This window comes from Sphaerodactylus townsendi, linkage group LG05 (assembly GCF_021028975.2).
Source record: "Sphaerodactylus townsendi isolate TG3544 linkage group LG05, MPM_Stown_v2.3, whole genome shotgun sequence".
Lineage (NCBI taxonomy): Eukaryota > Metazoa > Chordata > Lepidosauria > Squamata > Sphaerodactylidae > Sphaerodactylus > Sphaerodactylus townsendi.
This window is the reverse complement of record NC_059429.1, coordinates 136899160-137036190: the sequence shown is the minus strand read 5'-3', so window position 1 is coordinate 137036190 and position 137031 is coordinate 136899160. Positions and strand designations below refer to the sequence as shown.

The following is a 137031-nucleotide window of genomic DNA, read 5'->3' as shown; positions in this document are numbered from 1 at the left end:
CCATAAGGTTCCCCCACCCCCGCATGCCAAAAACAACAGAAAAACAAAGCAACAGCTCCCAAAGGCACCTGGTGGGCCACTGCGAGTAGCAGAGTGCTGGACTAGATAGACTCTGGTCTGATCCAGCAGGCTCTTTCTTATGTCCTTATGTGAGCTCCCAAAGGCACCTGGTGGGCCACTGCGAGTAGCAGAGTGCTGGACTAGATGGACTCTGGTCCGATCCAGCAGGCTCTTTCTTATGTGAGCTCCCAAAGGCACCTGGTGGGCCACTGCCCCCCCACACTACTTCACTTTACTTTTCTGTCTCTTCCTCTAATTGTTACTTCTCTCCTCTAATTTTTTTCAACTATGTCTTCTATAGTACTGTTACTCTCTCAAATATCCTGTTGCTGTGCTTATGTTAATTGACGCTACACTCCTGTCTTTCCTCTCCGTTCTCAGCTACTCCACTCTTCTATTGCACCTACTTGCCTGAAGTTGCTTTATACTGCTTCATTTCCCGTCGCTCCTCCTTCCCTCAATCATTGCTATATGTCTGTATTCTCACACATTCAATTATGCAGGTTTCACCCATTCCTCCTATAATAGATGCAGAGCATTCTGTTTTCGAATTGCCTCTAATCACAAGACATACACACCTCCGTTGCCTTGCTCTCACAATCAAGGCATGCGCTCCTCCGCAAATCTCCCATTCATCTCATCGCGTCTACTCATTCCGGCTCCCAAACAGCTCCCAAGTAAGTCTTTGAGTCTTTAATTAAGCGTCGGAGCAAGATTGTTTTACTTAACTGCAAATTATTTTGCACGTGCCCTTTTAATCTCTCCGTTATTTCTATGCCCACTTCAGTTTGAATTCAAGAGTCACAAAAGTTTGTTTTGCTAAGTTCTTAGGTAGTTTAAGAGTGTTGCAGAGCTTTGGGTTTGTAGCTTGCCACTATACGGCTTTCTCGTCTCTTTACCTGGAAGACGTAGGTTCACCCGTCGTGGGCTCTGGACGGGTACCTTTCCCTCTTTCCAGTGGACGATAGTGAAGAAGTTTTCTTCTTCTTTGGTCCTCCTTTTCTCCGGGAGGAATACCCTTCCCCAAACGCCGATGTTTATGGAGTTTGGAAGCTGGTATAATGACTTTTCCACAGTAATTAGCGGCAGCCTCTGGACAGCCCGGCTTCTCCCATCCCGCTCGCAACCGGAAGTCCCATCCAAGAGTTCTTGAAAGATGGCACCATCAGTGTTCAAGTCTCTGAGTTCAATAACCAGAAACTGGGGTCACTTCCTTCTTCTTCTGTTCCTTCGAACTCGGGACTAGCACTGTTTCAAATGACTCGGTCAAACACCACTGTCCCCTTCTCTATGATGAAGATCCTCCAGACCTTGCTGCATTGGCCATAACAGCACAAGGCCATTGCATTTCCCACAGCAATGACCCGTGACTGAGCCCTCGTCATAATACTGTTCTGCACCCGTACGTTGTTGCAGAAGTCCCGGTTGGGTGACTTGACCAAGCTGAGACGGTGTGCACGGTGCTGGCGGTATTCAGGTGGAATGCCTCGCCTGCCCCAAAAAAGGGGGTGGAGGAAGGAAAGTTAGTGCTTCTAAGCAGAGACCAAAGGTTCTGATGCACAGTACATGAACGATATATATCATGATACGTATCTTTCATAATATGAACCAGTATTTGTAGGATCTTCCACAGAATACTCCTTTGTGCTTAAAAATATCACGGTTGCATAGATAAGACTCGTTAGAGTATAGTTATCACGTTTATTCCACATGTTATTGTATGTATCTCGTATAGATGCATGTTAGCACAATGTTAACTGAATGGAAGTGGAAGGTGAAGTGGATTGCATCTAAACGCAGCAGTCACGCAGGAGTGTGCTGCCTCAGGCAATGCCCAGCGCCTGCATTTGCCTCTTTCCCTCACCCCTTCAATGTAGTGCAGCTCCTCCAGCACCCCCTGGCTGCTCCACAGCCCATGTAGGAGGGCGGCGACATAGCTCCTAAAGGTTTCTTCCTGTGGAGGTGGAAGAAAAGAACACAAATCATCCCGATGCCTGTTTTCCCATTCCTGGAAAGAGTCGAGCTGTTCGCTTTCACAGATATTGGGACCCCCCTGGCCAGGTCGACCGGGTTCCTCACCTCCTCCTCCATGATTTGGTATGCCTGGCCCAGGAGTGAGTGAAGGAGGAACAGGCCTCCCACCCTCACCATCTCCCAGGAGGCCTTGAGGTATCCATCCACCTGGGCTGGGCTGAGGTGGGGCCCCAACACCTGAAACCAAAAAGAGACCCTGTTAGGACGCTTCTGTTAACGATTCCAAGAAAAATCTCCTGGGGTCTGTCCCTCCGGAGAGCCTGGCTTTTGCCTGGGCTCCTTCCAGGGCTTCCACCCCTTTCCCGGTGGAGACTGCAAGCTCCTTGGGGCAGAGACTCAACAACAACAACAACAACAACAACCTTTATTTGGCATTTAAAAATAGGTTCTAGAGCATTGCCAGACATTTTTGAAATACAAATCAAGAGTACATTCAAAGCACAGACAGGAAGACTGCATATAGCAGTGTACATTACTTAGAAAGTTCTGTCACTTGTAAAAGAAATTTTGCTACTTTTCCCAAGAGCATGACGTCTGTGTTGTTTAACAGAAGCTCCACAACAGAACAGTCAGAGTCATTTTCAGATTTGTCTAGGGCCAGCCTGGGAGAGAAATTCCTGATGCCCACATATCTCGGACAGTCAAGAATAATGTGAGCAAGAGTCTCCACTTGATTTTTACAGTGTGGACAGACCCGATCCTGGAGAGGGATGGATAAGTAACAACCCTTTGTAATGGCCGATGGGAAGGTATTGGATCTGGCCCTTGTGATAATCCATCTCTGTTGGGGTTCAGTTAACAATTCAAGATATTTGGCTATGCGCCCCTGTTCCAGTATTATTCCGACAGAGAGGGGTGAGCATGATTTATTTGCTGGGGCAGAGACTCATCTTCCCGCTTCCTCCTATTCACTCCAAGACAGTCAAATAGAGGAATTCAAAGGGAGGGCCTTCAACATCTAGAAGGGAGTCCAACTCCTGTGAGTCTCTTCCCACTGCCATACCCAGAGTTCCTAGCGATGGCTGTCCCACTTCTGGGAAGAGCAGACCCTCCCTTCTCAGGAGAGCTGAGCTTTGGAAAGGGGCCCCTTCATCCTAAATCATCCTGAAGCCCCATTCTTCATGGGAGCTGGTCTCTGTTGCCTGAAGACCAGATGTCATCCCAGGAAATCTGCAGGGACCACCTGAAGGTTGGCAAATCTTGCCCCTTCCTGGTCCCTCCATCTTCTATCTGCGCCAGGATTCCTTCCATCTCAGCCCCCTCCTTCACACCTTCCCCTGCCTCCCACACCCTCCCATCAGCCACACAAAGTCTTTAGGCCATATTGGAACTGTTTCCCCTCCCCAACTCCTTGCTCTGTCCTCTGCCGCATCTGTTTCTCCTGGCCCTTTGCAGAGGGCGATTCTTGAAGCCTCCCAGAGCGTGGCTGGTGGGCACAAGACATTTTTATGGAGGGATCCTTCACCCATAACAAGGATTTGTTGCAAATCTGCCAGCAGCTTCTGTCCTTCTTTTGAAGCTTCATCACTCTGAACACGGCCGTTATCTATATTTATTCCACTTCCCGAATATCCTTTCTGGGCTGGTAACCGTAAATGGCTGACACTTGCTCAGGAGTAATGGGCCCATTTCTAGTGATTGAGCACCGCTTATTTCCGGCAGGGATGCGGGGAGGCGAGCCGTCCCCTTGAAAAATGCCGACAGGGGAATCCACAGACAGCGGCTCTGGCTCCGCATGAACCAGTTAGGCTTTTTGTTCAGGTGAGTGGAGCACAAAACGTTTGGCCAATTCATCACTGTGATGTGAGCACCGACCTTTGGACGCTCATGACCAGCTGCAGAAATGTTTGTTGGTATTTGCAAGTGTCTGTCACATTCAGACCTAAAAGGGTTTCCTCTGTACCCAGGCCTTCAATGTGTGACCTACAGGGTCCCCCCCCCACACACATGAAGGCCTGCTGGAGGGTGGGGGGAGGGAGGGGTGGGTGGGTGGGGATTTTGAATGATGTTTTTATTAACTGTTTTAAAAGGATGTTTTATGGTGGAAGGAATGTTAATACGGTTTATGGCTTAGGACAGGGTGCTTTTAATGCCTCTACGTGAGCTTCCCAGACCCCCTCAGTGTAGGGGTAAAATGGGGTAAAAATGAACATAAGAACATAAGAACAAGCCAGCTGGATCAGACCAGAGTCCATCTAGTCCAGCTCTCTGCTACTCGCAGTGGCCCACCAGGTGCATTTGGGAGCTCACCTGCAGGAGGTGAAAGCAATGGCCTTCTGCTGCTGCTGTTGCTCCCGAGCACCTGGTCTGCTAAGGCATTTGCAATCTCAGATCAAAGAGGATCAAGATTGGTAGCCATAGATCGACTTCTCCTCCATAAATCTGTCAAAGCCCCTTTTGAAGCTAAAATGGAATAAAGAAATAAAATGGAATAAAGAAATAATCAGCAGGATGCTGAGGTGATATTGTAATGAGCTAAGCTATTGATTTCTATTGGTCAGTCAGACAGCCATTGCTTACACGTTGGTGAGCACACAGATCAGAAGGTATAAAGTTAACTTGTGTTCTTTGTTTCAGCAGAGAAGACCACATGGACAGAGAAGTGAGAAGGGAGAGCAAGGTGTAGTCTTAAGTGTATAGTTAGTACTTTAAATATGTAACAGAGCAGTACAGCACTTATTTGTTTTATTCCATGTAACCCTAACCCTTTCAAATTAGTAAACTTCTATATAAAGCAACTCAAGGTATCTCCGGCTCTCTTCTTTCTTGGATAGGAATTGAGAAAACTTTTCAAGGCAGGGAGCTGTCCCTTGGCTCGATTTTCTTCCTTTTTAAAAGGAAGAGGAGAAACTAGCAGAAAGCACGCACTGATTCTGAAACATGCAAAAGACTGTCTGCGCAGTTTTTCTTTCAAATAAGGCAGATCGATTGGAACGGTCACAAAACGGGCAAGTGAGGTCCAGCGACTGGAAACTTGGTCTGTAATGAGGGAGACGGCCTCGCCACTGGTTCATGGTTAGATCGGGGTCCCCAACATTTTTGCCTGAGGGTGCCTTTGGAATTCTGGCAAAGCATGGTGGGTTCAGCCACAAGATGGCTGCCAAAAATGGCTGCTGCAGAAGGCGGAACCAACCACAAAATGGCTGCCACAGCTTATGTAACCTCTGTCTGTCAGTTCTGTGGGGCAGTACTTGGAAGGAGTTGCAAAGAAACTAAATTTAAAACAAAATGGTTTACTTTCTTAACAAATAACACTTTTAACATTTAACACTTTACAGTCTACTGATACTGCCAAGTCCAATTCTTCTTTGCAAGTGGGTTGGCTCCTGGAGACTCCAAGGGCTTGGGGAACAGGATTCAACATGATGAAGGTTTCCAGGAGAACTCTCACCCATGACAAACACAAAAACCCTTAACAAGGTATTAAGGGCTTATACAAATCAGGGTCCGAGTCTGGTAGCCTTGTCTCCTCCAAACTATATGAGCTCTGCAGCCTCCTGCTGCTTTGAGTCTGTTCTGCTTCCCAGGTGGTTATTTAGGTGCCCTGCACCCAGCCAAAGCAGAATGTATGACTCACTGGCTCACTTAACAGTTCAACACTTAAAGCTTTAATTGCAACAACGCTGACAGACCCTGACTCCTCCCGGGTCTAACTAAATAAAGTTTACTTTGTTGCAGAAACTTTCTGGAGGCTGGAACTTATTAGTGTAAATACTGTGAGCCTATAACATCTATGACTGTCTAACTTGTTGCTGCCACCCAGCTTCCGTTGGCACCTAGCTGCCAAAACCAGATGGGTTGCCGGGTAATAACTGCTGTAGAACACCAGCCCTAGGACTTCTTAAAGGGACAGAACTAAACTAGGTTCCCTTCCATTGATACTATGCAAAACATAGCTAAACCCATTCTATATAAAGGGACAACCGAGGTTTCAGCACAAAATGCTAAGAATGCATTTGGGGTCATGACAGAGTCTCTACCCCTTTCTGGGTCAACCCATTCTGAGCATGGGGGTTACACTTACGTTGAGTCACACAGTGAACATCCTTGTGCCGTGGTGACAATTGCTGCCCAAGCAGTGTTTTTTAAAAAATCTGGACAGCCAATCAAATCCCCAAAGCCAATCAGAGGGCAAGGCTATATTTGGAAGCCCACATGCTGGGTCGCCAGCCTCTCTGGAGCAGCCATCCCCCTGCGCGGTGAAGAAAGCAAAGATGCCCTGCTTTAGACCCCCACCCACCGCCCTTGGCATGCACAATTCATGCACAATTCATGCACAGTAGAAATTCCCGCAGAGGAAGCTCATGCATTTCTCCCGGCTTAAATATTGAACACACGCCTCCTTCCCTTCACGGACAGTATTTGGGTTAACTTTAGGAGACATGAACACTCCTCATGGGCAGATACAATGAAATGTGGGCTGCTGTCCCCTGCACACCCAGCTCTCGTGGATTCCAGTGGGACTTCATTCATTACTTGTGTGAAGTTTATGGTCAATATAGTGTGAACGGGGCTGCAGCTGCGAGTTCTAAGTCCAGCTCCCTTAGATGTAAATATAATCCATTAAGATGAGAATGACTCCTAAGTTCCAAACAAGATTTATATGCTGTTCAGAGGGTTCTCAGCTCCAGGTTGGAGGGAGGGAGGGGGGGAGGGGGGAGAGAGAGGGGGGGAGAGAGAGGGGGGGAGAGAGTGTGTGTGTGTGGGGGGGGGGGCAGGGGGAGGGAGTTCTGGAAACTCACCGGCACCACTCCAGTGGTAGTGAAGTGGATAGAGTTGTGGACTAGGACTCTGGGAGCCCTAGGTTTGAATCTACCATGGAAGCTTGCTGGGTGATGTTAGGCCTGTCACAAACTCTGAGCCTGTCCTACTTCACAGGGCTGTTGTGAGAGAACAGAGGGGATTAGAACAGTGTTCTGTTCTATCTACCTCTGGAGTCTTGTGCTGACATAAGGGTTAGTTCTGATTCTAAGCCATTCACAGCTTGGTCTGTAGCAGGGAAAGGAAAAGAAGAATCTGGGCCACTTCAAAGAAAACCAGTTTACTTTTTTTTTGCAAAACTTTGACTGAGGCAGAATCTTTGTGGGGCCGAGTCTGCTTCTCCAGTTGGAGGTGGGGGCAAACCTGAACCCGAAAGAAGAAGAATGACTGGAGCTAAAGGGAAGTCGTAGGACCAAGTAGCAAGAACAGGTACTGCATACACCAATCAAAATGAAAAACAGCTGTCAAAGATCACATCAGACCTGAGTCCCCATTTCATTTAATCAGAAGAGATTTTATGATCAGTGTAGGATATCTGATTTTGAAATGGTATATTACAGTGGTGGGATCCAAACATTTTAGTAACAAGTTCCCTCGCCAGCCCCCGCCCCTCAGCAAAGGGGGCAGAGGTGTACCTAGGCAAACCTGAGCCCTGGACAAAACCTGAGTTGGATGCCCCCCCCCCCTTGGGCAGCCACCCCACCACGACCCCAAAATTTTTTTTGCACCAGGTCATTTCTAAATCATCATCACATTATAGAAAATGCTCCAACTCACAAATCTGAACACGGCAATGGTGAAACACACAGGTTCTTTGATAGAGACTGGTGAGATAAGAGGTACGAAAGGCTGAGGATCCATGAATTGCGGTACCTGAAAGGGATTAACCCAGTTCAGGGAGTGACATTATTAGTCACAATTGCTATATGGAACTTCCACGTTCAAAGGCAGGATGCCTCTCGGGGAGGCGAGGGCATGGAGGCGGAAAAGCGGACCCAATTAGCAACCCCCTCTCGGCACACACAAATAATTAGTAACCCCCTCTCGGGAACTGGTGAGAACCTGCTGGATCCCACCTCTGGTATATTATTATGGGATAGCTGCTGGAAGCTTGACTTATGTCAGGGAAAGGTGGGGCATAAATTGAACAAAATAAAATAAAACAAATGGGTGATGGTTTAGTAAAGCAAGTAGAACAAGTGGTTCTGGTGGTTTTTCCGGGCTGTGTGGCCGTGGTCTGGTAGATCTTGTTCCTAACGTTTCGCCTGCATCTGTGGCTGGCATCTTCAGAGGTGTATCACAGAGGGAAGTCTGTTTCACACTAGTGACTAGACTAGACACAGCGTGAAACAGACTTTTCTCACTGGACACAGTGTGCAACATGCTTCCCTCTGTGATACATCTCTGACGATGCTGGCCACAGATGCAGGCGAAACATTAGGAACAAGATCCACCAGACCACGGCCACACAGCCAGGAAAACCCACAACAACCGGTTGAATCCAACCGTGAAAGTGTAACCCCTGTGTCAGAATGGGATGACCCAGAAAGGGGTGGAGTCTGGTTCAGCGAATGCTGCAGAACTCAAGGAGTTGGAGGAAGCTGTGCCACCAACCAGGCTGGGACCCACTGATTTTATATTAAGCCCTAACCCCGAGATTAAGGTAACTGCAATGTTGTGTAGAATGAGTGGAAGGGAGTTTATTTTGCTATATTGTAAATGTTAAAATTCTATTGTTTCAGGGTTTTGTGTATGTAAATGGTGAGTTTTCTGGGAACCCTTCATCATCTTGAAGCCCATTCACCAAGCCTCAGAAGCTCTCTACAAACCAACCACCAGCAAAGAAGAATTGGACTTGGCAATATCAGTAGACTGTAAACAAGGACTTGAAAAATGCAAACTTTAACAGGACTGCAAAGTGTAAATGTTAAATGTTTTAAAAGTGTTATTTGTTAAGTAAAGTAAACTGTTTTGTTTAAATTTGTTTCTTTGCAACTCCCTTCCAAGTACTGCCCTACAGAACCTACAAGTTGTAATATAAATTACGCTTCCAGCAACCAAAGGTGGGTTTAAAGGTGAGATTGCAAATATAAACCGTTTGCAATGGAAGTGTGCAAAAAAGTTAATTTTGATCCCCATAAAACTGTTCTGTTATGTGACATAAGTTCAAGGGATGTTAATGATGTGATAATAGTCCAACATACCGTAGAAAACTTCATGGCAGCAATTCAAGCTAAAATGCACAGGATAAAGGGCAGAGGGAAAGAGATGTTGCTGTGCGAATTTGAAGATTCTGGATGCAAGATAGTCAACCAAATGAGGGCTATAAACTATGTGTAAATTGTAAGGGAAATGGGATGTAATCCCTATTGGATGCAGAGTTTGCAACAGTTAGTTGGGAAGAAGCAAAACCTGTGCATTAGGGAGAGAAAAAAAGGAACACTTGTTTAGCAAAGTTACATGAATGAAGGGATTCCAGTTGCAACCTCTAAATCCCCTTTTGCAAACTCATCCCCCTCTGGATTGCACAGCAGCGCCTGCTGGAAGCAGTTTTACCAAAGAGCCAGTACATCCTAAGTTTCCAGCAGTAGACCTGAAGTTGCAATTAAAAAACATATCTCTGGTGCATTTTACACCTATAAACCAGCAGGGGAAGATAGGAATATTCAGTTTAGCTGAGTTCATGCAAGAGAACGAAATTTAATTGCAGATGACAGTGTTCCTGAAAATATTAAAGAGAAGGAAAAATTATAGAGAGCTTGCTGCCTCCTGTATTGCCTCCATAGCTTTGGGAGGCGGGAAAGGATGCGTCCTGCAAAACAATGTTTTGCTATTTTGGAAATTCGTACATATGGCACATTGGTTGTCTCAGTTTCTGAATTGAAAGCTAAGTTTTACATGAGACATATCAGCACATTAATGAACCCCCCCATCAGCATATATTTAATGCGGTTGTGCACGTCTTTCTGGCTATGGAAATATTAGAAGAAGGGGATTGGTTGGATGAAGAGCTTAAGTTCTATGTTCAGGAACAATTCTTTTAGGGATGCTGCTGGCATTGAAGCATTGCGTTAACAGCCCCTCAAAATAAGGAACATAGGAGTGCAGTAGTGAACTAAAAGAAGGTCGGCAATATATTGCCTCTCCTTCATGCAGTGAGATCCTTAGAGAAAAAGAAATCTCTAGTAAACAGGAAAGAAAACTGAAGCAAGAGATGAGGGGAAAGGGAAAGCTAACTTCAAATAAAAATTGTGGGACTATTTGATAAAAAAATACAGAAAAGACTGAAAAGAGTGGTACCTAACAAAAGAGATAGACTGGAAATCTAAATGCCCTTTACAATCTGAGGAGGGAGGTGGCTAAAATTGAAGACCTCACCCTTCATCAAGCGAAAGAGATTGTGGCAATTCAAGCCTCTCAGCCCCTCCCAGGTCTGAGAGAAAGGAGGGAAACAGGTAGCCTCTAAAGAGACCCACTAGTAAGATATGGTGCTTTAACTGTGGATTAAAGGGTCATGTTAAACGTGAATGTGTCAGAATCAGCCAAATCCATAGAATTGGTTCATCAAATATTACTAAATACAGTTGGTAACCAAGAAAAAACTTGTTTCAGATGGACCATCTAAAAACAGCATAGCAAGTCAGTGGGCATCTGGAGAAAGCAGACTATATGGGTATGGGTGGAAAGAAAACCATATTGCAAGGTTTGATAGGACCTGTATGCTATGACCAAGTGCTGTTATGTTGGATGGAGTGAAATGCTGTTGTTTAATAGATACAGGTTCACTAAGTGACATGCATTTGTGAGACCCTTTATAAAGCCCCACTTATCTCATCGCGGAACTGCAGCCTATTAGGGATTTATTTGGATATAGAAGGAGCAGCAGGAGGTCAGATACAGTGCCCTATTTGGGAATTTGAGGAGTATTTCTAGAATTGCACATTCCAATTAATACTGAAGGTATAGAAGAGAAATAAGGGTACTGTAAATTTTAGGCTCTAGTTTGCCCAGACCAACGCATGAACTCAAATAAAGCTCAACCATTATTGGTGCGTACCTAATGTATTAAGATGCGTGACTTATGCCAATATTGATTCAGATGGGATCAGTTTTACAGCTACCAAAGACTTACTTGCCATATAAGTTGGAAAAGAAGTTTGCAGCTATTATTTAGAGACACAAAGGAAGAAGAGTGCAAGTGGAAATTGAAGTATGAAACACTTGGCTGGTGGAAGGCCTGTACATGTCCCAGCAGGAAGTGCATGCACAGTGACAGGTGTGTTGCAAACTTCACCACAGAAAATAGGAACAACAGTCCTTTTTAGAAGACCTAGAAGTGGCAGCTGGACCAGGAGGGTTATCCATCTTTCCACACAAATAGTAAAACCCTATGGTATCAAATATGAGAATAGGGGTCTGTGTCAAGAATTTGATTTACAAAAGGATATTGTATTGAAGCCTCATACAGTGGTTGCTTGCAGCTTCTGTACAAGTAGAATGGACAAGAGCTCCTAGCCCTTGCTCGGGTTTGGACCTCCCAAATATAAATCGGAAATGAATTCCCAGTTTTAAATTTCCTTGAAGCTTCAGCATTAAAAGTCCAGTCAGAACAAGGAAAGAATTTCACAGCGTATGGCAACAAGAAACACCAAGGGTCTTTGCAATGCATGATTTAGACCTTGGGAGAGTTTCAGGTGTTGCCCACAAAATTTATTTAAAAGTGATGTGCCCTTTAGGAGAGAGAACTAGGCGAAGTTTAAGCACATAGATTTTGAAGACTCTTGACAACATTTGAGGGAGTTATTACACTAGGTGTAAGTGAAGAAAGCAACAGTCCACTTGTAAAATACACCAATACGAACATTGGTAAAGGAGAAAAAAAATGGGGGGCTCTTGGGAGGCGGTGGACATATAGGAAACTAAATAATTTAACCAGAAAAGGATGCTTACCCCTCTTGCCAAGAATAGAAAGAAATTTTGCTTTACTTACTTGGGATCACAGTGGCCTTCTCTGTCTTAGATTTTAAAAAAGTGGGATATTATCAGGTACCAGTGGACCTGGCAGATTTTAAAAGACAGCATTTACCACCCCATTTGGTAATTGGCAGTTTCAAGATGATGCCCCAAGGGTTAACAAATGCCCCTTCAACCTTTAGGCCGGTGGAAAATATGATGCAAGGCTTAAACCTTACTGAAACTATTGCCTCTTTGGATGATTTGATGCATATTCTCTGCAACTAAAGAAGAGCACAGAAGAGCACGTCTCGCTCAAGGTTTTGCAAAGACTGTCAGACATATGGATTAAAAGTTATTTGCTAAATGTAAACTATTTTCAATCATCAGTGAAATATTTAGGTCACATCATATCAACCTCTGGAATAGAGCCAGACAAGGAAAAGACGAAGATGCCATTACCACCTGGCCGGTGCCTACAAACCTCAGTGAACTTCGAAGATTTCTTGGGTTTGCTGGATATTATAGGAGGTTTGTGTCAGGATATTCAGTCATTGCTAAGCCATTAAATTCATTGCTAGCAGGTAGTTCTAGAGGAAGTAAAAATAAAGGAAACCAGTTGTAAGGAATTCCATAGAAGCAGAAATAAAAGGCTCTTTGGTGAAAAAAACCCGTTTATTCAGACATCTTAGAAAGCTCAAGTACACGCAGTGGCAGGAATGACACTTCCCGCCAGAAGCACAGGTTATAACTCTATTCATCCCATCCCCCTCCCGGCTTCCCATGGGAACGGAGACCTCATCTCAGCTACTTAGAGATAAAGTCTCCGCCCGATGAAGCCTGGCCCATCAGCCGGGCTGTGGAATGTATAAAGGACAGCGGCTGCTACACCATCAACACCATTAAGGAAACCTTTACACTCTGCCTCCCTTAAAGAAGACCCTCCCCCAGGTTTATGCGGAGAGAAATTTGGCGCCGTGGAAAGCAGAAATAATAAGAGGGGTGGGGCTGCGTCAATATTTTCGAATAAAACCCATTGATTTATACCCAGAGGAATATATCCCACCCAAGAGACTAAATATTGCAAAGCGCTTGCGATGACATTAAAGCGAGAGTCCAGGACATGGCGTCAATTTTACAGAGTGCTTGTGGCCATCAATAATAGTCGGGTGGGGGTCTCCTCCCTCGCTGAATTCGCTTGCCGAAAGGCATCGGAAGCGGGAGCCTCCTCCTTGAGTAAACTGGGAATGGAAGACAGGGATGAATGTTACTAAGAGAGTTAGGCAAAATCCAATCCGGGCAGTGACATCATTAATCACTTTAGTAATCTGAAAAGGGATACCCACCTAATCTTTTTTTGCCTAGTTTGGAAAAATTTATGCACGCCTCTGAAGGATTTTTGCAGACAAATACACCCAAGCTAGCGCTAACTGCGCAGAGGAAAATCCGAAATGCGGTGCTTTATCCGCTTACAGCTTTTGGGAGTCCTTAGCCTGTTGTAAAGGGCGGTCTGGACCGAATTTCCATCCCTCGGACTAGTGGGATGAAATCCATTGTTGAAACTCTGAGGATCCAAAGCTGTCAGCTGGTGCGTAGTTGGCGGCAAACGGGCGGGAACGAGCGGCGATTGGGACACACAATTTCAAAGGGGTTTTCTTTGTACTCGCTAATGAACCGCATTGTTATAGGCGCAAATACTCGCATAAGCGGAATGAGCTTCGCATTCACCAATTGTCTTGGTGGTAGTTGGTGTAACAACGCTTATTAAATACTGCTCTAGGGTTCTGTTAAGTTCTCTCCGACTCACCGCCACTTTGAAGGCGTGGTAGAAGCGGCGACAAGCCCGGGCGCCCCCAACAATCCCAAAAAGCGCCTGTCCAGAACTTTTGAAATGAATTGGGGGGGTCGCGGGTCGGAGACCACCTTATCGGAAGCCGGAGTGTAGACGGTAAACATGTTGAATGAACAGTCGTAAGCTAACTTAGGAGCCCGAGGAGGATGGAAGCACATGGGAATAAAATGGGCTTGTTTACGAAAATAAGTCCACCACCACCCATTAAAGACCGTGTTGCGTCTCTGACTTTCGGGCAAATCTGTAATAAAAATCCATGGAGATAGGACTCCTGCTGGGCGTGGAGGCCACCGAGAAGGTTTCCCAACAGTCCATGGGGCTTTCCGAATGGATTTGGCTTCTGCACAAACAGAAAGCGAAAAGCCTTTAATACATGCCTCATCGTTCCTAGCATTGCGGCATTGCGCCACCAGAACTGGACGGGCGGGCCCAAATGCAGAGAGTTTCAGAAAGCCAAAATGTCCAGCCCGAAGCTGGCATCGTGGCAGGCTTCAAGAACCTGCTTGGCGGAGGGGGGGGAGGCACCAATTTCACTTCCCCTCCGCCAAACTCCATTCTCCAAACGCATAATTGGGAGTCACTTTCCTCCGCTGGAGTAAGCTTCGGTCAGGCAGCCCTCGCCTCCCTCGAAATTCCCGCGAGGGAAAGGAGAGACGAAGGGTTGTGGAATGGGCGGTGAAGGGAGGAGTGGACGCTTTGAGATCGGGTGACAGCCAGTCCTAACTGGGAGGGGAGAGAACAGGTCGTGGACAATGTTCGCAAGGTAAAGTGCTGCACCCTCCTCGGGTAGTAGCTGGCGAGCTACAGCCAGTTTATTGGTTTTCCCGGGAAAAAAAAAATGGACTGGGTGAAAGAGAAAATCAGAAAAGAAATCGGGCCCAACGGAGTTGTTTCGGCGGACATCTTGAGGGGGTGGAAAGAGAGCGCTACAGGTTTTTTGTGATCCCACCAAACCTGAAAGGGGTGTTTAGCCCCTCCAGCCAGTATGGCGCCAAGTGGAGAGTGCTACTTTGATGGCTGCAGTCTCTTTGTATCCCCACAGTCCAGTTGAGTTCAGCACCGGAGAATTCTCTTTGATAAATAAGCTACCAACGCAGAACCAGCCTACCATCTCTTTATTTTTCTCTAGCAAACAGGGCTGCCCTCAGCTTTTGTCCGGCAAGGCATCCCAATGCGTGAACCACAAACGGGAGATCTGGGTCAGGGTGCTTTAGGATAGGTCTCGGGTGGTAAAAGCAGATTTTTAAGAGCTGAAAGGCTGTTTGACATTCATCAGACTTCAGGAAAGGGGCCTCCGGCTTGGCGAGACCCAGTGGATCTTTACCCTTAGTGCGTAAAGCAGAGGTCTGTGAGAGGGAGAGCCAGCTCAGCCAATTGGGGTATAAAGCTCACGATAGAAATTAGCAAAACCCAGAAAAGATTGGAGTTCTTTATGGCGGTTGGTGGGGGCAGGCCATTGGAGCAGGGACAGCGGCCAATTTTAGCAGGATCCATTTTTAAGCCCTAGGAAGCAGGATCTGGTAAACCCAAATAGTCAATGGAGGTCTGGTGGAAACAGCATTTGGGAGAGTTTGGCAAAGAGAGAGTTGTTGAGCAAAGCGTTTCAATACTTCCCAACCAATGCTTCATGCCTCTTCTATGCTTTGTGAATAGATTAAAAGTCGTCGCCTAAGTATACCACAACTCCCCTTGTACAATAAATCATGGAGAACTTCGTTGATGAGGGCCATAAAGAAGCCCCGGGGCCCCACTTTAACCCGAATGGCATTATTAAGCATTCAAACTGTCCAAACTTTGTGTTAGCAACCCAGTCAAGTGTTCATAGCCTTCAGCAATTCTGACCCCTGTAGTAAGCTTCTCTCAAGTCTAATTTGGTAAAGATCGCCCTTTGCCCAGTGCATCTAAAAAAGGTCCCTTGGATCAAAAGGCAAAGGATATTTATTGGACAGGAGACTGCATTGAGACCTCAAGCAATCTGTGCAAAGCCGTGTAGCAAGACCCATCTTTCTTTTTTACAAAACAAACGGGAGCAGCGCAGGTGTGTTTGGTAGCTCCGGCCGTATGAACCCAAGTGGCGAAGCAGTGTTTTTGTCCAAAGAAGGCACGGGTTCCCTTCTCCTCATTGGGACTCATAATGTAGATTCTACCTTTGGGCAGTTGCTCTGGCTGTATAACAATTTTGCAGTCAGTGTCTCTATGGGGTGGCAACTGATCGCATTCTTGCTCCTGAAAAACTCTGGCTAGATCTTGGTACCGTGGGATGCCAATAGAATCGTGAGCAATCGCTGATGAAGCCAGGGAGGGGGGTGTGTCAGGAGAAGTTGAGTTTTCCCCAATTCATGTGTTCACCGCAGGGAGGGTCAGTGAATTCTAAGATTCGTTCTTTCCAAATGAACTTTGGTTCATGTAACAATAACCATGGCATGCCCCAAACTATGGAGGTTTAGCCACTGGCGCCAAAATAAAACCAAATTTTTCCCAATGGTCGGCGCAACGGAGGAGAACCGTTGTGTTTTGAACTGGGCCGGTCCTTTCGCTCCCCGAGGGCTGCCGTCCATTTGGGTGAATGGTATGGCTTAGCCAGGGAATTTGGTCCAGACCTAGCTCCTCCGCCACCTGGGGCCGCATTAAGCAATGGGAGCAGCCAGAATCTACAAGGGCCGAGGCTATAACGCGAGTATGCTTAGCGGGGTTGGCCAGGAAAACGCTTTGACAGTAATGGGAGCGCTGCCTTCACTCACCGCCATGAGTCGGACCCATATCCATGGGGGCTGAAGAAAGGCAACAGCTGCTTCCCCTCCTCCGGTCGCTTCGATGACCTTAGAAGAGCTCCTCGTCGGGGCGCCCGACTTCATGGTGGCTTGGCAGATGGGGTGCGCGTGGCTGAGCGTTGGTTTTGTTTCTTCGGACAGTTGGCGGCTAGATGACCTGGTCCTCCGCGAGTAAAGGCACAATCCCAGTCGGGCGACGGGCGCCAGAGGTGGTCTCGTGGGGGCGGCTGGGCTTGCCTTGGTGGACGAGTGGCAGGCTTCAGGCGTATGCAGCCTCCGCACGAAGCGCATTCCAAGCGACGCCACCTGGGATCCCAACTGGATCCAATCAGCAATAGTGCGAGGAACCCGAATTAAAACACCGCTTCACGCAGCTTGCCGCCACAACAGCATCTGAGAAGTATTCGCATTTCATGCGCTCAGGCCACTCAGGAGGGAGAGTCGAGCAGCCGCATCTAAATTCACGGGCAAATTCTGCAAACGGTCGATTGTTCTGCTGGATAGTTTTGATGGTGCGGATAGCCCCATTTTCGTTCGCTCGATCTTGGAAGCTGCTTTAAGGCTTGGAGGAATGCGGGCACCGTGGCGAGTCTTCATCTTGCAAATCCAAAAGGGTCACAAACCAGTCGGCTGCTGCCCCATCCAGGACTGGAGCCGACATGTCCCCGTATTTTTCGCTACCAGACCGTATATAAATCATCATAGTCCTCCATGTGGGCATCGAGTTGCAAAATGAAGTAGGGAAGCTTGGAAGCGGTCCCATCAAAACGGCAGGTATCGGGGCCTATAGTAACCCCTTTCCACGGGCTCTTGGCGCCGGGTAGGGCGGCGGCTGTAACGGGTTGAGCAGGTTGGGCGGGCAGCGGCTGCACAGGGGGGGCCGGAATCGGGGCGTATCAATGCCGGTGCCGCTGGCTTGGGTGGCAGGACCCAGCCACGCTGCCCCTCTGGCTCGCAGTATCAGTAACAGCATAGACTCCAACTTGGGCTTCCTGGTCTGCTGCCTCCTCAGTTCCCTCTCCAACGCAGCCAGCTCTCTCTCCTGCGGTCAATGCATCCTGGTGCGCATGCAGGGCTGCTTTTTCTCGCTCCAATTTAGCCAGTTCGGCCCCGCTTTTAATAGCTGCAGTAAGCTCACTTGCGCGCAAGGCCTGAACGCTTTTCGGCGCTGTCGCTGTAAATCCAGTCTGGAGTGTTCCAGGACCCATCATGGACTGACAGATTCTGGCGCGATATTGTCGCTGGAGCCGCATCTTTTGCAACGGTCCAACTCGAAAGTTGACTTCTTTGGCGCTGTTGTTCCCGTCCCTCTGCATTTCAGTTGCAACTGTGCCCGCTCCTCCTCCCCATAGCTGGCGCTCACGGGTCCATGCTTCTTTGGCATCTCAAGAAGTCGGCCCACTTCTCATCCCAGTTCTTCGATGGGGAGAGGGAACAGATCCGCTGGGAGGGCAGGCTTCGGACTCTTCGCCGCCTGGAAGCGACATCGGAGACACCGTAGCCACCGTGGCTCCCCTGTGCAGCCGCTGACCGGATCAGGGGGGGTCCATCGGAAGACGGTACGGCACCCTCCCAATCCCAGGTTTAGTCCCAGTGTCCTTCGGACGGGCCCCAGTGCTGTGCCACGGTGGTTCTTTTGGGAGCATCACCAAAATAACAGTCCAGGAATCGCTCAATGGACTCCTGGGTTGCCGCCATGAAAGGTGGTCAGGCCCGCTCCTCCATGACAGGTTGCATCTGAGGTTTGTAATCCATAATGAAAACGGGTAGAGATCCTCAATCCACAGGCTGATCCATAGACAGCCTTCCAAACGACTCAGCGTAAGTCCCCATGGTCGCCGCCACGCCCCTCGCTCCAACGGAGGTAAAGGAAGACTCGTGCTGATAGCTGAGGGACGGAAAGAGTCACCAGCGAGACCCGCTCTCCGGTTCCTGCAGATCCAGAAGGGAAAGGTCGGAGCCTTGGGCTACCGCACCTTCCGCAGTAATATTCAACCTCTCCATGCCGAGACACCAGAGGTCCACTGCACTAGGGATATAGATGAATTAAGGATTCCTGCCACAATGTAAGGAATTCCATAGAAGCAGAAATAAAAGGCTCTTTGGTGAAAAAAAACCGTTTATTCAGACATCTTAGAAAGCTCAAGTACACGCAGTGGCAGGAATGACACTTCCCGCCAGAAGCACAGGTTATAACTCTATTCATCCCATCCCCCTCCCGGCTTCCCATGGGAACGGAGACCTCATCTCCCGCGCAGAGATAAAGTCTCCGCCGATGAAGCTGGCCCATCGCCCGGGCTGTGGAATGTACTCAAGGTTAGGCGGCTGCTCTTACCATCAACACCATTGAAACCTTTACACCAGTCTCTCAAAGACAAATGGGATGTAGGCTGTCAAGAGGCCTTTGAGACTTTAAAGTTAAAGTTGACCACAGCACCAGTATTGGGATTTGCAGACTGGAAGTTGCCATATATATTGCATACGGATGCTAGTCTCACAGGATTAGGTGCAGCCCTATACCAAGTGCAAAATAACTGTCTCCGTGTCATCGCATATGCCAGTAGAGGTTTAAGCCGTAGTGAACGCAATTATCCAGTGCACAAATTGGAGTTTTTGGCATTAAAATGAGCAGTTTGTGACAAGTTCCATGATTTTTTGTATGGATCAGAGTTCAAGGTAATGACTGATAACAACCCACTGACTTATGTTCTAACCTCTGCCAAATTAGATGCTGCAGGGCAGAGGTGGGTGTCAGCATTATCTTTATATAATTTTGAAATAGTCTACAGATCTGGAAAAGCTAATATAGATGCTGACTCACTTTCTAGGAGACATGAAGAGCTCACTGAGGATGAGGAAGGAGATAAACAACTAGAAAGAATTTCTAAAATGCTCCTAAAGATTCAACATGATCCTAATGCACTAAAGTCATGGGATGCTGAAGTCTGTAAGGCAGTTATCCAAGTTCATAGTGTACTTAAACAGCCTGTAGTGCCAAGATGTAATGAAGTGGAACACAGATCTATTGAGACATCACCTGCCTCTGAGGACAGTATTCCAGAAGAATTTGCAAATGAAGGATGTCATATTAAATCCCTTCTGATCAAAATGACGAAGTTTCCTGACTGGAAGAAGTTGCAAAGAAGGGACAAATATATAGCTAGAATAATACACTTTTGGAGAGAAGGCATAAAACCCACCTGGGATGAAGAAAGAAAAGAGGAGTATGAAACTAGACTGTACTTCTTGAGAGAGTGGCCCCAACTTTTCTGTCAAATGGAGTTCTATATCGAAGGTTCAAATCTAAAAGGAGAAGATGTAGAGCAACTTGTGATCCCTTACACTCATCGGAAGAGAGCTCTGGAAGGTATCTATGATGAAATGGGTCATTTTGGAATTGAAAGAACTTTGGAATTGGCTAGGATAGATTCTTCTGGCCTAAAATGGCACAAGCTATAGAACAGAAGTGCCGCAATTGTGAACGCTGTAAAGAGGGAAAGCTTGGTGAGTAGAAAGAGCAGCTGAATTAGTTAACATAAAACATATGCTCCTTTAGAGTTAGTCTGTATAGATTTTTTAACTCTTGAACCTGATGTAAATGGCACCAAAAATATTTTAGTAGTTACTGATCATTTTACCAAATATGCACAAGCATACCCCACTCAGATCAGACTGCAAGAACAGTAGCTACAACTCTGGGAAAAATTTTATATGCCATTATGGATTTCCTAGAAGATTCCACAGTGATCAAGGAGCAGCCTTTGAGTCGGAACTGGTTACAGAACTGAGTAAAATTGCAGGAACTAAGTCCCATACAACACCATATCACCCAAGAGGAAACCCTGTTGAGAGGTTCAATCGCATCTTTTAGACATGTTGGGCACATTAGAGGTAAATAAGAAATCTAATTGGAGAAAGTACATAAACCATTAGTTCATGCTTATAATTGTACCAAAATGATACTACTGGAGAATCTCCTTATTTTTTAATGTTTGGAAGACAACCATTACTACCAATTGATTTGTGTTTCGATAAAGTCGGCTAAAGGAGCAAACAGAAGTAACTCATCAAGAATATGTAAGAGACTTAAAACGCAGGCTTATGCATATGATCTGGCCACTCAGGAAAGTGAAAAGCATCAGCAAGCCAACAAACTAAGATGGGATAGGAAAGTCATCAAATCAACCATTTCAACAGGAGACAGAGTGCTAGTTCAGTAACTTAAGCCCCGTGGATGCAGAAATTAGCTGACCGATGGGAACCTGTTGTGCATATAGTTCTGGAGCAACCTGATGAAACCCTTCCTGTTTACAGAGTCCAATCAGAAGATGGCAAAGGTGTTGTTCAACTCTGCACCGGGATATGCTGAGACCATGTGGTTTTATTTCCTCCTCTGAGGATAAGGGAGTGATTTGGACAGTCCAGAGAGTCCTATTAGTGGTAGGACGAGACAAAAGTTAGCTGATGTGAACTCAGTAGGAGAAGATTGTGCATCCACATCTAACTCTCTTTCAGACCTCAATCCCATGGCAAGGGAATTCACACCAAGCTCCCCTTCCAATGAGGTTACTGCAGTCGGAAATCCTTGTAAGAAAAGACAAGGGAAGACAAGGTTGTGCTGTCAGATTCACCAAATGTGGTCCCTACCAGTACAGGGATCTCTGGGGAAATTAGTAACCTACCCCTTAGACCGCAAAGAGTTAGAACCCAGCCTACTAAGTTAGCTGATTATGTTCTGAATTTTTCGATGAGGTTAATTGGAGTCAACACTCCTACTGTAATATGTCATTGTTCAATCATTTCAAGAGTTAAATTGTAAATACTGTCGAGACGACAGAATTTTAGTGGGGGAGAATGTAACCCCTGTGTCAGAATGGGATGACCCAGAAAGGGGTGGAGTCTGAAATGAAGTAGAATGCTGCAGAACTCATGAGGTTGGAGGAAGCGAGACTTCCAGGCTGGGACCTTGATTGATTTTATTAAGCCCTTAACACCTTGTTTAAGGTAACTGCAATGTTGTGGGGAACTAGTGGGAAGGGAGTTTATTTTTTTGCTATATTGTAAATGTTAGAATTTATTGTTTCAGGGTTTTTGTGTATGTAAATGGTGAGAGTTTTCTGGGAACCTTCATCATCTTGAAGCCCATTCACCAAGCCTCAGAAGTCTTCAAAACCAACCACCAGCAAAGAAGAATTGGACTTGGCAATATCAGTAGACTGTAAATAAGGACTTGAAAATGCAAACTTAACAGGACTGCAAAGTGTAAAGGTTAAATGTTTTAAAAGTGTTATTTGTTAAGTAAAGTAAACTGTTTTGTTTAAATTTGGTTCTTTGCAACTCCTTCCAAGTACTGCCCCACAGAACCCACAAGCTGAGGTTACAAAAGCCTTCGACAAAACAAGTAGAACAAGCTTCGTTCGCTCTGGCAGAGAGTCAGTTGCTTTCTGTAGTGGCGAGCGAGCTATTGCTTGTGGCCATTAAGCGCACAGTCAATAAACGTTGTACTTGCAAGTGCATTTGGAATAGTTGGCAACCCTATTCCGCCCAGGCGACCCTTCAACAGGCCTTGCCCAGCAAGTTCCACTGGGTGGATTTCTGCCTGCTGTGCTGGTGCTCAAAAAGGGAAGGGAGCATTGCAAGGAAAGGGGGGGGCAGGGAAAGCCTAAGTATGTCTCGGCGTTGTCGGGGGGGGGGGGGGGGCTAAAAAAGGGGCGCTTCGGAAGGTCTGCAAACGAAGCCTCCCTAATAGGAAAAAATCCTGGTTTAAGGAGGGGGAACTCTTTGTGCGCGGAACCTCGAAGCTGCGGGAGCGGTTTCCAAAGATGCGGGGAGGGATTTCGTTGACGCACCGAAAGCAGCTGGAGGTGCCCACGTGGGTGGAAAGCGGACCGGCGGGCTGGTGGCGCCTGCGCGGAACAGCGGCCTGGAGGCGAGCCCACCTTGGGCAGGCTCCTCTGTCTCTCCGGCAGGTGGGTTTGTGCCCCCTTGGCAGGGCTCGGCTGCGGGCTGCGGGCTTCTCGAGGGGCATTGCCTTCAGCCCCACCCCTTCCCGGCTGCTTGTGCTATGTAGGGTTGCCAATCTCCAGGCGGGAGAGGGGGATGGAGGTCGTTTGGAATCGTAACTGGGCTGTCATCCCCCCCCCCCCGGGAGGAAATTATTACTTTGGAGGGCGGGATCTGTGACTTTGCACGCCACTGAGGTCCCTGGGCTCCCCAAACCACACTCTCAAGTCTTCAGGACTTTCCCATGCCGGACCTGACAACCCTGGTGGCTGTGTCAGAGTTGGACTGGGTGGCATAGCAGCAGCTTTGCATGGCCAGCTGGCTTGCAGGTGCTCCTGAGAACATGGCCAAAGGATGCAGTGCCAGGTTGGGCGCTTCTGATGTCTGGTGCAGGAGAGGAGAAACTGAGCTGTGCTGGAGGTATTGCGGAGCAGGGAGGAACAGGGAGGCAGCAGATTCATTGAGGGCCTGGCCTGGTATTTATTGGGATTTGTGTAAGCCATTTTAATATTGGCTAAAAAAATTCCCAGGGTGGGCAGACTTAAGCAGTTTGCAGTGCTGATGAGGCAGTCTTGGAACTGCAAAATGGGAAGTAAAATCATAGAATCATAGGCTCATTCCGCACATGCAGAATAATGCACTTTCAAACTGCTTTCAGTGCTCTTTGAAGCTGTGTGGAATAGCAAAATCCACTTGCAAACAGTTGTGAAAGTGGTTTGAAAACACATTATTTTGTGTGTGCAGAAGGGGCCATAGAGTTGGAAGAGACCTCTAGGGCCGTCCAGTCCAACCCCCTTCCATGCAGCAACACACAATCAAAGCACTCCCGACATATGTTCATTCAGCCTCTGCGTAAAATCCTCCAAAGAAGGAAACTCCACCGCTCTCCGAGGCAGCGGATTGCACTGTCAAACAGCCCTGACAGTCAGGAAGTTCTTCCTAATGTTTACGTGGAATCTCTTTTCCTTCACCTTGATTAATCCGTAGCCTATTCTCTGAGGCAGCAGAAAACAAGCTCACTCTCTCATTGGCATGTCATCCCTTCAAATATTTAAACATGGCTATCATGTCCCCCCTTAACCTTTGCTTCTCCAGACTAAACATCCCCAGCTCCCTAATTTGCGCTACTGCTAAGGCAGTCTTGGAACTGCGAAATAGAAAGAAAAGTCACACCATCCCATCCTGATACTCTTGTTTGAAGTATCCACTTAGTTGAAGAATTTATTCCAAGTGTAGAATCTTGAAATTCTACACACCTATATTGAACTGCATACTTTTGGCCTTAGCTGTTCTTCCAGCAGTGTACTGCACTGGTCAGTTTCAGCACACGTGTGTTGCATTTTTGTTTGTTCTGTTTGATGTGTGCTATCCAGTCATTGTGTACTTATTGATATATGTTGTTCCTCTTGTCTCTTCTTGTAAGTTTTTATTGCAGTAGCCTCCGGTAGCAAACTTCTGCTGGCCCCTGGCTCGAAAGACATTTAGCTGGCCTCAACCAGAGTTCTTTTCAGTGGAACTCCTTGCCACCTGATACTAGGGCCCTGCGGGATCTTAATCAGTTCTGCAGGGCTTGCAAAACAGAAATGTTCCACCAGGCCTTTGGTTGAAGCATCTATGAAATTAATGTGCTATGTCCAAAACAATATAAGATTCACAAACACGCGTGGCACATAGGTGCAGACTCAAGCAATTTATATTACCTGTTAGTTACTTGTAAAGTATGCCAAATTGTTGGCTATTAGACTTATCAAACTATTATATCTCCATAACACATATATATCTCCACTTTAAATCCAATTCATGCAACAATTTATTACAAGACAACCTTCTCTCAAGTCCATAATCATGTATTTGTTAAATCAACAATGTCCATAATCTTGTTGCGTCAATGATGGACATTGTTGGTTTAACAAATACATGATTATGGACTTGAGAGAAGGTTGTCTTGTAATAAATTGTTGCATGAATTGGATTTGAAGTGGAGATATATGGGTTATGGAGATATAATAGTTTGATAAGTCTAATAGCCAACAATTTGGCATACTTTACAAGTAACTAACAGGTAATATAAATTGCTTAAGCCAGCGCCTATGTGCCACGTGGGTTTGTGAATCTTTGGTTGAAGCAACCATGAGTCTGATCTACCTTCCTGCGACTTTATTCCCTTCTCCCCCTTCTAACTGAACAGTGAATTGATTTCTGATGGGACAGAGTTAGATCATTTTTAGCCTGTGTTGGGGTCCCCTGTGGACATCTAATTAGTCACCATTTGGATGACTTATATTTGTGTTTTAATGAATCAAGTAATAGTGCTATTGTGAACTGGTTTTATGATGAATCGACATATTTTAAATTATACGTGTAAGCCTGGCTGTGGCTGGGAAAGGGCAGAGTAACAAATCCAATAAAGTAAAACAAATAAAGTTGGTAGCATGTGCTTTCTTGCGCTCATGTGTTCCATGAACAAAATGTGTCACGTCTGAAGCCTCCTTTGCAAAGGCTGCTAATTTTATTTATTTTTATTTATTCTTTAAACTTCTATACCGCCCCATCCCCAAAGGGCTCTGGGCAGTGTACAACAAATAATCACATATAAAATAAAACAACTAAAACCTTTAAAAGCAGCGATAAAATGAGCACTATAATAACTAGAATGACTAAAAGTGGCATCCAGCTACCCCATCTCTAGAATCCTCTCTCGGGAGGAAAAAGTGGCAGATCCCAAGATGGCAGGAGGCCCGAATGTAACGAACCAGGGAGAGGGGGGGCACCATCAACGGCTGGATCCTCCAAAGGCCCGGCGAAACAACTCCGTCTTACAGGCCCTGCGGAATTCGGTAAGATCCCGCAGGGCCCGGACAGCAGGTGGAAGAGCGTTCCACCAGGCCGGGGCCAGAGCCGTAAAGGCCCTGGCCCGCGTGGAGGCCAGCTGTATCATCAAGGGGCCAGGGACCACCAATAAATTGGCCTCCACTGAACGGAGAGGCCGTGCTGGGACGTATGGGGTGATGCCGTCTCGAAGATAATGAGACTGATTTGTGTGCCGTTCCAGGAGCTGAGAACCACCTATCAAGAAGATGCAGCCCTTGCAGTGCATTCTGGGAAGTGCCAAGTTGCTGCGCCGGAGGCCTGCGTGCTGGACTTTGCGATCGGCACTCCGAGCTTGGGGTTCTGCTTGCAGTCTGGATTCTGGGACACACCCAAGGGAAGCGAAGGACACAGGAGGAGGCTTAGAAGCTTTTCGTGCCAAGTTAGCAACTGGACCGACAGTGCAGCATTTCCTACAAGGTGCTGTCCCTGCACAGGGAAGTCGCCATTTGCCGGATGATGCAGAGGAGGGCTTGGATCACTACCTGGGCTCCAGTGCCCTGGCTGAGGAGCCGAGGAAAGGTTTGTGTTGGCCGTGTTGCCTCGTCTTGACCATCACAGCCTTCTCTTTCCTGAGCTGAGGCTTCTTTTAGTCCTGGGAGGATAAAATGCACATTCTATATTTTGCCGTTTGCACAGGTAGCAAACCAGCATGGTGTAGTGGTTAAGAGCAGGTGGATTCTAATCTGGAGAACTGGGTTTGATTCCTCACTCCTCTGCCTGAGTGGCAGAGGCTTATCTGGTGAACCAGATGTGTCTCCGCACTCCTACATTCCTCCTGGGTGACCTTGGGCTAGTCCAGTGATGGCGAACCTATGGCACGGGTGCCAGAGGTGGCACTTGAAGCCCTCTCTGTGGGCACTTGCACACAGAGTTCATCATATGCCTTCCATCAAGGAACTGAACGACTACAGACCAGTTGCTCTAACATCTGTAGTTATGAAAACTTTTGAAAGGCTAGTGATGTACCATTTGAAAACCATCACGGATCCACTGTTGGACCCCTTGCAATTTGCATACCGAGCAAATAGATCGACAGATGATGCTGTTAATATGGCTTTGCACTATATCCTACAGCATCTTGAATCGCCAAAGACCTATGCAAGGGTCCTCTTTGTTGACTTTAGTTCAGCATTCAATACTATCAGACCGGACATTCTTCTAACCAAACTAAATCAGCTAGCAGTACCTGAGCATATTTGTAAGTGGATCACAAGCTTCCTAACAGATAGGAAACAGCAGGTGAAGCTAGGAAAAATTACATCAGACACCTGTAAAATGAGCACAGGGGCCCCCCAAGGCTGTGTACTTTCACCACTTCTCTTCTCTCTGTATACCAATGACTGCATCTCAAATGATCCATCTGTTAAAATACTGAAATTTGCAGATGATACAACAGTGATTGGTCTCATTCGAGACAACGATGAAACCGCATACAGACGGGAGGTTGAACAACTAGCCTCGTGGTGCCACTGGAACAATCTAGAACTGAACACACTTAAAAACCGTAGAAATGGTGGTAGATTTCAGGAGAAACCCTCCCATCCTACCTCCTCTCACAATACTAGACAACACAGTATCAACAGTAGAGACCTTTAAATTTCTAGGCTCCATCATATCTCATGACCTGAAATGGACACCTAGTATCAAAAACTGCCATTAAAAAAGCTCAACAAAGAATTTTCTTTCTATGCCAACTCAGGAAGCTCAAACTGCCCAAGGAGCTGCTGATACAGTCTCTACAGAGGAATCATTGAGTCTGTCATCTGCACCTCTATAACTGTGTGGTTTTGGTTCTGCAACCCAACAAGATCGACACAGACTTCAGAGAATAATCAGAACTGCAGAAAAAACAATTGCTGCTAACCTGCCTTCCATTGAGGACCTGTATACTGCACGGTCAAAAGGGCTGTGAAAAGTATTTACTGACCCTCGCATCCTGGACATAAACTGTTTCCAACTCTTACCCTCTAAACCCCGCTACACAGCACTGAACACCAAGACAACTGAACATAAGAACAGTTTTTTCCCGAATGCCATCACTCTGTTAAACAAATAATTCCCTTGCGATAATGTCAAACTATTTATTATATAATTATTATATAATTACTGCACTACTTTTTTCATCATTCCTATTACCCATCTCCTCCCAATTATGACTGTATGACTATAGCCTGTGCTGACATTTCATTTTATTTTATGATTTTACATTTTATGTTTTTATTACTATTGATTGTTTCCTGATTGCTTACTAGACCTATATGACAATCATTAAGTGCTGTACCTTATGATTCTTGACAAATGTATTTTCTTTTATGTACACTGAGAGTATATGCACCGGAGACAAATTCCTTGTGTGTCCAATCACACTTGGCCAATAAAGATTCTATTCTATTCTATTCTATTCTATATGGGGGTGGAAAATCACCACCACCCCACACACACACATCTACTGAGAAGAGTTTGGATTTGTATCCCCCCTTTCTCTCCTATAGGAGACTCAAAGGGGATGACAATCTCCTTGTCCTTCCCCCCTCCCAACAAACACCCTGTGAGGTGGGTGGGGCTGAGAGAGCTCTGAGAAGCTGTGACTAGCCCAAGGTCACCCAGCTGGCGTGTGTGGGAGTGCACAGGCTAATCTGAATTCCCCAGATAAGCCTCCACAACTCAAGCGGCAGAGCTGGGAATCAAACCCGGTTCCTCCAGATTAGAGTGCACCTGCTCTTAGCCACTACGCCACTGCTGCTTACCAAAAATGTTCCTGCTTAGCTTCCACAATTGGGCTAGCCAGGGCCATCCAGGTCAGCGTTAACTGCAATTGACAACTTGGGAAAACATCTCTGCTTTTAGAAAAATTCAGTGACAGAATGAAGAAGGTTGTGGTGTCTCTTGGCTTGGAGCTAAAAGGAAGCTTTCGAGACCGTCTTTGGTTTGGGGTCTTGCCTGCCATTCTCAGGTGAGAGAGAGTCCTGGAATGGAACCTTGGCAGCTGAACTCCCCCCCCCCCCCCCAAATCCCTCCCTCCACACACAGAACCAAGCATTTTCTTGTATCCTCTTCCCTGTTTCAGTGTACCTGGAGACTTATGGCTGTCAGATGAACGTCAACGATACGGAGATCGCCTGGTCTATCCTTCAGAAGAGTGGCTATCTCAGGACCAGCAGACTGGAGGAGGTAAGATGGATCCCGGTGGCTTTGGGAGAGAGTTATTATTAAGAACATAAGAACAAGCCAGCTGGATCAGACCAGAGTCCATCTAGTCCAGCTCTCTGCTACTCGCAGTGGCCCACCAGGTGCCTTTGGGAGCTCACAGGCAGGATGTGAAAGCAATGGCCTTCTGCGGCTGCTGCTGCTCGAGGCACCTGGTCTGCTAAAGGCATTTGCAATCTCAGATCAAGGAGGATCAAGATTGGTAGCCAGAGATCGACTTCTCCTCCATAAATCTGTCCAAGCCCCTTTTAAAGCTATCCAGGTTAGTGGCCATCACCCCCTCCTGTGGCAGCATATTCCAAACACCAATCACACGTTGCGTGAAGACGTGTTTCCTTTTATTAGTCCTAATTCTTCCCCCCGTCCCCAGCATTTTCAATGGATGCTCCCTGGTTCTAGTATTGTGAGAAAGAGAGAAAAATTTCTCTCTGTCAACATTTTCTACCCCATGCATAATTTTATAGACTTCAATCATATCCCCTATTCAGTCATATCCCCTATTGCTAGGTCTTTCGTGGTAACCCTTCACAGGTGGGGCGGGGGAGGCGGGGAGAGACTCTCATTACCTCACAGATGAGGCTGAGCTTGTCACAAGCGAGCTGGGAACCAAAGAGGTGGCGAAGTCCAGTAGAAATATATTAAAATATGTTAAGTCTACATTTTATTGTACTATGCTTTGCTCTTAATGATAACACTGGATCATCTTCAGAGGTCTTGATTGCCTCTATGATATATGTTTGACCAAACGTAGTTGATTCCATTGTGGTTCAGGGCAGGTCTGCCAAGTGGGTTTCTTTGGAAAAGTTACCTAGTAAATCGGAACTTTGTAAGATTCATAAATGTAAACCTCAGATACATATGGAAACACCATTCATTTTTTGACCTATGTAAAGCAGAAAGGACTGTAAATTAGATTGTATGGATTAAAATTTGATCTGATATTTATTGACCCCTTATTGACCTCTGAAGAAGATCCAATAGGATTGAAATGCATCGGGTCTTTTTTCTGCTACATTCTGGGATATTTTATATATGATCCCAACATTTGAGGCTTGGTAGCTATTTGTGATATGTTTTGTGATATTTTAGGTGTTTTTGGATACGGACGTATATGTTCTATTTATATTTTTCTGTATGCCGTTTTACTGTTATGAGTGAAGCACAATGCAATAAAATTTAATATATGTAATATATATTAGACTTCTGAACCTCTTTGCTTCCTAAGAACATAAGAACTAGCCTGCTGGATCAGACCAGAGTCCATGTAGTCCAGCTCTCTGCTACTCGCAGTGGCCCACCAGGTGCCTTTGGGAGCTCACCTGCAGGATGTGAAAGCAATGGCCTTCTGCTGCTGCTGCTCCTGAGCACCTGGTCTGCTAAGGCATTTGCAATCTCAGATCAAGGAGGATCAAGATTGGTAGCCATAGATCGACTTCTCCTCCATCAATCTGTCCAAGCCCCTTTTAAAGCTATCCAGGTGAGTGGCCATCACCACCTCCTGTGGCAGCATATTCCAAACACCAATCACACGTTGCGTGAAGAAGTGTTTCCTTTTATTAGTCCTAATTCTTCCCCCCAGCATTTTCAATGGATGCCCCAACCTGGTTCTAGTATTGTGAGAAAGAGAGAAAAATTCCTAGCTCGCTTCTCAGGTTGGGTTTGGATTTTCCCCCTTTTCTTTGGCTGCCAATTGGCCCAAGTAGACCCCAGCATCCTTTGCAGCTGCGCACGGGATCCAAAGGTACATCACCTGGATGAAGTGGTCCACCTGTGACTCAGGGGTTGGGGCATCTGAGTGGCACACGGAAGGTTTCAATTTCAATCCCCGGCATCTCCAGTTCAAAAGGACCTGGCAAGGAGTGCCTGAGACTGTGGAGAGTAGCTGAGCAGACAGTGCTGACCTTGAGGGACCAGAGGTTTGATTCCATGTAAGGCAGCTGCACCGGGGGGGGGGGGGATGTGGCGGCAGTGGCTTCCTAGTGCAGCCGTCCCTGGTTCAAATCTCTGGCATCTCCAGTTAGAAAGGAGCTAACAGCAGATGATTTAAAGATCCTTTCTCTTCCTGAGACCCTGGAGAGCCACTGCCAGTCTGAATAGACAAGACTGACCCGTGATGGACCGAAGTCTGAGGAGTCCTCCTCCTCCTCCTTCATAATAATAATAATAATAATATGCACTGAAGGTTCGGATGGATGTGCCGCAACACCCCTGTCTAGGCGACGGGCGTATTTTTGTCCGCCCGCGGAGACTTATGGATCCTATTGGTTTCCTGAATGCTCTGCGGGACTCTGAACCCACCGGCACCCTTGATGAGCTAGTGGGAGACTGGAATTCCCGTCTCTCCGATGCCATCGAGGGAGATTACACCAGCGTCCTCGCCCCGCTTATGACTAGCCCCTTGGTATGCGAGGAGCTCATGCATATGAAGCGGGAACTTAGACGACTAGAGCGAGTGTGGAGGAAAGTCCGTGACGAGGCGACACGAACATCTTATAGGATGTTTATGAAGGCCTATGAGATATGGCGGCCGAAGGAGGCTAAGAGAGTTTTCTTCTCCTCCTCCAGCGTCCTGCTAGCTCCCGCCGGCACAATTGTTTATTATTAGGTCTTTGACCTCACTGTCTGAGGGGTCTACAAATTGTCAATTGGCTATTAGCTGTGAGGCATTTATGAGCTTTTGCAGACAAAGTCATGTCGCTCCGCCAAGATTTACCTGCCACCTTAGAGACAATACCATGAACTGGAGGCTCCCTTGCCGTCTTCTGGCCCTTTGTTTGGCCCAGTTCTCCCTGCTCGGAAGCCGCTGTTGACAGGGCTCCTGGCTGCTGTTAGACCTACTACCTGTCCTCTGGATCCGTGCCCCTCCTGGCTTGTTAAAAGCGTACAGTAGGGCGGAGTTACTGACTCCACCTGTTGAATATCATCAATAGCTCCCTCGAGCAAGGGAGTTTTTCCTGGTGGGTTGAAGGGAGGCAGTGGTCCGCCCACTCTTAAAAAAAGACCATCGTTAGATCCTGGTGATCTGGCCAATTACCGCCCGTTTGAATCTTTTCGCTTCTGGGAAGGTAATTGAGAGAGTGGTGTTGGAGCAGCAGGGTTTCCTGGAGGACACATCGCTTTTGATCCCTTCCAGTCCGGTTTCCGTGCTGGGCATGGAAGCGGAGACTGTTCTTGTCGCGTCTAGATCAGTCTCGCTTACAACTAGACCCGAGGCGGTCGGTAGCTGCTGGTTTTGTTAGATCTAACATGGCGCTTGATGTGGTCGATCATGACCTTTTGACCCAACCGCCTGGCCGCTTCGAGTGCGAGGCACTGTCCTTGAATGGATTGCCTCGTTTCTCCGGGACCGGACGCAACAAGTGTGGTGGGGATCAAAGCGTCCCGAGGTGCTCACTTCATTGCGGGGTGCCTCAGGGCGCTACTGCTCCCGCCATTATTTAACATCTGCCCTCGACCCTTATGCTCAGTTGGTGGAGCTTTGGGCTGACGATGTCATCAGTTTGCTGATGACACTCAGCCCATTCTGTCGATGGAGGGGGGGAGCCGTCACCGCCCCTGCGGCTCTCCAGCATTGTTTGGGGGGCGGTGGCTGGTTGGTTGAAACAGAGCAGGCTGAAACTGAATCCAGCAAAGACGGAGATCCTCTGGCTGGGACGGGGAGGTTGGGGATTTTCAGCCGCCCGGTGGTGGGAGGGGGGCTGTATTGGCACTTCAGCCTCTGTCCTACGTGGGGTCCATCTGGATTTGTCTCTTTCGATGGAGACCCAGGTGGCCCATATAACCCGGAGTCGCTGCTTCTACCATCTACGTCAGGCCGAAGGCTGGTCCCCTTCTTTCCCAAGCTGACCTGGCCTGTGGTCCATGCAACGGTCACCTCCAGGTTAGACTCTGCTTCAGCTCTGGGCCTTCCCTTCGCGTCTGATTCGGAGATTAAAATGGTCAGAATGCAGCGGTATGCTCACAGAGGGGTGCCATGGGAGAACATATTACCCACAATGCTCCGCCCGCTTTGCACTGGTTACCGATCGAATTCGAATCATTTTCAAGGTGTTGGTGTTAACCTTTAAGGCCTTACGGCCTGGGACCTCCGGTACCCTGGGACCGTCTTGCTTATGTCCCAAATAGGCCTCTCTTCAGCAGAGGCCAACTGATCCCTAGCCCCTCGATGTCACGGCTGGCCTGCACCAGACCCAGAGCCTTTACAGCTCTGGCCCCTGCCTGGTGGAGCAGCTCTTCCATCAGCTGTCCTGACCCCTGGGATCTTGCTGAGTTCATGGGGCCTGTAAGACTGAGCTGTTCCACCGGGGCCTTTGGGGAGACCAGCCATTGATAAGGGGCCCCCTCCTCTCTTCTCCCTCGTTGCCATGACATCATGGAGATCCCAAGCCACCTTCCAATTGGGGTTTATGGGAATTAGGAGAGAATAAATCCTGAGTTAATTAATGCCATTTTAAATATAGGGAAGGGTTTATTTTATTCTTATTAGAGCTGTTTAATCTATATTTATTGTATTTAAAATGTTGTTGTGCTCTATCCATGTTGTACACCGCCCTGAGCCCTTCGGGGGAGGGCGGTTTATAAACCCAAATAATTAATAAATAAATAAATAAATAATAATGATAATAATAATAATAATAATCATCATCATCATCCTAGGTCCTTGGGAAGGACTCGATATTCAGAGATGAATTCCAGACACTTGTGCTGTGTTGTTATGTGTATAATAATAATAATAATAATAATAATAATAATAATAATAATAAAATTTTTAGTATACCGCCCTATCTCCGAAGGACTCACGGCGGTGTACAGATAAAATGCCTTAACAGACCAGGTGATCGGGAGCAACAGCCGCAGAAGGCCATTGCGTTCACATCCTACATGTGAGCTCCCAAAGGCACCTGGTGGGCCACTGCGTGTAGCAGAGAGCTGGACTAGATGGACTTTGGTCTGATCCAGCTGGCTTGTTCTTAAGTTCTTATGTTCTTATGTTCTTAAAACATCATCTAAAAACATACATATAATTAATAACAGTGCATCTTAGAGCATGCGCCCAGCCCTTCTGAGAAACCCTCTAATGAAAAAATGTGGGTCCTGATGATGGTATTGGGGCTCATGGGGGGTAATTGAAGGGAGGGTGACAGGGCACCCTCAGCAGCCGGTCTCTCCAAAGGCCTGGTGGAACAACTCAGTCTTACAGACCCTGCGGAAATCCCCGAGGTCCCGCAGAGCCCGGACAGCTGGAGGGAGAGTGTTCCACCAGGCCGGCGCCAGAGCCGTAAAGGCCCTGGCTTGAGTGGAGGCCAGCCACATCTAAGATGCTTCATGTGTTCAAGAGGGGGTGGGCAGGGGCTGTCTCCTCCACGCCGGTGTGGTCCTGCACAAAAGGAAGTGGGCCATGCACTACCAGGTTTGCATCCATGTCTGCCAGTGTCCTGCAACCCAAATCAGCCATTGTGCGTGCCCATCTGTGCCCAGATGTTCTTGCAGGCTGTGTATTCCACTGTCGAACAGCCCTGACAGTCAGAAAGTTCCTCCTAATGTTCAGGTGGAATCTCTTATCCTTCACCTTGAAACCATTACTCCGTGTCCTAGTCTCTGAGGCAGCAGAAAACAAGCTTGCTCCCTCTCCGACACGGCTTCCTTGCCCTGCAATCTGGTCTAGCTGTACAAATTAAAAATGGAAACTCTTCACACACCCCCCCCTTCTGTTTTTTTTTAATTAGGCGGATGTGATTCTGCTGGTCACGTGCTCCATCAGGTCAGAATCTGTTTTTTTTCCTTTGGTATTCAAAGTGGTGTCAAGAAGTGTAAAGAAGCAGCAATTAAAGACATGCAGAGGGACCAAATAGCCAGAGTCTGCCAGAGGGCTTGGGGCTGACTAGAAAGAAGAGCCAGCAGCTTTGAACAGGGAGGGTCCCAGATGCAGTCCGTAGCAGCACTGCAATTTAGATCACAGGTGTCAAACTCACGGCCCTCCAGATGTTATGGACTACAGTTCCCATCATCCCCTGCCAGCATGATGCTGGCAGGGGATAGTGAGGCTTGTAGTCCCACAACTCTGGAGGGCCATGAGACTGAGCACCCTAAGACTAGATGAAGAGTTCCTCGGCTGTCCCCCACCCTCATGACGAGAAGAACACGAAAGAGTGTTTTAAACACAATTGAGTAAAGCCAAGGATGGTGACGGTGAACTCCGCGGCTTCGTGGTGATGTGTTTGGGGCTGTGTAGGGATGGGTGGAGGAAGGGGAAAGTGAGGATGGGGTATGAGTCTGAAATTGTGTGCATCGAGGAATGCTGCTGTAAATTTTGTTGTGCGTGCACAATGACAATAAAATGCTTATGATTATGCTAAATATGAGGATAAGAGCCCCAACCTACCACACAGGCTTGACGCGAGGTGATGTCTTAGAAGTGCTGGAAGAATGGAGAAAAATGGCTGTATAAATGGGAAGAATTATGACTGTTCCCATCTGCTTTAAACTGTTCAACTGCCACAGGTTCCTTTTTGTCGGGGCAGCACCCGATGTATTTGGGGATGGCCCCGGAGGAATGGGGAATGTTTTCGGCACTGAGAGCTCAATGATTTTCTTGAGCTGTTATTGCTTCTTTTTCAGGGAGAAGGCTGAGCGGACCATCTGGAGCCGCCTGCGACAGCTCAGAGCTCTGAAATCCAAGCGGCCTTCCTCACGGGCCCCTCTCCGCATCGGGATTTTGGGTAAAGAAACTTGAGGGGAGGAAGACTCCAGTAGTGGTCTTGGCATATAGACAAGCCAAGTAGTGACCCTTTCTCATGTGGGGTGCAGATTCCAGGGGTTTTTTTTTAGTGTCCTGGATGATGGAATCAAGGGGAATATGAGAATATATTGACCTGCACGGGTCAAAAAAAGGGCTGTGAAAATATTTACTGACCCCTCGCATCCTGGACATAAACTGTTTCAATACTTACCCTCTAAGCATTAAGCTACAGAGCACTGCACACCAAGACAACTAGACATAAGAACAGTTTTTTCCCGAATGCCATCACTCTGTTAAACAAATAATTCCCTCGATAATGTTAAACTATTTATTATATAATTATTATATAATTACTGCACTACTTTTTTCATCATTCCTATTACCCATCTCCTGCCACTTATGACTGTATGACTATAGCCTGTGCTGACATTTTATTTTATTTTATTTTATGATTTTACATTTTATGTTTTCATTACTACTGATTGTTTCCTGATTGCTTACTAGACCTATATGACAATCATTAAGTGCTGTACCTTATGATTCTTGACAAATGTATTTTTCTTTTATGTACACTGAGAGCATATGCACCGGAGACAAATTCCTTGTGTGTCCAATCACACTTGGCCAATAAAGATTCTATTCTATTCTATTCTATTCTATTCTATTCTATTCTATTCTATTCTATTCTATTCTATTCTATTCTATTCTATTCTAAGAAGAGCCTTGCTGGATCATCTAGTCCAGCATCTCAGCTCACACAGTGGCCAACCAGTTCCTCTGGAGGGCCATCAACAGGGCTTAGAGGCCAAGAATATTATAAGAACCTCAGAAGAGCCCTGCTGGATCAGACCAGTGGTCCATCTAGTCCAGAATCCCATCTCACACAGTGGCCAACCAGTTCCTCTGGAGGTCCAGCCACAGGGCAACAAGGCTGAGGCCTTCATAAGGACATCAGAAGAACCCTACTGAATTAGATAGAGGTCCTAGTCCAGCATCCCTTCTCACACAGTGGCCAACCAGTTCCTCTGGAGGTCCAGCCACAGGGCAACAAGGCTGAGGCCCTCATAAGGACATCAGAAGAACCCTACTGAATTAGATAGAGGTCCTAGTGCAGCATCTCAGCTCACACGGTGGCCAACCAGTTCCTCTGGAGGTCCAGCCACAGGGCAACAAGGCTGAGGCCCTCATAAGCACATCAGAAGAACCCTACTGAATTAGATAGAGGTCCTAGTCCAGCATCCCATCTCACACAGTGGCCAATCAGTTCCTCTGGAGGTCCAGCCACAGGGCAACAAGGCTGAGGCCCTCATAAGGACATCAGAAGAACCCCACTGAAATAGATAGAGGTCCTAATCCAGCATCTCAGCTCACGTGGTGGCCAACCGGTTCCTCTGGAGGGCTAACAAGGAGGCACAGAGGCCAAGACCTTCATGAGAACATCAGAAGAGTCCTGCTGGATTAGAGCAGTGGTCTACCCCAGTCCAGCATCCTCTTCTCCCACTGTGGCCAACCAGGTCCTTTGGAGGACCAACAGCAGGGCATAGACGCCAAGACCTTCATGAGATTCATCTCCTTTTTCTTCTGCCTGGTTTCTTATCCACACTGTCTGTTCTCCATCATCTGCAGGCTGCATGGCAGAGAGGCTGAAGGAGAAGATCCTGGACCAGGAGAAGATGGTGGATGTTGTGGCAGGCCCGGATGCTTACCGCGACCTTCCCCGGCTCCTGGCAGTGGCCGAAACCGGCCAGCAAGCTGCCAATGTCCTGCTGTCCCTGGATGAAACCTATGCAGATGTTTTGCCGGTCCAGACCAGCACCAACTCCACATCAGCATTTGTGTAAGTCACACTGGAATTCGTTGCTGCTTGGAGAAGGCGAGGGGTCTGTAAGACAACACGCTCTAAAGGCTCAGGAAGACTCAGGAAGTTGTTTTCAGACATGGGTGTAGTGGTTAAGAGCAGGTGAATTCTAACCTGGAGAACCAGGTGGGATCCAGGCTGCCTTGTTTTTTGTTGGGTGGGGGGTGTTAATCAAGTAAAGGGATACAAACATTCTCAAGTTCTAAGAAGGTGGAACTATTCCATACCTTAACGTTGCTCCATTTTTGTGTATTTATTTCATGCAAAACATGTAGCCACCAATCCTGTAGAACCAGTGCAGTGTAATGTAGAAGAAGAAGAAGAGTTTGGATTTATATCCCCCCTTTCTCTCCTGTAAGGAGACTCAAAGGGGCTTACAATCTCCTTGCCCTTCCCCCCTCACAACAAACACCCTGTGAGGTTAAGGTGGAGAATGAGAGAGAACTCCTGAAGAAGGCTTGTGACTAGCCCAAGGTCACCCAGCTGGCGTGTGTGGGGTGCCCAGGCTGAAATCTGAGATTCCCCAGATAAACTCCACAGCTCAGATGGTGAGCTTTGGGAATCAAAACCGGTTGGACCTCCAGGACCTTAGGAATACAGAGGTCTTAACCTCCTATGCCACTGCTGCTCCAGGTAGCAGGTGGTAGGAAGGTGGTGGGGAAATTCCTTTGTCTGAGATGCCGAGAGATGCTGCTGGTCAGAGTAGCCAATACTGACCTTGGTGGTCTGATTCAGTATCCATAGGCAAATATTTTCTATAGGGGAATGGCCATGGCTTCGCGGTGGACCATCTGGTTTGCATTTGGAAGGTCCCAAGTTCAGTCCCTGGAATCTCCAGTTAAAAAGATCCGATAGGAAGTGATAGGAGAGATCTGTGTCTTGAGACTTGGCAGAGGTGCTGCCGGCCTGGGTAGGCAACACTGACCTTGGTGGACCTGAGGTCTGATTCAGTGCAAGGCAGCCTCGGCCTGGATTAAATGAAATTCTTAGGAGGAGGCCGTGGCTCAGTGGAAGAGCCTTTGCTCTGCATGCAGGAGGCCCCAGGTTCTATTCTCGGTGTTTCCAGTTGGAAAGACCAGGCGGTGGGTGTTGTGAAACACTTGTGCCTGAGACACCGGCGAGCAGGAAACACTGAGCTGGACGAACCAAGGGTCTGATTCATAAGAACATAAGAACTAGCCTGCTGGATCAGACCAGAGTCCATCTAGTCCAGCACTCTGCTACTCGCAGTGGCCCACCAGGTGCCTTTCGGAGCTCACATAAGAACATAAGAACTAGCCAGCTGAATCAGACCAGAGTCCATCTAGTCCAGCACCGCTGCTACTGCATGAGAAGTGGCCCACCAGAGTGCCGCTGTCCGAGAGCTCACACATGGGAACATAAAGAACTAGCCAGCTGAATCCAGACCAGAGTCCATCCTAGTCCAGCACTCTCTGCTACTGTAGTGGCCCACCAGGTGCCTTCAGACTCACATAAGAACATAGAACTAGCCAGCTGAATCAGCAGACCAGAGTCCATCTAGTCCAGCACTCTGCTACTCGCAGTGACCCACCAGATGCCTTTGGGAGCTCACGTGCAGAATGTGAAAGCAATGGCCTTCTGCGGCTGTTGCTCCCGAGCACCTGGTCTGCTAAGGCATTTGCAATCTCAGATCAAGGAGGATCAAGATTGGTAGCCATAGATCAACTTCTCCTCCATCAATCTGTCCAAGCCCCTTTTAAAGCTATGCAGGTTAGTGGCCATCACCACCTCCCGTGGCAGCATATTCCAAACACCCATCACATTTTGCGTGAAGAAGTGTTTCCTTTTATTAGTCCTAATTCTTCCCCCCAGCATTTTCAATGGATGCCCCCTGGTTCTAGTATTGTGAGAAATTTCTCTCTGTCAACATTTTCTACCTCATGCATAATTTTATAGACTTCAATCATATCCCCCCCTCAGACGTCTCCTCTCCAAACTAAAGAGTCCCAAACGCTGCAGCCTCTCCTCATAGGGAAGGTGCTCAGTAGATAGCAGATTCCTGTGTTGGAGAAGGGTTCGTGGCTCAGTGGTCCAGCCTCTGTTTGGCATGCGGAACTTTTGAGGTTCAATCCCCAACATATCTAGTTAAGAGGGCCAGTGTTGTGAAAAACAGTGGCAAGCAGCTGCCAGTCAGAGCAGGAAACACTGAGCTGGACGGACGGAACCAGGGTCTGGTTCAGTCTGAGGCCACTTCATGTGTTCAGTTGAGCCTATCTGGCCCACACCTGATTCTCTCTTGTCCGTGATCCTTCCTGCAGGTCCATCATGCGTGGCTGTGATAACATGTGCAGCTATTGCATTGTGCCGTTCACCCGCGGACGTGAGCGGAGTCGGCCCGTTGCCTCTATCCTCCAGGAGGTACAGATGCTATCAGATCAGGTAACCCAACCCTTCTTCGTTTTTTCCCACCACCTATGGGTGGGCCTCTCTGGGGGGCTGGATGTTTGCAGAAGACCATTTAGAATCATAGGGTTGGAAGGGGCCATCCAGGTCATCTAGTCCAACCCCGCTGTTAGTCTGGGGTCAGCCTAGAGCATCCCAGACAAGTGTTGGTTCAGACACTGCTTGAAGACTGCCAGAGAGAAGGAGCTCACCACCTCAGATCAGCCCCGCAGGGCTTTTCACCCCTATTTTCGTAAGGAGACGGACGTCGAGGGTTAGCTGACTTCCCCATGGCCAGGTAGTGAGCCAGAGGTCAGGGCAACAGGTGAATCTGTACCTCTCCATCCTGGCAGAGTGCTCACGTGCAAATCTTTCGAACAGTTTGTGTACCTGTACAAGCATGTGTAGTCGACCCACGTGGTTTTAGGCGGCCTTCTCCTCCTGGGGGAGGACCCTCCTCCATCGGGGTTGTAGGCCCCCCCGCCGGGCTGCCTGCACTCCCTCCGGAAGTGTCCTGACCTGCCGCAGTTAAAGCAATCCCCCTGGGGCTGTCCCCTGGTGGTGGAGAGTGCTGCGGCGAGGAGGTTAGCTTGGTGAGCGGAGGATCCGATGTCCTGGCAAGCTTTAAGCATGTCGGCCAATTCAGGATTCTTGCCCAGGCCGGTAGTGATTGCTCTCACGGCACTCAGTGGGCGTTTTTCTTTAGCTTGGCATGAGGAGGCTCATTCTGAGCCTCTTAAGCTATCTACCTGCCTTTTGAGAGCTTCCTGAAGCCTGTTCACAAACTTGGCATAGGGCTCTTGGGGTTTTTGCGGATGGTGGAGAAACTCTGGGTTGGCTGGCCCGGCATTGGGGACTTTGATAAATGCCTTGTAGGCGCACTCAGAAGGCGGAGCCGTAAGGGTGGCCTCAGAGCAGGGTGTGACAATCTGATGCGTTGGGGTTGGCCAGCTTATGAAACACGTAAGCTGGCTGGCGCAATGTGTGAAGAGCGCGGAGGCGGCTCCCCTGCTGATGCATTGCTGGCGGAACTTCGCTTTCCCAGATCACAAATTGTGCAGGAGCTCAGGAGCATGCGAAAGGTGGTTTTCCAGTCGTCCGGAACCATTAGGTGATTCCTCGCGATTGCCTCCAGCATGCACTACTCTGCGTAGGGGCTAGTGATTCCTACGTCTACGCATGCGGCTTTGCGAACTCAGTGAGGATATTACTAGCTTAAAGAGGCGATGCTTTCGACAACCCGCCGAATAAGCGCCACCCCTCCCCCTCGGTATCTGTGAAATGGGCCGGAGGCACAATGCAAGAATCCTCGGCCCATCGTCTTCCGTCAGGGTTTCTTCTCTTTTGCAGATGAAGTGGCTATCATACGGCTCTGCGGAGTTTTGAAAACCAGCGCCATTAAATGGCGCTAGCCGGAGGTGCAGTGGCCGAGAAAATGAAGGCGGAGCAAAGAGGAGGAAGCGGCTGAGCAGCGAGAAGTTTGAAATGGCAGAAGAAGGAGCAAGGGGGGCAGAAGGAGGACAGGCGTCCAATTTAGTGGATAGAGAAAATTCCGGGGGTTGAAATTGAAGGTGAAAGATGCGAAGGGAGGAGGAAGTGACCTACAGCAAGGGAGCCATAGGTCTGCAGGCTGATGGCGACCATAACATTGTCTCCGACGTCAGTAGCAGTGACATCGGCGCGAGAGGCTCTGCAATCGCGAAGAGTCGCCCGATGTTTTCCCAGTCCTTAAGATTCAATGTCCCCCCTCTGGGTACCATGGACATTGAGCTTCAATCTCCTCAACCAATTTGCGCAGCTCCCTTCTCTTTACGGGGACCCTGCGCATTTCGCTAACGCTTTCAGCTCGTCAACGTGCTTGTCATAAGCCCTGCTTTTGCAAGCTCCCCATACTCACCGGTGTTCCGTCCGGACGAGAGAGTGTCCTAGGACGGCGATGTCTCTGGATGCGCCCGATCCATTGTAGGACGATAGCGATGCAACGGTGGTCCCTGGATCGCGCCCGATCCAGCTGGACTTCGGTATCGCGGCCCTTCCCCAGGAAGCTGACGGTGAGCAAGGGTGGAGGTTCCCAGGATTCCCGGGTTTCGGCACCAGCTTGTAGGCTCACCCACGTGGTCAGCGTAAGAACGAGGCGAGACGCCGGAGATAACATCTGGTGGAGGGATGCGCCAGCAGCCGGGGTAGCGCAGAGCTTCGTGGTTCCTAAGCGGAGTCTCGGCGATGCTGGTCTCCCTGGCACCTTTTATTTAATGATTCTAATGGGGGCGTGTAGAGGGGCGGGACGGGAGAGTCCGGGAGAGCGGGAGAGCGGGAGGGCGGGAGATCATCATGTGATGCATGATCTCACCTGGCTGCTACATGCGGAGAAGAGCGTAAGCGTCTGGGCCTAATCCTCACCTGGGGGCAGATCATTGTCCCTTTGTCTGGGACGCCCGGTGACTGAGCCAGATAGTTCATGACCCGTGACTCATACGGGGTTGAGGAGTGGGGGTGCGGTGCGACCAGAAGGCCGTAGGTCCGTTGGTGTTCCAACGTTCTACCACGGTGCTGCTGGGTCAGCAGTGCATCACTACAGCATGAACACATAGAAGTGTCCTGTGGCATGCTTGGGTCTGTGATGAACAGCAAACAGCAAGGATGATGGAGCGGAACATTATTTCAGAGGTTTTGCCGTTTGTTTGTTTTAGTGGCGCCTGCTCTTATTTCTTTTGTGCCACCTGTTCCTTCCGGTTCCTTGACTTCTTTTGCAGAGAGTTTTTGATGCCTTTCAGATGCTTGGATTCCTGAAACCTAGTGAGCAAAGTGCTGATCCCACTATGTGCAATTGTCTTTTGTCTGCCGCCTGAGCTGTGGAGGCTTATCTGGGGAATTCAGATTAGCCTGTGCAGTCCCACACATGCCAGCTGGGTGACCTTGGGCTAGTCACAGCTCTTTTGAGCTCTCTCAGCCCCACCTACCTCACAGGGTGTTTGTTGTGAGGGGGGAAGGGCAAGGAGATTGTCAGGCCCTTTGAGTCTCCTGCAAGAGAGAAAGGGGGGGATATAAATCCAAACTCCTCCTCCTCCTCCTCCTCCTCCTCCTCCTCCTCCTCCTCCTCCTTCTTCTTCTTCTTCTTCTTCCCCCCAAAACGGCTTCCAGTTCACTGGCAACACTGGTCCCCTCCCTTTCGTCCCTTCCCCATCCAGCAGTGCTTAATTTCCTTGAACTGTCTCGCTCTTGTCTAACTGACTGACCTCTTTCTTGTTGCAGGGTGTGAAGGAGGTGACCCTCTTGGGGCAGAATGTCAACAGCTACCGAGACACCTCTGAAGTCCAGTTCTCCCCTCGGCCGATGCCTTGCCGCGCCTGAGCAGCGGCTTCCAGCACCCAGCTCCTAGCAAACCCAAGCCAGGGTGGTTGCCTGCGGCTGCGACCCCTCTTGGACCGGGTGTCCTTGGTCGACCCTGAAATGAGGATCCGCTTCACTTCCCCGCACCCCAAAGACTTCCCAGATGAGGTGGGTGTGGCCCAGGGCCAGCTGGCCAGGGATCAACAATTTTGGTATGAATCATTCCCCAGCGGTTTGGGCCCCATGACATCTCTCTCTGAGCTCTCTCAGCCCCACCTACCTCACAGGGTGTTTGCTGTGAGGGAGAAAGGGAAAGGAGTTTGTAAACCCCGGGAAAAGATAAAAGCCTCCAGGATAGAAGGAGATTGTATAATGAAAAATTGTATAAAAATATATGATGAAAGGAAAGGAAAAATGTTAGGAGTTTTATATAAATACATGATAGAAGATCAAGAATTTATGGTAAGAGCTGTAATGGAAAAATGGCAACAAGATGGGGTAAAAGACACAGATTTTATAAAACAAATAATAGACAATATAAATAAGATAAAAATAGAGAAATATGCAGAATTGGAGAAGAAATATTAAAATGGTATAGAACACCGAAACAGTTGGCATATATGATAGAGGGACTCAGCCCGAAATGTTGGCATTGTGGGGATAAAAATTCAATTTATATCCATATGTGGTTAGAATGTCCAGAGGTAAAACACCTGTGGGAAAATGTTACAATGTATTTGGAAAAATACGTGAAAGTAAAAATAAAGATAAATATAGATCTATTATTTATAGGCATACTGGATTATACAATAATAGAACAAAGAAAGAGAATGCTTTTTAAACTTATGATTAGAGCGGCCCACGCAGTAATAGCATTAGGGTGGAAGGACAAAAGAATCTGGACAATACAGAAATGGTTGGAATATATATGGGAACAAAGACAATTGGAAATTTTTGACATAATGTCAAGAGACCAAATATGGCAAGAAAAACAAAAAGATATGAAGTGGATCTGGACTGAATTCAAAGACTGGTTAAACAAAATTGGAATCACAGAAGAAAACTGGAAAAGAAGATTAGAAAGAATGGACCTGCTGCTGCACATTTAAAGAAGAAAAGAAGAAGGGGAGAAAAGGGGGTAAAAGGATATGGAGGATGAAATATAAAGATGTATAATATAAATCTGTAACAATCCAAAATATCAATAAAAATTTTTTTTAAGGAGTTTGTAAACCCCTTTGGATCTCCTTGCAGGAGAGAAAGGGGGGGGTATAAATCCAACTCTTCTTCTTCTTCTCCCCGGCAGGTCTTCCATCTTATGCGGGAAAGGCTGAACCTGTGCAAGCAAATCCACCTCCCAGCTCAGAGTGGCAGCACAGGCGTCCTGGAGGCCATGCGGAGGGGGTGAGTGAGAGGCAGAACCAGCAGGTTGTAGTGGCTAGGAGTGGCAGACTCTTATCTAGAGAACAAGGTTTGTTTGCCCACTCCTATACGTGAGCACTGGACTCTAATCTGTGTGGTGTTGTGGTTAAGAGCGGCATTCTCTAATCTGGAGAACCAGGTTTAATTCCCCACTCCTCCACGTGAGCGGCAAACTCTTATCTGGTGAACTGGATTTGATTCCCAGCTCCACCCCATGAAGCCTGTTGGGTGACCCTGGGCTAGTCACAGTTCTCTCCGAACTCTCTCAGCCCCTTCCTACCTAACAAGGTGTCTGTTGTGGGGAGGGGAAGGGAAGGAGTTTGTAAGTCGCTTTGAGACTCCTTGCGGTTGAGCAAAGCAAGATATAAATCTAAAGTCCTTTTTCTTCTTCTCTGGAGAAATGGGTCTGCTTTCCCGCTCCTCCTGACCTTGGGCCAGCCACAGTTCTCTCAGGACTCTTTCAGCCCCACCTGCCTCACAAGGTGTCTGATGTAGTGAGAGGAAGGGAAAGAAATGTGTATGCCCCTTTGAGATTTCTTGCAGTTAGGGAAAGTGGATTATAAATCCGGACTCTTCTTCTTGAACGCCATGGTGGGATCCAGGCTGCCTTGTTTTTTGTTGGGTGGGGGGTGTTAATCAAGTAAAGGGATACAAACATTCTCAAGTTCTAAGAAGGTGGAACTATTCCATACCTTAACGTTGCTCCATTTTTGTGTATTTATTTCATGCAAAACGTGTAGCCACCAATCCTGTAGAACCAGTGCAGTGTAATGTAGAAGAAGAAGAAGAGTTTGGATTTATATCCCCCCCTTCTCTCCTGTAAGGAGACTCAAAGGGGCTTACAATCTCCTTGCCCTTCCCCCCTCACAACAAACACCCTGTGAGGTAGGTGGGGCTGAGAGAGCTCCGAGAAGCTGTGATTAGCCCAAGGTCACCCAGCTGGCGTGTGTGGGAGTGCCCAGGCTAATCTGAATTCCCCAGAGAAGCCTCCGCAGCTCAGGCGGCAGAGCGGGGAATCAAACCCGGTTCCTCCAGATTAGATACACGAGCTCTTAACCTCCTACGCCACTGCTGCTCCCAGAGATCTGAGATCGAATGTACAGAGATCTGAGATCGAATCCGTGCTGCCCCGGGTGACATTTGCCCAGTCTCACTGCCCTCCTCCTTGCCTTCCTCACAGGGTCAGGTGGAAATAAAATGGGAAAGGGGCAACCATGTCCTAAGCTGATTGGAGGACGGGAGGGATGAAAAATGGACTGGGAAGGTATTTTGAAGTGTTCCGATTTCTGCCTTGCACACCTCTGCTTTCTCCTTGCAGGTACTCCCGAGAGGCGTACCTGGAGTTAGTGCACCACATCCGAGACTGCCTGCCAGGTAGGCTTCCTCTCTGCTCCCTGTTGGACCGCATTTTTAACAGACAGAACGCGCAGAGCTGAGGCTTTTTCGCAAAGGAGCATCAAAGATTAAAGGCTTTGGGCCTCTCTTTGTGCCGGTTGGGAAAAGGGTCTTGATGGAAGTTTCTAGGAAGGAGCTTCCGAGCAGGGTGGTATCTTTATCTGTTCTTCCGGGCTTTTCCTGAGACAAAAGCCATGATCATTCTTAGCCATATATACTCTGGATCGGTTGCTCCCTCGCACACCTCTCTGAGGTCAACCTTGTGAATTTGGGGCCTAGCCAGGAAGACGGCGGCATCCCATAACCAAACCCGGCAGTGGGCATAATTGTCAGCCCTGTGCTGACCTCTGAAACTCTTTTTCTGGGGCTGGAAACTCAGGCACTGTCTGGGATCTTGGCCTGTAGATCTGTCTGATGGCAGTTTCTCTGCAGGATCTCAGTAGGCGACCCTATGAAAAGGGGAACCTTTGAGCGGATTTGCTTCCAGGGACTGGGCCCAGATTGTCGAAGGCTTTTTCACGGCCAGAATCATAGAGTTGGAAGAGACCAGAAGGGCCATCAAGTCCAACCTCCCTGCCATGCAGGAACTCACAATCAAAGCACCCCCAACAGATGGCCACCTGCTTAAAACCCTCCAGACTCCACCACACTGCTGTGTTTGTTTGTTGTGAGGGGGGAAGGGCAAGGAGATTGTCAGCCCCTTTGAGTCTCCTACAGGAGAGAAAGGGGGGATATAAATCCAAACTCCTCCTCCTCCTCCTCCTCCTCCTCTTCTTCTTCTTTTGTCAGAAAGTTCTTCCTAATGTTTAGGTGGAGTCTCTTTTCCTGCACCTTGAACCCATTACTGCTGGTCCTAGTCTCTGGAGCTGCAGAAAACAAGCTTGCTCCCTCTTCAACATGACATCCATCCCTTCAAATATCTAAGCATGGCTATCAGGTCACCTCTTAACCTTCTCTTCACCAGACTAAACATCCCCAGCTCCCTAAGCCTCTCTTTGTAGGGCATGGATTCCAGACCTTTTTACCATTTTGGTAGCCCTCCTCTGGACCCATTCCAGCTTGTCAATGTCCTTCTTGAATTGTGGTGCCCAGAACTAAACACAGTACTCTAGGTGAGGTCTGACCAATGCAGAGTAGAGAGGTACAATTACTTCCCTCGATCTAGACACTATATTGACTGTTCAGAATCAACTGACTGTTCTGGGTTTTCCGAGCTGTGTGGCCGTGGTCCGGTAGCTTTTACTCCTGTCATTTTGCCTGTATGCCAGATCATGGCCACACAGCCCAGAAAAGCCATGGAGCCAGGATTTTTCTGCATGCACAGTGGCCACAAAGGAACACAGAAACGTGTCTCGGAGAAAAGACCACGATCCACTCCTTTGGCTTCTCACAGAGAGTTCTTCAGCGCCTCCCTCCCTTCCCCTGGTGAGTGCCCCTGTTGAGCTTTCTCTTTGGGTCTCTGGCAGGGGTCAGCCTCAGCAGCGACTTCATTGCCGGCTTCTCCGGGGAGACGGAAGACGACCACCAGCAGACAGTCTCCCTCCTGCGCCAGGTGCGCTACAATGGAGCCTTCATCTTTGCCTACAGCATGCGGCAGGTGAGAGCACGATCCTGGTGACGGCAAATGGGACAAAAGGCCCAGCTGTCGGTGTTTCTCAGCCACAAAACTGGCTATCCTGATCTGAGTCACTGGTGCCGAAAAACACTCGTCCACCAGACGTGAGCAGGGGAGTTTGCTCGGCTCTTTTTTACAGTTTTGTTACTAATTCCCAGAGGGGCTTTTGTTATTGGGTTGCTGCACCTGGTTTTGTTTCAGTATTCTTGGAGAGCCAGTGTGGCGTAGTGGTTAAGAGCAGGTTGATTCTGATCTGGAGAACCGGGCTTCATTCCCCACTCCTCCACCTGAGTGACGGGGGCTTATCTGGTGAACCAGATGTGTTTGCACACTCCTACATTCCTGCTGGGTGATCTTGGGCTAGTCACAGCTCTCTCTGAACTCTCTCAGCCCCACCTGCCTCACAAGGTGTCTGTTGTGGGGAGAGGAAGGGAAAGGAGCTTGTAAGCCACCTTGAGTCTCCTTACAGGAGAGAAAGGGGGGATATAAATCCAAACTCTTCTTTTCTTCTACTACTACTAATACTGGTTTTTGGCCTTCATAATCTGTTTCATTGGAAGATACTCTTCCTTCTCCAGCAGTGGCATAGGAGGTTAAGAGCTCGTGTATCTAATCTGGAGGAACCGGGCTTGATTCCCAGCTCTGCCGCCTGAGCTGTGGAGGCTTATCTGGGGAATTCAGATTAGCCTGTACACTCCCACACACGCCAGCTGGGTGACCTTGGGCTAGTCACAGCTTCTCGGAGCTCTCTCAGCCCCACCCACCTCTGGGTGTTTGTTGTGAGGGGGGAAGGGCAAGAGAGATTGTCATTGCCCCTTTGAGTCTCCTGCAGGAGAGAAAGGGGGGGATATAAATCCAAACTCCTCCCTCCTCCTCCTCTTTTCCTCCCTCTCCTCCTCTTCCTCTTCCTCTTCCTCCTCTCCTTCTCCTTCTTCTTCTTCTTCTTCTTCTTCTTCTTCTTCTTCTTCTTCTTCTTCTTCTTCTTCTTCTTCTTCTTCTTCTTCTTCTTCTTCTTCTTCTTCTTCTTCTTCTTCTTCTTCTTCTTCTTCTTCTTCTTCTTCTTCTTCTTCTTCTTCTTCTTCTTCATGGTTTCCAATTCAAATCACACAAAACTCTGTAGTATTCCCCTAGGGACGCCCAAATTTCAGTCTGCTAGCATAAAGCCCCTCCCCCCCTCCGTTTCACCATCATTCCTGTCTGGAATGGAATGGAAAAGTGAGATTGGTTACATGTGCAGAAAGGACTTGAGCATGTGCAACATCAGATGTTTTTATGTATTCTGGTCGTGCCAAAGATGTGCAGTCTAATCCGGAAAGTGCGGTGGATGGGGGGGAGGGGGGCAGACCTCTTTGGGGGTATGCTTTTGTCTTTCATTCATGTGCCTTTGCCCCCCTAGAAAACCCGGGCGTTCCACCGGCTGCAGGACGACGTGCCACAGGAAGTGAAGCTGCAGCGGGTGAAGGAACTGATGGCCGTGTTCCGGGAGGAGGCTGCCCAGGCCAACGCGGCGGCTGCTGTGGGTCGTGCCCAAGTGGTCCTAGTGGAGGGGGTGAGTGTCACATCGAGCATAGCTCAGTGCTGCCTGGCTCTGAGCAGCAGCGGCTCTCTGCGATCCCGGGCCGAGAAAGCTCTTCTGCAGCACCTGATATCCTGTGCTGGGAGCTGCCAAAGACCGAACTGGGTAGGTGGGTGGGTGTGTGTGGGTGTGTGTGTGTGGGGAGAGAGAGAGAGAGAGAGAGAGAGAGAGAGAGAGAGAGAGTAACAGAGTTCAGAGAGACTGGGCTTCTTGCATAAAGGCCTTATTGGAGATGCATGGGGCTCAGGCAACATAGAGGACATAGAGCATCAACAGGATCTTGTGATAAAACCAGACTTTAAGACAGCGCCGAAAGATATCTATATCCTGGCCCCAGCCTCCTATCTTTCAAGAGCCAGCGTGGTGTAGTGGTTAAGAACGGGTGGACTCTTATCTGGAGAACTGGGTTTGACTCCCCACTCCTCCACCTGAGCGGCAGAGGCTTATCTGGGGAACCAGGTGTCTTTCCGCACTCCTACATTCCTTCTGGGTGACCTGGGGCTAGTCACAGTTCTCTCAGAACTCTCTCAGCCCCGCCTGCCTCACAAGGTGTCTGTTGTGGGGAGAGGAACAGGAGCTTGTCAGCCACCTTGAGTCTCCTTACAGGAGAGAAAAGTGTGATATAAATCCAAACTTTCTTCTTCAACCCTGGAAATTAGCAAGCTGAGGAGAGCTTTTACGCTTACCTTACCCTCTGCTGAACTGGAAGGTAGATTCAACAAAATCCCCCATGCAGAAAGACTCTGCCTGTGCTTGCAATGTGAAGTAGAGTCCCCAGAACACATTTTTTTTAACTTCGCTTTTTAACATAGAGACAAATTCAGGACCCTTTGCCCCCACGTTAGATAAATTTATAGATTGCTAGATAAGATGCCATTAGAGAAACTTTTGATGAGTATACCTCAGCCTCGTTGAACATGGCTACGTTTTGTGTGCATGTCGCTAAAACCCGTAGCAAGCAAACCAAGAAATGTTAAGGTAATGACCCTAAATACTTTTATTCTATTTTTTCTGTGTGTAGTATTTAAAGTATCAGCTTTGTACACACTTATTTTATCTTATCTTAGTCAAACTTTTCAATGATGTGTTTTTCAGGATTTTATTTATCTTATGATTAATATTTTAATGGTCTAGAACAGGGGTGTCAAACCCGCGGCCTTCCAGATGTTCATGAACTACAATTCCCATCAGTCCCTCCCAACATGAGCATTGGCTATACTGGCAAGGGCTGATGGGAATTGTGATTCATGAACATCTGGAGGGCTGCAAGTTTGACATCTGTGGTCTGGGGCCATAATAGTAATCAACTTAGCCCAGAATGACACCAAATATCCTCCACTGTCCCCTCTTGCTCTTCCAGCCCAGCCGGCGGTCCCCTTTGGATCTGTGCGGCAGGAATGACGGCAACATCAAGGTGATCTTCCCTGACGTAGAGATGGACGACGGCTCTGGGCTTGGAGCTACAGTGAAGGCTAAGCCGGGCGACTACGTCTTGGTGAAGGTGATTTGCCCTGTAGTCAGAGGTGGGATCCAGCAGGTTCTCACAGGTTCCCGAGAGTAGGTTACTAATTATTTGTGTGTGCCGAGATTGGCGATTTTGCCACATGATTTTGGCCTTAGTTACGCCCCTCCTCTCAGCAGTAGCGCGCAGAACTGGAAGCAGTCTAGCAGGAGGTGCACTGGCGTGCGTGGCAGCCTGTGCCTGTGTCCATTCGTTTCCTTGCCACAGCCCCGCCCAGCAATGCCCCGCCCCCGGAATGCCCGGTCACGCCCCCGTCATGCCCCACCCAGTCCCATTAGCGCTACGCCACTGTTTGAATCCCACCACCAGGGGAACCTGTTACTAAAATTTTTGGATCCCACCACTGCCTGTAGTTCTTTATTCATGGTACCAGGATCCTTGCCTAGAGATTGATTTGTACTGTGCCTGGTGGGATGTGACCAGTGCAGGGTGAAGCCGGACTGTTCTTTCCTGAGATCCTAACAAGACTCATTGAATTCAGATAATGGGGTTTCTACTCCCCTCTGTACTGACCAGGCCTGATCTGGAGAGCTGGTTTTAGTTCCGGCCAGCACATTGTTTGTCGGTCAACTAGAACATGTCCAAAGGAGGCCGGCCAGGGTAGCAGGAAGCCTCCTGAGCAAAGAGTGAGATAATTTTAAAAAATAAAACAAAGCTTCAAAGAATTCAAAAATAGTAACAACTGGGCCCGTTGAGTCTGGAGAAGAGAAGGCTAAAAGGGGACCTGGTCGCTCTCTTCAAATATCTGAAAGGTTGAGTCACCTTACAGTTGAGAAAAGCAAGGTATAAATCCAAAATCCTTTTCCTTCTTATCTGGAGATCTGGGTTTCTTTCCCCACTCCCCCACATGAAGCCTGCTAGGTGACGTTGGTCTAGTCACAGTTCTCTGTCAGCCCCCTACACACCTCACAAAGTGTCTGTTTTGGGGAGAGGAAGGGAAAGGAGTTTGCAAGGCCCTTTGAGACTCCTGGCAGTTGGGAAAAGTGGGGTGTAATTCCAAACTGTTGTTTTTCTTCTTGGAATGGTGGAGTAGGGATTTGAACCGGAGTTCCCAGTCCAGCACTTTAAGCCCTACTCCACAAAGACTCTAGGCCAGTGGTGGCGAACCTTTGGCACTCCAGATGTTATGGACTACAACTCCCATCAGCCCCTGAATTGGCCATGCTCGCAGGGGCTGATGGGAATTGTAGTCCATAACATCTGCAGTGCCAAAGGTTCGCCACCATGGCTCTAGGCTGTACATACATCCCCCCCCCCCTCTCTCTCTCTCTCTCTCTCTCTCTCTCTCTCTCTCTCTCACACACACACACACCTCTCTCTCTCACACACACCTCTCTCTCACACACACACACACCTCTCTCTCTCTCACACACACCTCTCTCTCACACACACACACACATCTCTCTCTCTCACACACACACACACCTCTCTCTCTCACACACACACACATCTCTCTCTCTCTCACACACACACACACACACACACACACACACACACGCGCGCGCGCGCACAAGCCCCCAGGAATCATCCTTGATGATACAGCTGGGATGTAGGTCAGCATTTACTCCAATAAAACATATTTGGAAGAATATGCAGGTGGACTTCTCTTTCTCTCTGGCTACAAACAACACCCACACTTAAGGACAGGAAGTAATTTGCATAATGTATCTGCGCATTGCCTGCAGTGCCGTGCGCAGGGGTTGGAGTGGGTTGAACTTCTTGGAAGCTCTGATCCCCCAGAGCAGCTGGAGCTGAGTACGGCATTTTAAAAAAGTGACCCACAAACAGTCCTCTGGCAATCCTCTGTGTACCTGCCAATTTCTGTGTTTGCTTCTGCACAAATAACTCCTGGGGGGAAGCTATCTTGGAGTAATGGTGGGTTTGTCTGCCTTCAGACAGGAACCTTGGGACTTGGGAGAGAAGGGGAGGGGAGAACATGCCATCAGGGGTGTAACAAGGCAAACTGTAGCCCTGGACAAAACCTGAGTTGGATGCCCCCCACCCCCCCATGGGCGGCCACTCCACCATGACCAAATTTGTTTTGTACCAGGACATTGGTGCCTGCAGGGAATGCATTTTTAGACATATCAGCACAAAAATTTCAGCGCATCATCAGGAGACTGTTCTTATACTACCCCCCAAGTTTGGTGCAGTTTGGTTCAGTGGGCCCAAATTTATGGACCATCAAAGGGGGTGCCCCATTCCCCATTCTTTGCTAAGGAGATGGGGGCTACCCTTTTGAGGGTCTAATAACTTTGGACCCCCTGAACCAAACTGCACCAAACTTGGGGGGTGCCATCATGACAGTCTCCAGATGATACCCTGTAATCTTGGTGCTGATACGTGCAAAAATACACCCCCTGCAGAAACATCCCAGAAATTTACCCAAGAATCTTTGTTCTGCATTGAGTTTTCTGCATTGCTGTCAATGGGGGTTGCAGGCGGGGGAGGGGGGGGCACATTTCTGAAGGCACAGTCTCAAAACTTTCATGGTCTCATCAGGAACTTCCCTAATGATACCCCTCAGGTTTGGTGCAGTTTGGTTCAGGGGGCCCAAAGTTATGGACCCTCACAACTGTAGCCCCCATCTCCTATTAGCTCCCATTGGAAACAATGGGAGGATGGGGGCACCCCCTTTGAGAGTCCATAACTTTGGACTCCCTGAACCAAACCTCACCAAACTTGGGGGGTAGCATAGGGACAGTCTCCTGATGATACGCTGAAAATTTGGTGCCGCTAGCCTAAAAACTACGCCCCCTGCCTAACCCTGCCTAACCCTAACCCCTGCAGGCCACAAATGGAAAACCACTAAAAATACCCAAAAATGAACCCTGCATTTTGATGCCCCCCACAAGGTGGTGCCCTGGGCAGCTGCCCACCTTGCCCAATGGGCATTACGCCCCTGCATGCCATGAAACCGATTCTTTCTTGTAGAGCCATTCCTGCAGCTGGATCCCTGACCATCTCTTTGTGCCATTGCGTCTCTCCTCAGATCTCCTCTGCGAGCTCCCAGACGCTGAAGGGCCTCCCCCTCCGTCGAACCAGCCTGAGAGAATCCGCAGCTTTTTGCTGAGGCTGAGCTGAAGCCGGTCCGGAGGGAACAAAGAACGCCGGGGTGTGGAGGCCAGCCAGAACTTCCTGGGCCCCTGAAGCACCTACTGCTGAGCATCTACTGCCAGTGCAGCTCCGCTCTGCTGTCTTGTGGGTCGGTCGTCTCGTAGCCTTCAGCACCTCCTGCCTGGCCACTTCATTGTTTACTGCAGGTTTAATAATGTGCACTATTCAGACTGATGCAGCCTGGTTGTGGGTCACCAGGGGCTACTTGGAGGCAGCAGAAAAAGGGGGAGAGACCTGAGGAAAAGGGGTAGACAGGAAGTACTTCATTGGGCCAGGAAGTAATTCACTGGCTGTTTGTGAAAGGCAATACTAAGTCTATTTAAGTGGAGTTACACCCTTCCAAGTTCACTGACTTTAGTGGACTTACAAGCACGTAATTCTGCTTAGAATTCTACTGCTCATGTCCTGCTCCTTCGTTCCTGGTTCTTTCCTTCTTTAGCTTTCTTACAGTAGCCTGAATATTGTGCCCCTTCCTGTTTGCGGTTTGAACCCCTGGATGCTTTTCCATTGATTTAACGGAGCGCAAGCTCTTGTCGGAGGATTGGGGCCACACAGAACCTGAACAATGGTCCCCACAGAGCATCTTTGCCCGGGCATGTAGTACTTCTCTGTCTAGCCGGGAGGATGTTGGGTACAGTGTGTGTAGACAGAAAGAGGAGCAACTAATAAACTGAGTATTTGGGTGAGGTTTGTGTTTGGCTTCTGCCTCCACCTATTGTACTGCAACGCAGAAGAAGAAGAGGAGGAGGGGTATTCTGGACCTTTGAAGCACGCCCCCCCAGCCCTGGAAGGTGCTGCTTCTCCCCAGTGGTGGGATCCAAAAATTTTAGTAACAGGTTCCCATGGTGGTGGGATTCAAACTGTGGTGTAGCGCCAGTGGGGCTGGACGGGGCACAACAGGGGCGTGGCCAGGCATTCCAGGGGTGGGGCATTCCTGGGCGGGGCTGTGGCAAGGATGCAGCCGCTGCGCCGGTCCTTGGGCGGGAAACGAATGCACGCAGGCGCAGGCTGCCACACACGCCGGTGCACCTCCTGCTAGACTGCTTCAAGTTCTGCGCGCTACTGCTGAGAGGAGGGGCGTAGCTGAGGCAAAAATCACGTGGCAAAATCACCCATTAGTAACCCCCTCTCGGCACATGCAAATAATGAGTAACCTACTCTCGGGAACCTGTGAGAACCTGCTGGATCCCACCTCTGCTTCTCCCCTTCTGTCTTAGAAGCAATTTCTAGACCTGCCTGCTTTTAAGTCTAAGGCCTAGAGCTTGGCTTGGAAAGAGCCTGACTTCCTTGCAACCTCAGCCTGCATTCTGTACTTGTATGGAGAATAGTAGGGTCGTAGATACTGCACTGTCCTGCAGCAAATACACATGAGCGCTGCCTTATACTCAAGTCCAGAAACATAGAGTGGGAAGGGACTGTTACCATACCACCCTGGCGTAGCGGTGGGAGTGCTTATTCACAGGTATCCCTGCCCATGGGCCAGCCTATAGGGCAGTGATGGCGAACCTTTTCAAGACCGAGTGCCCAAATTGCAACCCAAAACCCACTTATTTATCGCAAAGTGCCAACACAGCAATTTAACCTGAATATTGAGGTTTTAGTTCAGAAAAAATGGTTGGCTCTGAGGCGCACATTACTCGGGAGTAAGCTTGGTGAAGCAGCCGTGCAAAACTTTGAATGTGTGAATCATGACCCTAGGAGGGTTTACTCAGAAGCAAGCCCTATTGCCAGCAACTGAGCATATTCCCAGGTAAAGGATCATGCCCAGACCAGCCTAGATGTGTGCCCATTCTCTGGCAGTGGCCAGGTCTACCTACAAGGAACTTCCAGGTGTAATGGCACAGAGAGGACCCCTGATTTGTGCGAAGGCCTTCTTTCAGATCTTATTGCCACAAGCTTGGAGTGTAACTTTAAGCCAGCGCCCTGCCTCATAAGGAGCGATCCCAAACAGAAATACAAGCGGCAGATTTAGAGCAAGCTATTTTTTTAAAGCAACACAGAAGGCACGTTACAATTTATGTCGTTGACGGTTTGCCTTTCTCGCCGAGGGTCGGGGCAGATCACGCCGGGTGAGTCCACTTAATCAACAGGAGTGGGATGTCCAGTAAACAGTGCAAGAGGGTTTGGGTTGCAGGAATCTCAAAACAGAACTTGGCCATCTCTTCAATACCCGAATGCACACTCAGCATAATACGTTAAAGAATTCAGTCTTCGTGCAGTTCTAATTCATAACGCAGAGCTCTCCATTTTCCCTGCCCCAAGCTCCTGTTTATGGTCCACGTCTCTCAGCACGCCCTGTTCAGTGTTCTCTGGTCCCATCGTTTACATTAGAGAATGAGGAAATGTTAGAAGCGAAGCGCAGGAGTGAGAAATGGCTGCAGCTGCGACCGGACGCTTCTCCAGATCAGGCGGTTTCATGAATGTGGAGCAAGTCCTGGGACAGAACCAAGAGCCCGAAGTTAGGAATGACTGAGGGAAGGGAGGCCTTTTTGCCGAAGAGGAGGGCCCCCCACCCTTTTGGAGCCTGTAAGCACCTTCAGAATTCTGACCCAGGGTCATGAGAAATGGCTCTTCAAAGGGATGGTTTGGTTTGCACAGTGCCAGGAACCGAGATGGCCGACTTGGCACATCTCGAGGGCAAGGGCCTGTCGTGAGCCACAGGCCAGCAAGAAATTCTGCCTGAGTTGCGTTGTCATCACACCAAGATGCTGGAAGAGCCCCCCCCCCCCCCCCCGTGTTTTTGCTTGAGGCTCTTCCTATCCTGTGTTCAGTTTGCCAAATGACTGGGCAGCCGGCAGCCAACCTATGTTGAGGGTGGCGGGAGGGACAGGACCAATTAAGAAGCCAGGAGTCTGTTACCTGTGAGATGGTCACTGCCGGGTTGCTCATGTGCTTCAAGGTTGACAGGGTCGGCGCTCGTTCTTTGTATGCTCCTGAAAGCAACAGTGTAAGAACATAAGAACAAGCCAGCTGGATCAGACCAGAGTCCATTACAATAGTGCAAAAATAACCAAACCTGTAGGAAGGGAGGTATATAAGCCTCTAGTCCAGTGGTGGCGAACCTTTGGCACTCCAGATGCTATGGACTACAAGTCCCATCAGCCCCTGCCAGCCCCTGCCATGCTGGAAGGGGCTGATGGGACTTGTAGTCCATAACTTCTGGAGTGCCAAAGGTTCGCCACCACGGCTCTAGTCAAATGTTGGTCTTCTAATTAATACAAATAAGACCTAGGTTGGGTTTGCGTTTCCCTTTGTGAGTATTTTAAGCCCAACACTTCTCATTTGGGGAACCAAATACCAGGCAAAGAGATGCAGGACGGCTACATTTTACTTACGATTCAGCACAGCGAGGGTTTTCCTAACGACAGTTTCGCTCCACTGCCTGTAACGGCCCACCTGGGAAGGAAGAGAAAAGAATTTAGAGCTGTCACGGAGAAATATGGCAACAGGGCCTATTCCTCCATGGGTGCATCCCTGTGGTGCCCAGGTGAGGGGAAGCGGGGGGACACAGAGGCAGGGCCCCAGAGTTGGAAAGGAAGTTGGGGGGCACTGGCACTCCCCAGTGGGAAATTCATACAAAGGTCAGGTGGTGGCAGCAGTTACCCTAAAGCAGTGGTGATGAACCTATGGCCCCTGATGGGAATTGTAGTCCATGAACAACTGGAGTGCCATAGGTTTGCCACCACGGCCCTAAAGCATTGGTGGCGAACCTATGGCACGGGTGTCAGAGGTGGCACTCAGAGCCCTCTATGTGGGCACGTGCAAACAGAGTCCCCCCCCGCCCCCACACACACACATCTAGGCTGGCCTGGGCCGCTGGGCTCGATTATTAACATTAAGCCTAAAACCTAGTTTTGGGGAAGCAGTGTAGGTAACCCTGTTAAGCACTGTTAAACCCCACTGATTTTCATGCAAAGAACTAAAGCACGATCCTTTACCTGGGAGTAAGCTCAGTTGCTGGCAATGGGGCTTGCTTCTGAGCAAACCCTCCTAGGGTCTTGATTCATCCGTTGGAAGAGTTGCACAGTTGCTTCAAAGCAAAGCCACCAACTACCACCAAGCTTACTCAATACAACAACCTTTATTAGGCATATTAAAACAGGCTCCAGAGCGTTACAGACATTTCTGACCAAGCTTACTCCTGAGTAACGCACGCCTCGGAGCCAACTGTTTTTTCTAAACTAAAACCTCAGTATTCAGGGTAAATTGCTGTGTTGGCGCTTTGCGATAAATAAATGGGTTTGGGGTTGCAATTTGGGCATTCTGCCCTAAAGAGAAAGAAAGCTCCTTCCAGGAGAAGTTGGCAACTCCTGGGAGAGGGCTGGCCCTGTTGCATCTCCCAGACCAGATACAGGTATGACCCCAAGCATCTGTGCAAAGATCCCACCTCTTCTATTTGTTCACACTTGTTGAAAGATGCATACTTACAGGAGTCCGTGCCACAGGTGTGGAAATTGAAATGCCATCAGAGCTGTGAAACAAAGCACAAAGGAAGGTGGCTTGAATCGGGGGAAGAACTTTTCACCGCCAGTTCTAAAACTGGACTCGCCTGCTTATGGAAGATAACTTCAGGAGAAGAGAAGAGGCCTTTTCAATAAATTCACCAGCAAACGAAGTACGCGACTATCCAAAGGGCAACAAACTAGGGGTGGCTTCTGGATTTTGCCAGAGTTGGTTTCCAAAGTTGCTGATGTCATATTGTTTTAAATTGTATGTATATTTTTATATATGATATTTTATATTGTTCACCGCCCTGAGCCCTTCGGGGATAGGGCGGTATATTAAATCCAATTAATAATAATAATAATAATAATAATAATAATAATAATAACAATAATAATAATAATAATAATAATATATGACATTTTATATTGTTCACTACTCTGAGCCTCTGGATAGCGTATATTAAATCACTAATATTATTAATATTGCATATTAATATTAATAATAATTGACAATAATAATACACATATTACACATTATTAATAATAATAATAATAATAATAATAATAATAATAATAATAATCAAGGAATAAAAGGGAACAGTTGTCCAGGGAATTTCTTGGATTCAACGGAGTAAATTAGTCATGGTGCAAATGATGCTGATAGACTGAGCCCTCAGGTACCATCCTGCATCTCTGACTTAGACAGTTAAATCTTTTGTTAGATAGATATCCAATATTTATTATTTTATTATCATTATTGATTTGATTTGGTATACCGCCCTATCCCCAAAGGGCTCTGGGCGGTGTACAACATAAGACACCATATATAAAACCATCCTAAAACACAGTATCACAAGAGGAGCGAATAAATAACTAGTCAATAAATAAACCTATAGTTAATGCTCAAGCTCCATGAACTATAAAAATTAATCCCATTAAAACAGCGATTATTTCATAACATTGGCATCCCACGAAAAACCCTTACTGAAGAAGAAGAAGAGTTTGGATTTATATCCCCCCTTTCTCTCCTGCAGGAGACTCAAAGGGGCTGACAATCTCCTTGCCCTTCCCCCCTCACAACAAACACCCTGGGAGGTGGGTGGGGCTGAGAGAGCTCCGAGAAGCTGTGACTAGCCCAAGGTCACCCAGCTGGCGTGTGTGGGAGTGCACAGGCTAATCTGAATTCCCCAGATAAGCCTCCACAGCTCAGGTGGCAGAGCTGGGGATCAAACCCAGTTCCTCCAGATCAGAGTGCACCTGCTCTTAGCCACTACGCCACTGCTGCTCCTGCCCAAAAAGGGAAGAGGGGGAACGGTGGGTCCCAATGATGTTAAAGGACCCATGTGGAGCAGAGGGGCTGTCATATTATTACATGTGTGTGTGTGTGTGTGTAATTATTATGTACATTATTATTATTATTATTATTATTACACATACAACAACACAGCACAAGTGTCTGGAAATTCATCTCTGAATATCGAGTCCCTTCCCAAGGACCCTAGGATATTAGAATTATTTCGAAGAGAATGTGTGTGCAGTTCCTAGAAGTGCTGCTTTCTGCAGCATGTGGACTGATGTTCTGTCCAAGTTCAGGCTTTCCAGATGTTTTTCAAGATTTCTTGGGATTCCTCCTAGAGCACCGACTACTAGTGGGATTACTGTTGTTCTTTTCTGCCACAATCGTTCAACTTCAATTTGTAGGTCCTTGTATTTTGTGATTATTATTATTATTATTATTATTATTATTATTATTATTATTATTATTATTATTATTATTATAAGGCATTCAGTTTCCAGGGATTAAAGTCTGCCCTGAAGAGGTTAAGCCCTGGCCAGCCCTGATTGGCTAGAGGGAAATGGCAAGAATATAAAAAGAGTCAGCCAGAGTGCTGAGGGCTTTTTGTCTTTTGGTTCTTTGTGCCTTTTGGTGCGTTTTGGCAGAGTGAGCAGATCAAGCAGAGATCTGTCACTGCTGTTGGTCTGGCAGGAGTCAGACAGTGTGTACTCTGGTAAGGTTTGAGAGCTTATCAGGAGGACATTGATCAGGAAGCCCTGAGTTTGGTGGAGAGTGACCCGCCACTCAGGTGTTTGACGGAAAACCTCTGTCCAGACTAGAGTCTGTCCTAACCAGTACAACCCCAGTCTTTGGAGGCCCAGTCCAGTGGCAGTGTGGCCAGTTTGGATGGTGGGAGAGGGAGGCTTGTGTGCCAGAATCCCACAGGGCATAGACTGGGGTGTGTTGTTTTAGTAAGGTTAGGTACAGAGGGACTAGTGTCTGACAGAAGAGGGAGTGTGATACTCTAAAGTCAAACCTTTTTCTAAAGTAAAATCTTTTCCTGAAGTAACATCTTTTCTTTTTTTCCTTTTTTAAAATAATATTCTTTATTAGAAATTTTTTTGGCAAAGTTACAGAGAATCAATAGATACAACAGATACAAAAAAGAGAGTTTAAAAAGTCTTAGTTTCAACCATCAAAATAATTTTATAATTTCTTGTCTTTGAAGTAACATCTTTTCTGAAGTGACACCTGTGTGTGTCTGTGAATGTTTTGAAACTGAAGTGCCAACAACATCTCTGAAACCATTAAGCTCTTGAAACCATTAAGCTCCTGAAACCAATAAGTTTTTGAAACCAACAATCTTTAAAATCCTCTCAGTTACCTGAGAAGCCTACATCTAAGCCAGTAATAAACGTTTTCCAGTTTGTTTAAGTTACAACCGTTCCAGTCTATTTTTGTCTGGGTGTGTTCCTAGAAAGAGTGGTGTCCATTTTATCAGTTTGTGGGCTATAGTACAGATTGGTGGCAGCGAAACAGATTGGTGGCAGCGAAAAACATATTAATTAATAGGAAGGTTCCTGAAACAGCTACCGGGAGTCCTTCCTTATAGCAGAAGCTAGCGGCCCACCGTTACACCGGGCTCAGAGAAAACGTCAAATACGCTGTATAAATGTTTATTACCACTGTCAGTTACCAGTTCTTCAGTGAGAATCCTTACCTGTCTAAAGACAGCTTGGCTATCAACTTGCTTCCAGAAACTTCAAAGGTGGTAGTTAAACGAGCTTCCTGAAATCACAGGATGGGAGGCAACTATTGGTAACCTGAAATGTAGCAGTCTTTTTCTTGTGATTTTAAAATCCTTCTGCATCACGCTGACAATCAAGGTGGCTCAAGACAGCCCTCACGATACAAAGAGAGACTCACCTTTTTTTCCAAACAACATTCACCTTGTATTGTCGAAGGCGTTCACTGCAATTTTAGGCAGTGATAGCCAAGATAAATGTTGGGTTGTTGTGGGGTTTCCGGCTATATGGCCGTGTTCCAGTAGCATTTTCTCATGATGTTCTGCCTGCATCTGTGAATGCTGGAACACAGCCATACAGCCCGGAAACCCCACAACAACCCAATCTATGGTAATTAATTTTGTGATGATTTTTTGTGTGATATTTTATGTTGTTCACCGCCCTGAGCCCTTCGGGGATAGGGCGGTATATTAAATTAAACTACTACTACTACTACTACTACTACTACTTCTACTACTACTACTACTACTACTACTACTACTACTACTACTACTACTACTACTACTACTACTACTAATAATAATAATAATAATAATAATAATAATAATAATAATAATATTTATCTTGAATTGCCTAAAGATTCTCTTATAACTGAGCCATTTTGTGTCTCTATACATTCCCACTGTGCATGAGTACACATATTATTATATTTCATGTATATTATCATTAGAATTAATAGCATAAATAGCAGGCAGGCTAGCAAAATAACACATTTGTTTATTGCATTATAATTCAAGAGCATGGCTTAAATTTCTAACGAGTCTTTTCCTTCTAGTTCTCTTTCATCCCACCTACATCATGTTGATTAGGAAGGAACCTTTTCCGTTAGACTCAGACGCTATCATATTTTTTGATCCGCTTGCTGACTGAACGGCTGAGCTAGTGATCTTCTCTGCTGGATTCAAATGTTGTTCTCATTCAAGCGTTCTCATATTTAGTAATTTGCTTCCGGAACAGCTCTATCGCAATCTGCCTCCAGTCCCAGTTAGAAGGGCAGACTATAAATGAAACTGCACAGTTGCTGATTTATTAATGTAAACTATATAAAGATTTCTGGAAGCGAAATGCTGTCACCTAGTTAACATTTGCAAGATGTACGTTTTGAAATTAGGTCTGTAAGCAAGATCAGTCCACAGACCCTGTAGCAGTAGCTGCTTCTGGCAATGTGGAATTAGAACATATTTTTTTGTTCTAATCAGAACAATTTTTTTTTTGAGAATTAGAACATTTTTTTTGTTCTAATCAATCAGAACAATTTGTCCTAAGCAATTGTCCTTCAAGCAGCTCTGTAACCTTCACTCATCCTTGGTTCTCTGTTTCATGTTTGGCTAAGAGTTTTCCCAGCATGCTTTTCAGTCTCTGTCTTACCTCTTGCCTCAGAATTGGTGGGGTTCAAATCGTGGCAGACCACAGTGGCTGGCTGGCGAGGTGCATATGTCTGGGTGAGTCACAAGCCACGGGGTCAAGCCAGGCAATTATTCTCTGTCCAGCTGACAAATCTTGTTTGTTTGACAAAGATGCATTTTCTCCTTTGCAGCTCACCCAGCCAGAACTGGGCAGCAAAGTTTGAGTCAGGACTCAAAGGAGGAGGAGGAGTTGGATTTATATCCCCCCCTTTCTCTCCTGTAAGGAGACTCAAAGGGGCTTACAATCTCCTTTCCCTTCCCCCCCCCAACAAACACCCTGTGAGGTAGGTGGGGCTGAGAGAGCTCCGAAGAACTGTGACTAGCCCAAGGTCACCCAGCTGGCATGTGTTGGAGTACACAAGCTAATCTAGTTCACCAGATCATCTTCCACAACTCAAGCGGCAGAGTGGGGAATCAAACCCGGTTCTCCATATTAGAATGCACCTGCTCTTAACCATAACACCACGCTGGCTTCCACTGAGTGAGCTCTGTGTCTCCGTGGCCTCTCAAGGTCAATCTGGACTCCTTTGACTGACAGCAGCTCTCCAAATTGAGAAAGATGTCCCATGTCACGTCCCACCTGACCCTTTTAGCTGGAGCCTTTGCTGGGGATCGAACCCACAACACTCTGCATGCAAAGCAGATGCCCTCCCGCACAGCCATGGCGCCTCCCCAAAGACAGACTCTCAGGCTGAGATCAACACTCACAAGTTTCAACGTCAGCAAGGCAGGCTCCCCTTCTGGTTTCGAGCACACTTTGATGGTCAGGCCCAGCATTGCATTGGCCGGATTGGCAGTGTAAGAAATCCACGGACCTCTGACCTCAATGAACTTGGCCTTGACGACCCCATTCTCAGGAGCCTGAGAGAGAACAGCAGAGTCAGTGAGGGAAGAGCAATTGGCTATCTCCAGATGTGCCCCGCCTGTGAAGTTTTTAAACAGTGCATGGGTGGAGGAGTTAAGAACATAAGAACGAGCCTGCTGGATCAGACCAGAGTCCATCTAGTCCAGCACTTTGCTACTCGCAGTGGCCCACCAGGTGCCTTTGGGAGCTCACATGCAGGAGGTGAAAGCAATGGCCTTCTGCTGCTGCTGCTCCTGAGCACCTGGACTGTTAAGGCATTTGCAACCTCAGATCAAGGAGGATCAAGATTGGTAGCCATAGATCGACTTCTCCTCCATCAATCTGTCCAAGCCCTTTTTAAAGCTAAAGTTAGCACTCAAGAAAACAATCCTGACTCAAATTTGCTTCCTAACACTTGAATTGAAACTTCCTAATAAGATTCCCATCCTGACATAGATGGTCTAGGCTAGCCCAATCTTGACAGATCTTGGCAGCTACGCAGGGTTGGCAGTACTTGGATGGGAGATCACCAAGGAAGTCCAGATTCGCTATGATGAAGCAGGCATCTCTTCCCTTGACCTGGATGGTCCAAGCTAGCTCGATGTCATCCAACCTTGGGAGCTTATCAAGGTCAGCCCTGATTAGCACTTGGACCAGTGACCACCATGGAAGTCCACGGTCACTACACAGAAGCAGGAAATCACCTCTGAATGCCTCTTGCCTTGAAAATCTTACAAGGTTGCCATAAGTCAAGTGTGGCTTGGTAGCATTTTCCACCAGCAATTAGATACCCTCCCATTTAGTGCTTTGATGGTGTGTTCCTGCACGGCAGGGGGTTGGACTTGACGGCCCCCGTGGTCTCTTCCAACTCTATGCTTCTATGACACTATAAATGAAGAAGAGTTTGGATTGACACCCCACCATTCTCTCCTGTAAGGAGAGTCAAGGTGGCTTACAAGCTCCTTTCCTTCCCTTTCCTCTCGACAGACTCCTTGTGAGGCAGGTGGGGCTGACAGAGTTTTGAGAAACCTGTGACAGGCTCAAGGTCACCCAGCAGGAATGCAGGAGCGGGACAACAAATCTGGTTCACCAGATAAAGAAGAAGAAGAAGAGTTTGGATTTATATCCCCCCTTTCTCTCCTGCAGGAGACTCAAAGGGGCTTACAACCTCCTTGCCCTTCCCCACTCACAACAAACACCCTGTGAGGTAGGTGGGGCTGAGAGAGCTCCGAGAAGCTGTGACTAGCCCAAGGTCACCCAGCTGGCGTGTGTGGGAGTGCACAGGCTAATCTGAATTCCCCAGAGAAGCCTCCACAGCTCAGGCGGCAGAGCTGGGAATCAAACCCGGTTCCTCCAGATTAGATACACGAGATCTTAACCTCCTACGCCACTGCTGCTCCTTAAGACAAAAGTGCATTAATTTATTTTTGCCTCTTGTAGACAAAAAAGATTTCCGGTAGGAGGTTGACATTTGTAACAGATGAGAAATAGTCTTCCTCCATAGAAACTGTAGTACACAAATGCAAAATGAAAGTAACGCTGGAGTCTGCTTCTCATATGGAGGAGTGGGGAATCAAACCTGGTTCTCCAGATTTGCGTCCAACATTACAACTCAGAGGGAAAAAAACATTCCTCATTCAACAGACTCGCAATTCCTGAACAGCACACAACTGGTGTGAAACAGAGGCCCTACAAGAGAGGTTCTGCCTTCGTCGCCCTCTTGATATCCTACCGCTAAGGTACCCATCCTCATGCACCCACCCCCTCCACTACTAAAAGGCAACACAACAGTTCCTAACCTCTGGTATCCAGCGCCGTTCCTCTGCTGACAAGACTCCATCACCCCAAACCTGCCGGAAGAACAGAAAAGTTGGAAGAAGCAATTCCACGCTACCCCATGCTCAGTTTCCCTGCCAGTGTAACCCCCATGCTCAGAATGGGTTGACCCAGTAAGGGGTGGAGACTCAAAGCAGCCAGAGGCTGCAGCAGACCTCATGTAGTTGGAGGAGACGAGGCTACCAGACTCGGACATTGATTTGCATAAGCCCTTAACACCTTGTTAAGGTAACTGCAATATTGTTGGGAACTACTGGGAAGGTAGTTGTTTGTTTTTGCTATGTTGTAAATGTTGGAGTTTATTGTTTCAGGGTTTTTTGTGGTTTTAATGGGTTAGAGAGTTCTCCTGGAAACCTTCATCATGTTGAAGCCTGTTCATCAAGCCCTTGGAGTCTTCAGGAGCCAACCCACTTGCAAAGAAGAATTGGACTTGGCAGTATCAGTAGACTGTAAATATAAGGACTTGAAAATGCAACCTGAACAGGACCTTGAAATGTGATGTTAAATGTTGATGTTATATGTTAAGAAAGTAAACCATTTTGTTTTTAAAATTTGTTGTTGCAAACTCATTCCAAGTTCTGCCCCACAGAAGCCACAAGCTGAGGTTACACCAGCTGTTGAGATGCCTGTCCTGTGTGATTCATTTATTTAGTAGGCTGCTTTTCTCAAGAAAGCTAGAAGCAGGTTCAGTATACAAAACAGATGAAATCCAAAACCATAAAACCGCAAGTAGCCCAAAATGCGTCCCATTCCAGGTCCACCTCCACTGCCCTGCCTGGCATTTCTTCCTAAACTGCAGAAGGGGGTGTCTTGGCCAGGACATTACCTGGCTTGGAGAACGAGCGGTCACAGAAAACATTCTCACCTGACCTGTAGCTGCCATGACCTCCCTTAATGGGAGAGCGACTAGCAGGCCTTCTCCCTCCCCTGAGCGTAAAGGTACCAACTTTGGGTTGGGAAATTCCTGGAGATTTCTGGGATGAAGTCTGGGGAAGGCAGAATTTGGGGAGGGGAGGGAACGTAATGGGGTACAATTCCGTACAGGCCACATCCCCCAGCTGTCATTCTCCCCGGTGGACCTGATGTCTGTCACCTGGAGATCAGTTGGAATCCCAGGAGAACTCCAGCTACCACCTGGGGTTTGGCAACCCTATAGCCATTTCTGGTCATGACAACAGTGTGGCACATCCAGCTTCATCCTTCTCCTCATCCATCCACCCACCCACCCACCCACCCACCCATCCATCCATCTTCTATCTTCTATCATCTATCATCATTCATTCATTCATTCATCCATTCATCCATTCATTCATTCATTCATTCATTCATTCATTCATTCATTCATTACTTTAGATTTCATAGACCGCCTCATCCCTGAAAGGCCTGATCACACCTGGGTATCGTTCACTTAGTTTCACAGGGGGAGAATATATTTATGGATCTCCCAGCATCTTGTCTAGTTCTGCCCAATGGTGATGGGAGGAGGGGCAGCGGTTATCCCAAATACTCAGTCTTTTTGTGTCATCCCAAGGGGTGGCATGATAGCCCTATTGAAACATTTGAAGGGATGTCATTGTTTGCTGCTGCTCTAGAAACTAGGACCAGGAATAATGGGCTCAAGGTGCAGGGAACGAGATTCCACCTAAACCTTAGGAGGAACTTCCTGACAGTCAGGGCTGTTTGACAATGGAATTAACTGCCTCAGAGGGTGGTGGAGTCTCCTTCTTCGGAGGTTTTTAAACAGAGGCTGGGTGGCCATCTTGTTGAAGCAGTGGTTATACTCGGAGTAGACCACCTTACATGGCAGGGGTTGGACTGGATGACCCCGGTGGTCTTCCAGTTCTATGATCCCACAATTCTAACATTTAACCCCAGCTTGTTGAACGTTTGGTGGTGGCGACGGCTGTAACGTTCTGCATTTTTCTTCCCACCCCAGCTCTGCTGAAAGTCAAGAGGTTTGCTGCTCTGCCTTCATACCATTGCGGAGAGGCTGTGAGGACTGACTGTAGACAGGATTGCTGAGGGGATGCTGGCACTCACGACCACATCCACCGCTGGTCCTTGTGGAGGAGGTGGGAATGGGCGTGTCCCGCCAAGCACCACGCGGCTGCCGTCTGCTCTTTGCACAGCAGTCTGAAAGGAGACACAAGAAAAAAATCCAATACCTGTGAAACCACAAAGATTAGCCACATGTGTTTGGGGGGAACCTTCGTGTGTGTCCCTCATGACTCAACTTATTGGCCAACTGGGGATCCAAGCTGCCAGGACCTGTCGGCCTCTCACAAGAACCCGGTTCTCTGTTGCCCCTTGGAGAATGGCAGCCTAACCTCCCACTGTTCCAGGGAAGAAGAAGAAGAAGAAGAAGAAGAAGAAGGAGAAGGAGAAGGAGAAGAGGAGGAGGAGGAGGAGGAGTTTGGATTTATCTCCCCCCTTTCTCTCCTGCAGGAGACTCAAAGGGGCTGACAATCTCCTTGCCCTTCCCCCCTCACAACAAACACCCTGTGAGGTGGGTGTTGAGGCTGAGAGCTCGAAGCTGTGACAAGGTCACCCAGCGTGAAGTGTGTGGGAGAACTGCAGGCTGATCAATTCCCCAGATAAGCCTCCACAGCTCCAGGTAGAGCTGGGAATCAAAACCCGGTTCCTCCAGATTAGATACACGAGCTCTTAACCTCCTACGCCACTGCTGAAAGGGGGTAAGGATCAAGACCAAAGACAGCACTCACTGCGTAGTGGAATATAAAAGCGTCATCGGTGAAGACCACCGGCCCTGCAGAAAAGAACTGGATCCTGCCATCTTCTGACACGAGGGGCACCAGCTCTGCAGTGAGACAGAAGCAGAAATTCAGTGGCCGAAACTTTTCCCCCAGTGGCATCTTCAGGCTTTACCTGATGAACTGCAGCCCAACATACAGCTGCTAAGGGGACAGAAGCCCTAGCCAGTGGTGGGATCCAAAAATTTTAGTAACAGGTTCCCATGGTGGTGGGATTCTCAGTGGCGTGGCATGGCAATGAGAGCTGGGGCGGGGCATGACAGAGAGCGTGGCCGGCGGAGCATTCGAGGCGGGGCATTCCTGGGGGGGCTGTGGCAGGGCGAATGCGCGCAGGGAAGCTTAGTGCATGGCATGAGAGCTGCATGCGCCGAATGCACCTCCTGCTAGATTGCTTCAAGTTCTGCGCGCTACTGTGGAGAGGAGGGGCGTAACTAAGGCAAAAATCACATGGCAAAATCACCCATTAGTAACCCCCTCTTGGCACACACAAAGAATTAGAAACCTACTCTCGGGAACCTGTGAGAACCTGCTGGATCCCACCTCTGGCCCTAGCAGAGAAAGCCAGCTGGTGTGCCTATGCCTGAGTTCAAGTTTCCTTTCTGCGGGGTGTTTGCAAAAGGGATTTGGTTTAGCTTTAAGATGCCTACATTTCATGTCAAGAAAGGATGAGACATAAGAACTGTGAATAAATGCATTGTCGAAGGCTTTCATGGACGGAATCACTAGTGCAGTGGTGGCAAACCTATGGCACTCCCGATGTTCATGGACTATGATTCTCATCAGCCCCTGCCAGCATGGCCAATTGGGAATTGTAGTCCATGAACATCTGGAGAGCCACAGGTTGCAGACCCCTGGTGTGGATCTTTGCAATGTGGTAGCAGCTGCTGCCAAAGCAACTGTTTAAAAAATCTGCACAGCCAATCAAATATCCAGTGGCCAATCAGAAGAAAGGCCCCAAGTGGCCCCACCCACATTCTAAAAACACTCATCAGGCACCATTAAATGGGCCATGCTGGCAGGGGATGATGGGAATTGTAGTCCATGAACATCTGGAGTGCCGTAGGTTCGCCACCACGGCACTAGTGTGTTGTGGATTTTCTGGGTTGTGTGAAGATGCCAGCCATAGATGCAGGTGAAACATCAGGAGAAAATGCTGCTGGAACCTGTCCATACAGCCTGGAAACCCCACAACACGCTTGTGAATAACTGCGCGAACCTCAGCGGATCACACTCACCTCTCAAACCCCTCAGGCATTCTGTATTGACGGTGCCGATCCCGTCAGGGTAGGCGTGAGCCACCTGGGATGCAAAACAAAGGAGCAAATCAGATACTTCGCCTCGGCCTGTTGCTTCTGCAATGCCGGGAAGCAAACTGTTAAGGTTCAGAGAATAAACCGAAAAGCCCGTTTGCTTCTATTCACTTATTCCATGCCCACCCCACCTTTGCCCTCAATGGGGACCCAAGGTGGCTTATATATAAACCTCCTCTCCTACACGGTATCCTCACAACAACCCTGCGAGGTGGGCTAGGATGAGAATGAGTGACTGGCCAAAGGACACCCAGCAAGCTTCTGTGGCAGAGTAGGAATTTGAGCCTGCAGATTCTAGTCCAGCGCTCTAACCACTACACCACAGCATCGTTTAGCCACTGTTAACATCTGCAGTTCATAGAATCAGAGAGTTGGAAGAGGCTGTCGAGACCATCTAGTCCAACCTCCTGATCCACACAGGATCAGCCAGAGCAACCAAGACAAATGTTTGTTCAACTCCTGCTTAAAGATTACCGGTGAGAACATAAGAACATAAGAACTAGCCTGCTGGATCAGACCAGAGTCCATCTAGTCCAGCTCTCTCTGCTCCTCGCAGGGCTGGCCTGGAGTGCCTTTGGAGCTCACTCTCTGCAGGAGGTGAAAGCAAAGGGCCTTCTGGCTGCTGCTGCTGCTCCCGAAAGCAACCTGGTCTGCTATGCAAGGCATTTGCAATCTCAGATCAAGGAGGGATCAATTTGGGAGCCATAGATCGAGCTTCTCCTCCATAAAATCTGTCCAAGCCCCTTTGAAAGCTTTCATCCGCAGGTGAGTGACCATCACACGCCTCCTGCGGCAGTATATTATTCCAAACACCAATCACTGTACGCTATGCGAGTTAGAAGTGTTTCCTTTTATTAGTCCTGGAATTCTTCCCCAGCCTTTTCAATGGATGCCCCCTGGTTCTAGTAGTGTGAGAAGAGAGAAAAATTTCTTCTCTGTCCACATTTTTTCTACCTCATGGCATAATTTTATAGACTTCCCAATCATATCCCCCCCCTCAGACGCAGTCTCCTCTCCAAAACTTCGGAAGCAGGTCCCCAAACGCTGCAGCCTCTCCTCATAGGGGAAGGTGCCTCCCCAGTCCCTCAGTCATCCTTGCTGCAGTTGCCCTTCTCTGCACTTCTTTCTATCTCACCCGATATCCTTTTGAGATGTGTATGCGACCAGAAGACTGTGACAGTCCTATTATCATGTACGCGGCTTCCGCGCCAACTGCTTTATATATAAGGGCATGACAATCCTTGCAGTTTTATTCTCAATTCCTTTCCTAATTATCCCCAGAATAGAGTTTGCCTTTTTCACAGCTGCCAGGCATTGAGTTGACATTCCCATGGAACTATCCACTAAGACCTGACAAGAAGGAAGAGGAACGGCTGCCTTGACCCTCAAGAGTCTTACCGAGTCTGTCAACATGATTTGAACAAGCAGATCCAGAGCCTTCCTCAGATGTGGCGAACCATCCCTGAAATGAGAGAAAAGGGACTTGGTTCTAAGGGTAGGCATGCATCTTTGCAGTGCTGGGATGTTGCTCATGAGTAGGAGTGAAACTACCATCCAATCACTTCCAAGGGTTTTTTATGGACTTGTGAGAGTAACCCCCCCGAATAGACGCTCTTCAACTCAGCTCAGTGATGAGCAAAAGACAAAGCAGTCCAGTGGACTCTCACCCGTGGCCAAACCGGCTCTCCACCTTCGTGATGACGGTTTTGTCCTCCACAATCCTAAACCGAGACTCCCTCCTTCGGAAGCCGTTGTGCCCTTCAAGGCAGGACATGTACGTAAGGTCTCCACCTCGTAGTCCGTAGCTGCTGGGAAATCTCCTTCTGCCCGCTTATTAACGCTGTCAGAGAAATCAAAACCATGTTGAATCAACAGCCGCAAAAGCCACTGCCTGACCCCGCTACTTCGAGGCAATCCCTCTCGATTGGCTACAGGCCTCTCCTCATGAACCAGGCTGGTCTTGGCAGTTCTTGAGGCTTAGAAGCCCAGTGCCTGACGCCAGCGGTGGGATCCAAAAATTTTAGTAACAGGTTCCCATGGTGGTGGGATTCAAACAGTGGCGTGGCGTAATGGGGCTGAAGTACGGGGGGGCATGTGGCTTGGTGAGGGCATTAATAATTTCTCTCTGTTACTTCGGTAAAAAAGCCTCTTACTGTAAAGAAAAAAGTTCCTAATTTCCAGCTGAGAGTACATCTTTCTGTCCCATAATTTAAACTCATTTCTAGCAAGTCCTATCGCCTACTGCCAACTTAAAACAACTACTTCTCCTCTAATTGGCTGATTGCCTGTCAAATAATTTCATTAATACTCTTTAAAAATAACTTTAATTCTTGCTTTCTAGAAATCAAAAGAAGGAGACTCTTCCTTAAACCCGCAGGAACTTTACCATATTTCTAAAACATGTTTTAAAACAGCCCAACGGGAGAATTATCCCGCTTTTCTCACCTTCGCTTTAACCAGCCACATAGGAAACAACAGGACTTGATGATTTTGGAGACTAATAGGATTTGGCGGAAAGGAAAAGGACCCAATTAGTAACCCCTCCTCGGCACACACACAAATAATTAGTGTAACCCACTCTAGGAACTGGTGAGAACCTGCTGGATCCCACCTCTGCCTGACGCATACTGAAGTGAGCAACCTTTTGGCTAATGAGTAATGGGGCCAAAATCGAATACTTAAAATATTGGCTGGATTGGCTTTGCCGCTGTGAACAGAGATGAAAAGGTTCTTAGTTGGGGCCTGACTGCGGTGGTGGGATCCAAAATATTAGTAAACAGGTCTCCCATGGTGGTGGGATTCAGAACAGTGGCATAGCTTTTTCAATGGGGCTGGCGGGGAACACGACAGAGGGTGTGGCTAGCAGGCATCTCGGGGCAGAGGCATTGCTGGAGTGGGGCTGTGGCAAAGGGCAGCTGCAGCCGCTCATGATCCTTAGGCTGGAAAGCGAATACCTGCGCGCAGGTGCAGGCTGCCATGCGCACCGGTCTGCACCTCCTGCTAGACTGCTTCAAGTTCTGCGGCGCTTACTGCTGAGCCGAAATAGGGCGTAACTAAGGCAAAAAAAATCCGCGTGGCAAAATCCACGCAATTAGTAACCCCTGCTCGGCCCAGCCACAAATAATTATTATAACCCTACCTCGGGAACCTGTGAGAACCTGCTGGATCCCTGTCCTCTGGCCCCTGGATCTCACAACGCGTGCTAGTGCAAAAAGACTCTGCCAAAGCAATCCTCATGATAACTGGCACAAAGCTTCTGAGTGATAGAGGGACATGAAGGGGCACGTGGTGTCATGAACATCCTGACATCACTTCCAGGAAAACTTGAGCGTGAGGTTGGGTACCTCTAAGAATCACTGGAAGCTATAAGGTAAAAGTCTCTGGTGAAACAGTAGAGTTTCTAGGGATTCCTAGAGCTGCCTGATGTCACTTCCATGTTTTCTGTGGAAGTGACACCACAGTGCATGTAACACTGTTTTTTCCCCCTTCTGCTGCCACTCAAGAGTGGCAGGAGGCAGCAAGGGTTGCCATTGGGAGACCTCCCTGCCAGGTGGGCTCTACGACATTGTACCCCATAGAGGTCTTTGTCCTTTCTAGGCTCTGCCCTCAGATCACCAGGAGTTTCCCAACCTGGATTTGGCAACCCTAGCCACACCCCCAAACCGCTGCCAGTTGTTGGGGAACCCACCACCCCTACCAAACAAGTTGGCAAAAACCTGAAGAAAAAATGTCTTGCCCCTTTAAGAAAAAGAAGAAGATTTGGATCTATATCCCCCCCCCCTTTCTCTCCTGTAAGGAGACTCAAAGGGGCTGACAATCTCCTTTCTCTCCCTCACCTCCACAACAAACACCCTGTGAAGTGAATGGGACTGAGAAAGTTCTGAGAGAACTGTGACTAGCCCAAGGTCACCCAGCTGGTATGTGTTGGAGTTGCAGCAATAAGCTTAATCTTAGTTCATAACCGATAAGCCTCCACAGCTCAAGCGGCAGAGCGGGGAATCAAACCTGGTTCTTCAGATTACAGTGAAGAAGAAGAAGAGTTTGGATTTGTATCCCCCCTTTCTCTCCTGTAGGAGACTCAAAGGCTGGATAATCTCCTTTCCTTCCCCTCACAACAAACACCTCCTGTGAGGTAGGTGGGGCTGAGAGAGCTCTGCAGGAAGCTGTGGCTAGCCCAAAGGTCACCCAGCTGGCGTGTGTGGGGAGTGCACAGGGCCTGTCTGAATTCCCAGAGAAGCCTCCCACAGCTCAGGCGGCAGAGCGGAGAATCAAACCCGGTTCCTCCAGATTAGATACACAAGCTCTTAACCTCCTATACCACTGCTGCTCTTAACCACTACACCATGCTGCCTTCATGTATGTATGGAAATGTATGGATGGAAATGGGCAGCTGAAAGTTTTCACAGCATGGAGGTGCACATCATCTGGCAAGCAAGACCCCTTTTATCAACAAGCTTTTTCAGGTAATGCAGATACCTATGAAATCCTACCTCTGTCCATTGAGTGTGACTTGAAAATGGGATTTCCACACATCTGGGGGGGTCACCTTCCGTTATTAGAGATCACAAAAGGCATGCGACTTCCACAACCTTCACACCGCAGAATACAGAAATGCTGGGGAAAGAGAGAGCCAATAATGAAAACAATAAGAGGTTTTCTGTTTCAAGACTGAACTTTTTAAAATACGGAGAAAGTTCAACACCAGCAGAGGCTACCCAAAGAGATTTGCAGACGTTCAAAGTAGAAAAACAGTTTATTATTTTGCTCTGAAGAGCTATTATCTGGCGAATCACTTAGGTTAGAGCTGTGTGGTTTCGAGGCTGTATGGTTTAGTTCTGGCAACATTCTTTTCTCCTGACGCTTCGGGCCTGCATCTGTGGCTGGCATCTTCAGAGGATCTGGGCATCTTCAAGATCCTCTGAAGATGCCAGCCACAGATGCAGGCTAAGCATCAGGAAGATCAGAGAATGCTGCTAAAGAACACGCCATACAGCCCGAAACCAACCACAGCATTTTCACCCAAGTTTAGCTTATTATTACTCTGAATACATAAAAGGTTGATAAATAAGCCAACTCCGGACAGAATAAGAGATCTATTAGGTGGTCTACTGTACAGTCTCACACTGGGAAGGAAACGGCAAGTCTTGTCCCGGCTTGAAAGAGCACCTGTGTGGAAATCTCTGCAGGATCATTTCCAAGAGACGGCAGCAAAATGGTGGACTGAGATTAATGTGTTGAGGAGCAAAATGGGTCTCAGCGAGCCTTTACCCTGCTTGTTGTCTTGGAATGCAACTAACCAGGACAGGAAAATGCATCCACGTCAGCACCTCTCAAAAAAAAAGTGTACCTCTCTATTCTGCATTGGTTAGACCTCACCTGGAATATTGTGTCCAGTTCTGGGCACCGCAATTCAAGAAGGATATTGACAGGTTGGAGCGGGTCCAGAGGAGGGCAACCAAAATGGTCAAAGGTCTGGAATCCATGCCCTACAAAGGGAGACTTGGGGAGCTGGGGATGTTTAATGTATTGTCGAAGGCTTTCACGGCCGGAATCACTGGGGTGCTGTGTGGTTTCCGGGCTGTATGGCCGTGTTCTAGCAGCATTCTCTCCTGACGTTTCACTTGCATCTGTGGCTGGCATCTTCAGAGGACCTTCTGAAGATGCCAGCCTCAGATGCAGACGAAACGTCAGGAGAGAATGCTGCTAGAACACGGCCATACAGCCCGGAAACCACACAGCACCCAAAACATGGGGATGTTTAGTCTGGAGAAGCGAAGATTAAGGGGGGACATGATAGCCATGTTTAAATATTTGAAGTGATATCACGTCGAAGAGGGAGCAAGCTTGTTTTCTGCTGCTCCAGAAACTAGGACCAGGAGTCATGGGTTCAAGGTGAAGGAACAGAGATTCCACCTAAACATCAGGAAAAAACTTTCTGTCAGGGCTGTTGGACAGTGGAATTCACTGCCTCGGAGTGTGGTGGAGTCTCCTTCTTTGGAGGTTTTTAAGGAGAGGCTGGATGAACGTATGTCAGGAGTGCTTTGATTATGTCTACCTGCATTGCAGGGGGCTGAACTTGATGGAGCCTTGGGGCCTCTTTCAACTCTATGATTCTATGAAAAGCAGCAGGGCTGAAGAGGTCCAAACATTCCCCACCAAAAAGCACAAAACCCTCCTGATGCCCAGCACCTTTTACAAAGAGCCATAAAGGCCCCTTCCGCAAGACATTACGCAAAATTAACAATGCACTTTCAATCCACTTTCTGGTAATTGTTTCGTGCAAGTGGCTTCTGCTATTCCGCACAGCTGCGAAGTGGAGTGAAAGTGGAGTGAAAGTGCATTATTCTGCAAGTGCGGAAGGGGCCTAAAAAAGGCAAGGCCCTGTTAACTCTTCGCTTCCAATGGCGGGACAAATAGTGCTGCCTGTTTTGGACAAAGTAATAACAGTGTCTGTTTTAGATTGTAAGGCAGAAAAGCCAGGGTCAAAGGCCAGGATTAGTAGTTAAAAAAATGCTTTCATTGCAAGTACACGCTTCAAACATCTGGTGTTTATCAAGCCAAAACAGATAAGTTCTTTGTAGTGAACTTGGTCTATGTTCTTTGTCTAGTTAAAAATGGGCCTGAGCTGTAATCCAAGATAGCCATTTCATTTGGATCATCTACTGCACCCCCTACTCACAACCTTGCCACATTTCCTCAAGCGCTGGGCTTTCGCCTCCCCATATTCTGAGAGACACGTGCCTGTCTGTTTTCGACTTCTACTTGTAGTATGCTTCCTCTGCGATAGGCTGTGGCAACCAAATCTGGCATGCTCAGAAGCTGTAGGCCTCAAGAAGTCCCTCAGCGACATCGGGCGATGGATCTGCCCGAGGCTGTGACAAAATTCTCCAAAAAAGTTCCGCCACTCTCTTTTTGCCATCTTCTGCCGATCCCACTCTTGCAGTGACGGTTTTGCTTCCTAGCTCTTCCCCATCCAGGTTCGCATTGGTGCCCGAGACACCATCTAAATCTCTTTTCCCCATAAAATGACTTATCAAAAGCGGCCTCCCAAGTAGACCTTTTCCCTGTTGTAGATTTTCAAAGAAAGTCTGAAACAGCCCTCGTCTCTTTCCACCCTCTTCGGCTGCTGCCTGGCCTGGGGTAGCAGCGACGTTTCCTACGGTGTTTGGCCTTCCATCTCTCCCTCCCCCCCAGTTAAGGGTCTTCTGCAAAAGCAGGCTGTGGTTTAGACTTTTGCCCCAGTTGACATTTCGCAGCAGTCCGTTTTTGTCAAGCAAAGTCTGGAGGAAATTCTCCTTTCCTTCCCGAACAGCCTGAGAGAGAGCCCTTGCCAGGTTCCCAAAAGAAGCCTGGCCGTCTTTGGTTCTCGGATCAGCTGGCTGGGATTAAACAGCTTTGCCTGCTTTTGGTCCTCAAAACCTGAAAATAATCAAATAAATTACATATGTTACTGTGCTGTGGTGTAACTGAGGCCAACTGAGGAGCAACTGAGGCCAACTGAGGTGCAACTGAGGTCAACTGAGGTGCAACTGAGGCCAACTGAGGTGCAACTGAGGCCAATTGAGGTGCAACTGAGGCCAACTGAGGTGCAACTGAGGCCAACTGAGGTACAATTGAGGTGCAACTAAGGCGCAACTGAGGCCTTTTCTGTGGCTTCACCTCTAAATAGCCATGTTTGTCAAAGAACTGGATATGGTAGCATCCTGGTATCATCTACAATAGATAGAGCAAGGCAATGGCATTGTACTCCAGGGGCAAGGAGAAATCACCTCAACTGGTTGCCTGCAAGTTGTGCATTGTGCCCGCTCATGCATGCATTCCCCTCTCAGCCCCGTAAGGAGTGTTTTTCAGAAAATGGGCAAGGCCATGCAGGGCTTCCGATTGACCACTGGAGATTTGGTGGGCTATGCACATGTTTCTCAAAATATTGATTTGGCGGCAGCAGCAGCCACCACAGCACAAAGAACTTCAGTTGGTGACTTAAGATAAGCTGCGGCAGCCATTTTGTGATTGTCTCCGCCTCCTGAGGTGGCAGCCATTTTGTATCTGGAGGAGCAGCAGTGGTTAAGAGCGTGCAGTGGCTGTAGTGGTTAAGAGAGCAGGTGCACTCTAATCTGGAGGAACCAGGCTTGATTCCCCACTCTGCCACTTGAGCTGTGGAAGTCTATCTGGTGAACTAGATTAGCTTGTGCACTCCAACACACGTCAGCTCGGTGATCTTGGGTGAGTCACAGTTATTCTAGAGCCTTCTCAGCTCCCACCTACCTTGGCTACAGGTGCGTTTGTTGTGGTGCGGAGTTTGTAAGCTCCTTTGGGTTTCCTATAGGAGAGAAAAGGGGGGGGTATAAATCCAACTCTACTTCTTCTTCTTCTTCTTCTTCTTCTTCTTCTTCTTCTTCTTCTTCTTCTTCTTCTTCTTCTTCTTCTTCTTCTTCCATGTAAAATAGTCTCCAATTCATTGTAATGTGAAACAGGAAAATGTACAGCCACCACCAAACATAATGCTGGATTCTTCCAGCTTTCCCTTAGTGAAAGAGGGAGGCGAGGTCACTTGGATGACCTGAAAGGTTTTGCTTGGGATTGTGGGACCCAAATGGCCCAAACCCACATAGGATGAAGGCTGCAGAGAAGAAGGAAACATCAGAACAAGATTGAGGGAAAAGCTGGTGGGATCCCAGCTCATTGTTTTTTAGAAAGAAGAGTTTGGATTTATATCACTCCTTTCTCTCCTGTAAGAAGTATCGAAGCACCTTACAAACGCCTTCCCTTCCTCTCCCCACAAAAGACCCCTTGTGAAAAAGGTGGGGCTGAGAGAGTTCTGACACGACTGTGGTGAATTCCACACACGTGAAATATAACAGGTGTAGGACGTTATATAAACCAAGCTTTTTCTTGAGGGTGAAGACTTTGCACTACGTCTCTGTTGCCAAACAAAGTTGGCTCCTTATTTTATTCCCTCAACCGGGATTTTGAAAAATTGGCCAAACCAAGTGATCGCTTTTGCATTTCAGTCGGGTTGGAGGTATACTACATCAACGTAACACAATAACAGGCAGGGAGATGCCTTTATTTCCCTTGCTCTTCCGCCCATTCGCCATTTAGGGTCCTACGCCCGTCACTGCTTCAGGGAGAATCCAACCACCCGCCATTCTGTGCTGGTTGGGGGCAGATTCTCTGTGCCCCAAACAGAGTACAAAGATTCTCTGTGCGCCCGCCAGTGTACAAAGGCCACCAAGCATTAGCCACCCATCATGCAAGCAACTGCGCCCATTATTGCTTTTCGACCACTGCAGGAGGTCTCTTTTTTCCCTTTTCCTTTTTTATTTTGCACTGTTGCAATCATGCACAGCTATTCTCAGGTGCAACTGATAAGTGATTCTAATGGGACAATGCGGCATGGCTCGGCGGGCGTTTCATTTCTGTCTGTCTGCCTCGCGCGAGCTACGTAACGTGTTGCAGGAAATTAAAAAAGGGAGAGAAGCTGTCTTTCATCACGAAAGCATGAAAACAACTTGGATTATTTCCATGAGCTTTAATCGCTGCCTAAATGGGTGAAGGACTCACTCCTGAATGGGAAAACGGAAAACGGATTCCCTTTATAATGACTGCAATCCGTTATACATATGCTGTGGAAAATCCACCTGAGACTGGTCCAAGGTTACTCGGCAGGCGTCGTGGAGGAGTGGGGAAACAAATCTAGTTCACGATTTAAGAGTCCACCACTCATGTGGAGAAGCGGGGAATCAAACCCGGTTCTCCAGAGTAGAGCCCATTGCTCATAACCACTACAGCACAGGTGTCAAACTCGTGGCCCTCCAGATGTTATGGACTACGGTTCCCATCATCCCCTGCCAACATCATGCTGGCAGGGGATGATGGGAACTGTAGTCAAATACAAATACAAATACAAAACCTTTAATGGCATATAAAGAGTGGTAAAATACAAAATTATGTTAAAACGGTGACTGTGGAGAATCTCTACACAAAGGTTTCACTCTTGATCAAGTGCGGCTTTGTTAAAAAACCTGGCAACTGATTCAGTAGTAGTGTGGGGATGATGGTCACTAAGCAAGTATGAAACTATTTCCTTGTCTGATCTCACTGAGAATTTCTTGGGAACTGTAGTCAATAACATCTGGAGGGCCGCAAGTTTGACACTTATGCACTACAGCATGCCTGACTTTAAAAGTTGATTTGGATATCAATTTCTAAAAAAAAAAATAACTTCGTATAGTTAGCATAAATTCGGTGCTCAGGGTGATCAGGGGTGGGGAGAGTCTGGGAATGTGAAATCTTGTGTTGAAAGTGGGTCTGTTTCTCCTCCGGGTTGATAGGTTTTCAGCCTGGCCATAGATGGACAAGCATAAGAATGGAGCGAGTCAGCGGACTCAGGCTGTAGCCCATGTTTTGCAACCTGTCGAACTACACGAGTCAAGTCAACGGACCCAGACCCAGGCCAGAAACTGGAATTGTATTGTGTGTGTGTGTGTTTTTCTGCCTACCTTTGTCCCCCACTGTTTCTCTGTACGGTGATTTAAGTTCCCTGTGAGCAGAAAGAAAAAAGAAGTCCCCCCCCCCCTACCCATTTACCGGTATATTCTCCCAGACAAAGAGACCACACAAAGCAGGAGTTGGATTTAGCCCTCGGTACTCTCCAGAGAGCAAAACCCCCAATCTTCCTTCGCTGTCCTCTCTCCAAGTGCTCAACAGGACCAATCCCTGCTGGGTTGAGCTTACGGCCTCGATTATCCCAATTTAAGCTTCCAGTGCTTATTTGGCCTGCTCAAAATGAGGGAAGTCAATAAAACGAACAAATAACTCACACTGGTTAATTTCTTGCGGCGCCGACTCGAATCACGACCGAAGGAGGGAGAGACCAAAACATTCTTCTCTCCAGTGGAACTCCAGGAAGGAGGCTGTTGCGGTTTCTTTGCCCACTGTTGCTCAGGGCGGTATTGCTGGATGTCCAACGATAACGTCCAAATGGAGGAAGTCCACTCTGAGGCCCGGGTTTATAGTCCTTAGATGGCTTGCCCCAACTACCAGCAATACCATAACCTGCTCCAATCGGATTACTGCCAAAAGCAGGAACATCACTTCTCTCATCCCTGTCTAATCGACTACCCCCAGCATTTGACACATCCGCCCCAGACAGATCGCTCCCCAAACCAGGCATGGGATTATTCAACCTGGCTGTGTTGCTTTCAGTTTTCTGATCACCAATGGGACCTCCAAAACTAGCTAGACGATTATTCAGGCTATTAATACGACCTCCAGGATATGACCCACCAACCTCCTTTGTTGCAAAGTGATCTTTGCTACCAGGTCCATAAAGAACCGTTCCTGCAGGTCCAGGAAAATGTATTCTTCCAAAAGGAGAGAGATACCTAGTTGAAACTCCATTGTTCGGCCCTGTTTCCCCCCTGTTCTGAACGAAATAATTACCTTTCTCGTTACCCCTTAGTATAGAGTCACCTCCTGTAGAAGGTACTCCCGGTCTAATTAAGTTGTCAGTGTGGGGAAAGAGCTTGACAATTACCTCTTTTCCGGGCTTCCTGCAAGAAGAAATTGTTTGGTATTTCGGAGTCACTTTTTTTTTATTGGGATGGAGAATTTAAAATGTTCCGTTCCGCAGGCTGTACAGGAGCCTAATTTCAGAGAGAAAAAGGAATTATCTGGAACCTCGATTTGAAAAGGAGCAGTGTCAGGTCTCAAGAAATTTTCCGCTAATAAAGTCTCATGTACTTTGGGAGAATCCTCGTCTGCTTTTCCAAATGGTTGGGCAGGCACATCTTGACTGAGGGAAAACTTTTCATGTGAAAGGAATTTCCACATTCCATTAGTTCCCGCAGGGGAACCATCGCTGTTTCTGTACTGCAAAATTGTATCTGGCTTATGAGGTCCGGGAGGAGATATGAATATCTTCTTGTTATTCCCTCCAAGAGAAGGATTTTCTGTAATTGAAGAATCGCGATCAGAAATAGGAAAATGCTGAGGGGTTAAGATTTTCCTCTCTTCATATTTCCCATGAGGAGCACTAACAGTATTCAAAGATTGACGGTCAGAGTTAGGAAGACCACCAGGTGACAAGAATTTTGCCTTTTGATTTTGCCAAAGGGACGAATCACCTTCATTCAAAAACTGACCATTGGCCTTATGGAGAACATCAGAGGAAGAGCCACCAGCATTGACTGACAGACTCTGGGAGTTTGGATAATCATTGGGACTTAGCAGAGTATGATGTTTGTCAAAAGACTGACCTTTAGTGTTGGGATGATTGTTGTCTTCGATAGGATAACCTTCAGAGATTAAGAGTCCTTCCTTACTTTTCCATTCTCTGCGAGAGAGCCATTTTGGCTTTACAAATACAAGGCTTGGCCATAATTTTGGCATTAGAAATCCCTTAGAAGTTGAGACCTTGTCCTTTCCATTAACCTGAGGTAGAGAGTTATCTCCATTAGAAGAGGGACCATTAGAGCCAGAAAGGTCCTGTGGGGAGAGGAATTTCCTATTTCCCTTTCCATCTGTGGAAGACCCACCTTCATTCCATTTTTGACTCTGAGAATTGGGGACACCCTGAGGGGGTAAAAATTTTCCATATCCCTCCAAAAAAGAGCCACCTTTATCTGTGACGGGACGAACCATAGAGCTTGGGAATTCCTGCTTTCTTTTCCCTCCTGGAGATAGGCCATCTTTGTTTACAAACTGGCCATTTGCATTAGGGAATCCATCCCGGGATAAAAATTTGCCCTTACCAATCCACTTAGGTTGAGAGTTATCTCCATTAGAAGAAGGACCCTTTGAGCTAGAAAGTTCCTCGGGGGATAAGAATTTCCTATTTCCAGTTCCTTCTGGGGAAGAGCCACCTTCATTCCATTTTTGACTCTCTGAATTGGGGACTCCCTCAGGGGATAAAAGCTTTCCATTTTCCTCCAAGGTCGAACCATCTTGGTCCGTGATAGGACGACCTTCCAAATATGAGAATTCCTCCTGTCCTTTCCCTTCTGGAGAGAGGCCATCCTTGTTTACAAATTGGCCATTTGCATTAGGGAATCCCTCAGCGGTTGAGACTTTGTCCTTTCCATTAACGTGAGGTAGAGAGTTACCTCCTTTAAAAGAGGGACCATTTGAGCTAGAAAGTTCCTCGGGGGATAAGAATTTCCTATTTCCAGTTCCTTCTGGGGAAGAGCCACCTTCATTCCATTTTTGACTCTCAGAATTGGGGACTCCCTCAGGGGATAAATTTTTTCCATTTCCCTCCAAAGAAGAACCCTCCTGGTCTGTGCTAGGACGAACTATGGAGCTTGAGAAATCCTCCTGATCCCTCCCGCTCTTTTCCTTCTGGAAGAGGCCATATCTTTGTTTTACAAATTGGCCATTTGCATTAAAGGGAATCCTCAGCTGAGTTGAGACTTTGTCCTTTCCATTAACCTGAGGTAGAAAGTTACCATCTCCATTAGAAGAGGGACCCTTTGAGCTAGAAATGTCCTCAGGGGATAAGATTTTCCCATTTCTATTTCCCTCTGGGAAGGAGCCACCTTCACTCCATTTTTGACTCTCAGGGTAGGGACTCCCTCCCAGGGGATACAATTTTTCCATTTCCTCCAAAGAAGAACCTCTGGTCTGTGCTAGGAGGGCGAAGCTATGGAGTTTCTCGAGAGAAATCCTCCGTTCTTTTCCCTTCTGGAGAGAGGCCATCTTTGATTACAAATTGGCCATTTGCATTGGGAGATCCCTTAGCGGTTGAGACTTTGTCCTTTCCATTAACCTGAGGTAGAGAGTTACCTCCATTAGAAGAGGGACCCTTTGAGCTAGAAATGTCCTCAGGGGATAAGATTTTCCCATTTCTATTTCCCTCTGGGAAGGAGCCACCTTCACTCCATTTTTGACTCTCAAAGGAGTGGGACTCCCTCGAGGGATACAATTTTCCATTTCCCTCAAAGAAGAACCCTCCTGAGTCTGTGCTAGGGCCGAACTCTGGAGCTCGAGAAATCCCCTCCGTTCTTTTCCCTTCCTGGGAGAGGCCATCTTTGTTTACAAACTGGCCAGCCATTTGCATTGAAATCCCTCAGGCCGGTTGAGGACTTTGTCCTTTCCAGTAACCTGAGGTAGGGAGAGTTACCTCCCATTAGAAGGAGGGACCCTTTGAGCTACGAAATGTCCTCAGGGGATAAGATTTTTACCATTTCTATTACCCTCTGGGAAGGAGCCACCTTCACTCCATTTTTTTGACTCCTCCAGAATTGAAGGGACTCCCTCAGGGGATACAATTTTTTCATTTCCCTCCAAGAGAAGAACCCTCCCTGAGTCTGTGCTAGGACAACTGAACTATGGAATTTCGAAATCCCTCCGTTCTTTTCCCTTCTGGAGAGGCCATCTTTGTTTACAAACTGGCCATTTGCATTAAGGAAATCCCTCCAGCAGTTGAGACTTTTGTCCTTTCCATTAATATGAGGTAGAGAGTTACCCTCCATTAGAAGAGGACCTACCTTTGAGACTAGAAATGTCCTCAGGGGATAAGATTTTCCCATTTTCTGGCTTCCCTCTGGGAAGGAACACCTTCCTCTACATTTTGGACTTTCTGGGGTAGAGACTCCCTCAGGATGGGCAGGATTTTCCCATTTCCTCTGAGAGCCTCATGGTGTGCTTAGGGACAGAACTGTCAGGCACATCGAGAAATCTCAGGTCTTTTTTTCCCTGCATAGGAGAGACATGCTTTGTTTTACAGTGTGGCCATTTGCATTAGAAATACTCATAGGTTCAGGGACTTTATTGTAACCATTCTGGCACAGAGTAGAGTTACCTCCATTAGAAGAGGACCCTTTGAGCTAAAGGAAATGTCCTCCAAGGGATAAGATTTTCCCATTTCTATTTCCCACTCTCAGGAAGGAACCACCTTCACTCCATTTTGACTCTCTCAGAGTGGGGACTCCCTCCCAGGGGATACTCAATTTTTCCATTCTCTCTCAAAGAAAGAACCCTCCTGGTCTGTGCTAGAGGGCCGAACTATGGAGCTCGAGAATCACTCCGTTCTTTTCCCTTCTAGGAGAGAGGCCATCTTGTTTGGTGGCCATTTGCATTAAGAGAATCCCTCAAAGCAGTTCGGGGACTGTCCTTTCCATTAACCTGAGGTAGAGAGTTACTCATTAGAAGGGACCCTTTGAGCTAGAAATGTCCTCAGGGATGAGATTATTTCCCATTTCCTATTTCCACCTCTGGGAAGAGCCACCTTCCTCCATTTTTTGACTCTCAGGGTGGGGACTCCACTCAGGGGATACAATTTTCCATTTCCCTCCAGAAAAGAACCCTCCTGTGAGTCTGTGCTAGGAGGACGAACTATGGAGCTCGAGAAATCCTCGTTCTTTTCCCTTCTGGGAGAGGCCATCTTTGTTTACCTAAAATTGTGGCATTTGCATTAGAGATCCCTCAGCCGGGTGAGACTTTGTCCTTTTCCATTAACCTGAGGGTAGAAGTTACCTCCATTAGAAGAGGGACCCTTTGAGCTAGAAATGTCACTCCAGGGATAAAATTTTTCCGGGTACCATTTCCCTCTGAGGAAGGAGCCACCTTCCTCCCATTTTGACTCCTCAGGGTGCAGGGGATCTCCCTCAGGATGGATGAATTTTTCCATTTCCACTCAAAGAAGAACCACTCCTGGTCTGTGCTAGGAGATTGAACTATGGGCCTCGAGAAATCCTCCGTTCTTTTCCTTCTGGAGAGAGGCCATCTTTGTTTACAAACTGGCCATTTTGCATTGGAAATCCTCCAAGGTTGCGACTTTGTCCTTTCCATTAACCTGAGGTAGAGAGTTACCTCCATTAGAAGAGGGACCCTTTGAGCTAGAAATGTCCTCAGGGGATAAGATTATCCCATTTCTATTTCCCTCTGGGAAGGAGCCACCTTCACTCATTTTTGAAGCTCTCAAGAATTAGGGGACTCTCCCTCGGGGGGATATAAATTTTCCATTTCCCTCCAAAGAAGAACCCTCCTGAGTCACTGTGCTAGAGACAGAACTATGGAGCTCGAGAAATCCTCCGTTCTTTCCCTTCTGGAGAGAGGCCAAATTTGTTTACAAATTGGCCATTTTAAAATGAGGAATCCTCTCAGCAGTTGAGACTTTGTCTCTTTCAGTAACCTGAGGAGTAGAAGTTACACTCCATTAGAAGGGACCCTTTAGGCTGATGTCCTCAGGGATAAGATTTTGCCACGTTTCTATTTACCCTCTGGGAAGGAGCCATCTTTTCTTCACTTACATTTTTGACTCTCAGGGTGGGGATCCCTCAGGATACAATTTTCCATTCCTCAAAGAAGAACCCTCTGTGGTCTGTGCTAGGGCCGAACTATGGGCTTCGAGAAATCCTCGTTTGTCTTTTCGCTGATTATCATCTGGAGAAGGACCATCTTTGTTTACAAACTACTTTTTCTCAGCCCATTTGCATTAGAAATCCCTCAGTTGTGCTGAGACTTTGTCCTTTCCATTAAACCGCTGAGTGTATAGAGAGTTACCTCCATTAGAAGAGGGACCCTTTGAACTAGAAATGTCCTCAGGGGATAAGATTTTCCCATTTCTATTTCCCTCTGGGAAGGAGCCACCTTCACTCCATTTTTGACTCTCAGAATTGGGGACTCCCTCAGGGGATATAAATTTTCCATTTCCCTCCAAAGAAGAACCCTCCTGGTCTGTGCTAGGACGAACTATGGAGCTCGAGAAATCCTCCGTTCTTTTCCCTTCTGGAGAGAGGCCATCTTTGTTTACAAATTGGCCATTTGCATTAGGGAATCCCTCAGCGGTTGAGACTTTGTCCTTTCCATTAACCTGAGGTAGAGAGTTACCTCCATTAGAAGAGGGACCCTTTGAGCTAGAAATGTCCTCAGGGGATAAGATTTTCCCATTTCTATTTCCCTCTGGGAAGGAGCCACCTTCACTCCATTTTTGACTCTCAGAATTGGGGACACCCTCAGGGGATACAATTTTTCCATTTCTCTCCAAAGAAGAACCCTCCTGGTCTGTGCTAGGACGAACTATGGAGCTCGAGAAATCCTCCGTTCTTTTCCCTTCTGGAGAGAGGCCATCTTTGTTTACAAATTGGCCATTTGCATTAGGGAATCCCTCAGCGGTTGAGACTTTGTCCTTTCCATTAACCTGAGGTAGAGAGTTACCTCCATTAGAAGAGGGACCCTTTGAGCTAGAAATGTCCTCAGGGGATAAGATTTTCCCATTTCTATTTCCCTCTGGGAAGGAGCCACCTTCACTCCATTTTTGACTCTCAGAATTGGGGACTCCCTCAGGGGATAAAATTTTTCCATTTCCCTCCAAAGAAGAACCCTCCTGGTCTGTGCTAGGACGAACTATGGGGCTTGAGAATTCCTCCGTTCTTTTCCCTTCTGGAGAGAGGCCATCTTTGTTTACAAACTGGCCATTTGCATTGGGAAATCCCTCAGCGGTTGAGACTTTGTCCTTTCCATTAACCTGAGGTAGAGAGTTACCTCCATTAGAAGAGGGACCCTTTGAGCTAGAAATGTCCTCAGGGGATAAGATTTTCCCATTTCTATTTCCCTCTGGGAAGGAGCCACCTTCACTCCATTTTTGACTCTCAGAATTGGGGACTCCCTCAGGGGATACAATTTTTCCATTTCCCTCCAAAGAAGAACCCTCCTGGTCTGTGCTAGGACGAACTATGGAGCTCGAGAAATCCTCCGTTCTTTTCCCTTCTGGAGAGAGGCCATCTTTGTTTACAAACTGGCCATTTGCATTGGGAAATCCCTCAGCGGTTGAGACTTTGTCCTTTCCATTAACCTGAGGTAGAGAGTTACCTCCATTAGAAGAGGGACCCTTTGAGCTAGAAATGTCCTCAGGGGATAAGATTTTCCCATTTCTATTTCCCTCTGGGAAGGAGCCACCTTCACTCCATTTTTGACTCTCAGAATTGGGGACTCCCTCAGGGGATATAAATTTTCCATTTCCCTCCAAAGAAGAACCCTCCTGGTCTGTGCTAGGACGAACTATGGAGCTTGAGAAATCCTCCGTTCTTTTCCCTTCTGGAGAGAGGCCATCTTTGTTTACAAACTGGCCATTTGCATTGGGAAATCCCTCAGCGGTTGAGACTTTGTCCTTTCCATTAACCTGAGGTAGAGAGTTACCTCCATTAGAAGAGGGACCCTTTGAGCTAGAAATGTCCTCAGGGGATAAGATTTTCCCATTTCTATTTCCCTCTGGGAAGGAGCCACCTTCACTCCATTTTTGACTCTCAGAATTGGGGACTCCCTCAGGGGATACAATTTTTCCATTTCCCTCCAAAGAAGAACCCTCCTGGTCTGTGCTAGGACGAACTATGGAGCTCGAGAAATCCTCCGTTCTTTTCCCTTCTGGAGAGAGGCCATCTTTGTGTACAAACTCGCCCTTCGCATTAGGGAATCCCTCGCGGGTTAAGACTTTCTCCTTACCGTTTCTTTTACATTTTCCATCTTTTTTTCTCTTACATTTTTTGTCACCTGTTATTATATTGCTGTTGTGTGTACTTATGTTTTCTCCAATTTTGGATGAATTTGCTTGTTTGTCTGTTCGCTGATTATCATCTCCCATAGGACTACCTGCTGTCATAAAACTGCTTTTCCTCTGTCCTGTTAAACTGCTCCCCGTACTTGTGCTAATACTGTCTTCCTCTGTCAAAATGCTGGGTGTATTGAGGTTGTCTGTTAGCTGGACTGATTCTCCCCCCTGTTCTTTCTTTCTATGAGTAGCACGACATCTCTTCCGATGTTTACATTGCCTTCTCTTGTATTCTACCTCACTTCCGTTTCCTGCTGTGTCCACGGGAGTGTGATTCCTTGACACGTCTATGTTATTTTCTGGAGTGCCCAGATTTGCAGATTGACTACCTTCTCTAGATGTACCTTTTTGTACCTCATTATCATTTCTGAGGCTGGACACACCTTCCTCTTGCGTGGAGAGGCCAGATGATGTGCCCCTTCCATTGGTGAAACCCTGCCCTTCTCTTTCGTCTAACCTCCCCACATATTGCTCACTCCCATCCGCTGCTTCAGACTGACTCTCTTGGGGGCCATTCCCACCCCCCAGGTTCAGAGTATGACTAGATCTTTCAGGTACAGTCGGGGCCCAATCAGGTACCTTCCACTGCTGGCTATTTTCACTTCCTGTCTCAGAGCTACCGATGAGCTGTTGACCCCCACTGTTAAATATGTCCCCACCCCTTTTGGCTCCCGGCCAGCTTATAAACTGTCCATTTTCATTCTGTGAACTCAGGGCCTGGTTTTCTTGGTTTGAAGACGTGCTTACAGACTGAGCCTCTCTAAGCTCTCCAACATGCCCCGACATATTTGGGCGTGGGGGGACATGTCGATTATTATGTTTCCGAGTACAACACTTTTTCCTCTTTCTCTTTTGTTTTTCCTGGTGGTGAGGCAAGCCATCTATGAATTCACGTCTTATTTGCTCCTGACTCACAGAAAGACTGTCTGTCTCCTGGGGCCTCAGAAGGTCTTGTTTTCCACCTTCAGTCACCACTCTTTCTGTGTCATTGGAGTTCTGTGATGCACTTACGGGTGGGCTGTTCTTTTCCTTGCATTGGCGTCTGGTCGGGGGCTTCTCTGGGAGAACCACATTGTCTTGTGCAAAACCATGCTTGGCTCCATCACTTCCGAGAGCAGTCACTGATTTTCCAAATACGCACAGGTTGCTCAGTGACGTCACGCAGATGATGAAGCAACCCAACCGCAACATTTTCAATTTTGTTATCTGCAAGGGGGAAAAAGGGGGAAAATCTGCCTTACTGAATAAAGTGATGAGAATTATGGATACCTTAAAACCAGGGGGCCCTGATCTTTTTGAACCTGTGGGCGTCTTTGGAATAGTGATGTAACCTCTGGTTGTGGGTTCTGTGGGGCAGAACTTGGAAGGAGTTTGCAACAACTAAATTTTTAAAAAAATGATTTACTTTTCCTGAACATATGACACTTATCAAACATTAACATTTAACATAACACTTTAAGGTCCTGTATAAGTTTCATTCCAAGTCCTTCTAATTACAGCCTGATAGTGCCAAGTCCATTTCTTCCTGCTGGTGGTTGGCTCATGAAGACTCCAGAGTCTTGGTGAACTGGATTCGAGATGATGAAGGTCCCCAAAAGAACTCTCACCAATTACATACACAAAAAGTCGTGAAACAATAAATTTACAATATAGCAAAAATAAACAACTCCCTTCCTACTAGTTCCCAACAACATTGCAATTACCTTAAACAAGGTGTTCAGTGCTTATAAAAAAACCAATCATGGTCCCAGCCTGGTAGCCTTGCTTCCTGCAACCTCATGAGTTTTGCAGCCTGCAGGGGGCATCCATTGAAAAAGCTGGGGGGAAGAATTAGGACTAATAAAAGGAAACACTTCTTCACGCAACGGGTGATTGGTGTTTGGAATATGCTGCCACAGGAGGTGGTGATGGCCACTAACCTGGCTAGCTTTAAAAGGGGCTTGGACAGATTTATGGAGGAGAAGTCAATTTATGGCTACCAATCTTGATCCTCCTTGATCTGAGATTGCAAATGCCTTAACAGCCCAGGTGCTTGGGAGCAGCAGCAGCAGAAGGCCATTGCTTTCATCTCCTGCATGTGAGCTCCCAAAAGCCCCTGGTGGGCCACTTCGAGTAGCAGAGAGCTGGACTAGATGGACTCTGGTCTGATCCAGCTGGCTTGTTCTTATGTTCTTATGCTGCTTTCAGTCTCCACCCCTTTCTGGGTCATCCCATTCTGAACACAGGGGTTACAGTGACACAGAGTATTGGACACAATTGCAAAATGGCTGCTGCAGAAGGTGTAGCCAATCACAAAATGACCGATGCAGGAGGCCAAGCCAATCACAAAATATCAGGAATCAGGGTTGTACATAAATCTAACTCTACAACAGTTCATGTAGAAACTCTGTTCAACAGATTTCCTGGGTTTACAATTTTATTAGCAATTTTACTGAAACCTTTACAGGCAGTCTCAGAACTCTCTCAACACCCCCCCCCCCAGTTCTGAGCGAACTCAGCCAGCAGGCTTCATGTGCAGGAGCGGCGGAACAAAACAAGCCTATTGGGGGCCCATAAAATTGAACCCCCAGAAGCAAAGTTGGCAAAGCCTGGATGCTATTATCAGGAGGGTCTCGCGGAGCCACCTTGAAAGTCTGGTGCCTCTATCTTCAAAAATGTGCAGCCTGCTTACACACTCAGAAATTACCCTTTGGCTACAATGGAGTCAAGGCACTGCAGAACAGAGAATCTTGGGGAAATTTCCTGGGGTGCCTGTCAGGGGTGCATTTTTAAAGCTAGTGACACCAAAATTTCAGGGCATCACCCAGAGACTGTCCTGATGACACCACCAGAGTTTGGTGAAGTTTGGTTCAGGGGGGCCAAAGTTATGGAACCTCAAATGGGTAGCCCCCATCTCCTGTTAGTTCCTTTTGGAAACACTGGGGGATGGGGCACCCCATTTGAGGGTCCATAATGTTGACCCCCCCCCCCCGAGCCAAACTTCACCAAACTCTGGTGGTGTCATCAGGACAGTCTCCAGATGATGCCCTGAAATTTTGGTGCTGCTAGCTTTAAAAATGCACCACCTGCAGACCAAAATGCTAAAAAACACCAAAAAAATACCCCCCCAAAGCCCGAATACCTTGTATTCGGATTCGTTCATATTCGGGCAGGACATATTCGGACAATTTTTGTCCGAATATGCCCAGATTCAGGCTGAATCTGGTATTTGCTTCATCCAAATTTCCAAGTCTAGTAACCAGCACAGCTTTGTGCCAGTGCAAGTTCATGCCCCACCAGTACAAAGGGGACATGAGCCACTGAAGGGGCCAGATATGTGGGTGCCCAGAAGCCACGCCACAACCAACCCCGGCAGTGGCTGCTATGTCACAGTCCCATTGGCCTAGGACGCTGCACCAGCATGGCTGGGGGCATTCTTGGGGTAGTTCCAAGGGTGGAGCCAACCTTAGTCAACTTAGGCAGCTGTGAAAAAGGCAAACTCTATGCTGGGGATCATTAGGAAAGGAGTTGATAATAAAACTGCAAGGATTGTCATGCCCTGATATAAAGCCGTAGTGCGACCGCACTTGGAGTCCTGTGTTCAGTTCTGGTCGCCACATCTCAAAAAGGATATCGAAGAGATAGAAAAAGTGCAGAGAAGGGCAGCGAGGATGATTGAGGGACTGGAGCACCTTCCCTATGAGGAGAGGCTGCAGCGTTTGGGACTCTTCAGTTTGGAGAGGAGACGTCTGAGGGGGGATATGATAGAAGTCTATAAAATTATGCCTGGGGTAGAAAATGTGGACAGAGAGAAATTTTTCTCTCTTTCTCACAATACTAGAACCAGGGGGCATCCATTGAAAATGCTGGGGGGAAGAATTGGGACTAATAAAAGGAAACACTTCTTCACGCAACGTGTGATTGGTGTTTGGAATATGCTGCCCCCAGGAGGTGGTGATGGCCACTAACCTGGAGAGCTTTTAAAAGGGCTTGGACAGATTTATGGAGGAGAAGTCGATCTATGGCTCCCAATCTTGATCCTCCTTGATCTGAGATTGCAAATGCCTTAGCAGACCAGGTGCTCGGGAGCAGCAGCAGCAGCAGCAGCAGAAGGCCATTGCTTTCACATCCTGCAGGTGAGCTCCCAAAGGCACCTGGTGGGCCACTGTGAGTAGCAGAGTGCTGGGCTAGATGGACTCTGGTCTGATCCAGCAGGCTAGTTCTTATGTTCTTATGTTCCACCTGGGATTTGGGGCCCAGAGAGTGGTGCCCCAGCCTTTTGGGTGGTGTAAGTCCACTGAGCCCAGTGGAGATCTTCCTGGCAGTGGGTGGGTTTGTTTGTTTTTCTCTCACACTTACTTGCAAGTTGAGCTGCAGCCCCTCTTTGCTGCCTAGAAGCCAAGGAGCAAGTTTCCCTCCCCACCCCGGCTTCTGGGTAGGGAGGAGGAGCCATGGCAGGGGCTCCCAGTCATTCCCTCCGCAACTGGGGAAGGCAGGTCTGGGAGCTCCATCGGTGGCTCTATTTGCTCACGTTGGTGGCTCCATTTGGTCACCAAAAGGTATGTTCCCGGGGACATGGGGTACCCCATGTCCCTAGGGCCATACGCCATTGCTCTTGTGTCCTCCTGTCACCCTCCAGGGGAGTCTGGGAGATTGTGGCACCAAAGAGTCCTTTGCAAGCAGCAAACTTTCTCAGCCCAGCCAGACAATACCTGCTCCTTATCTGCGGTCCCAACCTTGGGAAGAGCTGTATAGCCCGAGAAACCTTTGTGCTTTGGGAACGCTTTTGGTTTTAGGGATGACCCGTTAGGAGAAGGGTGCTTAGCTGGGGCATGTAGACTGTAGACTTCGTATATGAACGCCAGATTTGGCAAAAACCTGTGGAGCGTTCCAGTTCATACTTTGAAACAATAAACCTGATTTCTGCAACTCTGAGCCTGGTTATTGGGAGGTTGACATTTATTTATTTGTTTGTTTGTTTGTTTGTTAGTTAGTTGGATTTTTATACCGCCCCATCCCCGAGGGGCTCCGGGCGGTGCACAACATAAAATCTCGATACAATTATAAATATCATTTCTAAAACCTTTAAAAACAGCAGTAATAATAATAATAAGCAGAGGCATCCGCTAAAACTCAATTTTTTAAAATCCTCCCTAGGAGGGAGAGACGGCGAATCCCATTAGATGGAAGGGCTCAGATATAGAGAGCCAAAGCAGGGGGGGGGGGGGCACCTTCAGCGGCTGGTCCCTCCAAAGGCCCGGTGGAACAGCTCCGTCTTACAGGCCCTGCGAAACTCGCTAAGATCCCGCAGGGCCTGGACAGCTGGAGGGAGAGTGTTCCACCAGGCCGGGGCCAGAGCCGTAAAGGCCCTGGCCTGCGTGGAGGCCAGCCGCATCATTGACATGACAAACGGCCACCGGGAAACCAACAACAGACTGTTAACATCCTTGTGTTACGGTGGCTGAAGCAACTTTAAAAACTCTTCCAACCGGTCACATCTCAAATGGTCCTGTTGGGCAAAAGCCCCGTCTGACCCCGCTCGTTTCTTAGAAACACCTGATAGGTGTTGTCAGCTGCCCCAGAACCCACAACCACCACGAGTAGGAACTCTGCTGTAACCGATACATTTTTAAAATATTGACTTAGCTTAACAGCTCAAAAAGGCAGTTAAAACCAACAAATAACACCAGCATATAGATTCACGGTAGGCATTAGGATGACTTTAAAGAGCGGGAATTGGATTATCCTGGCAGAGGGTGGCCCCTCTTGCTTGTCATCACCTAAGGCCCCTCCTCTCCCCAAATCCCGCCCTCCTCAGGCTCCACCCCCAAAATCTCCAGGGAGACTGCAAGCAACGGGAGAACTCTTGAGCGCTTTCCCCACCACTCCTGTGGCCATAATACCCCTCCCACTTTCCAATCCTAACCCTTTCCATTTTAAAAGTGAGATACGTATATAGTAGAAGTGGAAGGCTTTTGTGGGTAGGAGCTCTTTTCTTTCTTTCTTTCTTTCTTTCTTTCTTTCTTTCTTTCTTTCTTTCTTTCTTTCTTTCTTTCTTTTCCTTCTTTCTTTGAATTATACAGTTGGAAGAGACCCCAAGGGCCATCCAGTCCAACCCCCTGCCATGCAGGAACACACAATCAAAGCACACCTGACAGATGGCCATCCAGCCTCTGTTTAAAAACCTCCAAAGAAGGAGACTCCACCACACTCCAAGACAGTGAATTCCACTGTCAAACAGCCCTGACTGTCAGAAAATTCTTCCTGATGTTTAGGTGGAATCTCTTATCCGGCACCTTGAATCGATTACTCTTTGTCCTAGTCTCCGAGGCAGCAGTAAACAAGCTTGCTCCCTCTTCAACATGGCAGAGGGAGCAAGTTTCCTTCCTTCCTTCCTTCCTTCCTTCCTTCCTTCCTTCCTTCCTTCCTTCCTTCCTTCCTTCCTTCCTTCCTTCTCTTCCTTTTCCTCTTTCCTTTCCTTCTTTCCTTTCTTCCTTTTCCCCTTCTCTCTCTTTCTTCCTTCCTTCCTTCCTTCCTTGTCTGCCTTGCCTTTGCTCAGTCTGCCTGCCTGCCTCCCAACTGTCATTCACTGATGCCTGACCCATCTACACACACACAGGTTGTCACATACATAAGAGATGTTGAGAGGTGGTTTGCCATTGCCTCCCTCTGAACCATGACCCTGGTATTCCTTGGAAGTCTCCCATCCAAATGTGTGTTCCAGCACTCTTTGAAGAAAAGGCCATTCTTACAGCACGATGCAGTGGTTAAGAGGTCAGACTAAGATCTGGGAAACCCCGATCAGATCCCCACTTTGCCGTGGAAACTTGCTGGGTGACCATGGGCCACTCACACCTTCTCAGCCTCGACCCTGGCAAGTATTTGGGCGGGAGACCTCCAAGGAATGCTAGTGAGAGCAGCAGTGGCGTAGGAGGTTAAGAGCTCGTGTATCTAATCTGGAGGAACCGGGTTTGATTCCCCGCTCTGCCGCCTGAGCTGTGGAGGCTTATCTGGGGAATTCAGATCAGCCTGTGCACTCCCACACACGCCAGCTGGGTGACCTTGGGCGAGTCACAGCTTCTCGGAGCTCTCTCAGCCCCACCTACCTCACAGGGTGTTTGTTGTGAGGGGGGAAGGGCAAGGAGATTGTCAGCCCCTTTGAGTCTCCTGCAGGAGAGACAGGGGGGATATAAATCCAAACTCTTCTTCTTCTTCTTCTAGGTTCGTGAGGCAGAGGCAGCCAATGGAAAACCACTTCTGAATTTCTCTTGCCTGGAAAATCTTGAAAATCCTACAGGGCAGTGGTGTATCTTCAACAGGGTGGGGGTCAAATGATCCAGGGTGCAATGGAGGGGTGGGTGTGTAAAATTGCCCCCACCCCCTCCTCCCCTGCGCCAACTCGGGGAAAGGAAGGCAGGCAGGCAGGCAGGCAGGTCTAGGGAGGGCAGGATGTGGCATGCAAGGAGGCCGGGCGGGGTGGCTCAGAGCCTGGCTCCGACCAGCACCACAGCAGCAGGATAGTCCACGAGTGCCAGGAGAGGGCGCCAGAGGAGGTGATGTTCCCAGGCACCATTCCCACCCCCCAATATGCCTCTGCGACAGGGTCACCATAAGTCAATGTGACTCGATGGCAAAAAACCCCGCTCTTGCTCAATGCAGGATTAGCCTGCAGCATCCCAAACAAATGTTTGTCCAGTTGTTGCTTGAAGAATGCCAGAGAGGGGGAATTCCCCACATCCCTAGGTAGCTGATTGCACAGTTGCACAACTCTTATTGAATTTTTTTTTTGAAACATCCTGGAGATGATAAAAGGTATCACTAATGTAAGAGGAGGATACTGTGCTCAATAGAGCAAAGTCATGGGCACCCTAAAAGGCAAGAAGTTTGCATTTAAATTATGGAAGTTCTGCCCAAATGCGGTGAATGAGAAGAACTCTGCAAGGCTGGAGGACCTCAGACTTTTCAATCTTTAAGAAGAAGGCTAAATGGGAACAGGATAGAGGTTATTCAACTTATGCACAGCATGCAGGAAGAAAGTTTGGATGTATATCCCTGCTTTCTCTCCTGTACAGAGACTCAAGGTGGCTTACAAGCTCCTTTCCCTTTCTCTACCCTCAACAGACACCTTGTGAGGCAGGTGGGGCTGAGAGATTTGGAGAGAACTGTGACTAGCCCAAGGTCACCCAGCAGGAATGTAGGAGTGCAGAAGCACATCTGGTTCACCAGATAAGCCTCTGCCACTCAGGTGCAGGAGTGGGGAATCAAACCCAGTTCTCCAGATTAGAATCCACCTGCTCTTAACCACCACACCACACTATTTTGGAATACTTGGTAATGTAAAATCATCAACGCTATCTAAAATCTAATTTGAAAAAATGGACTATGCCCACATCTGACTCAGCTGAGCCACTATCCACTATATTGTCTCCTGAGAACAGGAACTCATAAGAACATAGGAACAAGCCAGCTGGATCAGACCAGAGTCCATCTAGTCCAGCACTCTGCAACTCGCAGTGGCCCACCAGGTGCCTTTGGGAGCTCACCTGCAGGAGGTGAAAGCAATGGCCTTCTGCTGCTGCTGCTCCCGATCACCTGGTCTGTTAAGGCATTTGCAATCTCAGATCAAAAAGGATCAAGATTGGGAGCCATAAATCAACTTCTCCTCCATAAATCTGTCCAAGCCCCTTTTAAAGCTATCCAGGTTAGTGGCCATCACCACCTCCTGTGGCAGCATATTCCAAACACCAATCACATGTTGTGTGAAGAAGCGTTTCCTTTTATGAGTCCTAATTCTTCCCCCCAGCATTTTCAATGGATGCCTGGTTCTTGTATTGTGAGAAAGAGAGAAAAATTTCTCCCTGTCAACATTTTCTATCCCATGCATAATTTTATAGACTTCAATCATATCCCCCCTCAGACGTCTCCTCTCCAAACTAAAGAGTCCCAAACGCTGCAGCCTCTCCTCATAAGGAAGGTGCTCCAGTCCCTCAATCATCCTCGCTGCCCTTCTCTGCACTTTTTCTATCTCTTCGATATCCTGTTTGAGACGTGGCGACCAGAACTGAACACAGGACTCCAAGTGCGGTCGCACCACGGCTTTATATAAGGGCATGACAATCCTCGCAGTTTTATGATCAACTCCTTTCCTAATTATCCTCTTCTTTGTCTAGGAAGATTAGCTGTCTTAGCATCAAATTTTACTATATCTAGCCTGCCCAAACAAAGGCCCCTCGCTCTCTGGACTACGTTTGTTTCAGTTACACTGTGTGCCCAATGTCACTCCTCTTTCTCTGAAGCCAACATCCGTTGGATTCTGCCTCTTTGGGACCTCCTCTTCTAGATTAGGTAGTTATCACCCTTCTTGAAACAACCTCTCTTATTCCAATCCCGTCTTTAACCTCCACCTAAATCGTATGTGTTTTGAATTTCTATCCCTCTCTCTTTTTGCCAGACGGCACGGGTAACATTTATTATTTCATTCTTCAATAAAATTGTAAACACTTCTCCAAATTCTGTTTTCTTGTAGATTTCTAAAGGGAAAAACCCTGGTATAAATCTATAAAGATCCTATAGCCAGTCTTCTTGCACTGCAAGTCCCCACTAATCCCCCAACCTTAAGTAGGACAAACCCCCTTAATTTGGTTTACAGGGGTTGGACTCGATGCTCATATGTTTTTAAAAATGTCCATTGCTCCAAGTAGAACCTGAAGACACTGCTGATTTTTGAACGAGTGGGTGACAAAGAGCATTTATTTCGTCCTGAAACTAATCTTACCTCCATGATCTTCTTTGGTTCTTCATCAGGATTTTTAGAGCTGCGTTCTCCTCTTCCGTCTCCTCTCCTCGGTGACCATCGGCAGCCCTTCGGCTCTCTTTATATGCTCACCAACCCTACCGTGTAAAGACAAAAGGGATTAACTGGACTGAAGGATACCAAAAGGATACCTCTGGGAGGGGCCTCAGAGAACATTAGTCTCAAAGACATTTGCCAACATTGTTTATTTAACTAAATTAAATCCAGGGTAAAGTGCTCAGTTTGCCCCTGCCTTTAGTTACAGAAGGGTGGTGCTGGGGTATAACAGAGACCAGCCACAAGGTTCCTAAATAGAGGTACATCCCCCCCCACACACACACAGACACTCATTCACAATTCAAGAGTCTTACTGAAACACACTTAGGGCCAAACGATGGTGTTGGGTTTGTGATGGAAGTGATATTTTATACTGTACACCACCCTGACCCCTCGGGGATAGGGCGGTATATTAAATAATAATAATAATAATAATAATAATAATAATAATAATAATAATAATAATAATAATAATAATAATAATAATAATAATAATAGAATCATACATTGGGAAGGGGCCATAAAGGCCATCTAGTCCAACCGTGGGCTCAATGCAGGATCAACCTAGAGCATCCCAAACAAGTGTTTGTCCAGCTGCTGCTTAAAGAATGCTAAAAACACAGGACATCATTTGATTCTGGAATCAGGAAGTGATCAAAGTAGATGTGTGATCTTGGGGTGGCAGCTGCTGGTTTGGCAACTCCTAGATTTTGTGGGGCAGAACCCAAGAGGTTGGAGTTGGGGAGCAGAGGAATCTCAGTGGCGTATGATGCTGCCACAGTGTTAATTTTCTCCAGGGCAACTAGTCTCCATAATCCGAAGAGGAGTCTGGGAGATTTCCAGGCCCCAGTTGGAAGTTGGCAAGCATCACCTGCAGAAACATAAAAATTGCAGATTGCAGATAGACTCTCCTCTTGCCTCCGTAGTTCAGAGGTTGAGGAAGCCCCTCGCCCATGCAACTTTCTGTTCACATACAGGATGTGTGATTCTTCCTTAGAGTTGTCAGCTCCAGACTGGGAAATATTGGAGATTTTGGAAGCAGAACCTAAGAAGGGTAGGGTTTGGGGAAAGGAGAAGAAGAAGAAGAAGAAGAAGAAGAAGAAGAAGAAGAAGAAGAAGAAGAAGAAGAAGAAGAAGAAGAAGAAGAAGAAGAAGAAGAAGAAGAAGAAGAAGAAGAAGAAGAAGAGGAGGGGAGGAGGAGGAAGAAGGAGGAGGAGGAGGAGGAGGAGGAGGAGGAGGAGGAGTTTGGATTTATATCCCCCCTTTCTCTCCTGCAGGAGACTCAAAGGGGCTTACAGTCTCCTTGCCCTTCCCGCCTCACAACAAACACCCTGTGAGGTGGGTGGGGCTGAGAGAGCTCTGAGAAGCTGTGACTAGCCCAAGGTCACCCAGCTGGCATGTGGGGGAGTGCACAGGCTAATCTGAATTCCCCAGATAAGCCTCCACAGCCCAGGCGGCAGAGCTGGGAATCAAACCCGGTTCCTCCAGATTAGATACACGAGCTCTTAACCTCCTACGCCACTGCTGCTCCAGGAGGGGCTTCAATGGGGTATAATCGCGGGATGCCACCCTTTCACAGTAGCAATTTTCTCCAAGCTAAGTGGCCTATGCCACCTGGAGATCGTTTTTAATGGTGGGAGCTCTCCAGTTACAACCTGGAGGTTGGCAACCCTATTCTTCCTTCTCTATAAATCTTGAGAGGTTGGAAAGTCAGTGTGAGTCAGCAGTGTGATGCTGCAGCCAAGAAAGCCAATGCGATTCTGGACTGTATCAATAGGAGTATAGTGTCTAGATTGAGGGATGTAATTGTACCTCTCTATTCTGCATTGGTTAGACCTCACCTGGAATACTGTTTACAGTTTTGGGCAGTTCAAGAAGCATATTGACAAACTGTGGCCGAGTCCATAGGAAGGCATCCAAAATGGTGAAAGGTCTGGAATCCATGCCCTACGAGGAGAGACTTAGGGAACTAGGGATATTTAGTTTGGTGAAGAGAAGGTTAAGAGGTGACATGATAGCTACATTTAGGTATTTGAAGGGATGGATGTCATGTTGGTGAGGGAGCGAGCTTGTTTTCTGCAGCTCCAAAGACTAAGACATGGAGTCATGGGTTCAAGGTGAAGGAAAAGAGATTCCACCTAAACATCAGGAAAAACTTCCTGGCAGTCAGGGCTGTTTGACAGTGGAATTCACTGCTTCGGAGTGTGGTGGAGTCTCCTTCGTTGAAGGTTTTTAAAGAGAGGCTGGATGGCCGTCTGTCGGGAGTGCTTTGATGGTGTGTTCCTGCATTGCAGGGGGTTGGACTGGGTGGCCCTTGGGGTCTTTTCCAACTCGACGATTCTATGATTCTATGAAAGGTGTCACATTAAGAGTTTGTCTTGGCATCTGTTGGCTGGTGAAGGTGGGGCCGATGCCCAAAAGCAGCGGAGTCCCTGAAGAATTAAAGAGTACATTCTGCAGTCCCCCGAACCGCTTTTCCTTTGCATAGCGTCAGATCATTCCATGCAGCAAAGCAGGGGCGGATCCACCCTCCCGGATTTCTCATCGCCTGTTGCCGACAAAAAATAAACCAGCACTTGAGACTCCTTTAACACTTGTCTAAACACAGTGACTCATCTGATTGCTCGGGAATTATGTCAGGCAAGCTCTGCTTGACAGTCTTGTCAATAAATGGGCTGCGATGGACAGTATTTCCCATTCTGCATCTTAAGTGGGATTTAGCAATGAGATCTCAATCAACAAATGCAGGGCTCTGCCTCAAGGCAAACAATACTGTGCTACGAAGTAACTTCTGGCTTATGGCGGCCGTATTAATTAGTGACCTCCAAAGGTCAATCTACTTTCTTCCAAAGTCCCCCTTGACCATTATACATAAATGTCTTCTCTTATCATTTAAACCCGGATCCACCCCAACTTTACCAGTCACCTGATAGGAATCTGCAAATGATTCTCTGCGCAAGGTTATTATATCCCCTGCTCTGCTGCCAAGTGACACACTGCTCATGTTTGTGATGGGAAAGAGGGTTGCCAGAATTTATTTATTTAGTTGTAGATATTTTTAGCTCACTCTATACCAGTGATGGCGAACCTTTTTGAGACCGAGCGCCCAAACTGCAAGCCCAAACCCACTTATTTATTGCAAAGTGCCAACACAGCAATTTAACCTGAATACTGAAGTTTCAGTTTAGAAAAAACGGTTGGCTCCGAGGCATGCGTTACTCGGGAGTAAGCTTGGTGGTAGTCGGTGGCTTTGCTTCAAAGCAACCGTGCAACTCTTCCAATGGGTGAATCATGACCCTAGGAAAGTTTACTCAGAAGCAAGCCCCATTGCCAGCAACTGAGTTTACTCCCAGGTAAAGGTTCGCACTTTAGTTCTTCGTATGAAAATCAGTGGGATTTAACAGCACTTAACAGGGTTACCTACACTGCTTCCCCAAAACTAGGTCCTAGGTTTAATGCTAATAATCGAGCCCAGCAGCCCAGACCAGCCTAGATGAAGAAGAAGACTTTATTTATGGTCAATGACCAAATATACCAGCCTAAATGTGTGGGGGGTGGGGGGGGGACTCTGTTTGTGCGTGCCCACAGAGAGGGCTCTGAGTGCCACCTCTGGCACCCGTGCCATAGGTTCACCACCACTGCTCTATACCAAAGATCTCAGGAAATGTTGCAACATAAGATAAATGTAATAAAATATCGATAAATCTAAAAACAATTACAATATATAACAGTGTAACCATCAAACTAATTTAAAATCCATCAAACCTATTAAAACCTAACAAAATTCATAAAACTTATTAAAATTCATTTTAAAAATTTGTTTTAAATTCATAAAATCTATTTAAAATTCATGTTACCAGAGGTGGGGAAAAAGAGGTGAGGCAGGAAATAAAATGTTTCCTCCAGAGAGTTCCATGTTGTTTTTACTAAAAACGTTTTATTTCCAGCCTCAAAATGTTTTAAATGAATCCTTTTAAAACGATGTTCTGGTTGAAACGTTTTCAAAACATCTTCTCTTGCTGGGCAGTCTATTGACTAAATTTCCCATGCTTCTTTGCTTCCCTGAATTTCTTTTTCAGGGCCATTTTCTGAGCTCACTCTGTTCCCCCTCGCTTGCTTATGTGCAGCATTTCTCTGTTTGTTCTTTTATTTGCGGGGGGGGGCAATCTTTGAAGCATCAAGTATATGATGCAGAGCATAATACACAGCACAAGGTTGAGAAAAATCGAAGCACTGATTCAATACAGAACTTTTTTAAAAGGCAAAAATTATGTTAACAGCAGCCAGAAATCATTTTGAGGGGATGAGTGCAGACATACATTGCTGTAAAGGGGGGGGGGGACGTTTTAGAAACGTTTTAAGGGATTTGTGCAAGAAGGACCCCAATTCAGCAGAAGGGTGAAATGCATAGTTGTCAAGTTCCTGCAAAGAACTGTTCGAAGTTTCAGCTCTTCCCTGGTTCTTGTCATGAGACTATGGTGTGGGGCAGGAGTCGGTGGCAACATGGGGCCCCTGGATTGTTTTCTTTTGCTTTGGGTGCACAGTTACTTTCTCATCTTTCAGGCTGGCCACCACCTGATCTTATCCCCAATTTGGCCTTGGAGACCCAGCACTGCTTGAAAAAGCTGTTAGTTATTCCACCCTGCTGGGATCCTGCGAGTAGGAGTTGGAGGGTTTCTTTGGGGGAAATGTTATTAACCACGGAATGCTGTTGTGGAACTCAGTTCCAGCAAAGTTTGCTTGCAGGCTGTTCATAATATCCTGTCAGTAAACCAATGTCTGAACCCAACAGTCTGGCTCTTGCAGGGGCTGACAGATCCTGACAGTCAACTTTTCTTGTTTTTTGATCCAGGTTACTACCACTACTACTATTATTATACTCCTTTAAGACTACATAAAAAGCTGCATTAGATAGATCGATAGATCGATAGATCAATAGATCAATAGATAGATCGATAGATCGATCGATCGATCAATAGATAGATAGATAGATAGATAGATAGATAGATAGATAGATAGATAGATAGATAGATAGATAGATAGATAGATAGATAGATAGGTAGATGATGGGTCGGTCGGTCGGTCGGTCGGTCGGTCGGTCGGTCGGTCGGTCGGTCGGTCGGTCGGTCGGTCGGTCGGTCGGTCGGTCGGTCGGCCGGTCGGTCGGTCGGTCGGTCGGTCGGTCGGTCGGTCGGTCGGTCGGTCGGTCGGTCGGTCGGTCGGTCGGTCGGTCGGTCGGTCGGTCGGTCGGTCGGTCGGTGGATGGATGGATGGATGGATGGATGGATGGATGGATGGATGGATGGATGGATGGATGGATGGATGGATGGATGGATGGATGGATGGATGGATGGATGGATGGATGGATGGATGGATACGTGGATACGTGGGTGGGTGGATGATAGATAGATAGATAGATAGATAGATAGATAGATAGATAGATAGATAGATAGATAGATAGATAGATAGATAGATAGATAGATAGATAGATAGATAGATAGGTCGGTCGGTCGGTCGGTCGGTCGGTCGGTCGGTCGGTCGGTCGGTCGGTCGGTCGGTCGGTCGGTCGGTCGGTCGGTCGGTCGGTCGGTCGGTCGGTCGGTCGGTCGGTCGGTCGGTCGGTCGGTCGGTCGGTCGGTCGGTCGGTCGGTCGGTCGGTCGGTCGGTCGGTCGGTCGGTCGGTGGGTGGGTGGGTGGGTGGGTGGGTGGGTGGGTGGATGGATGGATGGGTGGATGGATGGATGGATGGATGGATGGATGGATGGATGGATGGATGGATGGATGGATGGATGGATGGATACGTGGATACGTGGATACGTGGGTGGGTGGATGATAGATAGATAGATAGATAGATAGATAGATAGATAGATAGATAGATAGATAGATAGATAGATAGATAGATAGATAGATAGATAGATAGGTCGGTCGGTCGGTCGGTCGGTCGGTCGGTCGGTCGGTCGGTCGGTCGGTCGGTCGGTCGGTCGGTCGGTCGGTCGGTCGGTCGGTCGGTCGGTCGGTCGGGTCGGTTCAGCTCCACGGTCGGTCGGTCGGTCGGGTCGGGTCGGGTCGGTCGGCTTCAGGTCGGTCGTCGTGGTCGGGCTCGTCGGTCGGTCGGTCGGTTCGGTCGGATCGGTCGGCTCCGGTCGGTCGGTCGGTCGGTCGGTCGGTCGGTCGGTCGGTCGGTCGGTCGGTGGGTGGGTGGGTGGGTGGGTGGGTGGATGGATGGGGGGATGGATGGATGGATGGATGGATGGATGGATGGATGGATGGATGGATGGATGGATGGATACGTGGATACGTGGATACGTGGATACGTGGGTGGGTGGATGATAGATAGATAGATAGATAGATAGATAGATAGATAGATAGATAGATAGATAGATAGATAGATAGATAGATAGATAGATAGATAGATAGATAGATAGATAGATAGATAGATAGATAGATAGATAAATATAATACTATACAGATGGCAACCATATATAGCACTGAACTCTGTGGGTTATATACTGTGTTTCCCCGAATATAAGACAGTGTCTTATATTAATTTTTGCTCCCAAAGATGCGCTATGTCTTATTTTCAAGGGATGTCTTATTTTTCTGTGTTCTGTTCGTCAGGCATGCTTCCAAACAAAAACTTTGCTACGTCTTACTTTCCGGGGATGCCTTATATTTTGCACTTCAGCAAAACCTCTACTACGTCTTATTTTCCGGGGATGTCTTATATTCAGGGAAACGGTAGCACTGAAGTCCCTCTCTTCCTCAAGCCCCGCTTGCTTCTCAGGCTTCACTCCCAAATCTCCAGGAAATTTCCAACCCAAAGTTGGCCACCCTAGTTGCATGGGAGGGGGTCTAGACGAGGGTTGGTACACAGGCAGTGTTGACCTTTCCCCCCTTCCAAGTTTCTCTTTCACAGTTCTACCCTTCAGTGATCTCAGTCTGTTCTCTTCCCTTGACCGAAGCCCTCTTGGTCTCTCTGTGCCTTCTGCCTGGGGCTAGTCTGGTTGAGTAAGAGCTTTGGTGTTTAGCAGAGGATTTGCATTTTGTTTAGCTTCCGTGTGAGGCTTTGCACAGTCCTCTATTCTGTGCTCTCAGCAAATAATTCAGCAACCTCTCTTTCATGCTTCCATTGTTAACCCCATTTAACTTGGCAATGGCATGTTTGACCAGTTGGTTACAGAAAGGGTCTCTAGGCCTTGAGAGACACAGCAATGGATTTGGCTACTTGAAGAGGACAGCGTTGGCCCTGGACTGACGGGGAACATTCTTTCTCTACAGCCCCAAAGGTTGGTCAATGCTGTATCAGGCCTGATTCAGAGCATTTCGTGGCCCCAAGCACTACACACACTTTGCCTCACAGACAGTGGTGGGATCCAACAATTTTAGTAACAGGTTCCCATGGTGGTGGGATTCAAACTGTGGCATAGCGCCAATGGGGCTAGGTGGGGCATGACAGGGGCAGGGCATTCCTGGGCAGCGCTGTGGCAAGGACGCAGCCGCTGCACCGGTCCTTGGGCGGGAAACGAATGCACGCAGGCGCAGCTGCCACACACGCCGGTGCACCTCCTGCTAGACGGCTTCAAGTTCTGCGCGCTACTGCTGAGAGGAGGGGCTTAACTAAGGCAAAAATCACGGGGCAAAATCACCCATTAGTAACCCCATCTCGGCACACACAAATAATTAGTAACCTATTCTCGGGAACCTGTGAGAACCTGCTGGATCCCACCTCTGCTCACAGACCCACACTGTTACCGGTGTGATTTTGAAGCTTGAGGAGGGGGGGAAGGTCCAAATGAATGTCACTATATCTACCCCAATTTCTATGGCAATAACCATAGAGATCGGGGGAATTCCTAGAAAGTTGCTCAAATAAGAAATGTTGCTCTCTCCCATTCTGCCTCCACAGAGGGAGAACCTGGGGGCTGCGAACCACAGGAAGGGGCTTGACGAAATCAGCGGGCAATCAGCAAGACTATCACAGATCTGGTTACAGGCAAGCCCATACAGCAATGCCCATCCAGCAATGGGCTGGTCAGGAGATTGGAAATGCAGGACAATACAATGTTCCTATGAGGGGAAGGGGTAGACTAGAGCTAGCAAGACTGGATGGGTCAGTCCCTGTATTCTGCCCTTCATCACTCCACCCCTGGACTCAGTGGTGGGATCCAAAAATTTTAGTAACAGGTTCCCTCGCCAGCCCCCCCTCAGCAAAGGGGGCAGAGGCATACCTAGGCAAACCTGAGCCCTGGTCAAAACCTGAGTTGGATGCCCCCCCCCCATGGGCAGCCACCCCACCACGACCCCCCCCCCAATTTTTTTTTGCACCAGGTCATTTCTAAATCATCACCACATTATAGAAAATGCCCCAACTCACAAATCTGAGCACAGCAATGGTGAAACACGCAGGTTCTTTGATAGAGACTGGTGAGATAAAAGGTACGAAAGGCTGAGAATCCATGAATTGCAGGACCTGAAAGGGATTCACCCAGTCCAGGGAGTTACATTATTAGTCGCAATTGCTAGATGGAACCTTCACGTTCAAAGGCAGGATGCCTCTCGGGGGGGCGAGGGCGTGGAGATGGGAAAGCGGACCCAATTAGCAACCCCCTCTCGGCACACACAAATAATTAGTAACCCACTCTCGGGAACTGGTGAGAACCGGCTGGATCCCACCTCTGACTGGACCTGTCCTACCCATAATGCTACTCTCAAATGCTGTGAGGCAGTCTTGGACCTACATACCTGCGGGACCGTCTCTCCCCATATTGCCCTATCAGGCCCCTCTGCTCATCGGAGGGGAACCTACTGGAGATCTCTGCACCGAAGGAGGTTCGACTGGCCTCTACGCGGGCCCCTTCCTGGTGGAATAAGCTCCCCAATGGGATCAGGAGCCCGCGGGACTTGAATGAGTTCTGCAGGGTCCTCCCCAGGCTCCACGCTCAAAATCTCCAGGCATTTCCCAACCCAGAGCTGGGAACCCGAAACCACCCCCATCTATGGAACTCCCTTTCCTGGAACTACTTTCATGAAGGCTTAAGATATTTTTAAAAATCAGATTTTTTGTCCAGGTTGTAAATACTGGCATTTATTTTACTGCAACCAGAGGTGGGATCCAGCAGGTTCTCACAGGTTCCCGAGAGTAGGTGACTAATTCTTTGTGTGTGCCGAGAGGGGGTTACTAATGGGTGATTTTGCCCCGTGATTTTTGCCTTAGTTACGCCCCTCCTCTCCGCAGTAGCGCACAGAACTTGAAGCAGTCTAGCGGGAGGTGCACCGGCGTGCGTGGCAGCCTGCGCCCGCGCGTACTCGCTTCCTCAGCCTATGATCGGCTTAGCTGCTGCGTCCCTGCCACAGCTCCCTGCCCAGGAATGCCCTCACTCCAGAATGCCCACCATCACTCTCTGTTGTGCCCTCACCAGTCCCATTGGCTATACTTCCACAGTTTGAATCCCACCACCATGGGAACCTGTTACTAAAATTGTTGGATCCCACCACTGACTGCAGCATATGTGTTTTGAAAGTCGTTCTGTTTACGTTTGCATTTTTGCATGGTTTCCAACTCTGTTGGGAAATTCCCAGAGATTTGGAAGCAGATCCTGAGGCGGGTGGCGTTTGAGGACCAAAGTAGAGTGTCATAGAGTCTACTTCCATTCCACAAAACTTCCATTTTCTCCCAGGGAAACCAACCTTCGGGATGTGGAAATCAACTGTAATTCCAGGAGATCTCCATGGCCTACCTGGGGGCTGGCAACCATACATGAGAGCCACCATGGCTTTTTTCTATAGTGGCATCTAAATGGCCGAAATAAATTCACTTGGAGGACCAGCTGAGTTTGATCATCCCAACCACCATCACCCGCTGTGTAGGACCGAAATGGTCAAAGGTCTGGAGTCCATGCCCTACGAGGAGAGACTGAGGGAGCTGGGGATGTTTAGTCTGGAGAAGAGAAGGTTAAGAGGTGACATGATAGCCATGTTTAGATACTTGAAGGGATGTCATGTTGAAGAGGGAACACGTTTTTCTTTTTCTTTTCCTGCTCCAGAGACTAGGAGTCATGGGTTCAAGGTGAAGGAAAAGAGATTCCACCTAAACATCCTGCCCTTTATCATGACAATGGGATGCACTTCCTTCAGAGAGTTGTGGAGTCTCCTTCCTTGGAGGTTTTTAAAGAGAGGCTGGATGAACATATGTTAGGAGTGCTTTGATTATGTGTTCCTGCATTGCAGAGGGTTGGACTTGATGGCCCTTGGGATTTCTTCAACTCTATGATTCTATAATTCTAGAGCTGTTTCATCTAATTTAATTGGCAGTGAATTTCAAGAATTTATAATGTTTGAGTGGTATTATAGAAAGTTACTAGTTATGTTTTTAAGGATTGTGTTTAAATGTTTTACACAGTGGTGGGATCCAAAAATTTTAGTAACAAATTCCCATGGTGGTGGGATTCAAACAGTGGTGTAGCGCCAATGGGGCTGGGCGGGGCACGATGGGGGCATTCCGGGGGCGGGGCATTAATAATTTCTCTGTTACTGTAAAAAACTCTTACTGTAAAAAAAAGTTCCTAATTTCCAGCTGGTATCTTTCTGTCCATAATTTAAACTCATTCTAGCAAGTCCTATCGTCTACTGCCAACAGAAACAACTACTTCTCCTCTCATTGACTGCCTGTCAAATACTTAATACTTTCAAACACTTAATTTTGTTTCTAGAAATCAAAAGAAGGAGACTTTCCTTAAACAAGGAACTTTACCATATTTCTAAAACATATTTCTAAAACAGCCCAACAGGGAGAATTATCCCGTTTTCTACCTTCGCTAACCAGCCACATAGGAAACAACAGGACTTTATGATTTTTGGACCTAATGGAATTTCTAACGGAAAAGCAGACCCAATTAGTAACCCCCTCTCGGCACACACAAATAATCAGTAACCCACTCTTGGGAACTGGTGAGAACCTGCTGGATCCCACCTCTGGTTACGGAATTATTATATGTGATATTGTTATGTACATGCTGTTAGTCACCCCAAGTCTGGCTTGTGCTGGAAAAGGGTGGGGTAGTAAAATGAATAAAATAAATAGTGGGAATAGGAGAGGTTTTTTTAAAAGAGGAACCATGATTGTGGTGCCAGCAAAGGGAGGTCAAAATCCCTCGGACCGCAGCCCATCTGTCCGCCAGCAAATTCCTTTCTGATCCTGATGCCAAACATTGCAAACTACCACACCCTTAGCTGAGTGCAGAAACTGCCCTCCGGATCATCCCAGTGTCAACTGTTTTGGGTGCAACTCCACCCAACCACCCGAGAGCCATCCAGACGAAACCAGGAGCAGCTATTAAGGGCAAAGCCTTACGCACACTTATTTAGCATTAAGTCAAAGAGTTTGCCTGTGGCAAACATTCATTTAGGTTAGGCTGTCCGGATTATTTGGAAGGAACTAATACCCTTATGGTACCCAAATCATATGGGTAATTAGCTGATTGAATTCTTCATATAGCAGGTTTCTGGTATTCCAGCTCCAGTTATATCAATATTTGAACATTTAGGAATACACGAAACTGCTTTGTACCCCAATACAACTAGCCTACATGATTGATTGATTGATTGATTGATTGATTGATTGATTGATTGATTGATTGATTGATTGATTGATTGATTTATGTTTCAATTTATTATACCGCCCCATCCCCGGAGGGCTCTGGGCGGTGTACAGCACAATACCTATCATATACAAGTAAAATAACTAAAACCATTAAAAGCAGCAATAGAAAAGACTAAGTATAAAGACTAAAATTAACTTGCAATGGCGTCCGACAATTCCATTTCCAAACCCTCTTTCAGGGAGGGAAGATCAGCAAATCCCAGATGGCAGAAGGCACAGATGTAAAAGGCCATGGGGGCGGGGGGGCACCATCAACGGCTGGTTCCTCCAAAGGCCCGGCGGAACAAACTCCGGCCTTTGCAGGTCTCCAAGGGAATTCGTATATAGGTCCCGCAGGGCCCGGACAGCTGGTGGAAGAGCGTTCCACCAGGCTGGGGCCAGAGCTGTAAAGGCCCTGGCCCTGTCCGTGGGAGGCTGCTGCTGCCAGCCAGACATCACTGAGGGGCCAGGGACCACCAGTAGATTGGCCTCCGCTGAGCAAAGAGGCCGTATAGGGACATGTGGGGCGATGCGGTCCCGAAGATAAGAAGGTCCCAGGCCGCGTAAGGCCTTAAAGGTCAGCACCAACACCTGATCAAAGGACTAAGCCCAAAATGTTGGCACTGTGGAGAAAAAGGAGCATATTATACTCATATGTGGATAGAATGTAAAGTGGTAAAAAAGTTTTGGGAGAATATTTTGAAATATGTAGAACAGTCAGTAAAAATAAAAATTGATGTAAACAATGATTTATTAATTGTGGGGATAATAGATGATATAAGAGTGAACAGAAATTTGGAACCAATGTATAAAATAATGATTAGAGCAGCACGTGCAGTGTTGGCGTTGGGCTGGAAAGATAACAAGAAATGGACAGTCTCAAAACGGTTGGAATACATTTGGGAACAAATTGTTAGAGATTTTTGAGAGACTGGCAAAAAATACACGATGGCAAGAGAAACTAGAAGATATTATGAAGCTATGGATATTGTATGAAAAATGGATGGAAGAAGCCGGATTTAACGAAGAACGATGGAACAAGAGAATAAGAAGAATGAACCTTCTGCTGCTTGCTTGAAATAATCAATGGAAAAGAGGGGGGGAGGGGGTGAAAAAGGAAAAATGTATAGTTGGAACAAACATATTGAATGTAACAAATATAATAATATTCTATATAATAAAAAATCATATATTTAAAAAAAACTGCTTTATATTGGATCAGGCTCTTTATACCCCAGCGGGGCCGTTCTGCCCCCTTTTTGAACACGGAGGATCATTTGGAATTCTGCAACAGGGCGGTGGGAGCAACTACAAAATGTCAGGGGCTAACTCGAACATCAGCTCTTCAACATTTCAAGCAGAAGCACCATTTCACAAGTTGCCTTTTCCATTAAACATACTGTTCTTAAACATTTCTTTGTTCATGCACAAAGTTTACTTTCAGTCACCCACTGAAGATCCCTCTGCTGTGGTAGCAACTGCTCCCAAAGCAACACTTTTTAAAAAAAATCCGCTCAGTTACAGACCAAAGGCATGTTTGTTTGTTTGTTTGTTTGTTTGTTTGTTTGTTTGTTTGTTTGTTTGTTTGTTTGTTTGTTTGTTTAATGCAATTTTTATGCTGCCTTTCATGATCTGGATGATGGTGTGGAAGGGCTACCCACTAAATTTGCAGATGATGCTGTCATGCCCCCGGAGACACCCTCATTATTTTCTTCATTTACGTTTCAGTTGTACCCTTAGATCAGGGGTGGCCAACTGGCCATGCTGGCAAGGGTTGATGGGAATTGTAGTCCTTGAACATCTGAAGCACCGTAGGTTTGGCCAACCTATGGTGTTTCAGATGTTCAAGGACTAATCCTAACCCTAACCGCTACCTTAGTCAGAATGGGCTTAATTGTTTTTGTTCAGTATTCTGAGGGAGGGAACCTTAGTTAGACCCTGTCCCTTTAAGAAACCCTCTATAGGCAAGAGCACTATAACATTCTTATTGGTTAGCAGTCCCTTTTTTTCCAGTTTGTTTTTAGTTCAGGTGTCTCGGGAAGGCTGGAGACAGCAATATCTCAGACGTTTAAGGCGTAAAAGATCCGTGATATTTTAAATAATCCCGTTCCAACAGAATTGCAAGGAAACAGAGTTCACTTAGAGAACACCAAGAGAACTCAGAAGAAGCATAAACAGACCAGACTTTCTTAGAAGCAGTTAAGGGAGAACTAGTGCCTTCAAGCTTTTCAAATAATCTCCAACTGTTTCCAGCATCACAAGTGTTCTTTATTAGTTAGACTTCATGGGAAGAGTCAGAGTCCTAAACTTTCAGTATTCTTAAACTGTTTTTGAGCTGTTACTCATTCTTCTGTGGGTCTTACATTCTGTTCTGGCCGAGTGCAAGGCGCCTGATAATAGTTCGCTTGGGGAACAGAACAGATACCAAATTGGGAGAAGCAGCAAATTCCTCTGAAGATAGAATTCAATAAGATCTGAACTGGAAAAATGGATCAATGTGAACAAGATGCCGTTCGACAGTGCTGAGTTCTACATCTAGACATCAACAATGAAGAGTGCGCATACTGGGTTGGGGATATGTAACCCCCATGCTCAGAATGGGTTGACCCAGAAAGGGGTGGAGACTCAAAGCAGCAAGAGGCTGCAGAGCTCATGTAGTTTGGAGGAGACAAGGCTACCAGACTCGGACCTTGGTTGTATAAGCCCTTAACACATTGTTAAGGTAACTGCAATATTGTTGGGAACTACTGGGAAGGTAGTTGTTTATTTTTTGCTATGTTGTAAATGTTGGAGTTTATTGTATCAGGGCTTCTTTTTGTGTTTGTAATGGGTGAGAGTTCTCCTGGAAACCTTCATCGTGTTGAATCCTGTCCACCAAGCCCTTGGAGTCTTCTGGAGCCAACCCACTTGCAAAGAAGAAATGGACTTGGCATTACAAGACTGTAAACATAAGGACTTGAAAATGCAACCTGAGCAGGACCTTGAAGTGTGATGTTAAATGTTGATGTTTGATGTTATATGTTAAGAAAGTAAACCATTTTGTTTTTTAAAATTTGTTGTTGCAAACTCATTCCAAGTTCTGCCCCACAGAACCCACAGATAGAGGTTACAGATACACTACCAAGTGTGCGAACAAGATCCTGGGCTACGTGTGGACAGTAAGTTAAATATGAGTAATCAGTGTGATGCAGCGACAAAAACGAGTTATGAGATCTTGGGGTGTATATCAACATAGGCATAGCATCGAAACTGCAAGATGTCCCAGTCCCACTGAACACTGCATTGGTCAGGGCTCACCTGGAGTCTTGTGGCAGTTCTGGAGGCCTCGTTTCAAAAAGGATGTGGCCTGAACGGAGTGGGTGCAGAGGAGAGCGAACAGGATGCTCAGGGGCCAGAAGACTAACCTCTATCAGGCCAGGCAGAGGGAACAGGGGATGTTTGGACTGGAGAAAGGGAGATTGAAGGGGGGGGGACACATGATCACTCTCGTTAAGTACTTGAGGGCTGTCACTTAGAGGAGGGCAGGGAGCTGTTCCTCTTGGCAGCAGATACCAGTAGAAAGGTTCCGACTGGATATTTGGGAAACAATCTTTACCATAGGAGTTGGGCAACAGCGGAATGGGTTGCCTAGAGTGGTGGTGAGTTCCCCCCTCCCTGGCAGTCTCTAAGCAGCAGCTGGACAAACACACATCTGGTTCGATCCTGCATTGAGCAAGAGGTCGGACTAGGTGGCTTCTCCGGCCCCTTCCAACTCTAGGATCCTATCACCTTGTTGAAGATAAGGCCTGGGCCGGATTGAGAAGCGCCCTCTACTACATAGAGTATGCCCCTTCTGTCCCACCATGGTGGAAACATTGGACCACATTTTATGTTATTGCCCAAAATATAACCCACAGAGGGAAGCTTTATTACTACCGATAATGGGAAATGTGCCTTCCAAAATATCAATCCCAAAATTGCTAAACAGTAATGATCCTTCTACACTTGGGAGAATAGCCAATTATTTGCTGCAAGTCATGTCCTTAAGAGGTATGCAAAATACGCAAGTATAAAATTATATTTAAATGTGAAATACTCTATACCTCTGGTACTCCTGGGTTATTATAGAAGGTGTATACAAGGAGCTCATTGTTATTTATTGCATTTTAATGGAAATTTAATTAATTTATAGCATTAATTGGTATATACCATTTATAGATCCTGGGGAAGGTTATACCTTTTTAGTAAATAGGCTGTGAATAACGAATGGCTAGAAATATCTTAATCCTGCCTTTTAAGTGTAGTTGTACTATATCTGTTCACAATTCCGTGTACAATGGAATGGTCAAAAAATTTTTTAATCTATATTATATTTTTATAAATGAAGTGTGATCTTAGAATGTAAAATTACTCATAGACGGCATGTACAACTCTTTTAAATTTAATAACGGTCTATATTCACGCTTGTATACCTCTTATGCCAATAAAGGTCTATTGTGATTGTGATTGTGATAAGGCCTGGGGATGGAAATCTTTCTGGGAACTACCTTGAGTTCCATCTGGAAGAAAAGCAGGTAACATGTAATCAGGCGAGATTAACAACAGCCTGTAGCTGTCGTCTTTGGGGTGCTCCCTTTTTCCCTGTCTGCCTGAGGGGGTCACGGAGACTCCCACGCGTCTGCTCTTCTGGAAACTGTAAAATAGAATTGTTCAGGAGAGCATTTCTCTCAAAGTAACAGGGCTACGTCCTGACCTGCATGGCCCAAGCTAGCCTGGTCTTGTCAGATCTCAGAAGCTAAGCAAGGTCAGCTCTGGTAAATAATTGGACACAGGAACACAAATGACATCGAGGGTGTTGTCAGGCATCAAAGGGGGCTCTGGTTTCTGTCGTAATAATGGGTTCCCCTACGTGCAACTTCCTGCTGCCTTTGTGCTTTGTAACCTGTGGTATGTAGATTGTGCCCACGTGCCAGTTGGACTGATAGCCCTTCCTATGGCCTTGAGAACGAATGATTTTCACATTCCTGTTTTGTCATGCTTTGCTTTGATATTTCTGGGGGATGAAGGGAAGGGAGCACTTTTCGGGCATAACAGGATGCTTGGGAAGTCAGTCTTTAAGAACGTAAGAACATAAGAACTAGCCTGCTGGATCAGACCAGAGTCCATCTAGTCCAGCACTCTGCTACTCGCAGTGGCCCACCAGGTGTCTTTGGGAGCTCACGTGCAGGAGGTGAAAGCAATGGCCTTCTGCGGCTGCTGCTCCCGAGCACCTGGTCTGTTAAGACATTTGCAACCTCAGATCAAGGAGGATCAAGATTGGGAGCCATAGATCGACTTCTCCTCCATCAATCTGTCCAAGCCCTTTTTAAAGCTATCCAGGTGAGTGGCCATCACCACCTCCTGTGGCAGCATATTCCAAACACCAATCACACGTTGCGTGAAGAAGTGTTTCCTTTTATTAGTCCTAATTCTTCCCCCCAGCATTTTCAATGGATGCCCCCTGGTTCTAGTATTGTGAGAAGGAGAGAAAAATGTCTCTCTGTCAACATTTTCTACCCCATGCATAATTTTATAGACTTCAATCATATTAGAACTGGCTTCTTCTAAGGCTATGCTGCTGTCTGTCAATAAAAGCTGTTGATTGAAATTGCTGAGTCCGCTATTGGTTACAGATCCAGGGCCTGACAGGTATCTACACAGAGACAGGTAACTGTAAGCACCTCTGAGCATCCCTTGCCTTGATAATCCTGTGGGGTCTTCATAAATCAGCCGTGAAAATGAAGACCTAAATGAAGTTGGTCGCTAAAAGCGATCGTCGTAATCGGGAAAAGAAGAAGACAAGCAGGCTTGCAAATGCAGAAGAAGTAGGAATTTATTGGAGAAGAATTTACTGGGAGGCCATCACGGATCACAACGATGACGGCAGCTGGCTGAACAGGGCTGAATCGCAGCATAAGGTCAGTGAAATCCAGGCCCCGCCTTTCATCAGCCTCTGCAGACCAGTGGTGGGAGCTGCACAACATCTGTATTTGACCTTGCATCTCAATGGGACTTGTGCAGAAGAAGTGCAGGGGTGGCCAACCTATGGTTCTCCAGATGTTCATGTCCAATTGGCCATGCTGGTGTAACCCCTCTGTTCAGAATGGGTTGACCCAGAAAGGGGTGGAGACTCAAAGCAGCAGAAGGCTGCAAAAACTGGTGAAGTTGGAGGAAGCTCTGAGGCTACCAGGCTGGGACCTGGATTTAATTCTTTATAAGCTCTTAACACCTTGTTTAAGGTAACTGCAATGTTGTCGGGAACTAGTGGGAAGGGTTTATTTTTGCTATATTTGTAAATGTTAGAATTTATTGTTTCAGGGCTTGCTATGTATGTAGTTGATGGGAGCTCGTTTGGGGACCTTCATCATCTGGGATCCCGTTCACCCAGCCTCTGAAGTCTTCATAAGCCAACCACCAGCAGGAAGAATCGGACTTGGCATTTATCAGTAGATTGTAAATATAAGGACTTGAAATGCAACCTAAAAGGACTGTAAATTGTTAATGTTAAATGTTAATGTTAAGAGTGTTATTTGTTAAGGAAGTGAACCATTTTGTTTTAAAATTTAGTTCTTTGCAACTCCTTCCAAGTTCTGCCCCACAGAACCCACAGTTAGAGGTTACACTGGCATGGGCTGATGGGAATTGTAGTCCACGAACTTCTGGAGCACCATAGGTTGGCCATCCCCAGCCTAGCGTATTGTGGCTGTTGCCCCACACTGCAAGCCGCGAATGTAATGCAATGGAGCCTTTCCAAGCCTGGAAACTCTGGTCATACCCCAATAGCAGATGGCCATCGGTATTTCAATTGATATGCCCCCCACACCCAGTTAGAACAGCAGAAGAATGGAGCCCCAGGATAAGAAGAACGGCTGATGCTTCCGGCTCTTTCGCTTCCAGTCCTAGGCCATTATTGCACTAACCATCATTTCGGGATGTTTGGCCTTTAAAAAAAGAGAGAAAGGGTTAAACATATTGGCCCGCTGCCATCTGTTGTAATGCATTTGCAAAATACCCCGGCCATGCATATCTCGGTATTTGTGTTAAAGTCCTTCCCCTCCCAATGGCTGACCTGATCTCAGCTGGAGCTACCTTTGATAAACTGGCAGCAGTTTTCAGTTTGCCATGGGGCTCCCGGCAGAGAAACAGGGTTGCCAACTCTCAAGCCACTTTCAATGCACTTTGCAGCTGGATTTTACTGTGTGGAATATATTCTGCATGTGTGGACGGGCCCTAGGTCTCCGTTCAAGTATGTATGTTTCTTTAAGAACGTTAGAAAATACTGTAAGGGAGGGGGTGTCTATAGGAGCAGCAGTGGTGTACAGAGGCATTCCTCCCATTGGGCAAAGTGGGCAGTTGCCAAGGGCGCAGCCTTGGGGGGGGGGGGGCGTAGGTTCGTTTGTGGGATTTTTTGTATTTTCAGTGTTTTTTCCATTTTTGGCCTGCAAGGGGCGCAGTTTTTAGGCTAGCGGCACCAAAATTTCAGGGATTCTTCGGAAGACTCTCTTGATGATATCACCCAGGTTTGGTGAGGTTTGGTTTAGGTAGTCCAAAGTTATGGACTCCGAAAGGGAGTGCCCCATCCCCCATTGTTTCCAATGGGAGCTAATAGGAGATGGGGGCTACACCTTTGAGGGTCCATAACTTTGGACCTCCTGAGCCAAACTTCACCAAACCTGGGTGGTATCATCAGTAGGGTCTCACAAAGATACTCTGAAATTTTGGTGCTGCTACCTTAATAATAATAATAATAATAATAATAATAATAATAATAATAATAATAATAATAATAATAATAATAATAATAATAACCTTTATTAGACATTGAGAGAATAAAAGAAAGAAAGAAAACAAGCATTGGCAGGAAGGGGGTGGATTTAAAAGGAGAATCTGGGGAAATTGCCTTCGACAATACAATCTGGGGAAATTTAAGGGGTGCCTGCTGGTTTGGCAGCAGGTTGGTAGGAGTTACTGTTGACTGTGAGAATGAGGATGAAGAAGAAAAATTTGGATTGTTAGAGATTGTATTTATTAGACTCCACTGCTCATGTGGGGAAGTGGGGAATGAAACCCGGTTCTCCAGATTAGAGTCCACCTACTCTTAACCACTACACCATGCTGGCACCACACTAGATATCGCTCCATGGATGTCCCACCTTGAAATGGGTTGGCAAGGAAGCTTGGCCTTGTTTAGTATGCTGGTTAGACTGCCAAGAGGTGACTGAGAACCTCCGGGAGACGGGGGGATGCCAGCATTTCACCCAATATGACATCACTTCCTGTGAAAACCAGAAGTGACGACATTCCCCTCTAGGAACTTTTGAAAACTGCATGGTAAGATGACAGAAGCCCCACCACTCCCTACAGCGATGTGATGTTACTTCTGGCTTTTCTTCAGAAGTGATGCCAGCCGTGACGATGCCAACGTTTTTTCTCCTGCTGCCACTCTGGGTGGCGGCGGGAGCATTAGCAAGAGATCGCCTGATAATGTGTGAAATCACGCATAGAAAATATCCAGGTCCCCTTTAATTTTACTCATTAACCCCATGGCTTGGGATGTATAGTTATAGACAGCTATCGACGAGGGTTGTTTTTATTTTTTTAATATTTTTTCTCCCCCTTTTTTGTTTCTGTTTTTGTTGTTGTTTTGGTTCTGTTTTCGTGGTTTTTAAATGTTCTTTTCCTTAACTGGCATTAACCTACAGTATATAAATGTTTAATCTTTAATTGTTATGTATTTAAAAGTTAATGACAATCTTATTGGAAATTGTAATGACTTTCATATTCTTAATAAAAATGTAAAAAAAATACAAGAAAACATCCAGGACTTACCTTACAAATGGTCGTTTTAAAGTTCACCAAAGGACCCAGGTTTCCCAGCAGAGGAAACTCCATAGACTTTATATTTTCTGAAATGTGAGCGGGACACATAATCCATACCTTTGCGCTAAAGAGAACCCTTCCCTGCCCATGTTTTGCGCCCAGGCCTCGCTCAGCTCTAATGGAGTGGCTGCTGCCCCTTCTGTGAAATTTCTGACCGGCTGCCTCCTTCCTGCTTCGGGACTGGAGCGCCTTCCTTATGAGGAAAGGCTGCAGCGTTTGGGACTCTTCAGTTTGGAGAGGAGACGACTGAGGGGGGATATGATTGAAGTCTATAAAATTATGCATGGGGTAGAAAATGTTGACAGAGAGAAATGTTTCTCTCTTTCTCACAATACTAGAACCAGGGGGCATCCATTGAAAATGCTGGGGGGAAGAATTAGGACTAATAAAAGGAAACACTTCTTCACGCAACGTGTGATTGGTGTTTGGAATATGCTGCCACAGCAGGTGGTGATGGCCACTTACTTGGATAGCTTTAAAAGGGGCTTGGACAGATTGATGGAGGAGAAGTCGATTTATGGCTACCAATCTTGATCCTCCTTGATCTGAGATTGCAAATGCCTTAACAGACCAGGTGATCGGGAGCAGCAGCAGAAGGCCATTGCTTTCACCTCCTGCAGGTGAGCTCCCAAAGGCACCTGGTGGGCCACTGCGAGTAGCAGAGAGCTGGACTAGATGGACTTTGGTCTGATCCAGCTGGCTTGTTCTTATGTTCTTATGGTGTGATCCTCCTCTAGAGAGCCCCACAGAATTACAAAAAGAATGTGGAAAAGCCCTGTATTATTTTTGCCCTGCATCTGAACATCTCTTAGCTTTTGCTGAACTCAGTGTCAAGCCTCAGGATTTCCAGAAAACTCATGGCTGAGCTGGAGACATCATCAGAAGTGCCTGAGCTTTCCCAGAGCTTCCCCAGGTAACCCAAGAAGCCCCTCCAAAACACCCCACACATCTTAACCCCCCACATCACCTAGCTGGTGCTCTTGTGAGCCCGTGGCTGGCTGGACATATGCACAGCTGATCAGTAAGAGCAGAAGAGTGTCTCTCTTTCTCCCTCTAATACACAGGTGTCAAACTCGCAGCCCTCCAGATGTTAAGGACTACATTTCCCATCATCCCCTGCCAGCATCATGTTGGCAGGGGATGATGGGAACTGTAGTCCATAACATCTGGAGGGCCACGAGTTTGACACCTATGCTCTAATACAAGACTGCTCAAACACTCTTCGACAGAGTGCCAGATGCACCCTGGGAAATGCATTTCCCAGAGTGCCTAGAGATGCTGGAAGGGACCTGATTCTGACACAAAATAGTGTGTGTGGCACCAGGAGGGAAGGAAGAGGCAGAAATGCCTACTCCAAGGTTGGTCTGATGTCTGACCTCATGCCTTCCTTCACTGCCTGAAACGCTGGGGGAGGGATTTCACTATCTTGTTCTTACGGAGCTTTCTTGGGAAAAGAAAGAACGACTTTCAACGAATGGATTCCCAGGTGACCTGGAGAGAGTTTGCAAGTCAGGGATCAGGGTTGGGTCACTGGCCAATTTCCCACAGTTCTCACCTGCAAATTTACAATTCGCCATTTGACACATCGATTCATGGTCACGCCGGGCCTGTAGGCAGGAGCACAAATATCCATCAGCATTCCCAGAAACATCGCGATTCTGCACTGAACAAAGACATCTACCCCAACAGCGGCACTGTGGACGGTACAGTGAGGCGGAACGAAGGACCACCTGAGACAGCCACAGATCAAAGCAGCTATTGTGCCCGAGAGGAAAAAGGCTTCTATCGCATTGCCCTCCCACAAACTAACACGGGGTCCAGTCCTAGGGCAAGTTATCTTGTGCTAGACCAGGGGTCTGCAACCTGCGGCTCTCCAGATGTTCATGGGCGACAATTCCCATCAGCCCCTGCCAGTGTAACCCCCATGCTCAGAATGGGTTGACCCCGTAAGGGGTGGAGACTCAAAGCAGCAAGAGGCTGCAGCAGACTTGATGTAGTTGGAGGAGACAAGGCTACCAGACTTGGACCTTGGTTGTATAAGCCCTTAACACCTTGTTAAGGTAACTGCAATATTGTTGGGAACTACTGGGAAGGTAGTTGTTTATTTTTGCTATGTTGTAAATGTTGGAGTTTATTGTTTCAGGGTTTCTTTTTGTGGTTGTGATGGGTGAGAGTTCTCCTGGAAACCTTCATCATGTTATCCTGTTCATCAAGCCCTTGGAGTCTTCAGGAGCCAACCCACTTGCAAAGAAGAATTGGACTTTGAAATATCAGAAGACTGTAAATAGAAGGACTTGAAAATGCAACCTGAACAGGACCTTGAAGTGTGATGTTAAATGTTGATGTTATATGTTAAGAAAGTAAACCATTTTGTTTTAAAAAATTTGTTGTTGCAAACTCATTCCAAGTTCTGCCCCACAGAACCCACAGATAGAGGTTACACCAGCATGGCCAAATGGATGGAAATTGTAGTTCATGAACATCTGGAGAGCCACAGGTTGCAGACCCCTGCTCTAGACTCATTGGAAGATTATCCAGCAGAGCTACAAGTTGTTTTGATTATGCTTGAGCAGTAGACCTTGGCATTTTTTACATGGGTCAGATGTGGTTTCCATTGGAAACTGGGGAAGAGACTCAGGTAGGTAGTCACCTTGGTCTGCAGTAGAAGAGCAAGACTGAATTCCAGGAGCACCTTACAGACTGACACAACGTTTGGTATATAAGGGCGATTCCGCACACGAGTAAAATAGATTCGACCCAGTTCCCTGAGAAGGGTACTGACCTAGGTCAAAGCCATTGTTGTTCCCCACTGCAACCAGCTTGATCCCAGCTCAGAGGGCGGAATCATCCTGTGCCTCTTCGCCGCTCCGTTCCGATTGGCTACTGTTCTATGGCCACGTTCTGTCTATCCCCACACACGTAAAAAAAAACCTGCCACAGGAATCGAGGGACGAAGGTGGCATTTTTTGATTGGCCAGCTGTACGCATTCAGGTTAAATTGCCGCGTTGGCACTTTGCGATAAATAAGTGGGTTTTGGGTTGCAATTTGGGCACTCGGTCTCGAAAAGGTTCGCTATCACTGCTCTAGTAGCTACTAGGACACAGCCATACAGCCCGGAAACCACACAACACTCCAGTGATTCCAGCCATGAAAGTCTTCGACAACGCAGTAAAGGCACTCTTAAGGTGCTGACCCATTTTCTTGGCCTTGCGATCTCAGAAAACACCCGGCCTCACCACCTTCAAGAGCCTGTTCCGTATATGGGGATAGGTGTTCCCAAAGATGGGGAAGAGGTTTGGAAGGGATGTTATTGTCACAACCTGAATTTGATTCCAGCAAAAGTCTGCTTCAAGTAGCTGGCTCAGTCTTTCCGAGGTCGGTTAAATGAGTACCCGGCTTGCTGGGGGGAAAGTGTAGATGACCAGGAAAAGCACCAGCAAGCCACCCCATAAATATAGTCTGTCTAGCACAGGGATCTGCAACCTGCAGCTCCCCAGATGTTCATGGACTACAATTCCAATTGGCCATGGTGGCAGGAGGTGATGGGAATTGTAGTCCATGAACATCTGGAGAACCGCAGGTTGCAGACCCCTGGTCTAGCAAATGCTGTGATGTGACATCTGTCAGGTTCTCGAACGTGGAAACAACACAGACCGTAGGAAAGTCCTAAAGCAGTTTATTTCTACAACGCGTAGAGTAACAGAGAAAGCTGAATCTAAGCTCTCCCGCTTAGATCCAGCGATTATATCCTTCAATCCCCCCCATTTGATTCCCACCAAATGTGTTTCACAAAGTGTATAACATTTGCACTACAGAGCTTCAAGAAACCTGGGAACATTTGCACCTTCCCGCAGGAGGGCTGGCGCCAGGGAATTGCCAGGGAGGGGAGACGGAAACAGGAAAGCATTTACAGGAAACATTTGCAATTCCCACACAGCAAGACATCTAAGCACTGACAGGCATGGATCTGACAACATCATCCATGGTCAGTTATAACCCACTTCTTGCACCTTTGCCTTAATCTTTATTGTTTAAGCGCAACTCAGAATGGCTCTGACTGACATGAGGAGCAACCAATAGAACTGGACCATATAATTGTTCCTCCTGTCTGCCCTGGTAGAGAATTTGAGTTTCCAAATCAATTTCAAGGGCCATCCCAAGCAGAAGGCTCGGTGGAAATCAAGTCATGCCCTAGCACAGTGTTTTAAAAATTTTTAGACTGACCAATTAAAGAAGCTACCAGGACAAGAAATCCATGGATTGCCTCAGAGAAGCCATGATCTTCAACTCCATTCTCTTAGGGCAGCGGTTCCCAACCTTTCCCCATTCACCACCTCTAGTAGCCCCGGAGCTTATTTTATTTATTTATTTATTTATTTGTTTGTTTGTTTGTTTATCTTATATACCGCCCTATCCCCGGCGGGCTCTGGGCGGTGCACAACAAATCAAATCATAATACAGCTAAACACAAACAAGATTAAACAATTAAAGGTCCATACAAATAAATTACCAATCCCTTTTTAAAAACAGCAGTTAAAATCAAATTCAGATGTCAGATTTCAAAAATTCAAAGGCACCCTGCAAGCCCACTGTCAAAAAACCCTCCCCAACGGGAAGACTGCTAGCTCCGTCAATAAGGTGTAAAATATAGGCAGAGACGAGAACAGAGCAACCCATTTCCCTAAAACTGTACCTTGATATTAGCAAACCCATTATGCAATTTTTTTTTCATGTACCCACAACCGCTCTGGCATGTACCCTCGGGGGTACGCACACCTGAGGGGAACCGCTGTCCCAGGAAGTTTCCATGAACTTCCGGACTTAGGAATGTGTGAAAGAGAAGACTTGAAGGGAAAATGACGAGGACTGTATAAATTATTTTTAGGAACCCGTGGCAGGCTCCAGATCTTACTTGGTCAGAGTCCACTTTCTGGTCACAGCTGCAAATGAAGAAAGGCCTCATTAAAGATTGATAACCATATGACAAAACTCAGTTTACCAGTTTCTGGTGGTTGGAGACCTCCCAGAATTACAACTGATCTCCAGTTTCACAGGTCAGTTACCCTGGAAAAAAATGGCTCCTTTGGAAGGTGGAACCTAAGGCATTAGACCCCATGGAGGTCCTTCCCCTTGCCAAGTCACGCCCTCCACAGGCTCCACCTCCAAAGTTTCCAGGAATTTTCCAATGCAGAGCTGGCAGCCCTGGTGGAGAAATGGCTCCCCCCCCCTTTTTCTTTTGCCTCCTCCCCATCTCCAACCAGGTACCATAGATTTGGAGGACTTAGAAATCCCAGATCAACACCAGGAAGTACTGCCTGACCTAGGGGGGAAACGATATCTTGACCCAGCCTGACCAGGTCAAAGGAGGGTGGGGTCTGGGATCTGATAAATTGCTGGGAAGAGAGGGGTGAGGTCTCTTTTCTCAGGTCTTTCTGCAGGAGCGCAGAGCTCTTGCCTGAACTGGGAAGGCGGCAGCCATTTTCTGGACCATGTGCCCAGCCAGGTAATGTGCAAATTGCAACATTCTAAGCTTTAAGGACCTACCCTGCTTTCCACCATCTGCTAGCTAGGGTATGTATAAGAGATAGGGGAAGCAGATTTGCGTTTACATCGCCTTTGCTTTGAAAAATCTTGCTCTATCCGACGCTGTGCTAAAACATATGGAAATCACTTTCTTTTTAATAATATACTTTTAAAACCTTAGATGTGGAGGACAGTTCTCTGTACCACGTATGCCCTACTGTCTTGGACACGCTATTTAAACAGGAGGTAACGGAAGGCTGAGCAGCTTTTCCTCTGGGACCTCCAATCTACCCTTTGGAACCCAGGAGAGGGGAACCAAGGGGGAAACTGAGGCAGAGGCCTCACGGGTGGAAAGGAAGCTGGGAGAGTACCCAACAAACATCTACAAGGAAATCCCTGTTTCAATAAGGAGACAAAGAAAAGAATATGCTCCTCTAACAGACACCTTAAAGAAAAAGAACATTCTGTACAAATGGAACCAAATTGAAGGAGTAGCCTTTACATTTAAAGGGAAGAGAGTAAATATTGACTCAATATCAAAAATAGATGAATTCCTAAAGAAAAATAAGAGAGAATTGGGTCTAGTATAGAAATTCCAGCTGAGTAGTCTGGTAAGACAATAGTTGAATAAATATGTGTATTTGTATAGTTAAAATATGTATATATGTATATAAAACAGGGGGGAGGATGGAATGAAAGTTATATTTATAATAATAGCAATAATCAATCTACTGATTTATATTAATCATTTTATTTTATTTGTCTCTCTCTTCTTTTCTTTCTTTAATCTTCATATACAAGTATGTATATACATTAAGAAAAATGAGATGAAAGTGTGAGTAATCTGAAGTTCATTCCCTCTTCTCTCCCTCTAAAAATTTATAAGTTATCATCTTCCTATCAACTAGTATTTTTTTATTTGTACCTTTTAATATATTTTTTTCCTAAAGGGAAGTGTGGGTACCTTCTCTCCCACATGGTCTTGATTTAAGTTAAACAACATAAAATTACATAACATTTACCTAATATTTATTTATATAGAAATAGCGTGAAACAAAATAACTTTTTATTGTTGGTTGAAACTGCAAGTGTATTAATTAACTAAAATGCCTTTGAAAGTATTTTCCAATAATGTGAATGGGATGAACAATCCCGGTAAAAGAAGACTTATATTTCATTATCTAAAAAAGCAAAATTGCAATGTGATATGCTTACAGGAAACACACATTAAGAAGGGTCTGGAAAATCATATACAAAAAGAAGCGTTAGGGAAGTGTTTCCATAATGGCTATAAAAGAAAGAAACGAGGTGTTGCTATCTATATAAAAGATACATTATCACCAATCGAAATCTTCAAAGATAGAGAAGCCAGAATCTTGGCCATAGAGGCCACTGTAGAGGGGGAGAAAATTCTATTTGTAGGCATATATGCACCGAATAATAATAAATCGAAGTTCTATACTAGCCTGTCAAATTTTCTACTAGACCAAAAATATGAAAACATTGTAATTCTGGGAGATTTCAATGGAGTAATAGATACTAAGATAGATAAAAGTAATCAAAATAGAAAACCAATAAAAATAAAGAACACTGGGATGCTCCCAAAATCATTTAAAAATCTCATAGACCTGATCCAAATTAAAGATATTTGGAGAGAAAAGAACATAAACGTTAGAGACTATACATATTACTCGTATAGACACAAATCCTCATCGAGGATTGACACGATTTGGGCAACAAGCAACCTATTAAGAAAAACAAAAAAGATAGAAATTGGACCAAAAGTGATATCTGATCATGGATTTATTTTATGGGAAATAGAAACACAAAGAAAACATCAAACGTGGAGAATGAAAGACTGGCTTTTAGATAATGACAAGACAGTAGAGAAACTTGCAAATGAGTTGATAGAATTCTTCAAAATCAATAAAGGCTCTATCAAAGATGAAAAAACGATATGGGAAACATGTAAAGCATAAACGTGGTTCTCCAGATTAGAGTGCACCTGCTCTTAACCACTACATCCCTGCTGGAGAGAGCCATCTGTGGCCCTCAGGGGGCAAAACTGTGCCACCCCTGACATGAATGATCTCAACCATACAATGGGTAACCCAGAAAGAGCAGAAGAGGGTCCTGTCTCACATTCCTTCCCATCAAAGTGTGACACTTCTCCTTTGTCTCGCAGTGGTATAAATGGGCAGATAAAATTTAGCCTTTCTTGTAGGGTGTGTTCTCCAGATCCTCACCCAACCTCTGAACCCCTCACTATTTGCATTTGAACGTTACCCTTCCGTAGCCGGCGACATTTTTATCTTGTTTTCCTCATTCTCCATATTCATTTGGACAGTGCAAGTCTGCAGTTTAAAAAAAACGGGTAGCGGTCAGTGAACAGATGGGGTGAAGGCGCCCCTCCCCGCCCTCCTCTTACGCAAGCTTCCCCAGATAACTGGATTGCTACTTACGCCAGACGAGTGCTCCTCGCACGAACTCGGATCCTCAATCTTACACGTGATGAACTTTGGTACAAAATTCATTCCCAGGCCGTCCTCTGTCATGTCAAAGTCCTCAAACTTCATCTTGGTCATTTCTCCCTGCAGAGGTTCATTTAAGCCCAATGGATGAAGGAATGCACAAACGAGGACACACGTTTTGAAATTAAAAACAGAGATTAGCCTGCATGTGGCGAACATCAGCAGATACAATCAGGAAGATCTGGACTCAGTTCCCTTCTCTGGGGTTCAGTTTCATCTTGATACTGACAGTGGGAAGGAAAACACACTAGCCTAAAGGACAACATCTTCAAGGGTTTGGTATTAACCTTCAAGACTACAGGTGTCAAACTCGCGGCCCTCCAGATGTTATGGACTACAGTTCCCATCATCCCCTGCCAGCATGATGCTGGCAGGGGATGATGGGAACTGTAGTCCATAACATCTGGAGGGCCACGAGTTTGACACCTCTGCCTTACAGGAAAGAAAGGGACAGGGCATACATCCAAACTCCTTTTCTTCTTCATGACTGTCCACCTATTTGTAAAAATGTTCATTTGGCAACAGCTGCCACCACAACACAAGGGCCTACAAAGTGTGAATGAAGGTGAGCTATGGAAGCCATTTTGTGGCTGGCTGGCTCCACCTCCTGGAGTGGCCTTATTTGTGGCCGAGCCCACTATGCCGGGTCAGAATCCCAAAGGTGTCCACAGGGTCAAAAATATTGGGGACCCCTGACCAAAAATGTCACTGCTTTGGGGCACTGCTTTGCTCTGAACAAGGGCCTGCACATCTGAGGGACCGCGTCTCCCTGTATTGCCCCACTGGGTCCCTCTGGTCCTCAGGGTTTTAATATAGTGGGTTTAAAATGTAATTAAATATTAAATTATTATATTGTTGTTCACCTCTCTGGATCTTTCGAGGAAGGATGGTCTAAAAAATTGAAATACACATAAATATACATAAATAAAGAGCCTGCTCCTCCTTCCTTTTAAACTTTTCCCTCTCTGAGTGCAGAGCAATGCCCACAATGAGAGATTGTGGATATGGTTGACAGGCTAATGTGCGTGAACTTTCCCATTCTGTTTTTTTTCTCTCTCTCTCCTCAGCCTTCAAGCAGGTCTGACAGTGCCAAAAGCTGCCACGGAACAAGTGAAAAATACTGTTTTCCCAGTGATTGATCAGAATGTAGGTCTTTCAGGAAGTGTCTGGGGGGGGAGGGCGGGGTAGGCTTCTCAACCTCCAAGTGTTAGCCGGAGGTCTCCTAGAACGACAACCGATCTTCAGGCAACAGGGATCAGTCCCCCTGGAAAAAAACCCAGCTGCTATGGAAGGGGGACTCTGTGGCTTTATGCCCCGCTGAGGTTCCTTTGGTTCTCAGATCTCGCTCTTCCCACCTTCTACCCCTAAATCTCCAGGGAATTCCAAATCCAAGACAGCCCAAGGTGGGGTTGAATTTGAGATGTTGGTTCCAAACGACTGTTTGAGCTGCATCCCTTTTCAGGGCCCCCCAAAGTTGTTAGCAGTAGGCTTGGTCAATACTCTAGAACAGTGATTCCCAACCTGGGTTCCGTGGTACCCTGGGGTAACCTGAGCATGTCCCAGGGGTACCATGACAATGCTACCGCCTGCCCCCAACAAAATCAAATGAATTTTGAAGGGGGGGGTTGGAAACCTCATGGGCTCCCTTTAAACAACATTGAAAAACAGCATTGTTTTATTTGCCTAAATTCGGTGTGGATTGGGGGGGTAGATTTAAAGGGAGCTCTCCCTTTAAATCCCCCCAATCCATGCCAAATTTAGGCAAACAATGCAGCTGTCAATGCTGCTTTCCCTCCCCTCCCCCTGCTTGCCACTCCCCCCACCTAAAGGCCAGAAACGAAAAAAAACCCTTACAAAATGCAAAAAAAAATCAAATGAACCACAAGGGGACCCTGAGATATGAAGAGCGAGGTCAAGGGTACCGCAATGTCGAAAAGGTTGGGAAACACTGCTCTAGACATTCAGTAAAATTCGGATTTATTTGGTCATTTTCTGTATGCCTGAATAAGACAAATAACATATTCAGATACATGAATATTCGGGTATACCCGAAAAATTCAGGTCTGTCTGATTTTTTGGGGTATTTTTTGGTGTTTTTTGCATTTGTGCCTGCGGGGGGCGCATTTTTAAAACTAGCAGCACCAGAATTTCAGGGTATCATCCGGAGACTCTCCTGATGACATCAAACAAGCTTGGTGAAGTTTGGTTCAGGGGGCCCAAAGTTATGGACCCCCAAACTTCACCAAACTTGGACGACATCATCAGGAGAGTATCCAGATGAGATCCTGAAATTGTGGCGCAGCTAGCTTTAAAAATGTGCCCCTTTCAGGCCAAAATGCAAAAAAATACCAAAAAATCCCCCCCCCCCAGCCCGAACGTCTTGCATTCAGATTCATTTATATTCGGGCAGGACATATTCAGGGCGATTTTGGGGCGAATATGGCCAAATGTGCCCAGATTTGGGCTTAATCCAGGATTCAGTACACCCGTTAGCAGTTCATAGAATGGGGAATCTGTCCGGCGGGCGTCATGATTATTCCTGACAAGTGAGGACCTGTAAAAATCATGGGTGGAGCAATACCATTTGGCGCCCAAGTATGGGACCGCTCTTGCTCCAGGGCAAGAAGCATTTACAAAATTTGTCATAGGAAATGTTATAGATGTATTTATAGACTGGGCGGCCACTGGCAATTAATCCTGGGATTGTCACCTGCTTGTATATGCATCTGTTTGAAAAAAAAACACTCCAATGGGAGCTAATAGATGGGGCTACACATTTGAGGGTCCATAACTTTGGCCCCCATGAACCAAACTTCACCAAACCTGGGTGGTATCATCAGGAGGGTCTCCTACTGATACCACCCAGGTTTTCTGATGTTTGGTCCAGGGGGTCCAAAGCTATGGACTCCCAAAGGGGGTGCCCCATCCCCCATTGTTTCCAATGGGAGCTAATAGGAGATGGGGCTACACATTTGAGGGTGCATAACTTTGGCCCCCATGAACCAAACTTCACCAAACCTGGGTGGTATCATCAGGAGGGTCTCCTAAAGATACTCTGAAATTTTGGCGCTGCTAGCTTAACAATTGCACCCCTGACAGCAGGCACCCCCCCCCCCCCCAGGGGCAGGGCTAGATGTCTTCACTAGAAACATGCTGCAGTGAGGATGTTGGAACCTGGATGAAAAGGTGCCGATTCTTTTGAAACTTGGTTGTATCTAGATTAAGTCTTCACAGGGAATTTGACCACTGTCTAGTTGTATATTTTTTTCACGTACTTATTTCACATTTAGTAGATGTTATAAGGCATAGGTGTCAAACTCGCGGCCCTCCAGATGTTATGGACTACAGTTCCCAGCATCCCCTGCCAGCATCATGCTGGCAGGGGATGATGGGAGCTGTAGTCCATAACATCTGGAGGGGCGCAAGTTTGACACCTGTGCTATACGCGGGCCTTCCCTTGCGCTTGATCCGGAAGTTGAAGCTGGTCCAGGCGATGGCTATATAAGGGCATGACAATCTTTACAGGTTTATTATCAACTCTTTCCTAATAGATCCCCGGCATAGGATTTTGCCTTTTCACAGCTGCCAGCGTGAGTTGACATTCTAATGTGGAACTATCAACTAAAGACACCCAAATCCCTTTCCTGGTCTGTGACTGATAGCACTGACCCCTGTAGCTTGTATGTGAAGTTTGGATTTTTCCTGTTCCTGCTCTGCTGATTTGTAAGATGCCTTCAGCCCCATAAGGAAGAAAGGTGGCCAATGAATGTCTTCAGCAAATAAATACATAAGTAAATACACATTTGTTACTCCATTTAAACATATCTACCCTTGCCTTACCTCTTCATTTAAGGTAGCTTACAGCAACTGTTAAAACTTCCTCATGTCAAACCAATAGTGAAATAACATGCCCCAAATAGCTCACCGTAGATGGATCCTGTTCCACAGGGATGGACTCTGATAGCTGATCTTCAATATACTTTTTAATTGCCATGGTCTTATATAGTGGGTCGAAAAGAGTCCTCCAACTTTATCTGAGTAAAATGAGGGGGCACCAGGGGCTGGAGAAGAGTTTGGAGTCGGGGCGGTGTTGTGCTTCTGCCATCTCCGCTGAAATCATAATCTCTTGAGTGGCAGGGCAAAGATGTCAGCATCATCTGAGGCGACGCACACCTGAGCTTCTTCTCCCCCTCACTAATTCTCCCCACTCTCCGCGTTCTTTTCTTCTGGGCCCACCGATGCCCCAGCTGCTGTGTTTCCACAGAACACTGTACAGGTCAACTAGCTCAGGGGTGTCAAACTCGCGGCCCTCCAGATGTTAAAGAACTGCAATTCCCATCAGTCCCTCCCAACATGATCCTTGGCTATACTGGCAAGAGCTGGGTGGGAACTGTAGTTCGAACATCTGTAGACCTGCAAGTTTGACACCTGTGTGAGCTAGCTGATGGTCCCCAACAGCCAAATCATATACTGACCTCATCAAGTCCATGAAATGAGATCACTGCCTCACTGAGATAATCAGAAATGCCCCTGCATGCTGGCTTTCGGATAACTGCTTAGGGCAGAGGGGGGAAAGAGCCCAGTGATGTGTCCTCCGCCCCTGCCACGCCCCCCCCCCCCCCTGTTCAGGTTGCTATCCCTCTGGCAGGGGTGTGCGTCCAGTGCCAAGTGCCCGTTACTTACCTTGGAGCTATGCCTCTGAAAAGGGCGCAGGTGTTTGCACACAATGGAAGTGGGGGGGGAGGAAGCTATTGAACGCGCACCGGCCCTATTACCTATAGCGGTGGGGTGGCCCAGCCTTTCCAGCACTCAGGATGTTCCTTGAACTACAATTCCACCAGCCCCTGCCAGCATGGCCAGTGTGGCCAAATGCTGGAAGGCTGATGAGAGTAGTGATCCCTGTAGCATCTGAGTGCCAACAATTCTCCTGGGCTAGAAGACCATGAGTGGCGAACCTTTAGCACCCCCCAGATGTTAGTGGACTACAATTCCCATCAGCCCTTCTGCCAGCACAGCCAATTGGCCATGCTGGCAGGGGCTGATGGGAATTGCAGTCCATAACATCTGGAGTGCCAAAGGTTCGCCACCACTGACCTATAGGAACAGAAACACATATAGCCCCCACCTCCAAGAGAACCACATTTTTGCCCAAATTAAGAGCTGCAATAACCTACAGTCATTATGGCGATAAGTCCCTGGTCAATTTGCTTCTGCAAACGCAACTCCCTTTGTCAATTTCACTTGCTCCTGACTTCAGTCACCGAGTATCTCTCATCTTGTGACTGTGGGGCTTCATCTTAACATCTAGCGGGGCTCGGTACTGGCGTTAACAGCCTGCTTGTGGCTTCGCAGAAATGGGAAAGGAACAGTAGCAGCCAATCAACGGCAGAGGCCAGCGGTACGTGCTCATGCCAACACGCATCATTTGGAGTTTGGGCATGAATGAGTATCAGGTGTTTGGTGGGGCAGAGAAAGAAAGACTTTCAAAACGATCACATGCTCCAGGGAAGCTGGCTCAGAAATGGGTAGGGGGGAAAAACATCTCAATAAAACTGCTCTGGAAATCAATGGGCATTTCCCCACTCACCATGATCCCCTATGTCGTAAGGCTGCTCTCTAGCGCTTCATTTCTGGCGGCGTTAACGCAGGCTGTCCGGCGTCATCAAAAGGTGCTGTTTACAAGATGGCGTAGAGGATGCAGCAAGGCTGAGGGGGGGGCGAAGAGCGGGCAACATCGGGTGACCGCTTTGTCGCCGCCCTGTGAGCCAGGGGAGTGTTGGAGTCCCAGCTGCTTGAGGAGAGTAGCGTGAGGGAGCTTACGTAAGTGGGGAAAGGGCCCAATGAGGGGAAAATGAAGGGGAAATGTTTCCAAAACTTAGCACAGGAAAAAAATGTGTGGAATTAAAAGTGAAAAAAGTAGCATACGGGGGCAAGATATGTTGTAAACAATATGTATGGGAAAAGGCCCCTGATAGGAGTCCAACAGCGACGCTGAGTCCAACAAGATCTTCAAAGTTCAGTCTTTAGGGTGCTACCAGTCTCAAATCTAACCCCCTGAGTCTTTTAGTCTGGTGTTGCATTCTGGCTGCTCTGAAGAGTTAAAAGTATCTTTTGCATGATTAATCTTAATTAGTCAACCCATAAGAGTCATGAATAGGTCTGGCTTGCCTTAACCGGGGCTAGGACCTTTTCAAACCTGGGCCCAGCCTGGTGGAATTCTCTGTCTAATGCAGGGGTCTGCAACCTGCGGCTCTCCAGATGTTCATGGACTACAAATCCCATCAGCCCCCACCAGCATGGCCAAATGCTGGCAGGGGCTGATGGGATGTGTAGTCCATGAACATCTGGAGAGCCGCAGGTTGCAGAGACTCTAAATGAGACCAGAGTCCTGTAGGGTTTAATGCTGTTTTGCAGAGCCTGTAAAATGGAGCAGTTCCACATGGCCATGCTGGCAGGGGCTGATGGGTATTGTAGTCCATAACATCTGGAGTGCCAAAGGTTCGCCACCACTGTCCTAGGACCACGCTGCGGATCACCTTTGACCTCTCTGATTCTGTGTGTCTCTGATCAGCAATGTTTATCAACTGTGTTAGTGCCACCAGATATTGCTTAGAATTTTTTAACAGTTTTAATTGTTGGTTTTACGGTATTCACTGTGTGGATTATTTATACTTGATTTCACCTGCATTCATTGTCTATGGTGGGAAACTCTCCCCGGAGCTCCTGGAAGAGGGTACAGGTGGCATCGATACTAATATTAGCAAAACAAAAAATAAATACAAATGAACAGGGAAACTTGGAACTATCTTTAGGCCCCTTCCGCATTGCGCCAAATAGTCGTTTTTTCAAACCACTTTCAGAACTGTTTGCAAGTGGATTTTGTTGTTCCACACAGCTTCAAAGAGCACTGAAAGCAGTTTGAAAGTGCCTTATTCTGCATGTGTGGAATGAGCCTTAGTCTCCCTTTTCAATCTTTGGCAAGCAGAAATGTGTTTGAATTAATGGCCGGTACTTACTGTCAACCAATAGATGATATACGTTTCATGTTCCTCCATGCTCTTCACATGGAAATCGGCATTCTCAAACTTTTGAAGTACTACGAAGAAATTAAGAGTGGGAGAAGGCTCATAAGAACGTAACAGTATTCCTGTTTTATCAGACCGGTGGCCCACCTAGACCAACATGCTGTCTCACCCCGCGGCCACCTAGTTCCTCTGATGGACCCAAAACAGGACATGCGGGCCGAGGCCTTTTCCTGATGTTGCTTCCTGGCACTGATCTTCAAAGGGTTACTGCCTCTGAATCTGGAGGCTCAGTACGTTCCATGGAAAATCATAGGCAGTTACTTTGGTAATTTAAATTACCAAAGAATAGTGAAGTAACTGATTTGATTTAGATGTATTGAATTATGTGATTTTGTTTATGGGTGAAGTAGTTGGGGTAGGATAGGTATGTTTGGGGTAACTGTAAATGTGGTCGTCATTTGTTACATGTTAATATTTGTTGATGTCTTATGTGTGTCAATGGTTTCATGTATGTTTTATGTTCAATGTGTTTTTTAAAGAAGGAAATTAATAAAAAGTATTATGGAAAGTCATAGGCAGTTACACCCTTCTGATTTCAGAGACATAGAAGGGCGTAAATCTCTACCTTAAGCGCGGAGATTCAACGGACAAATGCCCCAGGCGGACGCCGTCCAGTCACATGGGGGGGCAGAAAATCACCCCTCCAACCCCTCCTCTTTCCCCCCTTGACCCGGCCCTGCCAGGCGGCTCCTTCAGCCAGGCGAGGGTGCAGGTTCTGGCAGAAGAGCTCCTAGGCTGCCTGGCACCACTGCCACCAACTAAGGTAAGTGGGGCACGGGGGAGAGGGGCACCCAGAGCAGGTGTTGCCCCGGGCACCATTTCCCCTCCCTACACCTCTGCTCCACTTAGGATAGCACTGTAAAGAAGAAGAAGAAGAGGAGGAGGAGGAGGAGGAGGAGGAGGAGAAGGAGGAGGAGTTTGGATTTATATCCCCCCCTTCTCTCCTGTAGGAAACTCAAAGGGGCTGACAATCTCCTTTCCCTTTCCCCCTCACAACAAACACCCTGTGAGGTAGGTGGGGCTGAGAGGAGCTCCAGAAGAACTGTGACTAGCCCAAGGTCCCCCAGCTGGCGCGGTGTGTGGGAGTGCACAGGCTGGCACCTGAATTCCCCAGATAAACTCTCCACAGCTTCAGGCGGCAGAGCTGGGAATCAAACCTCGGTTTCCTCCAGATTAGATACACGAGCTCTTAACCTCCTACGCCACTGCTGCTCCTAGATGGACTCTGGTCTGACCCAGCAGGCTCGTTCTTGTGTTCTCCTGTAAGGAGACTCAAGGTGGTTTACAAACTCCTTTCCTTCTTCTCCCCACAATGCATACCATGTGAGATAGGCGGGGCTGAGACAGTTTGGAAAGAACTGTGACTACCCCCAGGTCACCCAGCGGGCTTCATGCGGAGGAGTGGGAAAACAAATCCCGTTCACCAGGTAAGAGTCTGCTGCTCAGGGGAATCAAAGATGGTTCTCCAGATTAGAGTCGCTCATTCCTAACCAACGCACACACGCACACACACACGTAAAACATTTTCATGGCTTTTAAGGTTTTTTTAGAAGAAGAAGAAGAAAAGAAGAAGAAAAAGAAGAAGAAGAAAAAGAAGAAGAAGAAGAAGAGTTTGGATTTATATCCCCCCTTTCTCTCCTGCAGGAGACTCAAAGGGGCTTACAATCTCCTTGCTCTTTCCCCCCTCACAACAAACAACACCCCTGTGAGGTAGGGTGGTAATGCGGAAACTCCGGCAGCGTGACTTAGCCCAAAGGTCACCCAACTGGATGGGTGTGTGGGAGCCTCCACAGCTCAGGTGGCAGAGCGGGGAATCAAACCCGGTTCCTCCAGATTAGATACACGAGCTCTTAACCTCCTACGCCACTGCTGCTCCTTTTAAAAATGTTTTTTCATTTTTAGGAAGAAGGGTGATGGAAACAGACAACGTGGGATTCAGATGGACATATCCAAAAATATGATCCATATATTTAAAAAGTGCTTTGATTAAAAGGAAAGGGAATAAAGTCAGAAGAAAGCAAAGCCAGACATCATACCTGGCTTTCTTGGCATTGCTACCAGTTGATACCTCTCCACACACTGTTTGATCAATGCCACAGAGCTGGAGAAACTTACAAAAGGAAAGGGGAATGAGGGCTGATGTCCGGCTGGTGTTTAAAGACAACCTGAACAGTCCGGCATTCATCTTGGCACTACTGCTGTGATATAAACAATCAAAAGATACTGGGTGCAACGTATCAGCAGAGTACCAGGCTGCCACCTACTATTTCATATGTGCAATAGTGCAACTATTATATTTTATTTATTTATTTATTTATTTATATTTTTAGACTTGTGAAAATGCCGCTAACTTCCCTGAGGAGCTTCGAGGCGGTTCCCAACATGGCTGCCTCAAACAGCAACTCCTAAAAAAAAAACAATATAACTTAACAAATTTAAAATTCCAGCAGGTTAAATCAGACATAATTTCTAAAACAGCTCCCTATATAACCAACTGTTCAAATGACTTCAAACGGTTCAAAACCAAGCTATAGCAGTCTAACAGTTTTCTAAAACGGTTCAAAAGCAGTTTAAAACAGTTTAAAACGAAACGCCCAATCCCAAGGCTTAAAAGCGGAGAGGAAAAAGATAAATGCAGTAAAGAAAGAGAGAGAGGAAGAAAGGGAGGGGAAGCAGGACGCGGGCCTAGATGGAATCGGGCGATGGCCCCGACCGGAGTTCGGCGAAAGGTAAGAAAATTGGCGACCATGCCCCAGTTTAAATCCAGGCAGCCTCGGGTCGGTGGGGGCGAAATCAAACCGCTGACCCAGCCTCTCCAAAGGCCCGGTGGAATAACTCTGTTTTTTGCAGGTTCCCTGCGAACTCCCCTCAAGGTCCCCGCAGAAACTGAACTGATGGAGGTAGAGCATTCCACTGAAGCAGGGGCCAGAGTCAAAGACTGTCCTGGGTCTGGTCGAGGCTAGCCGCGATCGTCGGCGGGGCTAGGGGGTCACTCAGCAGTTCTGCCACCAGCTGAGCTGTAATGGCCTATGTGGGACATAAGGGGTGATGCGCGGTCCCTATGGTATGAGGCAGGGCCCCTATGCCGCCGTGCAAGGCCTTTAGCAAGGTTATTACTCAACACCTTTGCCAGGCGATCGGCGGAACTCCACTTTGGGAGCCAGTGTAGACGGCGACTTCAAGCACGGGGGGTGATATGATCGTGAAATGTCACCCCCCTGTCAGAAGTCGACATGCATTCTGGACCAGCCTTCAACTTCTCCGGATCAAGCGCAGCGGGAAGGCTCATTATGCTAGCATTGTGGTGTCAAACTTAGCCTCCTCAGATGTTATGGATTCACAGCTCCCTTATCATCCCCTAAGCCAGCATGATGCTGGCAGGATTGCTGGGAACTTGTCAGTCCATAACATAGACTGAGAGAACGCTGGTTTGACACCTATGCCTTATAACATCTACTAAATGTGAAATAAGTACGTGAAAAAATATACAAACTAGAACAGTGGTCAAATTCCTGGTGAAGACTTAATCTAGATACAACCAAGTTTCAAAAGAATCGGTACCTTTTCAATCCAGGTCTCCAACATCCTCACTGCAGCATGGAACCACCGAGTGAAGACATTCTAGCCCCTGCCCTGGGGGGGGGGGGGGAGTGCCACTGCTGTCCAGAGGCAAGTGCAACTGTTAAGCTAGCAGCGCCGCACCAAAATTCTCTCAAGGTATCTTTAAGGGGAGCCCTCCTGATGATTTCACCCACTTGGGTTGAGTGAAAGTTTTGGTTCATGGGGGGCCAAAG

The 137031-nt window shown here is 47.2% G+C and overlaps 2 protein-coding genes across 9 annotated transcripts; one reads left to right on the top strand and one right to left on the bottom strand.

The window, feature by feature from the left end:
• Window positions 1-22277: 22277 nt before the first annotated feature.
• CDK5RAP1 (CDK5 regulatory subunit associated protein 1) lies at window positions 22278-54175 on the top strand. Its single transcript, XM_048496407.1, is given in 14 exon segments — window positions 22278-22400; window positions 25487-25824; window positions 28373-28476; window positions 34239-34273; window positions 35131-35231; window positions 36878-37088; window positions 39389-39509; window positions 42765-43010; window positions 44149-44246; window positions 45583-45638; window positions 47126-47256; window positions 48671-48823; window positions 50211-50351; window positions 53365-54175. Coding segments are annotated over 13 exon segments (1791 nt in total). The 5' UTR covers window positions 22278-22400; window positions 25487-25511; the 3' UTR covers window positions 53446-54175.
• Window positions 54176-55456: 1281 nt separating this feature from the next.
• On the bottom strand, window positions 55457-97593 carry LOC125432640. 8 transcript variants are annotated; one of them, XM_048496406.1, is made up of 15 exons: window positions 80006-80766; window positions 75945-76601; window positions 73673-73779; window positions 70850-71012; window positions 70581-70644; window positions 69108-69171; window positions 67825-67919; window positions 67079-67234; window positions 65065-65115; window positions 63130-63282; window positions 60931-60998; window positions 57918-57960; window positions 56825-56885; window positions 56349-56422; window positions 55457-55923 (listed from the first exon to the last, which is right to left on the bottom strand). In XM_048496406.1, exons 3-15 carry the CDS (start codon window positions 73713-73715, stop codon window positions 55894-55896), a joined length of 1065 nt encoding a protein of 354 aa, XP_048352363.1. In that variant the 5' UTR covers window positions 73716-73779; window positions 75945-76601; window positions 80006-80766; the 3' UTR covers window positions 55457-55893. The 8 variants fall into 8 exon arrangements, 1 of the variants encoding a protein (XP_048352363.1); XR_007244509.1 differs by lacking the exons at window positions 55457-55923; window positions 56349-56422; window positions 56825-56885; ... (8 more) ...; window positions 70850-71012; window positions 73673-73779 and adding exons at window positions 82869-83054; window positions 85776-87306; window positions 88744-88938; window positions 97487-97593 and having other exon boundaries at window positions 75958-76601; window positions 80006-81520; XR_007244512.1 differs by lacking the exons at window positions 55457-55923; window positions 56349-56422; window positions 56825-56885; ... (8 more) ...; window positions 70850-71012; window positions 73673-73779 and adding exons at window positions 82869-82950; window positions 88744-88938; window positions 97487-97593 and having other exon boundaries at window positions 75958-76601; window positions 80006-81520.
• Window positions 97594-137031: the final 39438 nt, after the last annotated feature.

Coding starts and splice junctions, on each gene's coding strand:
- LOC125432640 (XM_048496406.1), bottom strand. CDS start 73,715: ATGTGTGGAAATCCCATTTTCAAGTCACACTCAATGGACAGAG. Junction 71,013..73,672: donor GTCACACTCAATGGACAGAG/GTAGGATTTCAT, acceptor AGCGTTAATAAG/CGGGCAGAAGGAGATTTCCC. Junction 65,116..67,078: donor CTCACAGCCTCTCCGCAATG/GTATGAAGGCAG, acceptor TTCTTCCGGCAG/GTTTGGGGTGATGGAGTCTT.